The sequence below is a fragment of the Colius striatus genome, chromosome 3, assembly GCF_028858725.1.
Source record: "Colius striatus isolate bColStr4 chromosome 3, bColStr4.1.hap1, whole genome shotgun sequence".
NCBI lineage: Eukaryota > Metazoa > Chordata > Aves > Coliiformes > Coliidae > Colius > Colius striatus.
In genome coordinates this window covers 69,941,873-70,086,051 of record NC_084761.1, presented here as the reverse complement: position 1 = coordinate 70,086,051, position 144,179 = coordinate 69,941,873, and the positions used below count along the sequence as shown (strand labels likewise).

Here is a 144,179-nt window from a genome sequence, read left to right as displayed (position 1 = left end):
TGGTGATTTCTGTCACCTGTTTCTCACCAACTCCTGCGACAACTTTTAAATCCTTGGGGTTTACAATCCAGCTAAGGAAAAATAATCTCAAAATGAGTGTCTATTTTGTGAAAAGATTCTAAGCTGCAATGGTGGAGTAAGGGCAAGACCATTTGTGACAAAATGACTGAACAGATAGGGACCTGGATTGCTAAACCCATTACATCTCACTGGGTATGTATTCTACTCCCGTCTTTCACAACATGGACTTAGTCTGAGACCTTCCAGCCATATGATGGTCATATCCCAATAAATACCTCTAAAGGAAGATGAAGCATCACTGAACACAGAAGTGGTTTTGGAGCTTCACCTTCCAGTTTCTTATATGCTGATGATACCAGGTGATGCTTACCATTTGCTAACAAAAAATACTCAGCAGGCACTGCCAACATGGGCACAGGACCTCTGTGTTCACTCAGAGGTGTCCTGTTGATGTCATGGCTTGGTCCCCCATCTTCCTGGTATGTAATAAGTGCCACTCTACTCCCTGACATGGAAAGAGAACTACACATGAGTATAAAATTATGTCTCTTGGCAGCTGACTAGATTTTTGACCACACAGCTGTAGTAACAGCCAGATCTGCTAGATGATCAGCTTTCAGAATCTTGTGCTTGAATCATTCACCATGACATGCAATGATGTAAATGGAGCAACCTTGGTTTAGGACTTGAGTTTTACTAGCAGGATTCATCTCTAATGGACACAGCAGCTTTCACTTACATTTACCCACAGACAGTGGCAGGTTCAGGCCCTGTTGTGGCTTCATAAGTGGGGTGTGCTGAGACTGCTCTGAGCCTCATTCCCAGCCTCACCCATGCATCCTTGTGGCTTTCTTAGGGTCAGCATTAGTGCCATAGTCCTAAAGGAATCACAGCTCCCTCCCATCCTCAACACAAGTATCCCCAGTCCTGATTTTAGGGCTAACCTGAGCACCACTGATCCAGCTGATGGCTCAGATATGGACTCTAAAAATGAAGCTGAATATTCCACTTTTTTCAGCATGATCCAGGCTGCATCAAAAGGGGTGAGTCGCATCCTACCCTCCCAGGCATTAGCTGTCACTGCTTCTCTTTACAGCCATAACCACATAGTTACAGTGTGTTGGTCCCTTGAGTTCAGCTGGCAGAAAACAAACCCACTTCCAAGAAACAGTTTTCCATCAAATTAGCTGAATGGACCAGTGGCAACCCATAATCATGCAATTGCTACAGGGCAGGGAACACATGATAAAAACTGGGAAGCAGAGATCACTCTCTTGTTGGCAGTGAGTAGTTAGGTCAGATGTGGTAAATTATGGAATTGTAGCTAATGTTGCTGTCTCAACTGAGCCTAGTAGTTTGTGTTCCTTGCAAAGCTTCCTGTTTTCAAAAAAGCCACCTCCAGAGCCTATATAAGCGACAGTATCACTTGCCTCTGCAGACTTAATCACGTTCACAATTCCCTTCCTGTACTCTCCTTTCCCTGTCAGAGCGCACAGTCTAGAGAACCTCTGGGCTAACAGCTTGCACCAACCTCGACTTCATACAAGTTTTGCTTTTCTTTTTCCCTTTTGCAAGCTGTTGATCAAAATAAGTTCATACATCACTAAAAAACAAAGTCCTGATCTGATGCAATCACATTTCAAGAATTTGTCAAATTTGACTTCTTACAAGCACCTCATAACGGTGACCTGGTTCAGAGTGCCACCAGGCTTTGAAACGAAGAGGAAACCTTTTTGGCAAGCTCTCAGCAAGGTGTGCAAGGAAGGCAAAAGCAACCAGGGAAAGAGATAGCTCTGGGGCTCCGGGTCTGTTTAATGGAAATGGAATAACATCAGCAAATTTGTAAGAGCTGACTGAGACCTTTTTCAAAGAAGCACAACAGCTGCAGGGCTGACTTTGAGGCTGTCATCCTGTGCTGTGTGGTGCACTTTGACCACACTCTCACAAACACTGTCTTCCGATTACAGGCAGGCTCAGTCACTTTGCTGAAGAAAATAGTAGGTGAAATGATAACACTGGAACTGCAAAACACACAGGCACTCTGCATATAACCATTAGCAACAAGCAGAGACTCAGTAAGTGTAAAGACAAGGAGGATTTTTGCAACAATTTATAAAAGCAGCAGCATCACATTGAAGGAAGAAGTGGGAGAGGGAGAGGTTCATAAAATTTAATAAGATTCATTGACAAAACCCTTTGTTTTTTCAATAAGCAACTTTCTTCCCTAAGGAGGGGAATGGAGTTTGGACACATCTCTAAGAACAGCTATGCTCCGATCTCACGCAGGTCCAGATACTAATGGCTTGTTTCAGCTCAGTCTTGCAAGGTCCTGCCCTTGCTATTCCTAAAGAGGGTTGAGCATGCATCCACAACTTTAATCATACCTGTATCTCCCGTGGTCCCCATGTACAGGGAGAGCTTTTTGAGGCTGTGTCCTGGTTTGAGCTAGTTGGCACTATGTTGACACGTGTTCTGGGACTGCAGCTGGGATACTCACCTGCAGCACCTCATGAGATTGAGCCTTACATGACAAAAAGCTGGGACTCAACATGTTGTCCTTCTAATATGGTCTCATTGGACTCAGGGAGTTTACATTAGGCTGTGTAGTATTTGGGGCAAAGGTGACTTTTGCACTGAGAGCAGGAATATGTCTTTAGAAGCTATTCATTTTGCTGCGTGATGCAGCTTCCATTACTGCACTTTACTTCAAGAGCTGCTTCTTCCCTCAGGGAATATTTTCCCACTCTCCAGTTGTTTATAATAATGAAAAGGCTGGTCTTGATTTGGAAAGAGCAATGTGTGCAGATAAGATAAAATTGCTGCTGAGAAGCTAAGAGCAATCTTTTCTTTGCATTACCGCTTGCTGAAGGCCTGCACTCTTGTACCCAGCCTCTCTCTATCTCAGGAGCAAGCAGCAAAGCCCAGCACTGCAGATGCTGCTCAGCCAGTTTCCCAGACATTAGGAAATGAACGTTTTGACAATTTAGCCAAAATAAAATAATAGCTAAAGTTAACAGGATAGCAGCTGTGAGAACTTCTCTCTCACATGGGGCTTACCCACAACTGTTGTTGCATGCTGGGACCCCAAGCTCTCCCTTACATGTATGTATTTATTAATAGAAATAACTTTTGTAGAAAAGGATAGGATGACACTCTTGAAGCCTGAAGTCCAAAGCCCTCTGATTGCTAACAGAGAAAAGACAAGGGCAACCTTTCCTTGCAACACCAGCATTTTCAGTCACTACTCAGGTGATCACAGTTGAAAAGGGAAGACTAAGTTCTGCTTCAGTGTTATATCAGTCCGAAGCCCAAAAGTCTTAGCAAGAGGTTTTTTAGACTGGGACATCTCTTTTATGAGGAAAGGCTGTGAGACCTGGGCCTGTTTATCCTGGAGAAGAGAAGACTGAGGGAGGACCTTATCGACACTTATAAATACCCAAAGGTAGTGTGTCAATGAGGATGGGATTAGTTGTTTTTTCTATAGTGCCCAGTGACAAGACAAGGAGTAATGGGCACAAGCTGGAACACAGGAAGTTCCACTGGAACGTGAGGAGAAACCTCTTTCCTGTGAGGGTGAGGGAGCCCTGGGACAGGCGACCCAGGGAGGTTGTGGAGTCTCCTTCTCTGGAGGTTTTCAAAACCTGCCTGGATGAGTTCCTGTGTGACCTGACAGGGATGAACTTGCTTCAGCAGGGGGTTGGACTGGATGATCCCTAGAGGTCTCTTCCAACCGCTGCCATTCTGTGATTCTGTGTAATTATGTGGATTAGTGTTTTTTTTTTAAAGGAGACAAACAGGAAACAGGGATCTGTGCTGCATGAAGCCCGTGTCCCTGCTGTGCTGTTCCACCCCACTGCACTAGATAGGCGCAGGGCAGCCCCTGCTCCCCACTTCCCTGCAGCAGCATGATGAATGATGAGTTCCAGGGTTGTGGTTCAAAAGAGAGAGACCAAGAAAATCATGCATTCCTATGAATCATGAAGACAAGATTGGAATGCAAAGTCTTTTGTTGAAGGACTGCGAAAGTTCCTGTACATCAGGGCCACCATCAGGGCTACCTACACCAACACAGGACATCTGATCTCCCAGGCCTGGACCAAAGGGGCCAATACCAGTCATCGTAGCAGGACTTGTGGCCATCTATCCTGCTGTAATGGGAAGCAGATCTATGAACACATGGCATCACCATGTGTGACTGTTGCTCCCACACGGAATGGCTGGAGGATGCTTCACTGGAGCGATGAGTTTTGCCCAGGAGTAGAAAGTTAGAAAGTTAAGTTGCTGGAAAATTATACAAGTATTTAGCCCACAGTTCTGAAATTAGGAGCAGCAGGTGACAGTTAGGGATGATTCAGAATCTTGGGGCTGTAGGAAGGATGAAATAGGATGAAAAATGCTCCAGACTACCATCCAAAACTGTCTCCAGGTTTGCATGCGCTGCCACAGCTGAAGGCTTCTAGCTGTATTCCAGAGGCATCCTCATTCTCAGATTGGTTACACCTAGCCTGGGTGTTTCTATACTGGGCTTCAGGGCACAGTATGATTCTCTGTATTTTTATAATGTCCATCATCAAATGCCTTCCTGAGGTAATCTTTTAGAAATGGGCAGTTTTCAATTATACTGAAGGTAGAGAAGTGTTGTGGGAGAAAGCTGGAGTTAGTATAAATTGGTGCAATTTCTTCAAAGTCACTGTCTCAATTAATATCAACTGATTTGGTCTTCAAGGGATGAGAAAAGTTTGCCAGTGGGCATCTCAATTAGAAAAGCTGACAAGTGGAAGGCAGAACACTTAATTGTTTATGAGATGGCCTTTCTTTATGAAATTCTCACAACAATTCTCAAACATTAATGAGAAACATCATAAGGTGACAGCATTGACAAGAATTATCCTTGGCCCTAGCTAGGTGAGAAGAGGAGAAACACAGGCTTATGTTTGTGATGCAAAGTAAGCCCCTGGAGACTTCTGCCCAGTCTATACAGGATCCTTTCTGTGAACTTCCTAAAGAAAGAAGCATTTCTGAAAAGTATGGCTTGTTCATTCTAGAGAGTTGCAGAAGCTGTCGTTGAGATTTTGTAAATATTTGACATTTCAAATTGACAACCTTGAGTCTTTGCATATCTTGGACCTTAGGCCAATGTCATTGTCATTAAGACAAACCACAGCCCCCTTCAGAACAGATTGTTGATTTGGTAATTTTTTTCTACCATCTCCCAGAAAATAAAGTCATATTTCATGTTATGAAAAAAATTGCTGCTGTACAGTGTGATCCTGCATCAAGAGAAGAAAAAGCTTTGGGAAAGCTACTACAAATAGAGGGCTTTATCACCACACTGTGCCCTTTAACTTACTACAAAATGAAATTGTAGCTCAAACATCTCAAATTACTCTGCTGTGACACAGCAAGGAGGATGCTTGTCTCACACTGACTAGGACTGAAGGCAGGGCATGGTGTTTTAGGAAGAACAGAGAAAGTGAAGAGGCCTCAGGAAGTACAGTTTTTCCAGGGTTTTTGTTGCTGAGCAGAAAAGTGAGTTGGGCAGTACTGGGACAGGGGGTGGCTGGGCAGGGCTAGAGGTGACATGAGCATGGGGCCAAGTCAGGAACAAAACTAGTGCTGTGGCACCATTTTCAAAACAGAGACACACATTTTTTTCATGATCCTAAATCAACTTTACTGCTTTTTCACTTACACATGCTCAAATTAACTTTAGCTTTACTTCTGAGAAACTAATCTTGTCCTTAAAGTTAAGCACAGGTATTAGCTTTTTTTTTTTGGGAGCAGAGAGTGTTCTAAGCCCCTGGCAGGATCAACCATACATTACAAAGGATCTGCAGAAAATAAATACACTCAAGAATTTCTAGAAGAAACATGATTCTAGGAGTTATATTCATTGAGCCAGGAGAGCAGAAATTTCTCATGCAACCTACAGCAAATAATCTCAAATCTCCAATATTAATTGCAGACTATTTGCAAATGGTCTGCAGTCAAAGTTATCTGCAGAAATCACTCAGCTAAAATTTAATGACAAATAAATTTATTTACTAGTCATTTCTCTAGGAAATAATAGGCAAAGTTCAGCAAGTCTTTCAAATGAATTCACATATCTTTGCTTCTGAACAAAAGCTGCTTGCTGTCATGCTGGGAATGTCAGAGCAGTGCCTGGAGCATATGTGCAGGCAGCACTGGGTATAACCAGAGCATGGTCTGGGCCAGAATCAGGCTCTTAGACTCTAACTTACATTCTACTAAAATCCTTCCCAGCAGTGCATGAGCACAGCTTTGCCCAAATTCATCTCAGGTTTCTTGTGAGAAACACCAGCTGCACCGCTGCCCGAGGGTCCTGCTTTCCTTCTTGTACTAGCTGGATCCCTGCTGAGCAGCTCCTATGGCCTTGAAACTTGCTTTCCTCACAAAAGACAGGATGCTGCTGTCCCCATCCCACAGTAACAGCACATATCTGCTCACACCTGGAGAGTAAGAGGCCTTCAAGACTCAACATGAACCCATTAAGCACTTAGCAAGATGATATTCTCCAGGCATAGTCCTTGTAATCTTGCATTCATTTTACTAAGTGAAAGCAACAGATGCTTCCACACTCACGGTGTGGGTCACCTCTGGTGGGGCAGCCGGCACTGAATCCCTGAAGCCTTGGTTACAGGGACAGCTGACAGGACAATGTGAGGAGGTGAACTGATGGGCTAAGGAAGAATGTGAGTGAACCAGAAAACAGTGTCTGCAGCAGTCAATGAAACTGGTGCAGAAGGCAACAATAATTTGACGATAACTTGAAATGCAGCTCTGTGTGCTTGTATTTTATCACCAAATAACCTTGCTGCACTTTACCAGCCTTTGTAGTCACTTTCTCCTTCTTGGAATATGGTAATAAATGTCAATAAATAAGGTCTGATTCCAGCATCTTACTCAGCAGCCATCCTTAACTGCAGTGCATGCCCATTGGAGGTAGCTTTGCTCACTGTCTGGCTATTGACTGCCTGTTTAGTCATCACTTTACTGATACAGGAAAGAGCTATTGTTCCCAGGTTTCCCCATCAATAGCAGAAGTTCCTGAATTTCTACTAGAATTTCTACTTGTTGTAAATTAAAGAAAACATCTCTGAAGAAAATATTTGGTTCTGATTCTCAACTGTCAGTGTTTTCTGACTGTAATCTGTGCGGATTCGCTTGAGATTTTTAATTTATGGCCTCTGAAACAGCAAAAGAAACTTAACCAAATCTCTTCAGGCAAGATTGTGGTGCACCTTGCAAGAAGAAAAATGCCAAAACAAGAGCAAACAGCAAAAGCATGTGACTTTTTTGAAAGATGCTTAGCCCCGCATAATGGTATTTGGAATAAGACACCAAGAAGCTTCTCAAGGGGTATGTGCAATGTAGCAAACATTTATCAAATCAGTTCACAGGAAAGGATCATAAGCCAAAATGGCATCATATTAATTAATCACGTTGATAAGCACAATAGCTTCCTGGCTCAATGTAATCTGGGATGCAAATCATTCACTCATTTGCCAATACCTTTTTAGTACATTTGTCTGGTTTGTAATGTTAATCTTGCTGTTCAGCTAGGAAGGAAAAGTTAGGAAGAAGAGAAACAAAGCATAGATAGAAAGCTGGGGAGGCATCACTCTAAAACTTAAAAAAAAAAAAAAAGAAAAAATCTCTGTATTAGATGGGAGTCTGAAAAAGCTGGGTAAGAACAAGTAATTTCTAATACATCATAGCATATTTTGGTAAGAACTTTTCTGCAGTCTGTGTCTTAAATATACAGTAGCCTTCTTTATCTGTCTGACATTGGAGACATGGAATTTAACTGGTTAAACATGCTCAGATAACAAAAGTTTTGCATGTAAGTGCTGCTGTCTAATAGACATATCCTTCACTGAGATAATGAGTGATTTGGATAAAAGACGGGCATACTGTATCAGCTTTGATGATATAATCTTCATTAGGAAATGTTGCAAACTGAAACTAAATTACTCTTCTAATAATTGCACATCTCCAGGAACCTTTCAGTAGGTAAGTGCAACAGTAACAGCTGAAAGCTCTTTGGCTGTTAAAAACGTGATCTACAGGACACCTACATAAAATTATAGACTCATGCCAAGCAAAAAGAGGCAATAATGTTGCAAATTATTTTGATGTTGCTTTGGATATTTTTTTACTAAAGCTTAGGAGTTCCCCACAGAAGTGAAGATGTTACTGTTGCCCAGATTCTTTATACTAAGGCTTTTAGAATCCCTGGTTGTCATTCTGACCATAACTGCCTCTCAGACAGAGACACTTGCATCTGTACAGCCCTGTGCACTCACAGACAGTGCAGGCATGGTAAGTCTGACACGCACAGCGCGATTTATCTGTAGGTGTGCAGTAGCTGGCTTTCCTGTCGGCCTCCTGCCCAGACTCTCAAGCATCCGGAAGAGTGACTGGTTACTGCAAAAATACAGGAAAAGACATATCCCACATGCTTGTCATATGGTGCATAGGATGTGACCATGGAGTACAGGAAATCCTATGCAATATAAGCAGCCCAGCAACCCTGGCACTAGCTAACACAGGCTTATGTAGGGAAGAGAACGGCTGAACCTGGGTTATCAACCCATGAACTCATGCTTTTTGCAGTGGCATTGTCCGTGCCTGCCTCAGGGTCCAGCTGTACCAATGCCCCAGCATCCTTCTCCTGGAGCTACCAGCTCACTCTGCTGCTCTCACTGACTTGAAAGAAGCTACTCTTATGCTTAAAATCAGCGCTGGAGCTGGGCCAGACTTCTCAGCACATTATGAGGCAGAGCTGTTGACAGATGATCTTAGCTCTCTCGCTTGTGAGAGGTTTGTACTTATGCTCAGCTGAGCTGCAGGACCAAGGTCTTGGCCTCATGTTCCTGCTGAAGAGCCCGTGGCATGAGAATTAACATGTCAGGCTCATCAGTCAGATCAGATGCTGATGCCAGTAAAATCCTCCCGTCCTCCCCTCCCTGGGTGCCTATAAACAACTGCAGGGAACAGTCTACCTCACCAAACAGTCTGGCATTAATTTACCTTTAATACTGAAGTGGCTACAAGACTGATATTGCTGTCTGCTGTTTGAGTTTGTATGTCCTGCAGTTGTAGGGTAAGGAGATAAGTTGGAGAGTACAGCAGAGACATTTGCAAAAAAAGTGAGGTGCTTATCTGGTGGGCTTTGCCAGTAGTGTGTGCAAGTAGTTGAGCAGAAAAGTTAAGCAGGCATAATGGATGATATTCATATTCACGGAGTCAGTTGGCAGATTTTTCTACTGCTATTAGCTTGGGCAGAATAATCTTTAGAGATGGAGAGGAGAGGTGAGGCCCTTTCTGGACTTTGCAATACAAATACAAGCCTGTTGCCTCCCACAGGGTTACTGCCTGCCACCAGATAGCCCCTGGCTGCAGCGAAAAATAAGGCTGTCTGAATAGCAGTATGGAGCATGTTTCATTTCCTGGGTATTTTCTTATCTGTATCTTACTTGGGTTTTTGATCTATGGGTGAGTGGGTCAGGAAGTGGCCTGAAGACACCCCTTTTGCCTCATGCATGGAAATTTTCTAATTATAGGGCAGCATCAACAGGCTCCTGCTCTTGTCATGACACTTGGTGTTGTTTATGTTGTTTAAATAAGGGAGAGAAAGAACCCACCTCTCAAAAACAGGGAAATAATGAGGAACAAAATGCACTCTTTTATCTTTTTGTCAAGTGAGCAAGTCTATTATCTGCCCCAGCCTGCGGCTGGGATCATCGTCTCCCCCAGAGCAGTGTTTTACAGGCTGATTAGTGTATAGCTTCCTGTAGTAAACTACCGGCAGGAACCAGAACACAGAAGGAGAAACAGAAATTCAGGGACAAGATTTAAGCTCTGGCCTTAGTTTTTATTGCCTGACCTGTATATCAATACATATTTAAGTGATAATCCATGTGTAGTATACATGAACATGAATACGTGCATGCAAATACAAAAGAGTCTACATGAACCCTGGGAGTCACTGCTGACCTTGCACACATAATGGTGCAAAATGAGGAGGGATTGAACCAGCTGGCTTTGAAAAAGGGCACCTCTGGAGCAGGATGGTGGAAATACCAGAGAAGTTTGTAGGACAGTGTCAGAGCTGTGCAGAGCCACGGATTTCAAGTTTGGAAAGAGAGTCAATGAAGCTAGAGCTGTTGTGCCAAAAAGCAATTACCTTTTAATATTTCATGTTCTTGGAAATCAGTTATGCCACCATGATTTTGTAAAGGATTTAATTTCATAATCTTGTTATTATTCAGTTAGAAATACCTGTTAAAATATGTCTGACTGTAAAGATGCAATCAGACAAACATATTTGTGGCAACAGGAAGAACTAGCTGCTCATTTAGTGTCTGATTTGTATGGCAGAACAGTGATATGACAGTACATTTTTTTACATCTCCAAATTGCTAATACTCTATTACATGTGCTAACAGAGAACTGGGAAGGTAACACACTGCTTTAATTCCTTTAAAATGAAAGCATCACCTGTCGTTTTGGATGATAAAATACATGGCTAGCTGCCGAGTAAGATAATACCTCTGCATAAATGACAGGTTGAAGTGGGTGAGGGAATGCTCAGTAAAGACACACATTACCAGAGCTGTAATTTTTAGGGTTTTCTAACCCTGTCACTATAAGCAAATGCATGACTGCATTGTGTAAAGCAGGGCAGAGCTTAAAAGTCATCAGGATCTTTTGGCTTTGACTACAACAAATCTTTAAAAGACTTGAAAATAATATTCAGTGTTAAGAGCACAGAGTCGATAAGCACTGTAGCAGAAGGGCTGCCACAGTTAAAGATGAGCAAGAAAGTGATATTACTACCTAAAAAAAAGCTTTCTGCAAATGTCTCACCAATGGAAAGAAGTGACTTGAAAACTAACTGGGAGCAGCTTGCAGCAAATGTCTCTCTATATGAGCCGATGCAAAGCACACTCAAATCAGCTCAGGTTTTGTGGATGCAGCTCCTGCAAAGGCTTAGCAGGAGGAGCTTTTCTTCACTGAAACCAGACAGATAATCAGCTTTTAGATTCTGTATGTGATTTTGTTAGGTGCATTGATCTTGATTTAGAGATACACTTCAAATGAGCCTTTGTAATAGAAGTTTAAGAGCCCAGAACCCTGCTGCTTTTTATTTATTTATTATTAGCATCATTATATCCTATATTTGCTCAGATGTAAATGTTTATTCCAGGTAAATGGGATAACCTTGGAAAACCATAGTGATGATACTGTATACATTAACTTTGTGTGACTCTGATTTACTGCAGATGTTTCTGTAACACCTTTGCTGAGACTGTAAGAAAAATGAATGTGATTGGTCTCCCAGCTGAAGGTGAGTTAGCATTACTCCCAGCTGAACCCAGTGTGCCACCAGGACTATAGAGGAGATAACTTGGGTGCAGACGTTGGATCAGCTCCCCAGACTTTCAGCTCCCTGTGAGGTGTTGAGAGGTGCAGCCTTGCAAAACAGAGATAAATTAAAAATGAGAAGCAAGATAGTGGGAAAGATAAAACTGCACAAAGCTTATCCCTCACCCTCTGAATGAGCTTTAACATTCACTGAGCTAGAACTAGTTAGACATGCAAACCTTTTGCACATCCAGAAAGGAATTATAGACCATACTATCAGCTGTTCTAAGGAAGAGAAGTTGTCCTTGACAAACTATTTCAGTTGTTTTCACAGGGAAGAGCTGTTGCAGTTAACACAGCTCTGACAGTTAGCTGGTTTGGACATTCTCTTCACACTCATTGTAATTTGGCCCCAATTTTAAATTATCATTGATATTTGTAATAAAGAACAAGTCCAGTATTTTTTTTTAAGCATATCATTTTCACTAGTGGATTTTCCTGATGCAGAAATTTTCTAGACATCCTGACTATTGCCAGCACCATACTGAGGGTTTGCATGTTCTCCCAAGCAAGGTGTGACACCGAGAAAGCAAATTTAACTCTAAAATGCTGCCAAGGTAGGATATTAATCTACTTCATTGCAGGATCGTGCTCTCTCTCTACAACAACTCCAAAACAGAGCAAATTACTCCTGTTTACTGCAGAGGGGTAGCATGATGATTAGCAGCTCCTGCAGAGCAGCTAGTATGCTGCTATCATTGAGATAAACTGTCCTTCATTGGCTCTTACTCGTCCTAAACCAGAGAAAGCAGGTTCAAGGAAAATAGTTTGCCCAGCTTCTTTTTTTTTCATTTCCCCAGGAGAGGGACATGTTAGCTTGGGGCACACCAGGGCACTGAGAGTGGTCAGGGCACGGGATTGGAGTTCAGGAATCTCACTTCCATGAGTACTCAAACATACAACCCACTGCCTCATGCTCTTTTGGCTGCAAAACAGGAGCAGTGTTGCCCACCTAGCTCTGTGAAAAAGGACCTTCAGATCTACACACTTGAATGGCAGCAGCAGAACTGTGAACTATGCAATTATTTTAACGTTTCTTACTTCAATATGAGATTAATTTTTATCAAGAAAATAACTGCTGAGAAAGTTCAGGGGCTGGTGAGGGAAATTACAAGGATCCCTTCGACAAGATCTGAAATGAGAGCTGGATTACACTTGGCAGAGAAAAGGTTGGTGGCAATGCGGAAGCATCTCCAAAGAACACTTAAAAGGTGTCAGCCCAGAAGAAGATAAAAGCCTAATTTAATCAGAAGAGAAAGAGGGATCTGGAGGGAAAGAGATCACATGTGAGGGTCACAAGGTAAAGATGAAGTCCAGCCCAACAAAAGACTCAGCATTACAAAACAGAAGAGCAAAGAGGGAAAAAATAGACACACCTGCTCTAAAACTTAAATTTTTCACTTACAAATTCAATACAACTTGAACTTAACTTAAGCTCATGGTAGGGGCTTTACTCAGGGATTTTTTTTCTTTTTGTGTACCGTCCTCATATTCCCTAACCATTTTCCACAGGGAAAATATTTCCCATCAAACAGGTAATTTATCTTTAAAAATACCTAATGACGTGTCTTGCTCAGGGGAAACATTCATGCACTTGAACTCCAGCCAGCTACACTCTGCAACTCATGAAAGGAAGGCTTTAAGTCATTTTTCTTAGGGGAACAATTTAGTGCCGTGACTAGCTGGTTCAGTATGTGCTGTAGGGCTCAAAAATACCCCATATTTTTTGTTTGGTGGCCACTAGGTGTCAGAGCACATTGATATGGGGGTGCCCTATGAGTACCACGGAGCCCATTGCAGCAGCTGAGGCTGAGCCAAACTCAGCCTCGGCTCATCACATGGACTAGAAACATTGAGCTTTAGATAGTTCTATATGATAAATTAAAAAAAAAATAATAAAAAAAGGAGGAGAGTTGAAAAGTAAGGAGAGGTCAGTGTCCCTTGTATCTGTAACCCATCTTCTTCCTGCTCCACATGCTGGCTGCTACCTCACGAGTCTCCATGAAGAGGGGGTTTGCCTGTCAGCATTTTGCAGCTTGCTGCCTCTGATGGAAAACATACACACCAACGTATAGTTTGACATCAAGTTCACATTCAGAAATGTCTATTTTTTTCTACCCAGGTGCTTACATTGGCAACCATCAAGGTTGTTGTTAAGTGGTGTTGGCTGCTTAACAATAAAGTTTCATCTCTGTGTCATACTCAATTTGAATTAGAAACTGGCAGTGTTTGCTCGAGAAAATGCTCCAGTCTCTGTTGGGATTTCTGCTCTTTTGCATTTTATGTAAACTGAGCTTATACTTGGATCTGATGATGGGAAGTAGACAGGATCCTTCTCTTTTTAAAACAAGATTTATTTAAGTCCAGCAGGAAGAGCTTAACTATGGAAAAGTCTATATTTAGAATATTTTCCTTTTGTGTGCAGCTGAGTGTATTTCCAGATCCCTTGAGTGTCCATAATGCTGTGGACAACTACAAAACATATCCCACCTTGAAAGTCATTCCAAAGGCAGAAGGAAGGCAAGAAAAGAATAATTAGCTCAAATGATCACAAAACTTAGGAAGAAGTCTGTTCCTTCCTGTGAACACAAATATATCTTGTTTGACAGCACAGTTGTTGATCTGCTTTCAATATTTCACCGTTGAGTGTTAAGACTGGTACACAGAAGCACAAAAACATCGCATAATTAAAATTAGAAGAGACCTCTAGAGATCATCTAGTCCTCTGCTCAAAGAAGGGTCAAAGCAGTTAAATCTAACATAAATCGGGTTGCTCAGGGCATTGTCTAGTCTGATCTTTAAGATCTATAAGGACAGAGATTACATACCTTTTCTGGCCAACTTGTTCAAGCGCTGTTTAAACACATAGTGCAGAATTGAAAAATTATTTTAACCTAGTACAGAAGGACTGATTTAAATATGAATAAACCATTTAGTGCTTTATGAAAAATAGGAAGTTTTAACTTCCTCAAGAGTGTATTAATTCCAAAGGCCTCAAATGGAATATTTAGCACTGTAGGCAGCACAGAGCTATCACTTTTATAATTAAAAAAGAAAAAGTTTAATTCAGTATATACTCATGTTTCTGTTGTTCTTGACTGCTCTTACTTTTGATTCTCATACAGAATGAAACTTAATCTCCAGCAGTAATATTTTAAAGGCCAAAAGCACATTAACAAATCTTCCTCTGCACTTTAACATAAAAGAACTTTAGGAGAAGGCTCAGGGGAGACTTTATCACTCCTTAAACTACCTGAAGGGAAGTTGTAGTGAGGTGAGGGTCAGTGTGTTCTCCCTAGTAACAAGCAATAGAACAAGAGGAAATAGCCTCAAGTTGCACCAGGGGAGGTTCAGGCTGGATGTTAGGAGGACCTTCTTTACTGAAAGGGTTGTCAGACATTGGAACAGGTTGTCCAGGGAGGTGATGGAGTCACCATCCCTGGAGGTGTTTGAGAGACAATTGGATGTTGCACTTAGGGAAATGGTCTAGTGGTTGATAGAGCTGGGAAAAATGCTGGACTTGATGATCTTAAAGGTCTCTTCCAGCTGAAACGATTCTATGATTCTATGTCATATTCCAGAAAAACAAAACAGCTCAATTTCTGCTTAACTGAAATTAGTTTGATTTTAACTCCTGATTTTTATTCTAGTCTTTGTGGCTATAGTTTTCCAGATGGATTATTTCTTAGTGCTGTGATGAATAATAGAAACAACACTTGCTTGTCTAACAGTAAGACCCCATGGACTAGGTGTAATCTTTAGACATATTTATTTCAAACTTCCACGAGTCTTTCAAAATCAGTCAAGCATAGAGTAAGATGATCAAACAGCATCAAAGATACACGTGTGTGAAATCTTGAGATGAAAATGTAATCATGTTGATCTGTAGGTGGATCAAAAGTAGTCTTTATTTAGAAACTTGAGCAATATCGTAGTGGAGATGATGTAACAAATTAGGTTACATCCTCTTCAAGGTAGCCTTAGATTAAATGTCACTTTTCACATGATCTTGTAATTTAACCAGTGCTCTATCACTATTTTTGAGCTATTTTTACTTGCATGATCCTAGCACTCTGATCTTCATATACTGTGCCACAAGAGTGACCTTCAAGCTGCTTACAATTTTTGAGATTTATAGAAAAGAATTATCTCTTTGCAAGACATGGAGCATGGCACAGCTGTATGGAATCACCGAATCTTGTCTATGTTGTTAGGGATAAACTGAACTGTCATTAACAGTTGCAAAGAAAAGAAGCTGTACTGTAAGCAGAGCAGATCCCAAGTCTACCAATTCAGAAATATAAAAATAATGCTTCAGGAACAAAAAGTGCCATGAAAAGCAGTGGAAATATCTTATTGTTGAGTAAAGAAAGATCCTTACACAGCAGACATGGGTTGAAGACTGCTGATGGACCAATGGCACCATGCACACAAGGTCCATTTGATTCTACATTCCAAGATTTCAGAAGCGAACACCTTATTGGCACACAGATGTACATGATGTATGGGACACTGGCGAACACACAATCACATGTTGCCTATGGCTCCACGCTTCATGCTCGGCATGGCGTATGTATATGCTGCTAGATGGAGATGTAGTTGATCTTAGCATCACTGCAATTATGATGCCAGAAAGCATGCTAATTAAATACAGACTTAATGTGCGTAGTTAATAAGACATTGATCAATGTCTGACAATTTGCACAGATAACAACAAGTTTAGGCTGAGTAAGCAATTGAACTATTACTTCTAATGTGACAGTGTATAAAGGGTCCAAGTAGAGATTAAATCCTCCTTCCGTTAGGTGCTGTACAAAGAACGGAAAGAGAATCCTTCTTCTGACTTCACTACCTTGAGCAGTACGCTGCTAATAACAGTATCATTTACAGCTGAGTCTTGGTCATGTTTTCTAAGTAATAAGCAAGGAAGCAGTATTTGGTATTAGCTTAATTTATCTAGATGCTAGCATTTAAGAGAAAAGTACTGGCAAGATAAATGTAAAACAGAGTATGAAGAGGTACACAGCATGGCACTTAAGTAATGCAAAAAAGATTGGAGACAGAGGTTTTGTTTCATAAGAAAGACAGTACAACTAGTTTTTTTCTTCTGTTAAATAGATATTGTTGCAGAAAGCTGTGACAAGAGAAGGGAAAATCCAAAAGTCTTTTTCAAGAGACACCTGCCTATGCAGCAGGTGAGAGAGGAAGAAGCCCAAGAGCACCCAGACCTAAGAACATGGTGCAGAGACTTGCTCCTCGCTCACTTCTTGCCTAGCCTTTGCTCATTCTTCAGCCCTCTGACTTCCCAGGCACCGCAGGCCTGCCCTTCCTCCTCAGATTGTATGCCTATGCTGGTGTGTCCTTCTGCCTGAAATGGAGCTGCTTGGGGCACCTCCCAGAGAAAAGTCACTGCCAGTATGACCAGTGTAACTCCACTTGTGTTGAAAATTATGGGATGCCCAGAGTGAAAAGCCCCAGTGCTGGATTAATACTAGAGAACTGAAACTTCACGTGAACGGTAATAAAAATACTCAGTTTTCCCATCAGACCTGATACTTCAGTTCAAGTCTTGTGCTTGATCTACTTTTCTCTTTCTCATTTTAAAGAGGGAATTGGACAGACCCTAAGGCAAATATTGCTAACCCTAAAATTAGCTTTTCCTTTGGATCCATGCAACTTGCATTGCTTGGCTCCCCAGCGCTCTTGCCATGGACTGCTAGGGCTGTCCTAGCCATTGAACACCCAGCTCCATGCTTTATATTCAGTATGTTATTCACTGACAGATAGAGACAAGAATAGTTTGTCTTAGCATTACTGCAATCAAGTTGTAAAACAGATTCCAGTATAGGAGAACTGGTGTACTGGTATTTAAGTTCAATCAGAAGGAGGAGGTGAGGGATCTCTCTCTTAATCCCAGTAAAAAATATACTCAATGCCCTATGAAGTAAAGGCATTTGAGGTGCTTCTTTATCATAAACAGTAGATTTGCTCATTCCTTTACTCCTACATCAAATTCACTGCTCCAGCTGTTGCCGTTCAATATTTTTAGAAAACTCTTTTTGGGATAAAAGCACACGAATACAATCAGACAGAGTGTTATCCTCTAGCACCACAAACTCTGGCAGCAAACGTAAAGCTGCAGAGGTCTGTTGAGCAGAAGATTTGCCTTGTAGCTTAGACATTCAGGCTGTGTCTGGAGGGAGATGACGATGTTACAAAAGCACCATATGAAAAACATAAAGTGTCACAAGTACTCTGGAGAGTGATTTTTACACTTAGCAGTTTAATGACAAGCAAAGGCTATTAGATGCACTCCATAAAATTCCTCCCTGCTATTTGCGGGTCCCCGCAGCGTGCCGTAGACACGCGCCACAGGCACGCGGCGTCGTGAAATCCTGCCCTTCTCAGAATCAAAGGTGGAATCAATTAGCATGTAAGATGTGTGCTTACGGAGCAAAAGCCTTGCTGCAAACAACCGACAAGAGAGATATCAGCTGGGCTGTTTGCTCACATGGAGCCTGTTAGTTACACAAACACAGGGAAAGAAGATAGTATTACAGGTGAAATCCTGGAGTTCTCCTAATGAAAGTGAATTTGTTTCCCTTCCTGTTTTTCCTGCTTACCCCTACTATTTGACTGTTGTTAGACCTTGGCATGTACACTGGTTGAATGCCTGGTTCTCTCCCTTCCATTCAGCATTTTCTGTCTCTCACTCACTGATTTTAACTCAAAGGAGTTGCAAAAGAAATATTTTGACTTTTCTTGGGAGCAACACCCAAGGAAGCTGCCTTTGATGCAGATGAGGGTTGTTTCGAGAAACAGCTGGGGAAAAGAAACCCTTAGAAATCAGATTAAAAATGGCAATTTAGGAAAGAAAAGCATGCTTTTTCAATTTGCATTTTCCAATGATGTTTGACTTTGCCATTTACTTGTATCTACCTTGAGTTTAAGAAGGAAGCAGTGTTACTAGTACTGAAAAAGTAAAGCCCTAAGAATACTAACCTCTGAGGAGGGAAGACTTGCTTACTTACTCAAAAATAGCATACCCTGTACAGTGAAATATTCATCTTAATACAAAGCTGAAGAACAAAATTATCTGCTCTACCAGGGGATCTTGTAATGAACAAGTAATAATTTCCACTGTCTGATTTGGTGACACCCCTAAGCACTACTCAATCCATGCAAGGAGTGAGACACAAAGTCAATCATAAATTCCTTTTCTTATTTGGGAGGCTGGATTCCACAGGCGAGGAGAAATGATCTTGGCTTTAACAGGGAAGAGCAGTTTTCCACTCCTTCAAACTTCTGTCTTGCTCCCTAAAACTCAGGACCTGACACTCAATATACCTGGTGCAATCTCTTCCCTGGCTTCCTGCTGTCAAGTGGCACAGGTGCTGAGTGGAGGTGGTGTATGGTAAGAGCTGGTGCAGAATCAGTTAGGTGAGGAAAGACTCTTGGCAATAAATCCTAGATAAAATTTTCAGACCATGGCTACTTTTCAAAAGGTTTATAATTTTAAGAAGTCATATGTTACATATCTTGAATTTAATTCTTTTAGTTAGGAGCGATAGTTTTCCAAACAAAACCCACAATTTTAAGATTGGAAAGCAAAATATTCTTACTTCTCAGCATTGAAAACAACTAAACTGTTTCTAGACACACCATTTTTTATAAGTACCCTGAAGTGGACAACAGCATGAGCAACATAAATCTGAAAGGCTGACATCTGAAACAAGAAATAGCAAGTAACTTTAGCTAGTAGTACCAAGCAAATAAAACTACATAGCTCTACTTGTAAAAGTCTGGAAACAGGTACGGTGGAGAATCCTGAAATGCTTTTCTCACTGCAGAAATACAAAGACTAGTAGTTTGCTTGCATATTTTTTGTAAAACTATAGAAAGCCTGCCATAATTTGAAAACTCCACAGGATTTTTTTTCTCTGAGTTATCAGCATCAGTGACATTGGACTTAATATCCCTGCAGTTAAGCATCAATCTTTCAGGCAGCAAGGGGGAAGAGCAAAATCTCTTGAACAGAAACTGAGAATGGAAAATTTCAATACAAGAGATAAATATACTGAAGAATATATTAAACAGAATTTGTAACACAAGCTCTTTATATCCCTTCAGCTCTGTAACACACATATGCTGAGACTTGGGTGAAATCAAACTGAAGATGAGGGGCATAAGATCCACTCCCCTTTACCCAAGGTAAATGCACAAAATATTTAGACTCTTGAAGGAATAGGATGGATTAAAAGTAGGAACTGTCTCTTAAAATATGAGTTACCTGCAAAGACTGGGATTGAGCTGGATGGTTACAATGTCTGACTGAAAGATGAAAATGGAGCAGGAAAATGTTGAGATTTCTTTGTTTTTGTTTTGTTTTGTTTGGAGCAGTGGGAATGGGCTGCTTATGTCTAAAAGGGTGTTTAAACAAAGTGATAGAAAGGAGAGGCCAACAAAAACTATCATAACACAGACCAACAGAAGAGATATCACTAATAGCACATACTGTTTTTCCCTGAAATGAGGAAAGCCCTCTGCCAATCTGAAAACTCCTGTTGCTCCAGAGAACAGACTTCAAAGAAAGAATTACCTACAAGCAACCAAGTCTCTGCACTACATAAAATTTTGACTAATTATTCTACTAAAACATATTTGCTTTTACTGATAGGTCACAGCTTTTGAAAAGCTTGGAAGAAAAGCTTCCCCTTCCTCCCAGAGCTTTGAAGCTGTATTGACCAGTAGATGAAAATATGAAAACATGAGCCATGTTCTTCATAGAACAATGCAGGAGGAAAAGAAAGGGAAATGAAAAAATAATATCAACTCAGCACCATCATTTCAGAACATTTTGGCATATTTTATTGTTTCCTCTTAACCACCCCTCCTTCTTATCTCATGTATGGGCCCATCTACAGTAATGTTTTAAATGAAAAGCTTTTTAGTAAGCCAACTGCACCTTTCCCTAGGGAGTTCCCACTGAAATTCCTGATAACACTGAACAATGGAACTTTTTTCAAAGAGTTACAAAACAGAATGAAAATGACATCAATTATCATTTAGAAATTTCATCCTTTTAAATACATTTTTCCTTCACTATTCATGGAATTATTTCTAGAAAAACAAACCATGATAGATCTTTCTGCAGGCTAACTTACTTAAGCCAAAATATTAGCGGTAGACGTGGGCTTCCTCAATTACGACCATTCTGTATTTCTATTTTAAATTGCTTTTTATAAAATAAGCACTTAGAGAGCTGAGTGACTCAGGAGCCAAACATTTCCAAATATTTAGAGCAACCAACTAAGACAGTAGCAGAGAAGACACAGATTAAGTTGGTGCAGGCTTGATTCAGCTGTCCATATATTGCATTTACTACCTCTGGAGATGCCCTGGGGTATCCTACTAGATTCCTCTAGGAAGAGCTAAGTCTTTTGAAGATCATCTGTCTCAGCTGTCTACTATTGACACCTCAGGACATTTCAAATGGCACCTTATACCTAAGCACAAGAAACTCGTTCAAGCCCTTAATCTCCACTTTAAGAGCGTGTATATACTTGGAATTGTGTGTCAATAGCAAGCTGACCTCCAAAATATAAATTCTGAGCCCTATGTATATAGGTAAATCAATGTGTGAGACAAACTCGTGTTAATTTTCTTCAGGTAGATGGATAGGAGATGGAAGGGTACAGTCTCTCTAACCCATTCTTAGACTTCTTCTGAAGCCATGTTGTGTGTCAGGGATGCATCTGGAAGCCCAGGGGATTCCTTTGATTAATCTCAATCAGGCCACACAGGAACATATCCAAGCAGGTTTTGAAAACCTCCAGAGAAAGAGATTCCACACTGTCCTGGAGCTATCTGTTCCAGTTCTCCCTCACCCTGATAGGAAAGAAGTTTTTCCTCATGTTCAGGTGGAACTTGCATGTTCCAGCTTGTGCCAATTACTCCTTGTCTTGTCACTGGACACTACAGAAAAAAAAAAGCACTCCATCCTCTTGCCACCCACCCTTTAGGTATTTATAAGCATTTCTAAGGTTCCCCCCAAATCTTCTTCAGGCTGAACAACCCCAGTTCCAGTAGCCTTTCCTCGTAAGAGAGATGGTCCAGTGCTCCGATCATTTTGGTGGCCCTGTGCTGGACTCTCTCCAGAAGTTCTCTGTCCCTCTTGAGCTGAGGAGCCCAGAACCGGACATAGGACTCCAGATGAGGCCTCACCAGGGCAGAGTAGAGGGGAAATAGAGCCTCCCTCAACCTGTTAGACACACTCTTCTTGATGCATCCCAGGATGCCATTGGCCTTCTTGGCCATGAGGGCACATTGCTGACTCATGTTCAGTTTCTTATCAGTCAGGACTCCCAGGTCTCTCTCTGCAGAGCTGCTGTCCAGAAGGTCAGTCCTCAGCCTGTACTGATGCATGGGGTTGTTCCTTCCCAGACTCAGGACTCTGCACTTGTCCCTGTTGAACCTCATGAGGTTCCTCTCTACCCAACTCTCAAGCTGGTCAAGATCTCACTGAATGGAAGCACAGTCACAGGTATAGGGAGAGCATGCCTGCCCCAAAGCCTGACCAGCTGAGGCCAAGTTTGGTGTCCATTTCCAGGATTCCCCTGCCCGCAGGAAGGCCTTCAATGGCCTTGAAGGGCTGCTGTAGGCTACACTCAGATATTCAGCAGGCAGATGGATGGCTGCACGTCCTGTTTGTATACAGAAAGACATAGACCCCATTTTTGGGGCATTCTCTAGCAGGCTGATTATTGCAGAAAGGTGGATAGGCCTAAAAGTGTGGGTGTGGATTGCTAACACTATGCTTATAATTTCTGGCTTCATTAGAGAAGTCCAAGAAAGCAGGATTAGTGTGCGATTTAAGCAGACCAAATCCTATCCCAGGTTTTATGCTATTTTGATTTCTTTAGTCTCCTGCCAGACCAATACATAGATCTGCAGGAATCTCTCTTCCAGCTTCACACATGCTCACAAATGCCAAAATTAACAAATCAAGATTGCATTTAATTCCAGATAAGCACATCTGAATTGCTCCATCTTATGATAATATTTTGCGTCTTATTCAGAAGAAATGCTTGCATAAGTAAAGAACTAAGCAAACATCTCAAAATCAACTTCTAGCTCACATCTCTATTCCTGAATCCAAGATTATGCACAATGCCTCCCACTCTCTCCCCAGTCAGCGTCATCTGGTCCAAGGAGGAATTAAGGAATTGGGCACCAATGGTGTCAGGCCATGGAAGAAAGTGACTGCAGATCACTCACGGGTGAGACGTGGGCATCATCGTGCTACCAGGACAGGAACATCCACTTTCAGCCATGGGTAGTGGTGGAAGTTCAGTAGTGAATGCTGGGGTGCCTGGGGGAGGCTGAGCACCACGCGCCTGGGTGCTGAGTCCAGAGGCCCCATTAAGTCATAGAGTCCCCCATTATTTACAGACTGAAGTCCCAGGGGCTCAGCCACAGCTGCACAGGAAGACTACAGCACAGAAGGTTATTGCACATATGGAACCTGTGCTTGAAGGATGATTTCCTAACCATTGCACCTTCCTTTATTGTTTTTAGTCCTTCTTCACCATGCTGATCTTCTATTTTTCAAAGGCAAGTGTAGCGTGGTGGGGATCTCCCTAGGGGTAATACAGGATGGCTCTTGCTAAAGCTCAGATCTGACCTACACCAGCTCTAAGTCATTTCAGTAAATCAAGAGATTCAAGTTCCTGGTTGTGGAATCCATTGAGTCTTTAAAACCACCTCTGAAAATTTTGTTTAGATGGCCCCTGCTCACCCCAGCCTTCCTTCTCCAGCTATTGTAAAGGAATAGCCAATCCAAAACTGCAAAGTTCTTTAATAATAGTTCCCTTGTATAAGGGACTATGAGACATACTAGGCAAATCATCAAGCGATGAAGACCTAAATCCCTAAGAGCTTATACATATGCATCAAAAAGAGGGGTTTGAATGTCAAAATAAATAAATATAAAGCTGATTTTACGCTACGGGATTATGCTTAGGAGGGAAGGTTTTCCTCTTGTCTTACACAACCAGACTTCAAAAGAAAACTCCCTGTGAAACTCTACTGGCTTTCTGCAGTCACATGGACAACTCAGTTGGGCAAGACAAAGCTTTTTTCTGTTTGAGGAAAAAGCTCCATTTTTAAAGTTTGGAAGCAATTTCTGCTCTCAGTTTGCAAAGTGCAAATCAGGACAGTTTGTAACAACACAGAGCTATTGAGATGCAGAGAATTATTTACATAAGTAAGGTAAGCAGGATTTGACCCAGCCCCGTGAGCCCTGCAGATAGCATTGTCCTGTCAATTTTCACTCCCTATAGCAATGAAGCCAGATAAATGGCTTCCTGCCATATGGCATCGACTTTTTACCAGAGATCATGTGGACACTGCCACTGGCCTCTAGGTACTTTGGAGGCAAGATGATCACACTGGGTTTCACAACACAAATTCCAAAACGTTTTCCAAATCTGCCATGTACTATGAATTCTTTACTGAAATATATTAAGATGTCCTAGGTAAAGGTATTAGGAATAAGAGGACTCGTGTGAGCTCTGAATGTGATCTCCATGATCGCTCACGGCCATTAACTGGCCTCTTTTCACAGGGCAAGGTCCTGCATATAGTATTTTGAGCCATTTGTGATAACTTCAGTGAGTGCAGACACAAGCCCATGTTTTGAAAAGCATCTTTCATCATAGGGCTTAACTGTCAAATGAGGGCAGTTTAATAGCAGAGTTTAGCTTGTTAATCAGAGATCTTCCTCAGTATTTCCCAGACTCCGCTTTATCCACAGATGATGCTTCTCATCCTGTACTACCCCTCAACTATAGACTAGCTAGCTGTGATGTGTTTCACGATCATATTATACGAAAGAAGGTCAGAGAAAATAAATGGTATTATTCAAACTTGACTCAAGAAAAGAGCAAACCTCTAAGGAAAGCACTCGTCTTTTATTTATGAAATAAAACTCTAGAGTCTCACTCCTCAGGGAGGGATCACTTTATATTCTCACTGTATGTAAAATTTATCCTGCCAAGAAGCAGCTGATAAACTCAAATCTCTCCTCACAGCATGAGCTTCTTAATGCCTCTGCCTCATTTGTTCATCAGCACTTTATGAGAAAATAAACAAAAACACTCTCTGTTTGCCCATTGTCATCAAGGGCATCTGAACATTTCCTGCTGGGAGAGGTGGTTGTACCACCCTTGGAGCAGAGGCGATCACATCTTTCTTTTGCCTCTGCATTTACAATGGCCAATCTACAAAGCTGGAATCCCAGGGAGCTTAATCAAAAGCCAGAAGACACCCCAGGGTACATGTTATTGTCTAATAAGAGTAAGCAGTGCACACTGTTAGCACCAGCATCAGGCTAGCGTCAGCGTTTCTGCATACTTGGGCATCCCTTGGAGGAATCCTGCTGCTCTTACAGGGAAGGGAGTATTACAAATGTAAAAAGCAGTCTATTGCAATCATACAGTGATTTTTAACAAGGTAAAAAATTAAAAAATATCCTCAGTGTTTCCCTCTGCTAACAGTTTTCTCTCTGACATCAGTTTAGAAAGAATATTTGTGCTTCTTTCAGCTCAACCTATCAGCTGCTACAGAGAATTAGTGCAACCAAAATATCCCCGTCCTAGAAGAGGAGGAAGATCACAGTGATGTTTAGGTTAAAACCTACAGGTTTCCTCTCTAGCATGCTAGCCAACATTTTAATGTATTTTAAGGTGCAGTTCTGCAAGAGGCTCAATCCACCTCCTAACACCCATCCCTCAAATTAGGCAGCAGCATATGTGCCATTTCTATGTGATTTCTATTCTCTAAGTGTCTTCTTTTCTTCTTCTGTGATTTCTTTGTGATCTCTGGTAATTTCTTTTCTTCTTTTTTTTCCACCATTCCCCCTCAAATCCGTATTTTATTTCTCTATAGTTGGTCCATTTGAATAGTATTTTTTCCTTGTTTTTAGCATCTTAACTGGATAGATGTGGATTATTTGGCTCCACTTCTGAGCCCATGTGTGCATGTGTGCATGTGTCTGAGAAGGAAGGGGTAGAGGAGATGTGTGGCTGGGAGACACATCATTCATGTGTGCTTTCCCCAGCTATCTTCTCTCTGAAGAGACAGAGAGAACAGGTTTGTATGAAAGATGGCTAACAGCACTCATCTGCCCCCATCTTTCATGTAAGGAGCAGCATGGAAAAGGTGCTAGGGAGCAGGATTCACAGTCCACAGGGGTGCTCCTGTGCTCAGAGACAGAAGCAAAACAAGGACCTGCTTCCACTCCTGCTGACTGTACTCTAAAAGTGAGAGAACGTACACACCTGACTATACATGCTGTAATCATAGGAAACGCTGTTAAGTCCTATTGATACCATTCTTAAGCAAAGGGAGACCTAAAATCTTTGCATCTTCGCTTTGCATCAGTTAACTGCTGCTATTCAGTGAGATCTCGACTGGCTTGAGTGTTGGCCAGAGAGGAACCTCATGAGGTTCAAGGACAAGTGCAGAGTCCTGCACCTGGAGAGGAACAACCCCATGCAGCAGTACAGGCTGGGGATTGACCTGCTGGAGAGTAACTCTGCAGAGAGGGACCTGGGTGTCCTGGCTGATAACAAACTAACCATGAGCCAGCAATTTGTCCTCGTGACCAAGAAGGCCAATGACATCTTGGTGTGGCCAGCAGGTCGAGGGAGGTTCTCCTCCGCCTCTACTCTGCCCTGATGAGGCCTCATCTGGAGTCCTGTGTCCAGTTCTGGGCTCCTCAGCTCAAGAGGGACAGAGAACTTCTGGAGAGAGTCCAGCACAAGGCCACCAAGATGATCAGGGGACTGGAGCATCTCCCTTATGAGGAAAGATTGTGGGATTTGGGACTGTTCAGCCTGGAGGAGGCTGAAGGGGGAATTTCATTAATACTTAAAAATATTTAAAAGGTGTTATGTCAAGAGAATGGGGCAACCCTCTTTTCTGTAGTGTCCAGTGACAAGACAAGGGGTAATGGACAAAAGCTGGAACACGAAAAGTTGCACTTAAGGAAAAACTTCTTTACTGTAAGGGCGAGGGAGCCCAGGCACAGGCTGCCCAGGGAGGCTGTAGAGTCTCTTCCTCTCGAGGTTCTCAAAACCTGCCTGAACACGTTCCTGTGTGACCTGATCTAGGTGGACCTGCTTGAGCAGGGCAGTTGGACTAGGTGATCGTTAGAGGTCCCTTCCAATCCTTATTATTTTGTGATTCTGTGTGTGATTAACTGCTTAACAAGGCGATAGCATGAAGCAGAAGTGTCTTGGCAGACCTGTAGCAATGTTGTTGTTCACAACAGATGACTATCAAGATCCGCATTCAGTAAATGTGTTGTCTCATAACACCAACACTATGATGCTCCTTCTCTTCCATAGCCAGGGTGTGAGAAGTTGTATCTCCAGTCCACACATTGGCCCAGACCATCATACGTATATACTGTATATGCATGCAGCTGGCAGACTAGGGTGCTACAGCCTCTCAGAAATGGTGGGAAATCCGATGAGGAGAGCACTCTTCCTGGCAGAAGTACCTCCTGTAGAGAAGGTCTTTTTATTTGAAGTCAATTCTAAAAAGACTTTTAAAAGATTTTGCAATCTCTTAGAGAGAAGAACTCCTAGGCAGTTGATAGTCTGGTACCAAGTGTTTTTCACATGAGATTTTTTTTGCATTTTAACATTATGAAAAGAACCTTGAACTTTGAAATTCCTCCTTCTTTCACCTACCAGCAGCCAAATTTGTGTAAATATATCCAGAGACATACATACACAGAAAGATATGGGTATTTCAAAAATATATTAAAATACAGCAGTAATAAAACTAACAAAAGGCAGGCACAGCACAGCAATTCTCACTGAAAATTGGTTTCTTGTACTGCCAGAGACCATTTTCAAAGGCAAATTCTCATCAGATATTGGGGAGGGAGGAAAGGGAAGGAAATTCATGACAGATTGTGCTGTGAATTCCTAAGCCTGGAGTTTTGTTTGTGATTTATCATTGCTAAGCCTTATCAACCACTGATTGGGTCTTTCCTCTCTCAGTCCTTGAGGGTGGCAGTCTCTGGTCTCCTGCGGTTCCCTCCCGGACGACCAGCTTCTCTAAATGCTAATCAGATGATACGGACCCTTCTGTGATCTTGTGAAGAGCTCTATCAGCAGTTTGGTAGAAACACCGTCATGTAAAAATGATACTCCCTTGTCATCTCTGAAAGGTGTCTGCCAGGAAGCAGGGTAGAAACACAACATCAAATGGCTTGTATATTGTCAGCTTCTACAGTTCTCTTTGTGACGTGTTGAAGTGTGGACAAATACTTACCTGACACGGCTTGTTAAGGAACCAGGACTTTTGCAAAGAAAAGAGATGTTTTATAACTCATCAATTTTGTTTCTTTGTTTGCTGAGCTGAATTAAATTCAGCCAAAAACCTACGCTATTTCCAGACAGGATAAACTTGGGGCCAAGGTCCTAGGAACTTTAGTTTTCTCAGGGAAGATGTCATAAGCATCTACAGGCAATAGGACCAGCATTTTTCCAATGTATGGGCAAGGCTACCAACACAGATACACAGCCAAACAGTTATTCCTCAGTGCCAACTGCCACTCTAAGGGCAAAGGAGGATTTTGCTTCACCTCTTGAGAGATAAAGCTCCTTGTGATGGGGATCTGGCTGATGCAAGAGATACAAACATGATCTTTCCATCACCAGCTGCTGTCTGAGAACCTCCTTGCAACAGAGGGTGGCCAAAGGCTGCCTCAGGAGCTCTGTGTCTGCCCAGCACCTCCATCATGTCACATCCACCAAGGGCTGCCTCTGTGGCATGTTGTGGATAGACTTGTCTGGCTCTCCCAGGACACCTTGCACAGAGCTTGTGGGACACTTTTCAGCTGCTAGGTTGCAGCTCCCAGTCGCAAGTGCTCTGACCATATCAATTGTAACCCTTTTTTAATCAATATCCAAAATATAACATATAATGTAATATATGCCCATGCCTTTCAGACGTCCTTCTCTACTCCCAGCTTCAGCAGAGGAGCGGGTGGTCTACTACTGTACTACTCTCCAGCCTCAGAGGAGAGTTACTCTGGGAGCAAATGGGTTCCTGGGATAGTCCAGGGAGAGAGGAAGGCATTTATTCAAGGCTGAGTCTCCCTCCAGAAACCTGCAGAGGCACTCGCATTCAATTTACCCAGGTGGCTACAACAGAAATGCCTCTCCAGCTGTGCAGCGCTATTCCACTGTGAAAATACAAAAGTAATGTAAATTTTCATTCATTCATTTTTGCTTTTAGTGTTCAGGTTAAAGCTAACTCAGCTTGTCTCATCGCATGTGTCGAAAAGTTTTAACCTGGTATCATCTGAAAATCATTTATTGACTTACATATGTTCAGTGAGCAAATAAAAACTATCCCACCCTACATTTAAAAGCACCGTGACAGCCTTTGAGGAAAAAGTCAACCACCTGTGTGATAATATGCCAGAAATGCCCACCAACCAAGCCCACTGAATTTAAGCTATTCAAGGACATATTGTCTTCTAAAACGGCTAATAAGATGTTCCAGGAACACAGAGGCAGCCACTCAGCCCAGGCCACAAGGAACCACTTCCCAGGCCAGGTATTGCTCGTGTGACAATTTCAGGAGCAGGTCTACCGCCTGGCTCTCAGCACAAATCATCCACCTACAGACCTTGTGCAGACCTTGTCACAATTCACTTTTCTTTCAGCTGTCTGCCCCTGAAGCATCTCACCAGCAGATTGAGGGTAGCTATAGTCTCCAGGTGAAAGAAAACACTGATGGCTTCAGGAGCAATGCAGTGGCACCAAGCTACTCACGGTGACCGTATGTTGTTGGAGTGGGCTGGTTTTAAACTCCCTGCAGGGCTGCTTCAATTCATTAGCAGAAAAGCAGTTTCAGTTATTAATTACCTCTGGCACTGCAGGGCCAAGTTCAGTTCCCCAAGCTTTATCCAGAAGTGTAGGAGACTATGGAGATACAACCTGATATGTTTATCTTTGCGAAGCACGCTCTCTGCCTCAGTCGTGTGCCAGATGTAGCCACAGCTGCAGGAAGTTGTTTATCTGCCCTCGTGACCTTGCAGAAGTGTCGGGCGATGGTAAAATCATGGTTTTATTGAGCATCTCTTCTCTTCAACTGGAAACATTTTCCCCTCTCATCAGTTAAAATATATTTTAAATTCTGTAAGGCAGCCAAGCACTGATATTGCAGAGCTCTGTAATCCAATTATACCCTTTCTTGTCTGCTCGCTGTAAGAATTTATTTCAGGGAGTTAGCTTGGAAATGTCCACCTCAGAGAAAACAATTAACAGTTTGAACATCTGTAGAAGCCCCTGCTACTGATGCCCTTTCTAAATCTCATAGGTCTGTATATTTATTGCTCTTTACATCTCCACATTTTGTGGAAACTTACTCTATCACATAAGATGTACTGTAACATTATTGTGGAGCATAAGGAAGACCTTAATTAGCCTTTTGCTGGGTTTTTCAGAACTCCTGGTGCACCCAGGCACTTGGTGCGCCTGAGATCTCACAGAGAGGTGAATTCAGCAAATTCTTCTAGGTCCCTCTGAAAATTTTAGTCTTTACTGTTCTCCGAAGGAAAAAAGATACCACTTGTCAGATAATTCTGTCAAAATAAATTTGCAGCTGCAAACGATGAAGCAAGAGCATTTGTCAGTATTGCTAGATACTACTATACATTGATTGATCAACGCTATGGTGTAAGTGATAGTCCTGGGCATGGGAGAAAAAGGATTAAGCAAAATACAAGTGGTATATATCCATCAACCTTATCACTCAGGAGAAAAAATAACAGTGTCATTAGCTAAGTTTCCAAAATAGACCAGTTTCCTGCTTGAAAGTCAATCCTTCAGAAACAAGTTAAGCCTTCATTTTGTTATGACATGCTGGTAAAGTCACAAGGGTGCCTTTGGTCTTTTTCTGTCAACATTAACGTGCTAAGTGAAAATAATTGTTCCAATGGAAAATATTTGCTTGGTTCTTAGTACATTACAAGTATCAATGGGTGTTTTTTTTAGTCAAATAGCAGTTGTACTGCAGAAAGATCTTGTTTACCAAAAAAGTGAGTAAAAGAATTTCTAATGCTTTGGTTTTATTTTTTTCCTTCTACTTGTAATCACTTCATTTGAGCCAAATCAACATACAAATTTCAGTAATTGTTTATTTTTTTGAGTTTTAGAACAAGCAATGCAATTAATAGTAACCTAGTCACTTGAATATTAAACCTTCCACATGACATTAAAATCAATGCACACTTATTCCTCCTGCTGGTGCTGTATTCAATTAGCTGCTTCTGTCTTAGCTGGTAATTTCCAGACATTCACGGTAGCTATGTTTAGACACATTTACTATGTGCCCATGACAAAACCACAGAGCCATACTTGCTTTAAAGCTTGGAGTAGATCCCCATAAAGATGAAGCTGGTCTTCAAGGTTTGCATTGACTGGAAGCTGAATTTGAGAATTATATAATTCTTCACTCCAATCTCATTTGTTAGGTCCCAGAGATAATCTGTTTACATTTGGATACAGACCTGATTTTCTTTTAAGTTAATTTAGTGTTCTTGAAAGAGTTGAGAATAAACATCTTTTTTAGCCACGGTGGAACAACAACTCAAGTAGGAGCAGTGTAAATTCAATTCCAACTTGTTTTCCTGAGAGGCATCCTGATTGATCTGAATGGGTAGGTCTGTCTTTATAGTCATTTTAGCTGTGGAACAGCTACCTAGCCTTTGAGAAAGGTGCCTGCTAAGAACAGCTGTGATGGCAGCACCATGGTGTGGCTGCTCATGATTATAAGACTCAAAAATTCCTTTCACAGAGGCCATCAAGTAACCATTAGAGGTCAATAACTCTCACTTATAAGTGATATGGGGACAAACTAAACCTACAAGTAAGTTCCTTATCCAAGATTTTCGATTTCCCCAGTGGAAAGTAAATACTTACTTACTTCTTTATTCTGAGCAACTAGATGACTGAATTACTTCCTAAATTCCCCCTTTCCAAAGGCAAAAGGGCTCTATTCTTGACAAAGACACCCTCAATAAAATCCTAAAAGTGGATCCACGTCATAATCCAGTTATTTGTGAACACAGTAAAAACCCACCTACTTCACAAAGCTATCCTCATATGTTTTTAGTGACATATGATGTTCACATGCAAAATTTTTGAGGTTTCAATTCAATTATTAGACAACTACATGGATCAAATGAATACACTGTCTTACTAAAAGTAAACTCTATTCAGGTGTTAATGGGGTACTGGTTGATAATAATTTAAACACTAATTTTGGTTGCAATAGGATGGCTTGTGCAAGTCTTAGTCATATAATATAAACTGAATAGGAAGGTTGGATTTCTTCTTTATCTGGCATGGATGAAATTGTGGCCAGAACAGAGGGATTCATTCTGGTGCTTACAATCAAAGAGCAACTCTGCTTGACTGAAAGAGATTCCAAGAACAGACACAAAAGAAGTATGTCTTTCACAGACAGATGCAAGTGGTGGTTCTCATCTAAATTAACAAAAAAGAACAGGGATGATTTGATCATAGGTGTGTGCACTTGTGTTGAGTATATTAACTGGACTTTGAAATCTATACCGAACCAAGGTATAATAAATCCACAGAGAGAGAAGCCACACAAATTCAGATTAGAAGTAAAGTGCAAGCTCTTTGCCTGGGAAGATAACTAATTACTGGACCAATCCACTAAAGTCTGTGAGAATTCTCCATCACTGAAAATTTTTGAGTCAATTTTTTTTTTTCCTAAAGAGTATTCTAAGTAAACTTTCATGGAAGTCTCACTTCTTTGCTGGGGAGGAAGGGGGACTGTATGCTCACTTTGGCTTCAGAGTCTATGGCACTGTCAAAACTGAAGTCACAAAAACTTACTTTGATTAGAATTATTTTAAATGCCTAATAAGGAAGAACATCAAACAGAAAATATCTATTTATTCTTTTCTTAATTAAATATAATGGAAGTGTACACATTTTCACAAAACATTACAACAGAAATGAATCAAAAATAGTGCTTCTGAATTGGGAAATTTTGACCAGCTATATTTGCAAAACATAGCTTGAGCACTCTGTGCTTGCTTGTGCTCCTTTTTCTGTACAAAACTCCACTTGAGAGCAATGCAAATTGATGCTAAGGAAAAACTCAGGACTGGACTCCATAGGCAATTTCAGTTTGGGCATAAAACAATAGAGGTGATAATTTATATGCACCATCTCTAACGTTCCACAGCTCCTTTAAACACGAACATTTAAAAAAACTAGTATTCTGATCCTTTTTGTTGGTTTTTTTTTCATTAAGAATCAGTTTAAAAGTTGAACAAACTCTTTTATGTCTCCTCCTGAGATTTATCTTTTCATGTCTCTGTGGTCTATATTTCTTTTGTTCACACCATAAATCTAGGTTCCCTGCCAGATATTTGTAATAAGTCTATAAAGAAAACAGAAAGAGGTGTGGTAAGTTTATCAGCTTGAACCACACATTTAAGTTTCTGGTGTACATAAAAATTCCAGACTTAAGTCTCTTGACTCTCCCTTCCAAAACATTTCCTGCATGGTTTAAAAAAAAACAAAAAGGGGGGAGAGAGAAAGAGAAAGAAAGAGACAGGGAGATTTTTATACTGGAAAGACACAAAATACAGCTCAATTTTTCTTACCAAAAAAACCCCAAAACTCCAATGGTAGAACTTACTGGATCCTCAGCAGCAGCACGTTCAGATCAGCCTCACCGTCAAGACTTACCAACCACACTTTATTTTCAAAGCAGAAGTAAGGAAGAAGCAGCAATATCTCTTACTGAGACTCATGCCTGTTCTTTATTTCCAGTGAGAAATGAAGAAAGAATACCCTTTTGTTTGTCTGAGAGCATACAGGGGTTTTGGTGCAGATCAGACTGGAGGTCCTCCAAGGAGAGGTGTAAAGAGCCAGCCCCCTCCACACAAGGGGTCTGCGCTGCTGGTGAGCAGCAGTGGGACAGCTCCGTGTCAGTCCCACAAAGTGGATTCCGAACTCTAGGATGGAAAAAATAGTGCTACAAAGAAACTCTTTTTCCCTCCCTCCCTGGCATCTCAAAAATCCTATATCATAACAGTTTAGTAGTAGTCACAGAAAGACTTCAGGAAGTAACAGCAAGCTGCATGGAGTTATTTTTATTTCCTCCTAAGTAGCCACTTCTAATTCATCAGATCACTTTCCAAGTCTCTTTGGATGTAAGTGGAAACAAATGCTGCATGTAGATAAAAGGAAGAAACCAAGCAGAGGGAAACATTTACTGTCATTACACTTCTAGGTGTGACAAACACGGAAGCTGCCTCTCCAGCATAGACATAGCTCCAATATGGGTCCCTGGGAATTAAACTGTGCTTTATGTGAAATCCTCAAACAAGTTGGAAGCTATTAATTCTATTAGGAGGTGAAATAGGCAGGACAATGGGCTAAAACTATCAGAAAGAAAAAAAAACTAGACATGAGATGCATGTTTTCCTAGCCAGGATGGATTTTGCTCATTGAGCAAGTTGGGAGTTGAATTTAACCAAGGGGGGGGGGGGGGGGGGGCGGGCTCGGTAGAAAATGCTGAATCCAAAAGTTTCCACCAGATCCTCTGATCACTTAAAACCAGTAGGTAGAGGAGATACTGTTAAAACTGATTTTTGCAGGGGTGGAAAGGAAGCAAGTGCTGTTGTTCCCCAGACATCAGGTCAGGCAGGGGCTGAGGGCAAGCAGAGGGGTTTGGCATGACTTGCAGCAGATGGTCCCATCAAAATGCAGAAGTGGCAAGCAGCAGGCTGGTCAGTTAGTGGCCTTCACAGTTCTTATATACACTGCTCATCACAGCCAGATCTCTTCTGACTGTGATAACAAATACAAGAAAGGCCCTGAGCTTAGTTCTACCCCTGTTCAGGAAAGCCATTTGAGTTTCATACTTTGATGAACAGGGAGAGGCTCCTGAAATAAGACATAAGTCAATTGAAAGATGACTGAATTTAAAGAATCAGGTAAAGTCACTCTTGCCCCATTAGTGCTGTGACATGACATGGTCTGTCCTCCTGGCCAGTAGCATTCATGCACCTCACCAGGAGAGCCCACCAGGCACAGATCTGTTATGCAGGATGTCCAGAGCTTCCGTCCCTACGTCCTTGTCAATGACAGCAGGAGACAGCGCCACTTACACCTTCCAAAAATGGTATAAATGACTGGCAGTCCAGGAGAGGTCTTTATCACTTACTGCCCTGTGCCATCTCTTCCCAGAGCACTAGCTTGGACAAGCCAGCCTAGAAGGTTTAAGTAATCTGTCTTGGCTGTAATTTTTCTCACAGCCATGGATTTTAAGTTAAAAAGTAAAACCCAAATTACATACTGCCACAAATTGATGCTATTTTCATGTTCTCCTTTTTTCTTCTTTCAACTATTTGAGGACTGAGAGTGAGTTCAGCAGTAACAGTATTCTGTATGTAAAGCACATATCTAGAGGCAGAGCTGTGGGAATAGCAGAGCCAGCACATTGCTCTATGCTCCTGGCACAAAGGGCAGAGGCACATGCAAGCAATAGATCCTTATTGCTCTGACAGTCACCTTAGTGGTCTCATTTCAAGGGTTTTGAAGCCTGCCAGGCTAAGATTTCGTTAAAACAACCCAGAAATGAGTAGTCTGAAGTGGGCAGCCTGCATATCCTCCTAGGTAACAGTGCCAGCCCCGTGTGACCTCAGCTTTGTTTTAAGTCCGGACAATAAGAATATTTATTAACTGCTGTCTCGACTGCTGAATGGCACACAATGAATCTGGCAAGTAAGTCCTGACGTTAGCCAAAGCTGCTTGCAGGGCTGTGATTATTTATCCTCAGAGACCCCACGCGCCTCAGGCATATCTGCCCGCTCATAACCGTTTATTTTTCTAGCCTCTAGCTCAGAAACAAACTGAGCAGCCCACAAAGCACTACAAGTAATTAACTTGTGGATGACCTTTTATTTGCTTTTGCCATTTCCAGACTTCTTTCTTAATTATTGTTTTGGCCAGCCATGCACACAGACACAAATGGAGTCTGTACCAGCATGCTCAAGTAGCTGTATCACAAGAGGTCTTGGTAGCATCTCACGTGTCTATCAAACCAAGAAGACTGTTTCCACTGGGAGAAGGTGCAGTATATTTTTTAGAAGTGTTTTAAAACTGATGTCAGCCTCCAGTTCCCCTGCTTTGACTGCTGTCATTTAAAAATATTTGCCTCTTAATCCTGTGCTCCCAGCTCAGGAGCTAATCCTGCACCATCCTGCATACAACAAAACTAGTAGGTAAGGAAAGCTCAGATCTCCTACCTAAAAATCACCAGATATTTATCACTGCTTACCTGCACCTGAACATGCTTGCAGCACACAGTACTCTTCAGGCACTATTCCTCTCTCAGCTGTAGTCAATACTTATCACAATTCTACTGGGGTTTGTAGTGTTAAGCCTCTAATATATATTTATTGAGAAAATTATTAATATAACACTTTCCTGATAAATATTTATTAGAGATTTTCTGTCAGGAAGCACACTGGAAAAAAAAAAAAAAAGAATCCTTTAAAAACCTGTTACTACAAAAAGCCAATTAAAAAAAGCAAGCCAAGACAAAAATGATGAAACAGCTAGCAAAAAGGAGTATACAAAATTAAGCATATGCCAGCAAGGGAAGCAGTACACAACAAAGTAAGGGTTTGCCAGAATAAAAGATGATGTGTGAGCTGACTCCCTTCCCACTCCTAGTTTCATTCAGAACTAGACTCAAATTTGTTACCAAAAGCTACAGACAAAAAAGGCTACAGACAAAATTAATTTCCTTTGAATAAAATCACATTCTCTTGCATCTTCATTGGAAAATACTGCAAGGCCAGCACTAGTTTGTCTGATTTCCAACATCAGACTGAAAGCTTGAGCTCAGACATATTTAGGATCAAGTTCTGCTAAGATAACTTAGCGGTTTGTTGCACAAACCATATACTAATAGCTTACATGCTATCTGTGTTCCCACCTTTTTTGTCCTTTATAGCAATGTGTGAATACTTGTATAAATAAGAAAACAAAGATGTTAAATTATCCTGTATTGCACTGAGGTAATCAGCAAGAGTTAATTTGCTAGAATGATATTTATACAATAAAGATAAATGGGAAAAAATGAATATTCATAAACAGCTTTCATTTCCCCTGTGAAATGTTTAAGTTTGGCAACACAAATGATTTTCTACAGCTGTTTTTACAGCTGTTAACCATACTTAGTAGTTGAAAACCTGAATTTCTTTCTCATCACAGGTCATGGACAGTAAGGGTTCACTAAGTTTCTGTATCTTTCCCAAGGCAAGATCACAAGGAAGCATGAGTAGATACATGAATTCAGCCTATGTCTTCAACTTATGGCACAACTCAGCAGAACACTGATAATATATGTAAAAAAACCCCACACTCTGCATTCTGGAACAGGGCAATATCCCAGCATTTGCAAATCTAGCTTTCTTGAAGCAGGCAGTATATCTGGAACAGAGGCACTTTCTTTAGTCTCCCATACCAAAGGAGAGGTACCCACTCTGGTTGATGCCTAGTTGAGAAGGTGCTTCTGCTACTTGGTAATAGCATTCTCAAAGACCATGGTAAATGTTCTCCAAACGTCCTGTGTCATGGTTTAGGCTCATCCAGGGACAAAAGACCATGATTAGACTCAAGTATCACAGACTTAAGAATTCCCAAATGGCAGGGAGGGCTTGTCCTAGACAAAACAGACCAGGCTACTGGGCTTGTGAAGAAAACAGAAAATAATTTAATCCACCTCCAACTAAAACATAACCATAAAACACCAAAACAGAACAGAAGACAACACAGAGTGGTACAATGATGAAGAGCACAACCAGCCCTTTAAGACCCCCTTTTACCCACCCCTCCCCTCTTTCTGGGCTTAGAGCCCAGATCCCAATGTCTTTTTCTCCTCCCCCACTGAACGGCTCAGGGGGACAGGGAATGGAGGTTTCTATCAGTCTGCTCTTGATGGTTTCTGTCATTTGTCTCTCCTCAGGGCAGGTAGCTCCGCACCAGTCCTCCCTGCACCTCCATGGGGTACCTCACACACATGGCAGCCCTGCACGGGCTGCTCTGATGTGTGTTCATCCCAAAAGCTGCAGCTCCTCTCTGCCTCTCGTGTGGGGCTGGTCTGTGGCGCGCAGACTCTCCAGCACGGCCTGTGACATGGCCGCCTCCTCATACAGTCTCTCACCCGTCCAGGTGCACTCACACAGAGCTGCTGGTGGCTCTCAGTCCTGCTATTGCCCTCCATGGGTTGCAGGGTTACAGCTGCATTCTCACCACAGCTTGCAGAGGAGTCTCTGGTCTGGTGCTCCTCCTTCCTTCCTCCTTCTCTGACTGTGGGGTCCGCATGGTCGCCTCCATCTTTTACTGCTCTTACATCTCCTCCCAAGCACTTCAAATTCCCATCCTTAAATAGTGATCACAGAGGTATCAGATTGGCCCAGCTGGGCCAGAGGTGGGTCTGAACCCAAGAGCCGGGGAAAGTCCAAGAACTCTTTACCAGGTCTTCACTGCAGCCCCCTCACCCTGTTACCAAGCAAAAAGCAGCTCTTCACAAAACCATGACATCCTGGTATGGAATTTCATGTATAAACTGGGTGTCTAAAAGAAACTCAGTTGAATTAATGATTCTCTATGTTCACAACATTATAGTACAAAATGGGGAGCCTCTTCTTTCCAAATGGGGCCATTTGGATATTTGAAATGTGACCAAATCTATGGATGCGACCAAATATAGGACTGTTTTTTTCCTTTTGTTCCCCTTGGCAGACAAAATCTCAGAGCTAGAACACAAAATAAAGAGCAAATTCACAGCCAAGATTATTCTATAACACATTGTAGGAAAAGAAAAAAAAAAAGAAGATAGTTTTCAGTCCTTGCTGCTGTGAATAACTCCCTCAGTTAATGAGTGGTAGAAGAGGAACTGCTCAAAAACTGTACTCTCCATGACCTCTATGGACCATCTGTAAGCTCCTTGTCAAAGCCACTGTAGAGCTCCTCCAGGTTGTATAAGTCAAATAAGCTGCTGGCCGTGCTCATGCATGTTACAACTTGGCTGAGCTGCAGTTTGACCACACATAGTCCATGCTTTCAGAGTGGCCCACTGAACGAAAAGGAACATCAAAATGGGAAAGAAGTCACAGAGTGGTCCACGAGATGTGGTGTAGACAAACTATTTATCTTCAGAGAGTTTTGAGCAATTTTTATCTTCCTGGAACTTCTACAGCCCCAGAGAACACCAGCTATGTCCCAAACTCCCTTTTGCTTCTTAAGAAACAGGTACCAGCATTAAAACACTTTTTGTGCTGTTGACAGACCCAGAGGGTGTAGGAAAGGGCCATTGATGCCATTCATTTTGACCAAGTGAATAAAGCAGCATACTGGTCTTTGTTTCCTTGAGGGAGTTTTGACCCTTCCCAATTGTGAGCTATAAATGTTTTGATTACCTTTCTCATTGACTGCCAAGTTTACTCTGAGCTTTCCCTCTTCAGCTGATAGCCCTGTTAAAACTAACTGCCCTCCACGGCTTTTATCGGCATTGGCCTTTCTTCTCTGGCAGGCAGTCAGTGCCCGTGAACTCTCAACTGTTGTATCTGAGCCTGGAAGTTTCAACAGGAAGCTCAGGCAGAAACTTTTACTTTTGAATCCATGTCTGAATATATTTTGGATACTCCAGAAAAACCTCCATCATTTTGCAAGAAAATATATTCTGGCTTACTTCTAAAATAGCACAAAACGATATACAGAAGACAGAGACAGATAAGTATGTCCTTTGAGGATTTTGGTACCAAGTCAGACAATTATTTGCTGCTACTAAGAGTCTGAATTCTGCTCCTGCCAAGCCACGGGGTTGTATCATAAGCTGGTGCCTTTCAACAAAGAAAGTATTAATGATTCATCCCTGATAATTTTTAAGTTGTCTTCCCTGCTCTCATTTTAACCATAACTCACCTATAAACTTAAGTAAAGGGATATTTATTTTTCATTAAGCTATTCTGCAAATCAAAACGAGTCAAGTGATAATGATGAGCTTTAGGTAGTTTTCTCCTTTATAAACTTCCTTAGCTCATGATAGTTTTGTAAAAAGCAGACTGCAGGTTAATATAACAAACAACAACTTGCCCAGACATAGCCTTCACAGCATGTGACCGGCCAACGATCAATACTGGATCATATACACTGGAATAAAACTGCTTTTGTTCCCAGAGTGAAACTCCACAAACTGTCTCAGATTCCAAGTTGTCTATGTCGGCAAGATACTTGCTAGCTATGGTCAGTGACTCAGCAAATAACATAGCTGAATAGTGAATAAATCATCCAAGTAGCACGGCTCTAAGAGATGTAGAAGTCCCACCTTCAAGTCTATGGATTCATGTGTACAAATTATGGATTAAAAGCTGTGCAAACATAACAGTACTTATCCCAGGAGCATGGCACCATTCATACACAGGAGCTCTCATCTTATCAGAGAGTGATTCCTGCTTTCCGTCAGCTAGTGGAAGTGCTCACATTTTCTAATTTGAAAGCCAAGGGCACGTTGTTATCCCTGAATTGTGGGAAGTGCATTTCAGCGCAAGTTTCTCACATCTCTAAGCTTTCTGTTCTTTTGTGCTCCATGATTTATGTTTTCTTGGCCCCAGTATCTCAGTATTATCTTCAGTGATTAAAACCAGCAGAGCATAGGCTAGTATTTTAACCTTCAAAATGTAGTCATCTCTTGGCTTTCTTGGTTTGTTTTCCCACAAATCACAGAAGTGTGTGACTTTACCTCATTATGCTAATTAGCTAAATCAAGGACTGATCTAATAGAGTTTCTAGACCTGCTGGCATTGAACAACTAACATAGATCACCATGGTCCATAACAGAGTATCTAGATTTTAGGGTCCTCACCCCTATTGGCTTTAAGTATGTTCATAAAAGTCTGAAGGTTTGTTGCATCTACGTACTTTCAAGGTTGCCCTTGTGCTAAATTCACATTGAATCCTGTCTCACAGAGATCACAGAGAAACCCACTTGTAGCTATTTTACTCACATTATTTTACTTCCTTTTTTGGGCTTCATTAGCAAATTAAAATCTTCATTTGAGAAAAAAAATCTGAACAAGCAACCAGCAAAAAGTATCTGGCTAACTGAATAATTTCCTTTTTCTCCCTTATACATTAAAAAAATTATATATATCAAAATCACTGCATAAAATTGGTGTATAAGTCTATTAAGTCTGGAGTTGCAGTGGAATTTGCTGTGGGCTGGCCAGCAAACACTGATGATATTTGTCCCTCGTGCAGACAAATTCCTTTGAATATTATGATGGACTGAGTTGGAAATTTCTAAAGCAGACTTTTGGTCTCCTACTCCTACTGACACTTCACAGAGCACTAGCAGACATTATGGTTCACAGTGGCCCACATAAGTTCACCTTTCTGATACACGAATTTGAGCTCTTGTCTGCTCTCTCCAACATTTTCTATATGGTTGAACCAAGCCTTTCTTCCGACCTTTAGCACAGCATCTCTTCAGGCTCTCTGTCCATTCTCATTGGTGAACAAGTTTTGCTATACGTGATGTCTAACATCAGCCTATAAACTGTTTGGGCAGGTCTCCCAGGTGGGACTCACAATGCAATTACCTTTACAGATAACTCTGTTGCAAGGCCCAGGCCTTAGCAAAAAAAGAGCTTTTTTAAATTTCAGTGAAAGCCTCTTTGCATAAGGCTCATCAAACCAACTCTTGATCCAGGAACCCAAATATTTATATCCATTATCATTATGGATCCTTTAAAATTGTCTTTCCATCAGAAGGATCTTAACCAGGGACAATTGGTTCCACATGTGAGACATCTGTGTTTAGGAAGGAAAAACCTGGCACTCCAAAGGTGTTTGTCTCCATTATATCAGAAAGCCACCTCACTGGTTAGATACCTAGTTTTCAGATGACTAAAGTACGTCAAACTCCAACCATGAAGATGGAGTAAGTGTCACAGAGTCGAAAACAAGTATGCGCCACAAAAAAAGCTAACATGCAACCAAACACGTTTGCAACTGTCAAATTTCCAAGCCTAAAAATGCTATCGGTATATAAACTCTTACAAAGAGCTAGCGCCAGGAGGGACTGCGAGATGCGAGCCTCGCAGCGCGGCTGACGGGAGGATGGTGGCAGGATAGTGGAAGGAAGCTGGAAGGATGTCCGGGGCTGCCCCGGCAGCGCGACCGAGCCCAGGGCGGGCTCCGGGGAACCGAAGAGTGCTGGTGCCACCTAGAGGGAACCATTCGCCTAAAACTGGGAAAATCCTTACCACACGTAGGAGATAGAATATGCCACAGAGGTACGTGACTGGGGGGAAAAAAATTCCTAGAGATGGGCTTCATCTGCTGTGCAAAAAAAAATATTACACAATTATGAGAAGCAGCAGCATCCAACTTACGTCTTCTCCTCAACACAACTAGAAAATATAGACAGTATATTTAAGATGACCAACTGCTGATTCCTCTGCCCTTCAAACCATTTCCCAGCCTCACAGCTGTATTCCATCCCTTCTTCCTCAAATTATCTGAACTCTGAGGAAATAGCTGACAAACTGGCTGCGCCTGGAGGTCGGAGCCCGCTCCCCTCTGCTGCTGTAGCAGCGGCGTGGCTGGAGCTAGCTGGCAGCAGGGGTGCCTCGGGCATCCACGAAGCATGGAATGCATGGCCAAGAAAGCCTTAGGGATGCATTTCACAGCCCTCTGCAGGTCAACAGTTTTTCCTAATGACCCATCTGAAGTCTAACATCTGCTCGTGTAACTTAAAACTGCTCTGTGCCATAGCATGAAAAGAGCCAGCATCCACAAGCAAAGGAAGGATTGGTGCAAAAAGGTATGTCAGCATCTTTATCTCATCATTACATCTGCCACCTACAACCTATGGTTTGTAGTAATAACTACAGTGGTGACAACAACTTGCAGGGACATTGGAGCCTGTGTGTGTTGCTGATGAGCAGACTGTAGCTCCTTCTTAGTAGGTTGAAGTAATTTTTGAGCAAGTGTTGACCAAAACATTGTGGACCATGGTGCTCTCCTCACCTTTATGCTGCTGTATATTGTCCCTGCCATGGATGGGTCTGCAGGCATAGCATTTGTGCTGTGGCTCATACTTGCCCCATAGGAAACCCCACTTGTCTGGAGCCAACAAGTAAGATATAAAAGGGACCTGTTCTGTCTGTTACAGCTTACCTCTGACACTAATCCCTTGATGGGAACACTCCCTTCCCACCTATATATCCTGGTAGAGTGCAGAGCAAGTCTTGGCTCATGCCCTTTGGCTGGCTTTGTTGTTAATAGCACAACAGTCAATACATGCCAGTGTCATGTAGAACCAGTGCCTGGACCCTACTGTGCACTACAGACCCATACATAGAGGATTCCTGTCTGATATTCCTTAAATAAAGGTTAATTGATGGAAGAGTATTTGATACAAAACATTTGCTGGTTCACTGACCTCCATGAGAGCTGCACCTCCAAGGCTCTGGGTTAGTTAAATTTAGGAGACTGAAGTGCCAAAAAGTTTGGTGCCTGTCACCCTAAACGGTAACACAGTGTGAGGCACTGCGTGTCTCTGGGGTGTGTGACTGTCCTGCTGGAGTCCTGCCATTACTCATCAGCAGCACACCTGTAGGCTCTCCGACCTCCACTGACTCATGGGTACCATAACGAACAAATTCCTCATTCTCCATGTTACAAACACTCCCAAAGTCTCAGCTGCACAGAAAAATATAATTTGGGTGCAGCGGAAGCCAAGGACCTGCTCAGTATGATGCAAGGCTATGCCATACACCTATCCAGGAGACTTCAAACCGTGTTTTCACAGAAATAGCATCTCTGCCAGCCAACAAAACTGCTGAGAAAAGCTATCTTAAGTTTTAAAAGTCTGTTGTTCAAAGGATGGACCCTCTTTACGGGCCAGACTATTGCTGCCCCTTGCCTTCCTGTGTCTTGTGAAACTCATAAAAGGACCAGCCTGCAGAAACAAGGCTGCAATGAGTTTCCTTCATGTTTCAGAGAAGAGCTGAGACTGAAGAGGCATGTCTCCCATGCTTCAGAGACATGCAGCAAGGGTGGACAACCTCCAGCTGTAGGGAATATGCAGCACAAGAGGACATGGCATCTTGAGCCATAAGCACAGAAGCAGAAGCACATCAATGCCATGACTCACAGGCTGTCACAGGGGGCTTCCATGCTGGTACTGCTTGCAAAGCAGACATGGTTGCTCCCTGCTTACACATGGTCTGCTCCACCAAAACCAGTCACCACCACAGCAGCACTTTGGAAATGTGGCCACGTAGGAAGCAGAAACAAGCACCTTCCCATGACAAGAGCAGTCATGGCAGAGCAGCTGCTGCCTGAGCTCCATAGGGCGCGAGGCTGAGGAGCAGTGTTGGCAGCCTCCTTCCCTTCTCCTCAGTGCTCCCCCACCATGCTCTCCTTCCCCCTGCCCTCACAGCTGTGGGACTACCTGCTTGCCACCTGCTCCTCCCTGCCACTCCCCAAAAGCATCCATCCACACATCTGGTATCTTCATATCCTGATATTTATTCCCCAAAAATTGCCATGAAACCACTGATCCAGATTTAGGGTTAAGTTCTACTGAGTTAACAAGAGAATTAGACCGAACTCCAAACCTTAACGTAAATGATTTTGACTTAAAAATATTTATTATAACGCATTATGCAAGTTATATTATGCAAGTATAACTGCAGAGGTACTAACACAGGTTTTGGCCAAAAGATGTGAACTCCAATGATTATATTTTTTTCCCAAAGCAATGCTACTGATGTCATGCGTGCTTCAACTGAGAATGTGCTGCTTTGCAGGATTCACTGGTAGGATGGATTAACGTGGTCATACAAGTCAAAATAATTTAGGGAGGGTTTATATCCCTGTTTAACAAAGTACATTGGTAACATTTAAAAATGTTTCTTTCAATCAAGCCTTATCTATATTGAAAAAAAACCAACAAAGCACCAAACAACAACAAAAACCCTGTATGAGTTGGGTGTAGCTGGTAGGCATGCAGTTTAAGTTCTCATGACAATTCAATCCCATATGGGAAAAAGTCATCAATATCTTTAAAGGTACCTTGGGAGGTACTGCTATGAAGGCAGCCACACTGTCATTGTGGAAGCACACCAGTATCAACAGAAGTTCGTCCTGAAGCCAAAAGTTGGGTGTACTTCAGGCCTGAATCTCAGTGAGCTGCAAGGCAGAGGCCACTGTTCTCTTAATCTATTAATTTCATGATAGTTTGAAATAGAACTAAAGACCAATAAATTAGGTTGTTTTTAAAGACTTTAAAATACAGTCCAACTATTTTTTCCTGACAGTTCTGACTTAAAACCTTGTTTTATTCCAGAGCATTAGTAAGAACTAGCATAATTATGCCCACACTAAACATCATTACTTTTCTAATAAATGTTGTGGGAAATCTGAAAAATCTTTTGGTATCTCCTTGGGGGCAGTGGGTCAGATAATTGACATTTGGCCAAACAAACCAACACCTGGATGCCTGCCAAGTAACACACAGGATTCTCGTACCAGGGGAAGGCTTGACCTGTGTCCCTCTATGAGTGTAAGAGGGATGCAAGCACGACATTCTTCACTGGGTGGTCAGAGGGAACCGTCTGCCTTTGGTGTCAATATGGTTTGGCTTCTTGTTTTCTCAGGGCAAAAGAGACGAAGAATGCCCTTATTTTCTTGTAAAGACAAACCCGGTAGTATTATTGGAATAATATTCTGAATAAGAGACCCCCACATACACGTCTCGTAAAGGAAGGAGACGAGGTGCAACTGAGGTGAGCCCCGAAAGGTGAACTTGGTGGCCAACGGGCAGCTGCAGGGAAGTCGTTCCCGGGTTACCAGAGAAGATCACGGTGGAACTGGCGGGTCTGTGTCTCGGCCGTTTCCCTACCGCCTCCGAACCGAAACGGAAAGAGCTGGTGCAGACAACGCGGACACTGCGAGATGCATAAGGTGACGTTACCAATACCGATTTCCACCACGAGCACCTCCCTGTATTTTGAGAGGCAGCTACGGGGACAGAGCGCAGCCATCAGGACTCCTGCAGCCCCGAATAATTTTGGCGTCCCAGTGCCCTGCTGCCGACCGCCGCGTTCCGCGCACAGCTGGAACCGGAAGAGAACGCGCGGCCCTCACCGCCACGACCCGGCCGCCCTCCGCGGCGGGGGGCGGAGCGGAGCCAAGCGGGGCGGGCCAGGCCTGCGCCGGGGACATGCCGGCGGAGCTGGCCGCCGCCTGGGCCCTGCTGGCCGCTGCCTTCCTGGCGGCGCTGGTGGTGCTGCGGGCGGCCCCGGCTCCGCGGCCCGGGGGAGGCCTCTCCGGAGGCCTCTCCGAGCTCTTCCAGGATCTGATTCGGTACGGGAAGACGAAGCGCGGCTGCGGGCAGGGGCCGGACTGGCTGCGCCGCCTCCAGGTGCCCAAGAGGTGAGGGGGCGGCTCGGAGGGCAGCACGCCTCCCTCCCTGCCAGGTACCTGCCTGCCGGCCTTCTGCCCTTCAGTGCTGCACGCCTTGTGCCCCGGCAGCGCCGGCATAGTTAGATGTGCCTTTCACTTGATTCAGCATAGGAGGTAGAAAATAAACAGCATACGCAAGTACCACTGCCTTGTTACAGAGTGGGGTTCAGTTTGTTTTGCAGAAGTGTTATGCTGTTTTTAGAGATGGCGAACCGAGGAGCACAGAGCCAGTGGTCTTACAGAATCTCTATGTTCCAAATTGGAACAAAAGCCTAATGCCTCGAATCCCAGTCCCACGCAGTATCTGCAAAAATTTTTCTGCAAGACCCCAGTGGGACCTGGGAACGTGGATTCCTGAATTAGCTGTGACTATGGAAATATACTGCAGGTTTACTGTCTTAAACCGACTCTTGATGTTTCTTTTTAAAGTGTGACTTAGAATACGAATTACAGCATGTTAATTATCTGAATCCTGCATGAACAGTCTCTAATAAGGCAAAAAAATGACAGTGTTATCCAAACACGTATCTTAATAAATTTTCAACAGGATGAAAGAGGGAAAAGGGGAGGGGAAAGAACATTTAAAGACTTCTGTACATTATTGGGATTTCATTATTTTTGGTCAGCTTTGATTCATGACTAGAACTAGACTTTGACTTGAACATAGGCCTGACTGGATCTTGCAAGGCCAGCAGAACAGGACTTAACCCAAAGATCCCATCACCCCTCATGTAACGAGTGTTGTGACACAGCATGTTATTCAATGGAAAGGCTGTAATGTACTATTGCGGGTTACCAGGCTTCTGGTTACAAAAAATATTTTAAGCTTTGCAGTACCCTCAGAGAAAATAAGGGCTTGTAGAGGCTTTGTCTTAGTTACAGCATATTGTGAAGTGCTACATTTATAACATAGGTTCTTGTTTGAGTTGACCTTTCTCCAACAAGTTTCCTGCCACCCCATCTTAGGGAAGATAGTGTCTGAAGAGCATGGCTTTTTCAGGGAACTGGTCTCAAGCTTTCAACATCTACAAAGTTATTAGTTATTCTGTTATAGTGAACCCAAAACTCTGATAGCTGAAAGAATAGAGAAGTTCCTGAAGGTAGCCCTTGAGGCATTTTCTGTTTCCATTCATTTGTGCATTGTTTCCAAACGAGCATTGTGTTTTCCGTGGCCTGGGCTTGTTATTAACTTTGCTATTCCATCTTGTCAAATGTTATGATTTGTTTTAGGTCAGCTTGGCAAATAGCGAACATTCCTTTTCTTGAGGGATGACACCATGCTGCAGTGCTGTGTCATTCTGTAGGTCATATACATTCCCATTGCAATTTGGATTGCTGAAAGCTCACAGGGCATGTCTGTCTAAGTGGACGGGGCTTGTTTTGCTGGTAAGCAAAAAGCAACGTGTGAGGAGAAAGTTCTCGGCAAATGATGAGACAAAAATCTGCTGAATAACAGGACAGCAGGGAAAGAGCTTGAACTTGGAGAGAGCGATGACTTTTTATCAATATACAAGTTCTGTTTGCCTTCTAAGCAGAAAATAAAGAAGAGGGTTAAATTTTACTTCTGCCATTGCATCTCTGCTTGGTAGGAGAAGGAACCAAGGAGGAGAAGTGATTATCTGAAGGGGCTACCAACTGTTAATGAGCAGGGCACTCTGGAGTGTGGAGGGGTGCTCCATACCCCTGTGGCTCTGACTTGGCCTCTGTTGAGCAATACCGGAGCTGCTTTGTTGTCACTAAGCAAGGGTGTTGTACCCCTACACTCTCCCAAAAGAAAGTTTGGATGTTCCAGAGAAATATAGTCTTCTCTGACTCTTAAAGTTAAATCCTGGTTTTGTACCAATAGTTACATTGTTCAGACAAGGCCATGGGCGGCTTCCCAAGGTACGTATTTCATCTCTTTGCAGATGTTTCCAGAGGTACTGGCTTTTATTCATAGCCAGAAGGACTTTTAGTTTTAAAAGCAAAAGGAAATACTGGATTACCTAGTTTGAGATGGATATCATAGGCTGTTTAACTCCATCCAGTTACCTGTCTTAACTGTAATGTCTCGCATTCTAGTAATGCATCATATGTTTTTATAAGTGCGTTATGGGGCAAGACATGATGTCTTGCCTTGTAATCACCCAGTGCTATTCGTGGTGTCTCCTTTTTTTTCTATGTGATTGTTGTAGACCTTGAATTTCCAGAGGGACAAGATATTTTGGGGTGCAGCTGAATAATCACCTTTGGGTGCCTTTTGCCAACGGCTTTTGTCATTTATGAACTTCAACATGTCATGCAATGCATCGACTAGAACTGAGGAAAGTAGGAGTGCTGCTAGACACAACAGCCTGGAACTGCCCAGAAAATTAATTTAAGTGTGTTTTCAGTGGTGTAAATGTTAAAGAAAAAGTTGTGTGCATCATGATAAGTTGTAAATATCGAGGAATACCTTTGCAATGTGTGATTTATACTTTCTCCTCTTCAGTGCAGCTATGGTTAGTAAAATAAGCTAAGCTACAGGTTATTCTGGGCAGCATTTTGCTGGGAGAAGGCAGCATTAGGGTTATTCCTGCTTGGTACCACAGTAGTCCTGAATTCTCTACTTAGTGATAGGGGCACCAAAACGGAATGTACTCCCCATCAGGCAAGCATGTCCTGCAGCTACATTTCCAGCTAAGGAATGACAAGACCACTAATGAAGACCCCTTTGTTCCCACAGGTGGTTCACTCACTTTTATGTGGTTTCTGTGCTCTGGAATGGCTTTCTGCTGATCTGGCTTTTCCAAGACAAGTTCCTCAGAAGGCCGCTTCCATCATGGATTCAGCACATGCACCATGCTCTTGGCAGAGGTCTTCAGAGCAAGAACACAGGCAAGTATTCCAGCTATTATGAAGCAGCCATATGAATCCTAGAAAGCTGCACTACCATCCTGTCCTGGATGTGTATTCTTCAACTGCTACTTCAAGAGCTGCTTTTAAACTAGGCTCCAAGTGGCTTTCCTGGAGGACCAAGTCCTTTCAGCATTATTCAAGGTAGAAATCATTCTAATTTCTGGGTGTGATGGCTGTCAGCAGCCCTTGTAGCAGAAAGGGATGTTAGCATCTTCTAGAAATAATCTTGCTGTGCATCAGCAGGGCCTCATGTGCAAATATTTTCCCCGATGCTCAGTTAATTACAATGAAGGTAAAGTTTTGCTGTGGGGAGGGGAAAAGGTAGCCTTCTTGAAGCACTTTTGGTGTTACATTTTTCCTATCTGCCTCAGTTGCCTTTCTTACCTTCAAGCAGATGTCGAGCACTTCTCTGTGCTCCTGGTGCTCGTGCTGCTTTGGCTGCATAGCTGTCGGAGACTTGCAGAATGCCTCTGGACCAGCGTGTTTTCCAGTGGTGTCATTCACATTGTGCAGTATTGCTTTGGACTCGGTTACTACATTGCTGTTGGCTCAACGCTGCTATGCCAAGTGCCGACTAACGTCAGGAACGGTAAGTGCCCACTTAGTTATTGCCAGAAATGCGGTTTTGCTCCCGTTTGTTTCCGTTGTGGCAAATGGTTTCATAGGGGGCTGCTTGTGTGAGGAGCATGATGAGACATAAAAATACTTACTGGCGCAGCTGAAAGAAATGACGTTTCAGGATATCACATAATCAACCAGCATTGTACACAAATACAGACATTGACATGCTTTCCTGTGAACCACCACTGTTATTTCCTGAGAGACACCTCACACAGGTACTTTGAGGATCATTATCAATCAGTTTTGCTTTGAGATACATGTGCTTTACGAAGGACAGTAATAGGTACTGGTTCTCACATGTCACTACACAACTTCAGTTCTCAAACCAGACCAGAGCTTGTTTTTCTGTTGTGAGCTTTCCCTTTAAGGTGAATGTGCAAGGCTGTATTGGCCACCTTTGTTTTCCACTGAGAACTCACCACTGCTGTGCCTTGCATCAGTCACTCACTTCTTTCCCTCAGTATTGCCATGACTCCATTAATACAGCAGAAATTTGAATTGTATGACTCACTTCTGCCAACACATTCCATGTAGTCTCACGGTGGAGCTGCTGTTCCCCTGCACAAGATGAACCATGACCTGCTTGTAGCATTTTTCCCATGACTGATTTTTATAAGGTGGTCATTACTACTATGCAACTTCAGTGAAGTTTTTAACCACTTCCAACCATATAAGGTCTAGTTTATTCCAGTGGTGGTTTTTAAAAGAACTTTCAGATCTCTGACATCTGCCTTTTGCTTTCTAGACAAAGATGTCTTCACATCTTGTAGGTTCTTAGGGATGGGCATGTACATTGAAAATCATCCTTAATACACTTAACATTTCTTTAGTTGACAAGGCCTAAATGGTTCATGCTGTGCAGGTGTAGGCGTACGTATCTATGTATTTCACTATCAACAAGACAAATGTATACTTACATGTTCACCTGAGCTATGACAACATCTTTTATTAGGATTATGAGAATTACAAACACTATCCAATATTGAGGTCTTAGACTATCAATTACATATCAGTTGTACATCATGCTGTACCTCAAGCTATTGGATTAAAGACTAGATGTTTTTGGTATCGAGGGAATTATTAAGGACATATTAAGGGAAATCAACTACCAGCTGAACACTTAAATGGAGCAGGATGTAAAAGCCTCTTTCAAAGGATTAGTACTAGAAATTTTGTAAGACAGTAAGATTTTTTTAAATGTACACAATGTTTGCGGATGATGCTTGGGAAGGTATTTCTTTGCCGTATATTAATGAGACATATTTCTTTGAGGAAAAGAGCTTTCTGTGCAGATCCGCTGGTACCACATTGTAGGAGCTATGATGTACATTTGGGCCTCTCTTCACCAACACAGATGTCTTGTGATTCTAGCTAATCTTAGAAAAAGTAAATCAGGTAAGATGTTTTCATTTCTGCCAACTCTTTACTTAGGGGTTTTTTTCCTGGTTGTTTCAATAGTTTTCTGTAGCTTCAAACTCCTTAAACCACGAGTGTTTTTCAGTTCCTGTAGTGTGGTGCTCTCTAAACTTTCAGTAGATGAAAAGAGGCTGTTTGGAAAAGGATGTCTGTGTCTGTTTTACAGAACTTAAAACTTAGGGTATCCTAAGGACGGATGCATGCTAATGCTTAGGACTTGTGCCATTCCTCGGGGACCTCACTTCTGGCTCTATGGGGGCTAAAAATAGGTTTCCTTACTCTGTATTTCCACAAACAGACAGAGATGGCATCTTATTTCATTAAGTGCAAAGCTGCCAGATCAGATGGAGGTGGATGATGATGATCACTTTAATGAGCACGTTGTGTAATTGTGAGTAGAAGATAAAAGTTTGTTTAATACATGTTGCTCTCAACTACTTTCTTTCTGTTTGCTTGCAGGAAAGGTCATAAGTCTGAGCCACAGTGTGCCTGTCGGAGACTGGTTTGAGAGAGTTTCTTGCCCTCATTATTTTGCAGAGCTCCTCATATATCTATCTATGGCCATCACACTTGGATTTCACAATGTGACATGGTGGTGTGTAGTGATGTATGTTCTTTTTAACCAGGCACTGGCTGCTGTTTTGTGTCACGAGTTCTATCAGAAGAACTTTAGCTCCTACCCAAAGCATCGAAAAGCATTTATACCATTTGTTTTTTAGAATATTTCTTCCTTAGTATGTGTAGTGCAAACTGGGAAATGTTTTCTATGAGGAAACAAAAGATTTGTGATTTATTAAAGTCACACATTTTCTCTTAATTCTAGCTTAAGGGCTCATGATTTCAATAATAATCTTATCAGTGTTACCAATTTATGTGGGGAAATATAAGGTCTCTGCATATCCTACAAGCTAAAGAAAGGTTTACTGAAAACCCTAATTCCAACTGAAGTGATGCTAATTGACTATTTTCTGGTTTATATCTTATGCATGAAACACTTGCTGTTGTGAAGCATGCCCAAATGCATCAACGTGAAAACTGCATGATGAAAAGAGGGTAGTACTACTGATGAACTACTACTTTTCATGCCTTGGCTAATATTTAGGCACACCTAGTCTCTTTTTTTTTTAATCACTTCAGAGGGAAGCAAATGGTGTATTGTCTTTCTGTGCTTCCCTGTTGATAATTAAAACCAGTCACTGCTTTATAACTGCAAGCACAAAAACCGGTGGAGAAAGCTGCAGTGGAGGAATGACTCATGCTCAGCAGTAGAGATAAACAGACCCATTCTCTGTATTTTCTCTTCTGCGCCGAAGTGTTTTCATTCATTGCTGAAAACTCCTTGTTTATCCCTAAACTGGGAAAATCATGGAAGGTTCTCTGTGTGGATAGATGGTAGAACAGAATTTGCAGAAAATCTATGTCCTTCATTATGGGTCTGCCATCCTTCTTGTAATCCCTTGTGTGTTAGAGGGGGCAGTTATTCAGGATGACCGTAACCAAAACTACACTGTTTTTTAAGCAGCCTGTGAGAGTACATGTAGCGAACTGCCAAAGCAGGTAACACACGGAGAGGCAGAGAGCACATGGAAACCAATGTCTGACAAGTGCTGCAAAGAAATTCTTTACTGGGGAGATGATGTCACTCGGCACAGGGATGGTTTTTTCGCACCTAACCATTGAATATTTTGGTCCTTTTATGATACTGGAGTGAATGACTGATTTGCATGATGTAGCATATGGATGCTGGTGCCTCCATGTGTTTTCTACTTAGACGCATACATTATTTTTGTGTACGAGAATAATTTTTATATACTGAGGTACATATTATGAATTAACTAATTAAAAGTTTATTACGCCTTCTATTTCCATTGAGCTCTGTATTTGCAAAACACGGGCAATTAGTTTGCATAAAATGTTGTGCCACTCTTGGCTCTCACAACCCTCTCTCCATCCACACTCCTGTAGCTTCAGTTCATCATGGAACATCAACAAACCCTGTCCTGAGACCACATCTTTCCATATTCTTTTTTGGCGATTCTCAGGAAGCTCCACAAGTACCTTGTTTTACTGTTCTTCGCCCTGGTATACTAGACTGTAGGCAAGCTTTGAGCCAGCAAAGAAAGATTTGCCTTCCTAGTCTAGTTTGGGAGAAAGCTACAGATGTTTCCACGTTGCTAGGTCAGCTTAAGCCTGAAAAAACAGAGGGCTCAGCTGATACAGGTATGGAGCATGTTAGACAGTTATGGAGGCAAGAAAGCTCAGCTCCCCTGAATTCCTGGCCATTTCAGAAGCTCCCCTTGCATGCTTTCCTAGCCTCTGTAGTTTGGGAGAAAGACGTTTGCACTTTGCTGGGTCATATGAGCCTGCAAAATGAAAGAGCTCCGCGCTCCGGGGAGGGCGCAGGGCCCTCCAGGGCCCACGGGTACCCAGAGCGTTGCCGTGCCCACGGGCTGCTAGGAGCCGGGGTGTGCGCAGGCCATTTCTGTGCATCTTTTCCTCGTCTCACGCAGCCGCTTCGCTTTCCGCCCCTCAACGCCCTTTCCCTGCCCGTAAGGCAACTCCGAAAGCAGGAGGGACGCGCTCCGACTCGCCCGTTCGCCCGGGGAAGCTGCACGATAAGAAAGGCGGGGAAGAGGACGAAGCAAGGCCCCGGTTACGCGCCGAGCGAGAGCCGCGGTGGTGCCCCGGCTCGGCACCCGGCAGCCCGGGCGGGGCGGCGGGCGGAGCGTTCTCCGGCGGCGCCCGCAGCCAATCGGCGCGGCGCGGCACCGCCCCTCGGGCCGGGCCGTTGCAGGAAACGGTTGGGAGACGGTTGCGGGGCTGTGATGCGGCGCCTTTAAGAGGGGCCTCGTGCTGTGTCGCCCCCCTCCCCGCCTCCTCGCCGCTCCCCTCCCCTCAGCGCCGCGCTCGGCAGCCATGGGCTCTCCGCCGTCACGGCCGCCGCTCCCGCGGGCCACCGCGCTGTTGTTGGCGGCGGCGCTGCTGCTGCTGCTGGCCCCGGCGGGGCTGCGCGCTGCTCCGGAGGAAGAACCCGCCAGGAAGAAGGAGCCGGCGCCGCCACCGCCGGCGGCGGCAGCGCAGGGAGCCGAGCCGCGGGCTGAGGTGAGGTGAGGCGGGGACGGGCCGCGCCGCGCCGGCTGTCGGCACACACACACCCAACACAGCATCTCCCCGCCTCCCTCAGCGGGGGTGGGAGCGGCCTGGGCACCCCTCTGGCAGCTCTCGGCCTGCGAGACGCATCGCCTTTTGCGGGCCATCGGGCTCCCAAGTTCCCCTCCGGTGGCTCTGCAGCTTTCCCTTTTTCCTGCTAAAAGAGAGTAATTTGAGTCCGACAAGAAAAACGCCGTAATGCTTTTCTCATTAGATAAATATTTCCGTGTCTCACTCGCTCAGTGAGGCGGGGAGTGGGACCGACCTCCCCAGGTCTTCCTTGCAGGAAAGCGCAGGCTTTGCCGACACTCAAAGCTTGCCGGTTTTACCCTCGGTGTTTGCGATTCCTTCCTTTGCGTTAAAAGTGCTTTTGGCTTAGAGGGGTTCTAGCACCGTGTGATCGCACAGAGGGGTGAAGTAATTGCTAGCGTGCAGCTTGGCGTGACGTGGGGAGCACGCCGAGTTTTAGATGGGGAAAGCCAAGAACGTGCAGCGCAGCTGAAGGTGAAGGAGCTCTGGGAAGTGTGTCATCTGGCGTGGAAACTTTTACGTTTCAAAACGAAGGGGTTACAGCACTGCTGAAGGTGCTTGGGAGCTCACCCTTTTAAAACACGTTGCAATGTGTCTCTGCTGGTAGACGTGCTGAAACAAGCTTTCTCAGCTGTCTCTGGTTGAGCACCGACTTCCTTATTTTGGAGATCTTTCCCTTGATTGTAGGTCTTACTCCCTGTAAAAGTAAACCCTTTGAGAGGGAGATCTGGACTGTGCTGGTCTGGTTTGACCACTAGAAAGCCTTAAAAGATAGTTTTCAATGGACATAGAGCATGTCCAAAGAAAGCAAATGGGAAGTCATGCAGATTTTTAGCGTGGCTGAGATGCAAAAATTCTGCAAGGGAAGAAAGCAATTCTGACGGTTTTTGAAAGTACAGCATATTTCTCCCGAGCTATCCTAGCTATCCTAGCCACCTAGTTGTAGTTTGAAGGTCTGAAAATGGCATATTTGGCCCAGGTCATAAAGTAAATAGCCAGGGATTGTAAAGACAGCAATACTAGACCTGAGCTAAAGCAACTTTCTCTGTATTTTGTATCATAGTGGCTCTCATGTTTTGATAATAGTGTGCACGGAGAAGTACTGCTTTTAATAATCAGTGCACCGTCTGATTTTCTTGCTGAGCGCCTAACTAGCAATTTGAGGTAGGTGACAGCCAGTAGTTAGTTAATGCTGCATGAGAGGTGTATAGTTTAAAGTGTCATTTGATACAGGATGGTATGACAGGAGAAACACAAGGCTCAGTACTTCTGCGACCTATTCAGGCTAATTCACTAGTGACTTCTTTGTTGTTTCCCTCCCCACCTCCCTTACAGAAGGGATCCTCGCCAGTTGCTCCTGTTCACACTGTCAATGAGGAGTCAGCTGACAAGACGAATTTGGGCTTCATTCATGCATTTGTGGCTGCTATATCGGTCATCATCGTATCCGAACTGGGGGATAAGACCTTCTTCATTGCAGCCATCATGGCAATGCGGTACAACCGTTTGACTGTGCTGGCTGGTGCTATGCTTGCCTTGGGACTGATGACATGTTTATCAGGTTAGCACTCTTCCATTTCAACTCTTAACGTGTACTGAGTATGTATTTATCAATAGATCGTAATTGAAACCAAGATGAAAGTAGCAGATTTCTGTTTTAAAGAGGAGAGTGTGAAGGTTTTCCTGGGGTCCGTGGCTCAGATTGAATATTGAGGTGTTTGTGCTTCCTAGACTTCAGTATGAGTTTGAGAAAGAGGAATGGGATTGAAAACCTAAGAGCTTCCTGTGTTTTTTAGCCATTGGTTTCCTTTTTATTTTTAGCTCCCATTAAAGCGATGTGCCTACAGGGAACGTGGGAGTGGCTTCTGTTTTTCCTCCTAAGGCGAAAGATTCTTGATAGGATGACAAATTTCCCTTGTCTGACTTGTATCCCTGTACTTGTAGCCATTTGGATTTGTGCTGGGAGCCCTGTAAGTGGAAGATGAGGTTCTGCCATGATACTTTGGGGTGGGTGATACTGCCAGAGCCAAGAGCTGGAAGGAAAGTGTGGTGGCAGGTGGAACTTGAGGAGCCTGTAGCTGTGGGTGCTTACATAGCTGTGATCAAAATATAGAGCAGCCTTCAGGTATATCAGATGCTGCATACTTTTTTTTTTAATATGTATGCTCCTTCCTAGCCATGCCCAAATAACTGCAGAGTGTTTGTTGGTTTATATACAGTGGAGACGGGCAATTAACAGGCTTCAGCCTTCTCTGCAAGTGTTTCTATGAATGGATTTTGGGCATGTAGCTAATGGTGTGTATACATACTGCTGCAATTATTGTTGTAGTCTCAGAGCAGTTTCCATTTGCATTGTATCTAATGACAGCATTGTATGTGTTTCTTCTGTTACTCACTTCATAGTCTTCGACTCCCCTCCCAGTTCTGCGCTGCTTACCTCACGGCATGTTGTGTAGGGCTATAGGTGGTACACTGTTCTGTGAATCTTCCATCTCTCTCCTGCCCATTACAACTCTCCCCTTTTCTATACTGCCTTTTTTCAAGTCATTCTCGACGCTTTTTCATAAAAGCTTTCTTTTCTGCTTTGTCCTCCAGTTTAGAGGTTCCCAACTATTTCTCCATTTTCAGAAAGGAGATGGGTTCCCCCCCACCCCCTTTTTGGTTTGTTTTCCTCCCCCCCTTTCCCCACTGCCCTTGTTTTATACAAGCTGCATCTGTAAATTCTTAGGGGTTTTACCCACCTTGATTTCATGAAATATGCTCATTTAAACTCACCAGCTCCAAGTAATCACTACTTGGGGTGCTTTTCCAAGCTATGCTTCACAAAATAAGCTGTCTTACTGTTCTGATTAGTTCATTATGCCTATGCTTGTATATGCAAGTAATGCTAAAAAAACCTCCAACTTTTTACATAGTTTCCTGCAATTGCTTTGCTTCAGTATTTTCAGTCTTTAAAAAGAAGTTCAGTTTAGCTCCTTCTGGCTCATTTAGCTGTGCCACTAATACTGTTATTCATATGTGTTTGTGTCATGTCTACTAATAGTACAGCCTGATTCATTTTGGTTTCATAGTCTTACTTTTGATAGTGAAGATTAATTTCCAGATTTTGTAGTAGCTTCTTTCTAAGAACATTGTTAGAGTAAGAAAGTATATGCAAGAAAACACATGAAGTCATATGTTTCCTTTTAGCTAATTGTGTGTGGAGTAAAACAACATAGGCAGTTGTGAGTGCACAGTCTAAGCAGCCTTGAATGTTAGGTGTGGAGTTTTAATTTACTCTTGTTCATACAGACCTGGTTTGGGGTTTTTTTTGTGCAAAAAACCTAACTGGGCTTACTTTGTGAAGAATTCAAGTACTTTGTCCTGGATACCTATTTCTTCTTATTTGAGGACTACTTTTGGCTTAGTCTGATCACCTTCAGTGCCTGTAAAAACGTAGATGCACCATGGAGGCAAGTTTTTTGATCTTAGAGTGGGATCAGTGCTTTTAAATTAAAGGAAGATCAAAGTTGTCCACGTGTGTTTGTGGGAAGTGTGGGAGAGAAGGGAATGGTAACATGCAGGTATGTGCATTTGGCAAAAAGTCAACAGACAGATTCATGCAGCTGGATGATCTGTAGGTATGTGTAGTAGATTTAACTTGGAGAAAATCTTATTCTAAGTTTATCTCATAGATGAAATGATTGGAAAGAGATGTTATCCAGCAAGTAGTCCTAAATAAGAATGGAGTTAACTGGTATGCATTGTGACTACTATAACATGATGACAGATGAAGGTTTCATGGCATGCTTGGAGAAAAGGCAGGACTTGCATAGTCTTTGATGGGAAAGATAATGCTGCTCTTGGAAATAGCAGCACATCAGTTTTGCCTGGTGAGCCTTGTCTGCCAGTTTCTTGTATGACCAGTAATGGTTGGAGTTTCTGGAATGTCATTATCTTGCAAACCGCCCCCAGAAAATTACATAAAACTAACGAAAGACGCACTGTTTATTTATCAGTGGCTATTTGGATTGCAGGCTTTGCTAGCAAGCATTTCTTAGATGTGGGAAAAACCGTTAGAGTCCTCGTGCTTATTTTTGTAACTGATGCGTTTGTTTTCTTTTCAGTTTTGTTTGGCTATGCCACCACAGTTATTCCTCGTGTGTACACATACTATGTATCAACAGCACTGTTTGCAATTTTTGGCATCCGAATGCTTCGTGAAGGCTTGAAAATGAGTCCAGATGAGGGTCAAGAAGAGTTGGAAGAAGTTCAAGCAGAAATTAAAAAAAAAGATGAGGAAGTAAGTCATAAGCTTTCTGTCAGTTGTGGCTGGTGAAATAGTTACAACCGTGAAGCTGCAGAATGACACTGTTGTGTATGAGGTCTTTATCTGTCTCTGTCCACACAGAAAAAGTGTGGTAAATGGGACATAAGTGGATCCTGGAGGTTATTTCAACAGGTGATCCCAGTTTTGTGGCAAGGGACTTCTCCATAGAGTATGACTTGGGGGCAGTTGGGTTTGGTTTGCTTGGTAGGGTTTTTTGTTTGGTTTGGGGTTTTTTTAATGAATTGCTAGCAAAAAGGACATCAGCAGTTTATTCTTACCTCTGCTTTTATTTGTTTTTATGGTCAGGCAGATTAATGCTGAGGTTTGTGGTATTGCAGCAAAGGCCTCTGTTATAGTATAGTTTTTTTCAGTAATTTTATCAAATCCTAGTTTGAGAGCCACCACTTGTGAAAAGAGGGATCGCTGCTTTGAAAGTAGGAGGAAATCTGTGGTTAAAAACCATTCCTACTGAAACTGCTGTGTAAGTGCAAGCAGTGCAAGACGCAGCTGGAGGTTAGAGTTGGTTACAAGCATATATGTGTGTGTATGTGTACACAGACAGATGTGTGTGCATATATAGAGCTATTCTTTTAAAATGGTGTCTAGTGTAAACGATACGTTGGTAATGCAGCAGTCAGTGGCTAATAACATTGCAGGTACTAGGTGACTGGCTTTAGTGTGTAAGTATTTCATTGGGGTTGTTTAGAGGACATTTCTAATCTTACAGTTGTTTGTGGTTATGTTTTTTTTCCCCTTGTTCTCCACAGCTTCAGAGAACTAAACTGTTAAATGGGCCAGGAGATGTGGAAACAGGGCCAGGCACCACTATACCTCAGAAGAAGTGGCTGCACTTTATTTCTCCAATCTTTGTTCAAGCTTTTACTTTAACATTTTTAGCAGAATGGGGCGATCGTTCCCAGTTAACAACCATAGTCTTGGCCGCCAGAGAGGTGAGTACTGCAGAATATCTGCCCTGCTTTTGCCCTTTCTGGGTTGCCTGCAGGGAAGCAGGAGAGACAAACACTCTTGCAGGAGGTATTGGATTCATACCTGCTGCCTTGCTGTGCCTTACTTAGAGTTACAGCTCTGCTGAGACCTGAAAATAAATACACTGAAGCTCTGGGTAGTACTAAAATTACTGTTAGATGATTGGGACTGCACAGCCATTTCTGGAAATCATCATTTTATGTCATGCAGCTGAAAACAATTGGATTTTGTTGCAGTGTTCAGAGATATTAGAGAACAGATGTTTCTTTGATCCGTGTGATCCTACAGTTTAAATGTGGTGGCTTTTTTAAAGAGAGACCTTCTTAAAGCAAACTTATAGCTATTAAAATATACCTCTTTTTTAAATCTAAGCAAATATAGTACAGTGGTATAACTTAAAACTACTGTGCAGTAAGTAATACTGTAAATGAAGTGATATTCAGTGTGATGATTGGAATCTATATAACTGTATTATATTTAAGGCAAAATTAAGGCTTAGAGTCAACCTTTTAATAAACATAAGTGGCTTACCTGTGCTCTTTCATGCATTGGGATAATTTATATTTTTCCTTGGGGCTCATGCTTCTTTAGTGCACTTTCAGACCTTCCCTAGGGGCAAATCGGGGCTGTGTAATGAAGGAGGCTATAATCTGTGGGAACCTCTTGTCTCTATTACAGTGTAGGGAAGGTGCTTAGAGCTAACAAGGCAGGAAACAGCAAGAGGAGAGGATGATCCCATTGTTCAGGTAGTTGTAGTCCTGCATATTGAGGAACCATTACTGCCTCTGCCCAAGGTTTTATAAGGTGCTAGGCAAGCTGCTTAAGCCCATCTTTTCATAGGTAGTTGTTAACTTGTAGTTTTCTTTTCCAAGTGTTATATTAGAAAGTGTTCATCAGGCTCTGTGGTCTGCTTTATGAAGTGCTGAGCATCACAACTGAAACTGGGGCATGTTGTGCCTTCAGCATATGAAGCATTTGTGTAAGTGCTAGAAAAACAAATACTACACAAAATGAAGATACCTTCATCTTGGCTTTCAATCTTAATGATTTTTTTATCTGTGGGATTGTTTTATACCCTGTTGTTTCATAATATGCTCAGATAAATCCTTGCCTGTGAAATACTAGGATACATACAGGAGCATTACAGAAATGAGTATGAGGAAGGAAATGGTCTTTATATGGAGGTTTGAGCAGTGTGGTAACTCAGCTGAGACCATACATTCTTTAGTGGAAAGGAACCAAACAGTACATGACTTTATTAAGTGAGTAGCATCCATCCTGTCAGCACAAACAAACAGGGCTCCTTTAGATGTAAAAAAGTGTGGACATTTGGATGTCTCAGTGCATACAGCAGGAGGATGAGTTAGATGTGGCTTCATGAATCTAGTCCTGACAGCAGCCCTCAAGAACTTGGTGTTACACCTTAATAGTAACACTGGATATAAGAATTGTTCACCTGTTTAAGAAAAGGAAACTCTGTAGTGTCCTATTAGAGTGGCTTTGCCTGGTAATTTGACAAGTCTAGGGAATGGAGTGGGGAGTGAAATTCAGCCTGCTGTCAGTGGGGGCTCTACAGGTGACAGCTGACCACGAGGAAACTGAGATTTCCAGGAGCTGTGGGGCCTCTCTGTTCTGCTGGCACAGCCTTGCTTCTGACCTACGTTTCTTGGTGGTTTCCTGCCTGTCCTCTGCTTGGTGCTGACCACCTTTTCTCACTGGCTTGTGGCTTTGGTTCTTCTGGCCAGCCACTGTTTTGTCATTGTATCATGACTTTTCTTAGACAACTTAGCTGTTTGCCTGTTAGATATTTCATGCATTCTTCATGTGATGGCAGCATATTTTTTATTCAACTGTGTTAGCTAAAAAGCTCACTTAGAGATGTGCAGGGGAGGGGGCTCAAGTACAGCAGAAAGTCATGCTGTTACCTGCCCTTGTTATTGGACACGAAAAGTTTGGTTTCTGTTTCTAATGCTGAAGTTTTCTGCTATATGAGGTGTTCCACGTGTATGCTGCCTTTAACTGTGTTATTTGTAAGTAGATCCGAGAAATCTCTTTGCATACTGAAGTTGTTCATGTATCAAATAGCTGCTTGTTATGCAGTGATGTGAAAGCTGTCGCTGGCAGACTTGGAAAACTATTATCCTCTGAACTTAAAGTCTGTCATACTTCTGTCTTTGGATGTTTGCAGGGTGGGGAGGCAGCTTGTAGAGCACAAGCTTGTGAAGCTGGACAAAGGAGTTGGAATGTTTGAGCTGCTGAAGGCTTTCACTTGCAGTTCACGGATTTATGGCTGGTGTTCTTCCAGCTGATGTGTATTGTTTTTCTTAACGGCTGCCACCTTCCCTCTAGAGGTTTAAGTACAGCAGAGCGATTTCTAGATCTGTATCTAAAGACTTTAAGATGCTTCTTGGTTGAAACATGCATCTATAGTCAGGTTAAGTCTGTCTCCGTAGCTGATGTACACTTGTACTACTCTTTAGGCATCCTCCATGCCTGATGTGGGACTCGTGCGTTTTCAGCCGTGCTGATGATTCCCTTCTGTGTTTTTCTCTCAGGACCCCTACGGTGTGGCAGTAGGTGGGACAGTGGGCCATTGCCTCTGCACTGGTTTAGCAGTTATTGGAGGGAGAATGATAGCACAGAAGATTTCTGTTAGGACTGGTAAGTGAAAACTCACTCCAACCAAAGAAAAAAAGCACTAATGCTCCTCACGTCTGTGGTGTAAATTGACTACGTGCTTGGGAACAGTGTTTCTCAAAACCTCTGGAAAATCTCCAGACTTTTTGATTTGGAGTTTGTATCCTTCAGTCCAGCTCCCCTCCTGCCCCACAGTCATCTCCTGGCAGGGCTGGCCCTGTGCTGACCACGCTGCCAGGCAGAGCCCAAGCGCCAGGTGCCGAAGGCTCCGGCCTTGACTGTGCTTCATGGGTTACTGACTCTGACTGAAGGAATCTGAACAAGTGTCGTGGCTCCAAGTTTAAAGATGGATGTGGGAGGTGTGTTTTGATTCACCGTGGGAGGAAAGGAATACAATATTTTGGACAGTAAGTAGGCATTGTTCAACGTGAGTAAGGGAGAGTCTGTGTAATTCTGCGTGCAGACCTTTAGGTGCGCAAGAGAACTGTGTATTTACAAGTTATGCCAGCCATACAAAAGCTTTAAAAGCTATTCTGTGTGTGGCATATCTGTAACAGGAAGGACCAGTAAGGTTAGATTGGGTTGTTTGTTTTTCCTTTGGTTAGGCTGCAGCTTGTTTCAACTGCCAGTCCTGTGATGGAGTGAGATTTCTTGCTCCCAAGAGGGATTCTGTGAAGCTGCTTCCTCAAAATGTTCATTCAGAATGTGTTCTGTAGTTGTGGAGGTTGTAGAAAACCAAATTTGCTGCAAAAAGTGAAACATCCATTCTGTCGTGCTTGTTTGACAAGGAAATTGGTGACAAAAAGCTAATCTAAACATGATTTAATAAGTGCATCTTTGGCTTCAGGAATAGCCTTATTAGCTTAGACCAAAGATCCATCTAGCTAGTTAGTTTGGTTAGTAGGAGAACATAGGCAGTGGTGCTTTACTGGGATGCAGTTCCAGCCTCTGTGAGACTGTGGCTGTTGCAGGCAGGTGATGGTTTTGATAGTGTCTCTTTCAATGCAGTTACCTAAACTGTGCAAAACCTGCTAATTAGTATGTCGCTCTGATGGCTTGCTGCAGGGGCAGAGTGGTGTATCTTTTCTTTCCCCAAATGATGAACAGCAGGTATCTATTGCAGCGTTACAGTAGCTGAAGTAACAAGAGTAAAGCAAAGCTTGCTTCTGAGGACCAGAATATGTTGCTGTGGATGCAGTCAGACAGGAGAGTGGCATTAGGGGCCTACTCACTGAGCTACAAACAGCATCCACTATCTGCAGCATTAATGTTAAAGTAACATGATTTGAGAATGGGGCATGGAAAAGAACAATCTGTAACGTGTCATAGGAGATCTTGAAATTGCAGTATCTAATGTCTTTTTTGTTTGTCTTCTCTCCCCAGTGACAATCATAGGAGGCATTGTCTTCTTAGCCTTTGCATTTTCTGCACTATTTATAAGTCCAGACTCTGGGTTTTAAAATTTTCGCCCTGCAAAGGAGCAAGGATTGGAAGCATCAAGCAGCCGTCCTTGTGCTGCCCTTTTTTGTATATAGTGTACAGAATTGTAGTGAAACAAGCACTGGAGGGGAGCCACGGAACTTCCTGCAGTGAGCGGTGGCTGTGCCTGAGCCGTGGGCGGGCTCTGCTCGGCCAGCGCTGCCGTTCCCTCGTGTTCCGCCTCTGCCGAGTCCTGCTGGTCTGCTCTCCCAGGAGCTGAGGCTACTTCTTCTCTTCCTCTGTTACACATGGCCACCTTTCCTGTTTCTTCACGAGCTGGTTCTTGAGGCTCCTCAGAGCAGACTCTGTCTTGTTCCATGTTGTTCAACAGAAGGTGTTAAGAAGAACACTGCTGGCTCCCACTCCTAAGGACCTCAGTCCCAGGGTGCACACGAGGCTGAATAATCTAAGCAAGAAGAAACCCGGGAGCAGCTCCTGTACCACTGAGTGGCTTAGCCACCAACAGAGAGTTCAATAAACTTCATTTAGAGGGAAAACTTCTTAATCAGGGATTTTTATCAGGAAATTGCCGTGTGGTGATTAACAACCTTCCGTGTTCCATATGCAATCTGTGCACAGCTATTATTATTTTACTTTGGTTTATTGTTTTTTTAAAATGTTGAAATATTAAAGTATATGGAAAGTAATAAAATGGTCCAACTTGAGGATTTTCCATTCCCAGGATTGAACAGTAATGAAATTCTTAGATTTAGATGTGTTCCTGGGGTTTGTTGGGTTTTCTTTTTTTAGGAATAGAAATGTAATCTGGAAGAGTTATTAATAAAACATAGTGTCTCAATTTGAATGATTTTCAGTATGTTTTTGATGGTTCCTGCACTCCCTGCTGCTGCAAAGGTTTGCCTGGCCTTTTTGAACTTAGGGTGGGGAAGTTTGCTTAAATTTATTTTGGATACTGATAAATACTTTGAAAATGTTGTCCACTGGAGATACACGGGTTGGAGAAATACAGGCCCTTCTCTGCTCTTCAGTGGTGATTGGGATTCCCAGCTACTGGCTTCCATGCCCTGCTACGCTCTGCTCAGCAGCGGTCTTGCAGAACAGGTGTGTCTTCTCATGGTATCCCTCTGCCCTGTATGGAGGATCAAGTAAGAGGGAGTGTCACAAATCATACCATCCCGTTTGTGGTCCCTAATCCTGCTCTGAGGTGTCTCTGCCCAGGAAGCCCCTTAATGCCACGTTGCTCACACTCCTGTAACTGCAGTGCTGGCCACACACAGGGCTGTGACAGCAGGCAGCTGTTTCAGGGGCCACGTCTGGATGTTGGGATCTTGGCCTGAAGGAAGGGAGCTGTGGCAGCACTGTTGCATGTAGGTAAGTGAAGCATGTGGCTGGTTTGCTGGTGGGGTGTTTGCTGTTGGTTGTGTATTTTTTCTGTTGAGTCAAACACAGTAGCCAAAACCTGCAGCTGCTTCTTTCCCACAGCCTGGAGCTGCACACACTGTGTTTCTGGTGTGCTTCAGCTCCTGTGCAGAGGGGATTTGTAGCAGACTGACACATCAAAACAGGGAAGAGCCTGAACTTTCAACTGTTTGCTGCATGACTGTGTTAATCAAAAGTGGTGTAGCTGAACTACAGCACACTTGTACAGGTGTGTCCTGGGGAAAGGAATTGTGGTGCCATGGTCTGTCCTGATGCAAAGTCTCACTGAAAATCCAGAAAGCCAAACCCCTTGGCCAGATATTCCAGTGCAGGAGCCTTTTAAACTTTACATGCACTGCTTAAAACTGTTGTGATAGGAAAACAGTTACGATCCATAGAAAAAATAAGCTATGGAAGGTGTTGTTTGTAGAGGTAAATGTGAAGTTGCAGGACACATCTCTGCAACTTCACATCTGTATTTTACTATTGCAGACTTGGGCAGGAGGGTAAGTACTGCTTGTGACTAGTTATGGCAACTCTGCTCTGTTTGGCTGCTCTAGTGCTGCCAGGCAGGTGGGAGTTCAATCCTTAAAAGCACAGACATTGACGTATCCTTGAAGATCTATTACAAAATTAGGTAGCTTATGACATTTCTGTAGTAGTTGTTAGTACTGGTATTTTTCCCAGTGTAAGGAATAGAGTCGGGCTGTAATAGAATAGGTGTTGAGGGGGGGATGGAGCACCTGGGGATGTGTATTGGGCTGCACTGTCTGGAGCAGCTTCTCACCTGCTGCCTGTACCACGGGCTGGGGCTTTGGCAGCTTTCCCTTTACTTCTGTTCCCAGCACATGGCCATGGGAGGGGTGTGGGGCACTCTTCTGTCACAAAAATACCTGGATGCTTGAGGTACAGGTAGTAAGCAGTGTGTGCATGCATACATACATATATTAAAGATATATGAATAAAATATTGATGTTACATAGTTATAATATATAATTTATATATATTAGTACATATTTTATATGTATATTTTTATACTTAAAAATGTCTTACCCTTTGGGCTGAGTTTGCTCCAGAAACTTGTAGATGTTGTTAAAGGGTTTCTTTTGCCCTTGCTTTCCTTGAAGTAGTGGGTCTCATTGAGAAGAAGGCAGGTCTGTTGTTGGGAAGGCGCAGCAAGTCTCCATGCCAGAGCTGACACCTCTTGGGGGAATATGTGAGCTGTGTCCCTGGCCCCTGGACTACAACATCCTGCGAGGGAGATGTTGAAGGCAGAACAAGGAAAGATTGGGACTGATACTGTGGCAGGTGCGCTCTGAATTCAGAGGAGGGGGAGCTGGATGCTGAGATGCTGATGCATGTAAGCAATACTTCATTCCCTGCCCCTCCTTTCCACCTTGTCCCATGCCTGATGTGTAAGTTACTGATATCTTAGTAAAAGGAAACTCTGTTTCTGCTTTTTATACCAAGAGATAAAATGGGAACCTTGGAGCACGTCTTTCTGATAGAATGAGCTGTGCAGTTCAGTCTGCTCAAGTCTGGCAGCTTCGTTTTAAATTCTTCCTTCAAGATCCTCAGTGAGCTGAAATGTGCCTCCAGTGGAGCTGGACACATGGGAACAGATTACGTTGTATTTTTAGCAGCTAGCAGTAGCACTGAGGTCCTCCCTTCTGAGATGCTGGTGAAGGGACAAGGGGTGGTGCCTTTGGATTGAAAGAGGGTAGATTTAGATGTACAGAAGCGTCCCTGTGAGGGTGGTAAGGCACTGGAACAGGTTGCCCAGAGAGGCTGTGAACACCCCATGCCTGGAAGTGTTCAAGGTCAGGCTTGATGGGGCTTTGAGCAACCTGGTCTGGTGGAAGGTGTCCGCCTATAGCGGGTGGGGGTAGGGGGGTGGAACAAGATGATCTTTAAAATCCCTTCCAACCCAAACCATCCTAGTATTCTATACTGTCCTGACAAGTTATGTACCAGCTTGCAGGAGCATGAAGTGTTTGTGGAAGCGCTGAGCGGAGTCTGTGTGATCATCAGCTTGAGGGCAGGGCAGATGCGATGCTGATAGAGATGGTCAACCTTTGAAATGGCAGCCAAGCTCTTGGCGAGTGCCGTCTAGTGCTTCTGGCTGCATCAGCTTGCTCATATGGAAGAAATACAGCTGCACCTGTAGTTCAGTCCAGCTGTGGACATGTCTGAGCTGCTCTCGATAGGGTTGGAGGAGCTATTTGCAGGGCTGGTTATTGAAAGGCCTCAAGGTTCAAGAGGGCAGAGCAGGCTTGATGCGGTACTGGTGGGGTTTGATAAATACCTCTGTCCTGAAGCATTATGCACAGGCTGGATGGTGGTACTTCTGGGAAGGAGCTGGTGGGGACAGTGGCCAGGCAAGGCTTGGCTTTTCAGAAAGAAAATACAGAAAAAGTTTAAATAATAGTGCTCTTTCCCTTTCAAACAGAGGGATGTTTGACTTGCCCTGCATTTTAGAATATGAAAAACACTTGTGGTGACTAGCTGAAGTTTTAATTGCCACAGACCTATGCAATTTCTTGTTCTGTTGTAGCTGGAGAATGAAATACTGTGAGCAGTTGAAGTGCAACATGAGAAATGGGCAACTGTACACTGCAAGTTTGCCATCCATCCTGCAGCTCTCCCTGCTGGGAGCTGGTGTAGCCAGTGCCATTCGCTGCCAAAGGAACCTCCAAAGCAGTGTCTGGGAAGGAATTTGCATCTCTGACTCTGTGTGCATGCAGCAGCGGTCCGAAAGTGCAGACTGCCTGAAACTACTCATTTCCAGGCAACAGAAACAAAATGGAGATGGTGGTCAGTTCTACCCGTGTGAAAAATATCTCACCTCACCTGCAACGTTTCAAGTGGGAAACGCTTGTGCCGGCGGCTTCCGAAAAGTGCCGCTTCCCCATCCTTTGGTACCGCCCACCTCGGGAAACTGAAGGTGGCAAAGGGCAACATGGGAAGAATTAAGGTCAACTTTTAATCTTCCGTCTGCCAGGACAAAGTTTTTCCCAGGAAACCTCTAGCAGCCCAGGCGAGGCCGGTCAGAGCCGGCGCTTGCCCGCGGCGGTGCAGGCGGTCGCAGCGGTGCGGGGCCGCTGCCTCCGCTCGCGGAGCTCAGCCCAGCCCCGCTCTGCTGTGCGGGGCTCTGCCTGGGAGCCAGGAGACGGGCGGGGGCTGCCGCAGCGACTGCACCCGCAGCTCCGGGCCTGAGCGCTCGGGCAGCGCCCGAGCCCACCAGCGGCACCGGCACACACCCGCGGGGGCTTTCTTTTTCCTCTTTTAAAAACATAAATAAAACCAAATAAACTCCGTGCTCTCGCATTAAGCGGCTCCGGCAGCTTCAGCCGGATCTAACCCCAGTTAGCCTTAATTTCCAGAGATGTGGAAAGAATGATGTCATGGCACGTGCTGTACTGACATAGCATATTTTCATCGGCGACCTCGGACAGCCTCTGAAGTCAGCCACAGGCTCCTGCTCATAGTGATAGGGGCTGAACTTGCATTTAACCCCTAACATTTTCCATCTGCGTGTGTGTGACAAATACCATAGACGTGTTTCTTCTGAATTGTTTAAATTTACTTCCCACATGAAAACAGAGTTGCCAGAGTCTGACAGTGAGAGAGACTGTATGCTACAAAGAATGCTGGTGACTGTGGAAAATTCTATTCTTATGTTACCCTCAAACAGCTGAAATCTGGAATTTCTCTCACAACTAACCTTTGCACTGCTAATCTTTACAAGTACTCAACAGCTGCATTCTCATATAAGCATGTTTTTTGTTTTCAAACTTTGCACGACAGCAAAATGACTTCAGGTGTGGCAGCACTTACAGCTCTTCTTCTTGATAAGTTTGTGGAAAAATGTATTGATACTTCCAAAGTTCAGTTTTAAGAAAACTGATAGTCCTGCTTGCTCAGTGCCATCGCTCTTATCGCTGGGGGCTGTTGACAGCTCTTAACTGGAACTACAGCACTGCTAGAGCGAATTTTGTTTTGCTACCCAGGGCACGGGGGGCATACTGTGCCTGGAAGTAACATACAGCTCACTCAACTATCATTTAATTGCCCAAGGGAAATGATCAGTATCCTCATGTGAGCATCTAGCGTGAGATTACAGAAAGAAAAGAGCTGCAGGCTCTAAAAATAGTTAAGCATATCTAACATTTTCTCCAGGCATTCAGCTCCATTTACAGGATTTCCTTCCCTCCCACCTTTCCTTGCCCATCTAATTAATGTGAAATTATTAATGTCTGCACAGCAGTGCAAAAGGGTCACAGAGTAAATGTGACACTACCTTGCCAAGTTACATGTTATCACACAACTCCTCAGAGCAAGAGCTGTTTGCTCTGAAGAGTTGTGCTCTCAGCTAAATAAATGCAAGTGGCAGCCTCTATTTTCAGTGGCATAGCTGACATCAGATCATCTCTGCTCCTTTAAAGATACTATTCTTTGACAATTCACCAGCACAAGAAATACTCAGGGAGGGGCTTTGAAAGAATTTAAAGAGTGTTTTGCCCATGCCAGAAAGTGAGGGATGGGCTCTGCTTGAAAAAGCCTCCCCTGCACACACAGAGACCATGCAGCGCGGTGCCACTGGTGGGAGAGGACAGCGACTGACCGTACACGGCAAGACACAGAAGTTTGTGCACAACCTAAAACAAGTGCTGCGTGAGTGACTTCCAAGGCAGTAATGTACATACACAAATCAAAGGTCTCTAGCCTTTACAGTGGGGCATCAATTTATAAAGTTACAGAGAGAAGACAAGAAAAAAAAATACAGTATGCATTTTTACTGAAATCTCACAAGTCATTCGTCTGGGGAGGGGAGGGAAGGAAAAAACCCGACACCAAGCAACTTCTCACAAGTGGGTTCTGTGGGTGGGGGAGAGAGAGTGCCTTTGTTACAGTCGTGAGAAGGCTAAGAGAGTGCTTCGCTGTGAAACTTGGATAAAACAGACATCAAACCCAAACAACCTTCTAGAACCTCAGAAGCTACAGAAAGCAAAATTTCAAATGAGTTACATTTATTCAGTTAAAAAATTGACAGTTAGTAATGGTCACATGAACACCAGGGAAGTGTATCTACATTTCCTGACGTCAATATGAACGGCACTAGGGTTTTTCTGTTTGTTTTCTCTCACGTATACAAATCTAATGCCAGTTAAAAAAATACAAAACAAATCTGGAACCCAAGACACTGTGAAATCAACACTGCTTAAAAACTCAAAACTCAATTTGATATATTTGAAAATAAATAATTTTCACCTTTCTTGTTAAAAAAAAAGACAACTCACCGACTGCTTTCAAAGCAGTCACAGCTTTAAGACACCATTCCCAAAAGTGTTTCATAAATAATTACCCACTGATTGTCCATTAATGCAGCATCTCTCAGTCTCAGCTGGGGTCTCTAGATTAGGCCATACAGTATTTTGTTCAGACACAGTGTTTTTTTTCGTGGTTTTCTCCCCCTCCCCCGTGCCCCCCCTTTTTATTTAGGTACAATTTCTTTGAATAGAGCATACCATGCTGGGAAAATTCATGCAGATGACACAGCATGAAGCATAGCAGAGCTTAAAATCACCTGTTTATAAAGAAAAGGAAAAGAATGAAAGAGACAAGGAATGTAGTGTTAAAAATCATGATCATGAGAAAGCGACTATCCAGTCTCACGGACAACCAAGACAATTTCAAATGTTCTCTCGCCGTTGTCTCATCTACTGTGATTCGTTTAAATGTCTCTTTTTTTAACATCCCAATCCACTTAATTCTCTTCAACTTTTTCCACCAGGGATACGTAAAAAAATAAAAGGTTAATTATTAAAACTAGCCTCTTTTCCCTTTTAATCAAAATAACCATCTTCCAGCCCTCTGACTGTACATCTAATTAATTTTAATAGTGATTTCAAATAGAGAAACTTACGAATCTGACACATTCGGCATCTCCCGATGCCACGACACTGAAAACACTCCTAACAATACCTGGGTTAAAATCTCTGAAAATATAAACGCTTCTTGAATCCACTTCAACATTTGAAAAAGGCCACATCTTTACACCTTCAGAACATTTTCACACAAATTATAATCCTAAGGGACACTTAGAATTATTGAGCAGGCAAATCAGCCTCCAGATGATTCTCTCTCATAGGCAACTGTGCAACTTAAAAAAGCCTCCTTCCAAGGAAGCTGTCTTGCTTAATCCCTTCCCCTGGCCATATACAACACAAAGCCAACCGGTTTCAGAAGCCTTTTTAATCTTGCACTTTGAGCCTCTAAAGGATCACCATATTAAAGAAACATTTTCCAGAAATGTCTCTCTTGACAGTTTTATGCATGTTATTCCTCGATGCCCCCCCCACCCCCCCCCTTAACAGTTTCACTGACTAAAGAAATAAACTGGTTTTCAAATAGTCTTTTCAGTAAAGTGCTTGTTATTACTCAAAAAAAAAAAAAAGAGAAAGTGCTATTTGAGTCTTAAGAGAATTTCTTTTTTTTCTGTGAAAAACTGCCTGATATAGATTTATTTTATTCATTTTTACATAAAGCTGAAATGAAACCTATCTCTTGTAAGGATACTGGGTTACTAATTTTGGTGTTTGGCAGCAGGCGAGACGCCTACACGAGGTGGTGACACATTGGAACCGTAGCGCAGAAGGTAGACCTTCTAGATGAAATGGAAGGCATATGGAGAGCTCCTACTAGAATCCTTTCATATATATATACAAATATAATATATATTAAATATAATATAAAAATAGCTATATTCTTTTTCTCTGACGTTATCTTAGAAGCTTTTCTTCAAATCCTCATCCATCGCAGGCAAACAGTGTCTGCCTCCTGAACTCCACGCAACTACGCCGTCTTTTTCCCTCCGTTCTGTATCACCAGCCCCTTTCCTCCTGAAAGCAATCCTGCCCTGAACAGATCCCTGCCCTCCTGTCAGAGGCGTTCTGTGGCGGTTACACTCGGGAACCCGCAGCACCGTCACCTCTGTTACCGTGCTGTTGAGCAGGGTGCTACAAGTGAGTCTATGACCGTAGTAAATGAATCGGCCAGAAGCAAATGGATGAATAAGAAAGAGGCAACAGCCCAGGTCCTTTTCCCACTAACAATCAAGGAGAGTCCAGCAGCTGATTCAGCAATGCAGGGAGCTGGGGAGCCTTTAAGCACACGTGTTTTAGTCACTAGCTGTGAAAGCAAGCGCCCGCACCCTTGCACAGAATCCGGGCCCAGCTCTACACACTTGCTCCTGTCCAGTGGCTGCATGATCCGGGGCAGCAATTTGTCAAATGCATGCTATGGTTTTCCAGTTTCTTTGAGTTGCCCCAGCTTCTACGCTGCCTCAGCTAGCTGGCGGTTCTGTAGTCGCATGACCTCTGTTCTCTGAGGTTACAAAAAGCTTCTTGCTCCAAGCGTACATTTCTCTAGTTCTCTTTCAGCAGCCACGCTCTTGTCGTCATCAAATTTCCCCCTCACCTAGTTTAGCCTCTTTACCAACAGACCCATAGCAGCACATCAGAGTATTTGGGGAGGGGGAAATGGAAGAGAAGTTTGAATGAAGCTTTGCATAAAAAAGCTGCATCATTAACTGTCTGGCTGGTATCTCTACTTTCTGTAATTCTCAGTACAATAGCTTAATAAACCTTTTACCACTACTCAATAGTTCTCACAGCACTATTAAAGCTCTCCTCCCAGTTTTCTGGTTTTAGTGCTATATTGTTATTGTAATTGGTTAAAAAAATAAAAAAGAAGGTATCTAAGCTATCTTCCATTATGCAAAAGTACTGACAGCACAGACCTCTAGTCAGCGCAGCTGAATTTAGGAATGGGTACAATGGTGTGGTAGGGACAGTAGAGCAAGGCAGGATTTCTTTACACAGAACTTTACAGAAACAGGCTTCTGACAATGTTTCCAGGGCAGAGAATGCCAGAAATCCCTTTGAAGAAGGGGAAGTGCTCCTTGCCACATTTGGTACTGGCATCTGTTCCTTGCTCCAGGTTGCAAGAGGCTTCTTGGAGCAGAAAGCAATCTGATCCTCTTTGGTACGGTGTTTCTCATGCTCTCCTTCCTTGTTCGCTACCGTGCTTTTTGGTGCCAAACTCTTGCTTTGCAACTGGGGAATAACAAAGACCTAACGGTGGGAGAGGTGCAGAGGCGAAGGCCTCAAACCGTAACCAAGCGCACCGAACGCTTGGCCACACTGGTGCTTCCTTCCTGCGGGTTTGGTTCATCCAGCAATACAATCAAACTCTTCAGAGTATAAAACAGTCCATCGCCATTTGGTTACATTCATTCAACTCCTCCTCAGTATTCAAGATTAATCCAGCTTTCTCTCCCTAGTACATATTTTAACTGCTTTTACTGGTTTTGTTTTTAACTGTCAGACCTGTCGGCATCTATTCGATTTGCCTCTGAAGTTCTGCTTTCCACAAACTAGTACCACAAAATCCTACCAAACGTTTCCTTAAAATAGCACATCGCATCTGTTGGAACTTTTTATCTTCTTTATAAAGTGAACTTGCCTTCTGAAGTCTTAGTTCAGTGATGTCTCTTAAATCAATAGCCTGGTAGTGTTAAATGCAATCATGATCTCCTCCAAAATACACTGTAAATGCTAGGAAAATTACTAAAGAAAATAAAAGATAATAAAGTCAGCTTACTATTCCTCTTCCTGCAAAAAAAAAGAGTTCTATGCTTTTAGATTTTTTTTTTTTGATCTTTTAAGAGTATTACCTTCAAGGTCTGAGATTTCAGAGACTCCTCAGTTTCTGGCTAGTGTTTGAGGGGGAGTACCACTCAAAAACGCTCACGGCCTCAACTCAGACCATTATTAAAATCAACACGATACAGAAATACCTATGAAGCAGATACACAAGTTTGGTTGACAATGTACTAAGACTTCAAAATTGAAAATGGTTACAGATTCAAGACATTGTAATTCAAGATGTTCAACATTATCACCTGAATTAAAATCAAGGCACTATGGGTTTCGTCGTCGTTGTTAAAATGACCCTGAATTAGTTCCGACTAATTTTTTGAAGGAGAATAAAAAGATTCCAACATATTTTAACAAGTTACAATTCCCACCACAGAGAAAGTGGTTAAAAAGTGCCCAAAAGGTTATTAAATGTAAATATATTTTTGTGCAAATTACTTCTATAACTGAAACATTCTTGAAAATTACTGTCATATTTTTTTTTAAACCTTTTACATAAATATTTCCAACTATGAACTATATCAAAAGATAGCTTTGGGGAATAAAATTCCAAACCATCCGCAAGAAAGCAGTGCAAATTCCTATTTTTCAAATAAAACCATGAATTAATTATGAAATGATGGATGATATTCATGAATCTGAATGTCCTGAACCCTGATGCATGATCACCAGTTCAAACAACTTCATCAATAATTTAAACCTCGAGAAGTCAACTAACCGACGCACTATACCTCACCGGACAAACCCTGACATCACAGACAAAGCACAAACAAGAGACTTGTGCCCACGTTAAGGGTGAAAATAATGATGCATCATGTTGTAAACAAAAGGCTAGAACAGAGGAAAAAACATTAGTCTGAGTATGGTGTGAGAATTTAGGGAAACGGATTCAAACCTACAAATAACAGATTACATTTTCATGCATCATATAAAATATTTTGCTCTTTCTCCTTTTATGCAGACATATACACAATATTTTACAGCATCTGTACAACAGAGAACTGGATTTCACACAACATTTTTAAAATATTTACCGGCCCATAATCACCTGAAAAAAAATTAGATGGTTTTTGGACTATAATTCCTGGCATTTTTGTTTTCTGCTAATTCAAACAATTGCCCCATGTCCATTTTAATACTTTAAAAATGTACAGGATTGATAAAAATACCAATATTTTCAGCATTCCTCTCATTTCAGTCACATTTTGAGATTTCACCTGGACAAATTAATACATGGCAGCAAATCCTTTAGAGCACAGAAACTGGGGCAACTATCAAAGTTGGCCATGTCCCCCTTATCATCTCGTGGCTTTGCTTAACAGATTCCAGAAGTCAGAAGTAGATCTCGACACTGCGGTGTTAGAAAGCCTTCGTACTGCTACTTCTGTAGCTTCAGTGCAACTGTTTGTGGAGCACCTCCCTCGTGGCAGTTTGCTTCAAAAAGTGGCAGAGCCCCACACTATTGTGGCTGAACTTTGGAAGGATCAGTCATCTTGTCAGTTCTGTGCCGCGAAAGTTGCTGCTGCTGCGACTGATGCTGCTGGTGGTGGGACTGAGTAAAAGTGCTTTGTTGTAGTGGGAAAGCAGCAGAGAGGATAAGCTGAGCTGACTGATTTCCATGAAGTAACCTGGATGTCTAAAACATGGAAATGGAAAAAGATTATTTTGCCTGCTGCACTGGGAAGCACAGGCCCAGCTGCTTTCTAACTTTCCAATCAAAATAAACTCCTTATTTGGTTGTCCAAGCTGAGCAATCGATGCAAAAATTAGTTCATACTAATAAAGTTAGAGCATCTGCCCAATTAATAAAGCAGCTTTAACTGGTCTTCGTAATTTCCCGAGACAATGGGTAGGAACACATGGCAATTTGTCTCTGTTTCAAGCCACAAGAGCATAACAAGGCTTAGAGAAGCTCTTTGAACAAGAGCAGGTGGCTGTCATCACAGGCAAATGAAAAAACAGTGCATGACTTGGCACAGATCACGTTTATCACCCACAGATAAAACCAACAGTCAAAGAAACCGATGCATTTGCAGACCACAATGTCCCCTTTGAAGAAGATTTATTACTAATGAAACTAGTACTTAGTTTTAATACTAATCACCATATTAATCATGGTTACTGAAGAAAAGTTACAAAGGATAGGTACAAATGCACTTGGGACACCTCAGTCCTGAAACATATTCTGCAGACAAAAGGAAACTATGGACTGCTGCACCCACAGAATCAGACTGTAGGAAGCCCCAGTGAGCAGCATCAGGAAATAGCACCTTTCTCCCTTTTAAATGAGCATTTGCTTCCCTTCCAAGTTCTAGCACTTCAATAGTTTGTGTCAAAAATACTAAGCTTCTACCTAGAAATAAATTCTAGGATAGAAACAGACCTTTGAAGATCTTCATCCTTCACAAATCTTTTGTTTCACCAGAATTAAGTGAAAACTGTAGAAACTTTTAAATTTAGAAACAGAAGTGCAGACACTACCAACGTGCCAAACTGCACTGTTTTACAATATTATCGGACTTGTCACAGACCACGTTCAAATGTGTGCCCTGGTTTGACTCAGTTCAAGAGTCTCCTACTACATAAATGAGGGCTGAAATTCAAATCACAACGTGAGAGATACAAGACTATTTACTGTCAACAACCCAGAGAAAGAAAATTTTACTTGGCTCTGAGCAGATCTGTGACCATTCCTTGTGCATATAAATGTAGGTTAACCCCCCAACTACTTACTGCACTGGTATATATTCTACCTATGCACAGGATCCCAAATTTAGTGCAAATGGGAGACAACACATAGTAAGAAATACCTGCAAAATAGGCATTTTTAATTATGTATAGTCTTTAAAAAGAGTAACAGAATCACAGAATCATAGAATGGCAGGGGTTGGAAGGGACCTTTAGAGATCATCTAGTTCAACCCCCCTGCAGAAGCAGGGTCACTTAGATCGGGTTGCATAGGAACATGTCCAGAAAAAAGAGAAAAGGACATTCCCAGAGTAGCTAAAGTACGTTCAGAATGTGCCCAAACTACATCACAGTACTTACATGGACTTTTATCCTTCTTTGGAGAAGGCAACATCAGTGGCCAAATTAAGGTTTATTTTCAACCCACACCTTCCTGGGAGTACTTGCTCTTTAGTGTTCTAACTACCACTACATTTCCTCCACCAACATCCCCTGCTGGATGAGCTATGTGCCACTAACTAACTGAAGTCAACAAATGCCAACAGGTTTCCCCATCAATTCTTTCTACCTTGTGGTGCTTCTCTTCTCTTTTTGAGATTTCCTCCCTCTACACAACTTGGGGTTTGCCTTCATTCTCTTTTGATCCAATCTTTCTTCTTTCTTCACTAAAACAAGGTTCTTCTCTACTCCCTGCTCAGAAGGTTACTTGCAGCTGAGCCTCCCCTGTAGCCTAGGCAGATGTGCATGCCTCATGTCTTGCTTTGGGCTGCACACTGCTTTCCAGGCCAAACAATTCCTCGAGATTCTCTCAGCTTCTTGCAGTAATATGTGAATGCAAAGAAAACACACGCTGTTTTAAAGGGAAACATCTGTTTCTTCATCCCATGTTCAATCAAGAGCAACACTTCAAAGGGACTAAGAAATAAAATCGGACAAAGCATAGAGTGAAACTGGAGGAAAGTCCACCTCGCCTTTAAATGGCAGGACTTTAGAGAGTGGCTAAACTTACCTCATGCAGCAGGCTTGTTCATAGGTTACTATTTTAAGCACTATGTTTTCACATAAAGCACCCCAAGGATAAGTTAGCAATGCTGAATGTGTCAGGACTTCAAAAACTGTGTAGAGAATGCTGCAATTACCTGTAGGAACTGTTGGGGGTGCTGGGTCAGCTGTGACTGAGCTGGTTGCTGAACTGTGGTGAGCTGCTGCTGATGGTCTTGCTGACTTTGCTGCTGCTGCTGCTGTGTTACTGACAAAGTCTGTGGCTGCTGCTGTTGGGCAGCAAAAGTTGGATAAGCTGTCACCACCTGTCCCATGAACATAGTACTTGGTACCATTACTGCTCCACATGCTACTGGGGCTGTGACAAGCTTTGTTACAAGCTGCTGACCTTGAGAAAATCTGTTAATAGAAAAAGAAAACTGGAGTCCCTTTAAGGAAAAAGAAAAAAAAATCAAGCATCATGTGCACTGAAGAAATGCAGATTTGTCAGGTTCATAACTTTACTGCACAACATGTGTTTTGACAAGCCTGCAAACATGCTATTTTGGGCAAAGTTTAGTTTAACAGTTGTATCTATACATACTTAAAATAATAAATTGCGTGATTTTTTTAATGCTACTTTAGTTGCTTTTGTGTATGATGTCACTATGTAAGCGTATTATTATAGCATAGCATCAGGATATTGGTCTTGAAGATTTACCTGATTTGTCTGTCCTGTGTAAAAGTGGTAACTGCAGCTGCACTCTGGTTATTGTTCTGTGGTAAACTAGAAGGAACCTGGACCACGTTTCCTGTTGTTGGCTGAGAAATCACCATAGTGTTATACAAAGGTGCTGAGACTGTGTTCTGTGACTGGCTGGCAAGAGAAGACTGTTGATTGTGTCCACTAAGTACATTTTGTTGATTATGCTGAAAAGCAAAAATATTTTATGAGATGGTAATTTGAACATAGCCAGGTACTACAACTGTCCTCCTCATTGTCATCGCCCATACTTCACAACTGCCAACGTTTTACTATTACAAATGAATTTTTAATATGAAGTACACAACTGAATTGTTCAAAGTATCAACTGAATATCTGGAGGTTGGACTGGCCCTTGGACATTTGAAAAACTTAGGTTAACCTCTTCTCCTGTTCAGGTTATTTTTTTTCCTCAGTTTTTCAGCTACTTGCCTACTGCTTCTTCAGGATGTCTTCCTCCACTCCTTTAGCATCTCTGTGCCAGACTTAGTCTAAGATGTGCACATTACTTCAGTCATTTTCTTACTTGAAAGTTTGGAACTAGCTTACTACTGAGATGGTGACACTGTCCACTACTAGCCTGCCTCTTCACAGATCTCAAAAAAAGAAAAAGAGTATGGAATTTAGATAAAGGTACAGAGGAGGGTGACCACTGAGACTGGAAGGAGCCTCCATACACAAAATGGTCAAACTCACTAGAAGCGTTTGATTTGAAGAACACGTTTCTGTGGAGGTGCATGTGACAGGGGACTTTGAAATTGTGTATGACTGAGGCAACAAAAAGTGAAGAGCTGCTCAACGTGTTCCCTGGTCTACGAGCTGAGTGGCAATTTGAAAACACAAACATAATCACATTTCACACACATAAAGCTGTAGAACTCCCTACAAGATGCTGTGGATTTTAAAAGTTTACATGGAATTGAAAGAAACTGAACAAACTTCACAGCAGGAGAGGGCTACTACATTATGGCATCTAACTGAAACTGATGAAGAGTAGAAAAGTCAACTCAATATACACTTGTCTTGGTCCTATGCTGTTCTAGTTATTTACTGTCTAGACATGGGTTTGAAGCTCATCCAGTACAAAACTCATGTTATGTATTCTCTCAACAGAGAACTCATAGACACTCAAGAAAAGGCAAGCTATAGTTTTCCTGGTACTGGTCTTTGAAAAAAGCTACTTGTTATTAATCATTTACATGCCTAATTCTTTAAAAAAAAAAAAAGATCTGAAATTGCATTATTAAGAATACAAATGCATTTCAGTTGTGAAACTTCATATGAAGAAGTTCGTACAACTCAAAGGACATTGTTCAAAAAAAAATCTGGGAGGGAGATACCAGGGAAGCTATTGCTGTGTTTAAGCTCTAGTTTTGAGCTTATATTTTATACAGAAAAATCAATGAGACTTTTACCTGTGTTGCAGTACTCTGCAAAGGCTGTTGCTGAATCATGTGTGGAGTACTTATATGGCCTGTGTTCATCCCACTTTGAGTCTGATTAGTCTGAACAATTTGACCTTGCATGTTTATTGGTGTAAGCTGCTGCACATTTGAAGAACTTCCCGAAGCAAGCTGCACGGAACCAAAGTTGAGTCCAGATGCTGACTGCTGCAAGAACATCTTTAAAATAATACAAAAATCCACAAGTTAGCTTTTAAGAAAAATCTGTTAAATGGTCAAGATGTTTCAGAGAAATTAAACGTAATTATTTTAAATCAATGTAAGATGAAGCTTCATCTTGGTATCAGAAGTGTTGAAACAGCATTGCCAACACCAGGAGCAAAGGGCCCAACTCCCATACAGGATCAGTATTCAGAGACTCTACTGTAATTGATAAGATAGAACCAGAATTTTGATTTCTACAGCCCTAAGCAACGAGGTTTAATAGTACTACTTTACAAACAGAAGAGATTAACTTGTAATGTAGTCTACAACTGTCTAAAGACAAAAAGTACTTGAGATCACATTTCTATTTGTAGATCTCCAGCAGGAAAACTAATTCAAATGAAGAATATCTCAGAATCAATAGACTCAGACATAGCATCAAGAAAAGAATCCTCCTTGGCAATCAAGAAGTCATGATGATACTGAGCTTTCCTACATTCTTGTAATAAACTGAATTCAGTCTTTACAAAAAGCCCCAAGACTACAATATAGGGTAATAAGGTAGAACACGCAGCGCTTTTCCCTAGTTTCCACAATCCTGAATAAAGACCCTCCACGGTGGATGGAAAAAGAACTGTCAATCTCTCATTTTGAGGCACCTTTACGACAGCCTACTGCTGGCAGGCTTATGGCAAACATGATAAAACAGTGAAAATGGTACATGCCAGAAACTCCTACTCTTCAACAGAATTTAAGCAACATACTCTGTTGCTTAAGGAAGCTGGGGTTTTTTTTCTACTCTTTATTCACAATCCACACTGAAAATATTTAGAGTATTTCCCTGAAGTCTCTTTAGTTTTTTTGGTTTGAGGTTGGGCTTTTTTGTAACTAGAGGAAAAAAAAGGGTCATTCTTTTCCTCCAAAGACAGCTGCTGAAAAGAGAATGACAAAATTAGAAATAAACCACACTAGTTAAAATACAGGAGTCAGGTAGTGAGCTGCTAGACTGAGTAATGCATTCATCCTCACCTTTCTGTCTCAGTAGCTATCAGTGTATAATGCAATTAGAACCACTTCACCAGAAAAGTGTGTAGCAGGACCACAGCCTGATAGTTAGGACAGTTTAAGAAACAAAAGGTATGAATTTGACACTCTCAAGCTCAAAGAGGAAATAAATGCTTATCTTGCACAGTTTGGATCATTATTCTAATGGCTGCAAAACTTTGCAAGAACTAACAACTGCTGCATCTTTTTACATTTATGGTTAGGCATAAACTAGACTTGAGCTGCTCATCACAGGAAAGATGGGCACTTCCAGTTACATTCAGAAGGAAAATGGCAGGTACCTCAGAAAAAAGTAGCTTCAAACACTATGGATTTTAGGCACATTAGGTCCAGATGGCAGCTGACGGGTTAGGGAGGATCGTCTTGTGGAATGAAGTGCTCAAGTCTCATTTTAGATGCCTAATTGAACCAAACCTGTAAGAGTTCCCTCCGCTCACCTGGAGTCCTTGACCGTGGACAATTTGAAGCTGCTCTTGAATCTTGCGCAACTCTTCCTGCTGCCGGTGGATATTGGCCTCTATCATGCGTGTTCTTTGCTCGAGCTGGTCCTTCAGATGCTGCATGGCTCCTAACTGAGCTGAAAACTGAAACACAGGCTGTAGTGCCATGAATAAATTAAAAGCTGAGTAAAAAGAATGTAATTTTACTTATAAGCAGTAAGCACTCTCCTTCACAGTTACAGAGGAATCAAGCACTGCTTTTTCAACTGCTAATAATCCCAATCTGAGGACAAATTTGTAAGTACGCAGAAGTCACAGAACTCACACTTAACTGATGTCACATTTAATCAATGAATCAGAATTGATGAACTAAAAAACCCACAAATTCAGAGCAAAAGAAATGGACTAGTGTCCAAATCACCAAGACTATAAAAAAAAAATCCCAGTAATTCATATGGTACCGTGGAAGTTAAAGATCTCTCAGGGTAAAAATTTGAATTGTGTCAGTTTACAGAAAAAAAAATCAACTCAGACCTAAAACAAACACAAATAACTTGGGAATACCTTCACGTCACAAACTGGTGACAGCTGAGCCCATGAAGAAACTATGTTTGCCACTTCTGTTCTTCCCTACACATTTGCCATGGGCCACAAGTCCATATAACCTTCTGATACTTACATGTCTATAGGACACATATCTTCACTTGGGCCTGATACCACTGTTCTTATTTCACAGAAGTGTTTCACAGATCGTTGCCTTGTGTTACAAGCAGATGTGTAGAAAGTTACCAGCTCAGACAATGGACTTTTAAATTCATGTCCTACAATATTTTATGTCAAGTTGTGTTTATACCCACGTTTCTAATGGCCAGGGCAGAAAACTATATCCACACAAATAATAGGAAGAAAAAACTGTCAAATTGGGGAATTTGCTTATTTCAAGAGAAAAATGTTAAAGGTGGCCTCGACACCAAAGAATTCATTTTCTGAAAGAGAAATTAACCTTATATTCAGAGCAAGACTGTTTAAAAAAATAAACAATAAACCGACTGAATCCATACCTGGGACATGCCAGATTGGAGCTGCAGAGTTGCAGGCTGAGACATGGCTGGCTGTGCTACTGGCTGTCCAAGAGACTGGGAGCTTAAAGACTAGGATTTAAAAAAAATTATTCCGTAACTGGTAGAGAATGAACTTCACACTTGACATGAAATATTTCTTTACGTTAAGTGTCAATTCCAAAATGGCATAATATGAACATACGATTGTAAATGCTTCCTGAAATATCTAACCTTAAATAACAGAGAATTAAGAACACAAGAGCAAATGATTATATACATATGTATCATTTTTTCACTGCTAGATATATATAAAAGTAGCAGGTATAAAACAGAAAAAATAGAAATTACAATTACCTTAAAAGTCTTATTTGCAGTAGGGGAAAATATTTTTCATTAAATTTTGTTGTTGACACATTTGAATGTTCTTTAATAATTTTTAAAACTACATATTTTAATAAGTATTCTACTTCTGAAGCAAATGTATTGCTTTCACTGGAACATGAGCACCACCACCTACATGAAGCACAACATTTTCACAAGGTACCATTGTCACAAGACTGCAGAAACTGTATGAAACTATTCACTAGTATGCTTAGAGTCAGAAATTTATATAAATTCTCTGTGAGGCCAAAAATCCCATTAATTTGGCAATTTTAGACATACGTATATAATTGCACTGGAACTGGCTGCCCAGATGGGTTGTGGAGTCTCCTTCTCTGGAGGCATTCAAAACCCACCTGGATGAGTATATATATATATATATATATATATATATATATAAATTCTAGAATCACAGAAAGAAGTTACATGTGAATGAAAGCAAAGATTCACACATAATCTCACAAGCTCTAATGCCAAAAAATACTTATATGCTTAATTATTTTATTTCCTTTAAATTGTAGTATACAGAAATTGCATATTGGTGATACAATTCTGATAGTCACATCTTGCAAGTGAAACTTACAGCTCAAAATTAAGTGTTTTCAGAAGAAATAAAATAAAGGTTATATGGATTCAATCATGCCTTTTAAGGGTGTTCTCTGAAGAGTTACCTGACTACTCAGAGATGATCTTCTTTGTGCAGTCTTTTCATGACCAGATAAGCTTTGCCTTGGAGGAGTGCTAGTGTCCACTGTCATTTTAGTTGGTGTTGCTGACAATGTTGAGAGTCACAACAGAAAGAGACGTGTTAATAAATAATCTAAATTCTGCATGCAATATAATCAAATCACAGGAAGCTTTTAATGAATTTTAAAAAGAAGCTTAAGGCTTGGACTCTTTTTTTTTACCCTGACTACCCAACAATAATGCCTGTTATTGTAGTTTTAGAAGTCATCATCACTGTACAACCTCTGAAAATCTGAGCGGTCAGCAGATCTATGAACCATCAAAAAGGACATTTTCATTTGCACACTTTTCATAAAATTATGATTAACCACTACTTATTCATTTAATTAAAGTAAGTAGAGCAGATCTTCACAAAAAAGGCAATTTTCTTTTCAACAGTTGGTGCTTACATGAATGATCTGATACTGCAGTATGTGAAGATTTTCTTGAACTCCTGGAGGAAGCAGAAGGGGTTGGGCTGGTATCAAACCTTTCCAGTGCTTCTTTGAGACTCACTGTGTTTATGTGATTGTCAGATCCAGAGTCCTGACTCTGAAGACACATGCATAAACAACAATTATTTGATCTGATTCAGCACACAAGGGATATTTCTGTTAGCAAATACCTAAGACCATGTTGTGTGTCTGATCAACCTTTTTACGCGGGTGATCAGGCAGAAGTAGTGGCCTGCTTGATATCTGTGACCTCAGTTTAAATTTGCAGCTTGGAAAAGAAAAAACAAACCAAACCTAGAAACCTAAATACATACAGACATAGGCCACAAACTGACTCTGCTGAGCTGACCTCCTTGTCTAGCAACTCAGTTCACTCTGAAAACCAGTGTAATGAGTGAACTGCTTATTCTTTTGAGAACGGATGAGTCAGTTCCACTAGAAGGAGCAAAGTCAGATGAAACTGGTTGAACTGCCACGGGAAAACATTACTGAACTGCTGGGGGAAAGCAGGACAGAACATCTGCACAAGCTGGCTTATCTAAGGCTCACTGAGCTTCCAAGGACACCAAAATTTTGCATACTTCTTAGAAGTGGGACAGTGACACACAATGGAACAGTTTCTGCTTTCCTCTTGTGAATTTCTTTAAACCATCTTTGTGTGTTGACTTTGGACCACGGGTTCTTCCAGTAAGGAAGAACATTTATTTATGAATCAAACTCTGCAGGTATTACAGGGACTTACGGATGTTGACATAAATACATGCATGTGAACTCCTGAAAAGAGGAGGGCTGGTGTTCGGGGCAGAATACAGTTAAACAAACACCCTTCCTAGACTTCTTAGATCACTTTACATTGTTAGTATTATTTGGAGATCAAGAGAATTACTTTATCTGTAAAAGGACAAAATATTTCTTGCTTCTCTGTATTTGCTTAAATATTGTTTTTCATATGATGTAAGACACTCACTTTATCTGCTGTTATCTCTGGAAGAGACTCCTCAATACCGAGTTCTCGTCGTCTTTCTGCTCTGACTTCTGCATAACTAGAACAAAACAAATATGACTACTATATTCTTCGGTGATTTAAAAAAAAAACCCCATACCTCAATATAAACTCCTTAGAGCTACCTCACTTACAAAATATCTCAGGAATTTTTCTGATGATGTTTTAAACTGCTATGATTTCCCTACCTCTGACAAGACCAGCAACACAGCTCCCATGCCATTAGAATCTTTCTAGTAGACATTTTAAAAAATTAACTTACCTTACAACAGTGTGTGTACAGACAATAAACTCTGGTCTGGAATTCCACTGGTGATACGTGATATAATAATGTGTTTGCAGCCAAATCCATTGCTGTCCCTTTGTAAGGAATCTGTAGTAACATGACTTCCCTTTCCCATATTGCATTACTATAACAGTGAAGAAGAAAGTGCACTGTCTTTCCAGTCTGTAAATACTGCAACTACATAATAAACACTATTTTCCAGCTTCATATTCCCCAAACTATATCTAAATCCACTGTTACAACAATGACTAAGAACAGGTTTAAAACTGCAGCTTTCTATCCCAAAAAATGTATACTGCAGTTTTCAGAAAACTGCAAAATTTTAACTTTTATTTTTGTGGGTTTTTTATAGACTATGAAAAACTTACATATTAGAAAATTCAATACAGTTCGATTAAAAAAATTGCAGAGCAGGAATCTTATTCTATTACATGTAAAAATCATTTAATCATTTATTAAACATCACAGAGTCTTTTAAATCAACACTCTAAATTAAGAAAAAGTTAAATCTGCTTTGTAGTTCTGTATCAAAAGAAAAAAGATGATCAGGAGTGCAATAACGTCAAATGAATGGGAGTAAAGGCACTCCACTAAAACACATCACAAAATTTCACTACAGCAGTTGTACGATTTAACCAACTTTAAACCAAACTTCTACAAAGCAAGCTTGCTGGTTTTAGCCACTTAGTTGTACTCACAATGCTCGTGACATTTTGCCAGATTATCTAGATCATCCACGTGATAGTAATCATAGCCTGACGTTCCCAGAACTTCAAAGGGAAGATAACCTATTATCGGAGGTGCCCTAATTAATACAAAATTCATGTCATTTTATTTTCACACCAAAAAGCCAAACAAAATTATTTCATTACATAATATTCTTGTTTACAGTACGCACTCTGAAAAACCTTAAAAATTAAACCCAACACAACCTACGAGCAGTTAATGCTGATTAGTGAGGTCTAAATATTATAGCCACCACTGCGATCCAGCTACTATTGCTGCTATACAGAGAAGGAATTGCACCTGTGATCCAAGAATAGGAACTTCCATTCTAAGCTATGTCTAGATGTGAACTCTTCATTGGGTTCTTCAACAGTGCACATTTCCTAAAAAGTAAAAAAATAAAAATCTCTCTCAAAACTGCTCTATTCTAATTCAGACACTGTTTCGAAATTCAGGCTTACCTAAAGTTAGTAGATAACGCCATAATAGTTATAATGTTATTTTTAGACCGCTTCAGTGTTTTTGATTGTTTAGATGTATAACACTGAGGTAGAATCCAATCTCAGCTGTGCCAGGCTGACACTCGGCTGATATAAATGGAATAACCCCAGTGTGAGATTAAACTCAAGTTCAGTATCTTACAAATACAGTAGTACAAGCAGAAACCAATAGTTCTCCAGTTACGCTTTTAACTTGGAACAAGCAAAAGAAGAGATGAAACCCTCCCACCAGACACAGCATATGCTTATAATAGGTAAAAACCAACATTAGCAAGACGGTCACATTATGAGTTTGAGAATGAGTCGTCTTTTTAGTGAATACAGAGTACTCTAAATGACTTTGGCTTGAAGGCGCAGACATGTACTAGAAATAGCACACTATTCCTATGTTTAGAACTTCTGAAAAGTAAGAGAATTCTTGTATTTCCACTAATGCAACAAATCCTGAAGGTATTCTGCACATCATTGTAAATGTATTCTACTCAGAGATATGTGCCTCAGCACACATCAGCCAATTTCTGTTGTCCCCTTTCAGAGAGGTAAAGATGTGCCACTAAGTCCTGTGCCTCACGCTGAGACAGTAAAGGAGTTAAGTACCCAAGTCTGCTTTTGCAAATTTCTCTAGTACTGCCTTTGAGGAAGAAAGATGGATGATGGAATACATGCACGCATACACACTCCTCCAAGAATTACAATAAAATCAGAGGTGAGTAAATCTCTTTTTTTTTGGACACTTGCACACATTTGTCACACTTGTAGGAGCTTGCAACAGTATTCCCACTGGCAGGAACAAAGTAGAATCTATTGATGGTCGGACAACACAACAGCTTCCTAAAGACTACAGCACGGGAGATCTAGCTGCACTGACATAATATTTATAACAGGTGAATATGTGGCCAGGTCAGCACACTGCTGCTCCATAACCATCTATGAATTTTATCTACAGCTAAAACAGTCCTACAGAAAAATACAGTACAAGACTGTTGCTCCTACAAATAGACCACCTTCATTTTCGCTCCTTCAGGACATGATACAAAAGTGTTCAAGTATGTATTTTGCAGGATTTCAAATAGAGACTTCTGAGTTTTCTTTCTATGAAAGAAAAAAGGAAACATTTCTAGGCAATGTTTTTTTCCTCATCTTCACTGGTGTAAAACCTCAAGACAATGACTAGGAAACGAGTAATATGATGGAGGTAATGAACAAAATCACTCTAAGCACCAAGTGATGACCCTTGGTGTGACTTCTAGTTAGCAAGAGTTAAGCTTGAGACCTGAAACTATCCCCTAAAACACAAACCTCATTTGCTTTCCTAAGATTACAGCATTTAATAAAGCACTGTTCATAGAAAAGTAAAAGAAATGACAGAGCAAGAAATGATAGAGAGAGACTTCTGATTCATTGTTTCTTTTAATCCAATTCTTTTGGCACAAGTCAAAAAAAAAAGTAAAAATAAGTGCAGCCAGTAAAATTACGGTGAAAACATTATTGTTAGAGAGCAGCTAGCAACAGGTTAGTATCTAATAACTCGGTGCATTTATATTAACGATATGCAGATATTCCACTGTAAAATACTCCTGGGCAGAAGCAACAAGGCATCTTGTTGAAGGTGTCAACAAGGCATCTAGAAAAGAAAGGACTTGCATTTGTAACAAAAAAATATTTTGGTAGAATCCCTTTGGCTACAATAATTCTGCCTTCTAGATAGGATTCAATCATTTAACAGACAAATGCAGGAACATTTTTTAAAGAACACTTAGAGCCAAATCCCTTCACTGGAAAGCAAAATTTAGAGCACTTTTTGTTACAAAAGTGGTGAGATAACAGGCGTTAAAAAAACATGAACTTTCAGAGATTATTCTCATGAATACTGTATATTCTTGAAAAATTACATCCAAGGTTCAAAAAAAAAAAATCCAGAATACTGTATTTTCTGAAATAAAGAGAAAACATGGCAGGTGAGCTAGTAGGTTCTACCTTAAATAAGGCGTTTCAGTACTAAAATACACATCTCATTACTGGCTCTGTCACATATCTGTTAGTAAAGACGTTATTGGAATGGCAAAGTTCCTGACATAACACTTACTTCACAGAATCACAGAATGGTGGGGGGGGTTGGAAGAGACCTCTAAAGATCATCTAGTCCAACCCCCTTCTCAAGCAGATCTGCCTAGATCAGGTCACTCAGGAATGCATCCAGGCAGATTTTGAAAACCTCCAGAGAAGGAGACTCCACACCCTCCCTGGGCAGCCTGTGCCAGGGCTCTCTCACCCTTAGAGTAAAGAAGTTTTTGCCCATTACCCCTCGTCCTATCACTGGACACTACAGAAAAAAAAGAATGCCCTATCCTCTTGACATACACCTTTTAAATACTTGTAAATATTACTGAGGTCACCTCTCAAATCTCCTCTAGGCTTAACAGTCCCAGTTCCTGCAGCCTTTCCTCATAAGGAAGATGCTCCAGTCCCCTGATCATCTTGGTGGCCCTGTGCTGGACTCTCTCCAGAAGCTCCCTGTCCCTCTTAAGCTGAAGAGCCCAGAACTGGACACAAGGCTCCTGATGAGGCCTCACCAGGACAGAGGAGAGGGGGAGCAGAACCTACCTCGACCTGGTGGCCATACTCTTCTCGATGCATCCCAGGATGCCATTGGCCTTCTTGGCTATGAGGGCACATTGCTGGCTCATATCTATCTTATTGGCAACCAGGACTCCCAGGTCCCTGTCTGCAGAGCTGCTCTCCAGCAGGTCAATCCCCAGCCTGTACTGTTTCATGGGGTTGTTCCTGCCCAGATGCAGGACTCTGCACTTGTCCTTGTTGAACCTCATGAGGTTTCTCTCTGCCCAACTCTCAAGTCAGTCGAGATCCCGCTGAATGGCAGCACAGCCTTCTGGGGAATCAGCCAGTCCTCCCAGTTTGGTGTCATCAGGGAACTTGCTGAGGGTACACTCTGTCCCCTTATCCAGGTCATTGATGAAGATCTTGAACAAGACTGGTCCCAGAACCAATCCCTGTGGAACTCCACTGGCCACAGGCCTCCAACTTGACTTGGCTCCATTGATAACCACCCTCTGGTCTCTGTCATTCAGCCAGCTTTCAATCCACTTCACCACCCACTCATCCAAGCCACACTGCCTGAGCTTTTTTTAATTTGCTAGAGGCGCACTGATGCCAGCCTCAATGATAACAGAAGGTTTCAAAAGAGTAGAAGCAATAATGGTCAGATTAAAAGTCTTCACTCTAACATTAGTCTTCACAGTAAGATTTCCCAGATGAACAGCACTAGTCAAACCCCTTGAAAGGATCTTACAATCTCTGTAACATGAAAGCTTCCTAGGCACTAAGGGCTACAAAGTTCAGATAGAGGAATGAATCTTTGGCCTGAGTAAAATCTGCAAGGCTTTCACCCTCAGGAGACTGAGACACCTGAAAGATGATTTGCTCCTCAACTTCCAAATGTCCTGTTCCAGAAGTATGAAACACAAACATTTTACTATAGTACATTCCAAACTGTCAGACTTGAAAAGACAAAAACGTTTTCAACTACTGCTGGGTTGGTCTTTTTTCGTCAAGTACTTCACAGGCAAAAATCACACATTTAACATCTCTACCAGCCATGGGCAGGAAGAACATTACTTAGACCCGTACGGGAAGAAAAGCGTCAGATGAAAGATTTCTGTGGCTTCAGGAAAAATAAACGACAAGCTCTCTCTGGCATGCAGTCTGCAGAGAATCAATTCCTATTCAGGCTGACAGAACTGAAGAAGTTTGTATGATTTCTGCACGGGCTCCCTGTCAAGCTTTCACAGTACAAAGTATATAGACCGTGTCTTCAGGGGCAACCACCAACATGCTTAAGTCAACACTGCAGTCAACTTATAGGCAGAATATTTAAATGTTCAGAGAGTTCTGCATGACAGACTCATAACCATGTACCATACACATGGCATTTCTTTACAATGGAATTGCAAGAAGAAATGTTAGACAGTAGACTATCCTGTACCTTAATACATTTGTATATAATTTATAATCTGAGTAACAATTACAGACTACCCTGTACTGTACCCTGAGTATTTATTTTGACTAGTTAAGTGAAGAATGGGATTATACCTAGTAAACTACAAATGTCATATACATCCAATTCTAAACTTGGAAAGATATCTTTACATAACATTAGCAGTTAAGAAAGCATTCTCTTTAAACAATCAAGTTACTGAATAATAGTCCTGAAACAAAAGAGTTCTATTACCTCAAACTCAACTCTCAGCTACTGACAAGTAACGTAATCTTTCATTAGCCCTACCTGGCTACCTGGTGCCAAACTACAGCAAGACCATCAGCAACATAAAATTCACATCCAAGTTTCCACTAAAACTACTAATTTCTCCAGTGAAAGTGGAATCTTTGAAGTTAAATTTGCTAAATTATATTCCTATGGACTTCTTCTAAATTTGTTTCTTGCATATGATTATTTTATGAGTATTTACAAATGGCATTCACCATAACTTCACTTGATGCTCTGGAAAAACACTTGTGAGTGAAGCAAGAAACACAAACACTTTCGGTTTCATCCAGTAAAATTCCTTATGGTTTTCATTTATAGTTTTTTAAATGCTCTGTGCATTCTCTCAGAAGTGTTCCTGTTCAGAGTACACTCCAAAACTACACAAAATTGATTTCACTTGTACATACCTTGATAAACTGAGGTGTAGCTAATCTAACTGTGGCTACAAAGCAAACTTTGTCTTCATATGAAGGCCGGTGAGATCGCTGAATAGTTCCTTCAAAACCATTGTGTGCTGAGTTGGGAACTGAGGGAACACAGAGAAGTGGTCAACATTGAATGCAATACAAGCATGGCAAAAAATGGCAGTAGTATCACAAGACAAATGACCCAATATTTATCTAAGGTGGTTTGCTTATAACTTAACATGCACCAAAGGAAAACATCACATAATATATACACATATATGTAGAGGAACAGTAGTTGTAGTTATGGGAAAACAACCATCAAGCAACTTTCTCAAAGAACTAAAATTACAGTTAATATGGTATTATCTGACAAACCACTTTTAGGGAACTAATCACTCCAATCCTTCTTGATAACAATTAAAAATTACTAAAATACACTTTCTTCAAAAATATCTTGACAATTTCACTTTTCCCAACATTTTCTTTTGAACTCTGAGGTAAGTATTTCTTTCCTAGGCTTCCATCACATTCAATGACACAAGCTGAAGACATCCTGAGTAACAGAATAATCAAAGGCACAACAATTATGCATGTGAAAGCACCAGGACACTGAGCTGAGAGCAAATGAAATCTGCTTACTGAATCAAGATGGATGGAATCATAAGGGGGCAAAGCATGGACTAGACATCAAAACAGATTAACCTTATCTGTCATTTCCAACAGATACCAATTTAGTTTCATCTTTAATAAGCTCTAATGATGGTGACTCCAAAACAGTGTCAGGCTTTTCCAAGCCTAACTGGTTTTAGTTCAACTCTAGATTAGAACTTCTACTGAAGTTTCTTCATGTAATTTAAGCTTTCAGCTCCTTGCTCTTTCAGTCAGAAAGAAAATAGGCAATTTTCTTCCTCTGTATCTTATCCATTCTCCTTTGTTATTCAGAGTTTAACATTAACATGTGCTTCCTTTACATGTTTGTGAGAACAGATTATGGTAACTACCAAAAGCCCAAGTCCTTCATTTGTTTGTGCTTTGTCCTCTTATCCACCCAGTGTAATAAAAGAAACAGAATTGATTTGATGCTCTTTCTGCTTGAAAAATCCACAACGGTTGCTATTTAATTCCTTGCGAGCTTCCTGAAGCTCACATACAGTGTAATTATTTGTTCTGGAACATTTCCCAATATTGAATTGCAATCAGTAAGTCTGCAGTTTCCCAACTCCTTCTCTTTCCAAGACTAGCACCATTATTTGGCCTTTTGAGGCCTGTTTCTCAAATATTACATACCAGCATTTGGCACTCAGATTCAGTCTGTCCCAGTTTTGTGAGAAAAAATACTGGCGTCACATAAAAACCCCATGGATTTATCTACAAGATGCTGGCTTTGGTATTTTTTATCTTTATGAAGATATATCGCTGACCACATGACACAACCTGTCTGGCTGACCAAATAAACATGCACTCAGGTAAATAATCAGCACAGGCTGGCCAAACACATTAGAGGCGTAGCACAGGGGAATAATATTAGTACATAGCTAATAAAAATAACTTTAATGCAAGGGAAAAGGAACTCAGTGAGGAAAACTGTACTGGCTCATCCACTCATCTGACCGGTAATTCCTGTCAGTGAAAGCTGAGAACTGAAATGCAGGAAAAACCTACATTTTACTTCCCAGCTCACTGTATAATGAGAATTCCAGGTACTCAGTACCACTGACAGACCTTCAAGCTACTTAGTCACCTGCTTAAGTATGGATTATGGATTAACTAAACTCAGGCCCCTTATTTTACAGTGTTTCTTTAAGTTTCCTTTACATTCCCTTAACAAATGTTTTATAAGATAATAATTTTCTATAATTTAAAGCATTTAGCATAGTTACTACATTTTCCATTCAAATACACAGACCTGTAACATCTGATAGCCAGTGTCTCTTCTTTTTCATTAAAACGATACAGAGGTGATATAACTCTGCTTCAAAGCTCTTCTTTCAAAAGACTGATTTCAGTTCATCATTAAGTTTTGCACAATGGTCCCAAGCCTGTTTAGCTGTGAAGCTACCTCAGTATTCCACTCTTATCATCATAGAAATTACTTACCATTATTCAAACACTTGAAATTTCCTATAAATTTTACATACTCGTATGTAGGTTGCTCTTTTGGATCTATTGTTCCTCGCAGCATATGGCAACAGAATTCTAGTTGATTTTTTGCTGAGAAAAGAATTAAAAAGTTAACGCTTGATGAAGTCCACAACCAGAATTAAGTGGAAAGTAGGAATAATTAAGCTGCATGCTTATTGAGATGCTTTAACTGTTGTGATTACAAATGGCTACAAACTCTTGCTTTTAACCAGCGTGACATTAACTACAGAAAACTCCTTTAGAATTTCTGCATGACGGGCCTGAATGCTAATGACAGAGAAACCCTGAAAATTACAGTTGTTTTAAAGATGCAGCTTCCCTAAACTTGCTTACTAAAACTTGCACTTCCAAAACCCATTAGGCTGCTACATTTTTATTCCTGTCAAATGCTACAACTCTCTAAATAGAAGCAATATAATCAAGGCCAACATTTCTAACACATGGGAAAGTCACAGAGCAAAATGCAATGCATTTACTCTTTGGGGCTGGGGGAAACCACAGAAAAGTGCTTCTGTTCTTCAGGGCTCAACCTTAAACAACCTGGAATAAAAGAACTGATCACATATGACACAAAGCAGGTGATTTCAAACACAACTACTCTACTGGTTTTATCTAGGATAGAGTTCATTTTCTTCATAGCAGCTGATACGGTGATGTGTTTTGGATTTGTGACTAAAATAGTATTGATAACACAGGGATGGTTTTGTTATTGTTGGCAGTGCTTGCATGGTGCAAAGGCCCGTTATGCTTCCCACCCTGCCATGCCAGTGAGTGGGCCAAGGGTGCACAAGAAGCTGGGAGAAGATGCAGCTGGGACAGATGACATTAGGAATATCCCGTATCATTTAACACTGTGCTCAGCAATAAAAGTTTACAGCATGTGCCTTTCCAAGTAACTGTTACACACGATGTGGCCATATGATCCTGGAAATGCCTGAACACCTGTCTGCTGATACGAAGTAGCAGATAAATTTATTGTCTTGCTTTGCTTTTGTATGTGGTGCTTGCTTTACCTATTAAACTGTCTTTATCTCAACCCACAAGTTTTCCTCACTTTTACCCTTCTGATTCTTTCATCCATCCCACTTTCTGCCATCCCACTGCAGGGAGTAAGTGGCTATGAGGGGCTGAGCTGCTACCAGGGTTAATGCACAACAACAACTTACATTTTAAGTACTCTGGTGTCAATGAATCACTTTCCAGCAGATGAGAAGATAATATTTTATACATTTCTGAATGTTCCCCCTCTGGGATAAAATTAAATACACTCTGATCCACAAGATCAGACTGAAAGAAAAAAGATTTAATAAGCATTAGTTTGATGCAGGATGCACAACCTTGCAAAGACTACTATTTCAATGCAAAACAATCCTACAGTTCAGAAGAACATTATTGACTCAACAAAGCCACCTGCTGGAAAACATGTGAATGTTGCACAAGAAAGAAATCTCACTTTGATCTGCCTTAATTTTGACACTGCAAATCTTTTAATGAAAAACACCACGAACACAGCAGATCATACATCCGTGGTAAAGCACAAGGGACGTGGTATTAACCTCCTCGGGATGCAACAGCTCCACAAAAAGGAGCATTTTAACTAGAAATTATATGGTGTTGTTCTAGGGCACTATAACTTGTCAGTGGCATTCAATACATTGAAATGATACCCTGGAACAAAAGACAGCCACTCCCTACATCATATATGTTATTATGTTACCAATAATTATATACAGTAACAAGTGATTTTATGAATACATTTTATAACTAGTTCTGCAACTACATACACAAAACTGGGAACAACAGAGATGAAGACAATAAAACTGAACAATTGATTATAAATGCATTTGATTAAGTGTTCAGAAAAGAAGGATCACAGAATGTATGTTTAGAATATATAAATCACACCTAAACCTCTGAGAACTTGGTAAATTCTACTTTAAAAAACGAAACAAAAAAAAAAATCACAATTAATTGTACTTTTTTCAAAATTCTCAGGCTGATATCATGCATACCTTAAGGGAATTTGTGTTTTAAATATGCACTTCAACTTTTACAAAATACTCCGATCACAGTAAACCAACTATCCTTTAACAATAACTTCTAGAAAAAACTATTTCCCTGTGAGAGTGAGGGAGTCCTGGCACAGGGAGGGTGTGGAGTCTCCTTCCTTGGAGGTCTTCAAGACACACCCGGGCACATTCCTGTGCGACTTGATCTAGGTGGACCTGCTTTAGTAGGGGGTGGTTGGACTAGATGATCTCTAAAGGTCCCTTCCAACCCCTACCATTCTATGATTCTATGAAAAGAACTCAATGTTTCACTCCTCAATTACTATGCAAAAATGCAAACAATTTGCCTTGCTCCAGAAAAATATGATTCAAAGGTAACTTTAAAAACGAGAATGTTAAATTTACCACTGAGCAATGCCACCAAAATTAAAGATGAGTGAGTATTACAAAACATGTTCTGAAAAGCACTATCAGCAGCAAGGTATTTCATGTAAGACTTCTTTGGCAAGCAAGGGGTAAAAATATAGTTTAAAAAAATTCCAAGGATATAGCTCTTCAACAATACTCTTCTGACTCATGTAGAGGCTGTGACAGGTGTGAACTCTAAAGAATCTCCTGCAGTCAAGCATGTTACTTCTGTTATGCTGATGAGAAAGTGATGCTACTCTAGCACTTCATAATCCTGCCTAAGAGTACCGACTGCACTCTGTATTTCCAAAGGAAATGTTTAATATACAAGACAGAGAGTTCATAGGAAGGAGTTGTGCTGAAGAAAAAGCAGAAGCATGTGAACAAAGCATACATCTGTTCTATACTGCCAAAAAGCCTAACAATTAATCAGTACTCAAAGCAGAATACCATCCATAGACAAGCTAATATGTTACTGAAAACAATTTGTACTTACTGGCAAATGTTCAAGTAAGGGAGTTATACTTTCAGACACATATATTATATTTCCATCTGTCATAATTGCTAAAAAAAACCCATCAAGAGCCTGAAATTAAACATAATGGGCAGTTAAATAAACAGAAACAGAGAACGTTAAAAATGTTAAGCTATATACAACACAGAAAATAATTTAGACTAGCTTTACTTTATTATAAAAATGAGAATGCTTTTCACTACTAAAACTTCCTAGTCTTGCTTTTACACTGTGAGCAATGTGACTCCTATACTCATCTGTTCTTAAAAAAAATCTGTGGTTTCAAAAGCAAGTCTATATACAGCTACCCACTGTTCCCCTCATCTCCCACTCTGTCTGCTACTTTTAATCCCATCATAATTTTAAAGTTCAGGAAAAAAAGAAGAAACATGAGTCAGAGATAAAAGAAAAGGTGTTAAAAGTAAGAGAAGAATGAGTAAAAGAAGTGGAGAAATAAATGAATTTTGGTATTTAAAATCTCAATATTCCCAATTTCAATAAAGGAAACTTGTAGAAAGATCTTACTGAGACTTGAAAACTGTGAAATATAGTTTTGATTGCTCTATCTTCTGCTTAATTATTTCCAGTGAACGTAACACAATTATCTTTTAGTTGAGTGGCATCAAACATAGAAACATGACAGAAATGTATTTCTAAAGAGGAAACTCGAAAGCTCATGTCTTTGAAAAAATTTCTTCTAGCTTTACAGTCGCTACTTTCAGACATGTCTTTTTTAAGAGGACTTGAGAAACGCCAACAAGAGCTACCAAAAAACCTTTAAAACCAGAAGCAACTACTTTGCTAACTTGTTGGAAAAAATATTCAAATTCACCACAGAGGATATTTTGAAAAAATTTTAAGTACAGAAAACTGGAACTTTTTACTTTTAAAATCTATTCCTCAAAGAAAAGACTTAACTATGGAATGAAATAAAAAATGTTTGTTCAACTGTTTAATGTTTTTTATTTAATTGGCATTATAATTGTTTCACTAACAAGATAGAGATGATTCATCCTCATTGCAAGGAAATTATAGCTTATATTGAAAGTTTATTTCTAGTAGTAATCCAACTGTTCAAGTAATCTTCTTTAGCAAAGTAGTACTCACATACCATTTTTGGAAAGCTTAACAAGCAAAGAAATTAAATACTATGTTGCTCACAAGCTACATGGATGTGTTGAACCTTTTTTTTATAATTCAGATTTTAATTTATGCATAACAATTCTTTATTTAACTAGTATCTTATGTCGACAATTTAAAATATCCACTTTGACAGTAAATATGTTCATTTGTGTACATGCTCTGCAATGTTTGAAGCAATTGAAAGTGCAAAGGAAAAAGTAGCTTGCATTACACTGCATACACAGGAATTTTGTATGCTTACCTCCACGAAAGTATACAGATAAAATTAAAAATTAAAATAAAAAGTTAAATGTCATAATTGAATGACTACCTGCAAGGAAATATTTTGCTCTCAGAAAAAACGAAATAACAAACCTCTAACATTAACTGTGTGAACTCTTCATTACTAAGGAATGTCGGTTTCCAGTCTTGTCGAATCTCACTGGCATCTGATTGTGCGGTAATTTCTACAATCAAACATATATAAAACATAAGCATTCACACTTCCAAAAGCCATTATTTTCCCACTAAGTTACATAAATAGAGTAGAAAATAGCAGGAGATTCCTCAGTCTCCTCTGTTGTTCATTCATTACATATAGATATTTTACGAGGAAAGGCTGTGGGAACTGGGGCTGTTTGGAGAAGAGGAGATTGAGGGGAGATCTTATTAACATTTATAAATATCTAAAGGATGGGTGTCAGGAGGTTGGGGCATCCCTTTCTTCTATAGTAGCTAGCAACAGGACAAGGGGTAATGGGATGAAACTGGAACACAAAAAGTTCCACTTTAAACATAAGAAAAACCTATTTCACTGTGAGGGTGAGGGAGCCCTGGCACAGGCTGCCCAGAGGGGTTGTGGAGTCTCCTTCCTTGGAGGTCTTCAAGACCCACCTGGACGTGTTCCTATGTGACCTGATCTAGGTGACTCTGCTTCTGCAGGGAGGTTGGACTAGATTATCTCTAAAGGTCCCTTCCAACCCCTACCATTCTATGATTCTATGATATTGTTATTTGAAAAGAAAATAAGTATCTTCTCCTCTCTGTCATAATTACATTTCTCTTCTCTTTTCTTCTACCAGTTTATGCCAGACTTTAAAGTAATGCTGAAGCTACTGATGGTAACAGATTTTGACAATGGAAAAATACTCCTTCCTCTGTGACTATAATAAAATGTTTTATTGAGTGTTGTTTCCAAATATTTAGAAAGCCAAAATTCCTGATCAGTTTAGGTCATTAAAAAGCTTAAACCTCAAGTATAAACTTTGGACAGAGATTCATGTTGAACTTAAGAGAAATATATAAATTTCTCATGCATAGGGGAGAGAAAGGTTCTAAAATCTTGAACAAGTAATTGTGAATGACATATTTAGATGAACTGAAAGAATCAAACCACACCTTCAAGACTTTTGCTTTCTAAAGGGCAAGCCCGTACAAAGGCCATCAGCTAGTTTGTTAGCTCAGATGGCTGAATGAGCACAGAAGTCTTGGAATTGAGGTAAATATGCAAAGAGCTGGAATAGTTCAGAATTTTCACTCCCAGACTAAGGAGGGAAAACTTGAGGAGAGAGCTTTAGAATAGTAAACAACAGCAATATCGTTCAAGAAACTGGCAAGAAGTGGAGAGTTGCAGGAAGAGAGGGGAAAAAAACCCCAACCCAACATATACAAAAGACTAGAATTTCCCATGATTAGAACTAACAATCAATAAATTGATCAGGCTTTTTCTCTCTCTTTTCAAAATGGTATCACAAAGCAGTAAGTGGGCTGGAGAATAAGGATAATCTAAGCATAACCCCAAATCTAAGTTTTTCAGTCAGAACAAATTGACATCTGCTTCTGCCACTGAAGTAGAGGCAAAATTCAAGAAACTTAATGCATTCAGTCCACAGGACACAGATAATTTCCACTTTAAAACTGTAAAGTTCTAATTCAGTTGGACTAGATGATCTGTAAAGGTCCCTTCCAACCCCTATCATTCTATGATTCTGGTCCACATAACCATTCTACTTCAGAATATTTTTTTTTTAAATAAAGGAGTCAGTCTGGCTTCTGCAGTAGAAAGGATCTACAATAAGTGAAAGCTGAAAGTCATGCCTTAAACGAACCACTCTTGAATTGTCTTACCACTAGTACAGATAAATAAGAACAACTGTGATATTGGAAAACAGAGCCAAAGTAACTTGTTTCACTTGGTAACTTCAGAGAAATGCCTAAAATTCTGGCAGAAGGTTGCATTCAAAGATCAGTGGCACTGAGGTCATATTCGTGAGCTAGATATCAGACAGAGGAGCATAACTGAACTTCTACACTGAACTCCAGTCTTCAAATCCTGGATCTGAAGCAACACCACATCAGCACTGAGAATCCTCGAAAGAAACTGCCAGCTGGTGTCAGCTGGGCCAAGATCTGTAGTAGTTATCTGTGGGTTGTATGACTATCACTGTGGGTTGTAATTATAAGCAGTGAGATTTTTCAGTATTTCATAATTTTAAAAAATTATTGTTTAGAAATTCAAAGGACAACGACAGGCAGTATTAGTCAAGCAGAAGCTCTCAGTAATATAATTTCAGTGTGTGTAGCCTGCTGTTTTTTCCCAATGAGAAACAGAATCCACACTGGCCAACAACCAGCTCAGTTCATCTAGAGCTGCTGCCAGAGTACCAAGCCTGGCCAATGTGGAAATCATCCAGAAAGAACCAGAAGCAATGCAGTTAATCAAAACCTGGTGGCTGAACACAGTAGGATTTTCAACAATAAAAGCAGCTAATCAGTGCTGAACAATTCATTTATTGCTTGGGTCACTCTGATTTGTTGTAACAGATCCAAGCACCTCAGCAGGCAAAATATGCTTCTCACCTCTGCCAACATTTTGTCCAAAGCATTTTAACACAAACCAATGCAGAGTCATGCTAGTAAGCACTGAAAGCCAGAGCTTGAGAGACCGTAGTATGATACGTGCAATCACACAAAGCTGCACTCTGTCCCACCAGCTAAAGGTTAAAAGCACCATGGCCTAAAAGGTATCCATCTCCAGAATTTTTAATTAAAAATAATTTAATAATCTCAGAAAGCAATTTGAAGAAAAGAGTATGATCAGAACTGCTGGCTGGCTGATGTCTTCTTTCTATACTCTGTATTTTATGGGAGGAATCATAAATGCAAGATAAAGTGATGTTGAAACAGACCCAATTTTCACAGAGGCCTTAGAACATACAGAACTGACTTTTACAGAAAAGGAGCGTTCATGTTGCTTTTTGTTATGAAACAAACGTGACTCAGAAAATTAAAACAGTATAATCAGTATCTAATTAGCAAGACATATCCAAACCTGTGAATTCTTACAGAAATTAATCCTCTTCTCCTTTTCTATTTTAATGGGTTTAGTCTTTCAGTGGCACTGTTCAGTACATAGCTGTTGTAACTTGAACCGTAATTCTAATGGAACAAACATGCTAAGGAAAAATATTTATCGCGTCTTAACATACCCCAAATTGGCACACATATTATTGATAAATACATGTTTATTCATTCACTTAAGAGCTTTTCTTATTTTATTTTATAACCTTATAGCTCCTATTTTTGTCCCTACCACCTTCTAGTTAGCATGCATGCTCAGAAATTACACAGGGAAATGGGTGAACTAGCGAGAGAATTCATTTTCTTGAATTTTTAATCTTGTTTTTGGCAGTGTGAACCACAAGGTGCCATATTAAGAACAAGTGTAGGAGCAGGAACAGGGATATTTTTTTTATATACGCAATTTCAAACAGCCATAAATAAGTGCAAGCTTAGTGGAAGGATTTTTTCATGACAGAAATAACAATCTGTAATGAACTTCGGTACATGATATCTGGGTATATCCCACCATCAGCTGATCCACACAATCAGAGAAACAAAACATAGAAAAGACACTCAAAGACTTTCATCATTTTGACATTCCACAGGATGGCTTACAAAACAAAAATCACACAATCATTGGCTTATACATTCAGTGACTATATCATGAAAATTAGGGTTATAGGTTTTCTGGTTGGGTTTTTTTTCCAGCTAAAAGATAAAAAGAGAATGCTGTGCTCCTGGTCTGTATGTCCACTGCATACCACCTTCTCTCATCAATCAACCTACCCAACATTTGCTGGAGATCACAATGCCCTATTGCCTTACCATCTTTGTTAAAGCAGTCATTCACGTAGGTACCTGACATGAAGAAAGTGAGCATTAAGGTCTCTCGGACTAGCTCTTTTAGTGATTTATCTTGCTTTAGGCGGAACTTCGATAGACAAAACAACTCTTCACATCATCCTTAACTAAATATCAAAATAAATACTTCTAGTTGTGCTTTCACTGAAATGGATCAGCAGTCTTCCTGTGAAGCAGGACTTTGAATATTTGTACCTTATGAAGCAACTATATTTTATAGGTCTCCATCTGCTCAGAACAAAAAACTTCAGGGTTATTTAAAAAATAAATGCTTCTCTTTATGAAACAGATTTCTTTGACAAACACAGGACAAAAACAAAATTTGTAGTGGATGTTGCAAAATATTAGCAAAAACACAGTTACATGTCTGCTACCTAAACTGTAATCTTAAGAATATATTTCTTCAGGAGCTACTTATATTTTTTTTGCTACTCACAATTTCCTTAAAGGAGCTGTGAAAGTGTTAGTGTTTTTTGTGTTAAGTGAAAGGAATAATTTTATTTAAAAGTAATTAACGTTTTTTAATTGTTACAAATAATTACCTTTGTGCTTCCGTAAGAAGTCAATGCTCTTCTGCAGCACAGTGGATTTGTCCATCTTCCGAGCATTACCTGGAAGCATGGAGCCCAGCTCTTTGATAAGTACATTAAATTGATCACGACGTTTCTTTTCAGACTTGTTTCTAGACACTCTGAAAAACAAAACACAATGTGTTTTTAACAGCTATGAAACTTTCTTAGAAGAACCTGCATACTACTGCTAGGTTCCTGATAGAAACCATCTCCTGAGAATTTCTGCAGTGAGAATTGTCAGAAAGACACCTACTCCATAGTTCAGAGACCAAATTATCAAGCGTGCCTTCCTCTGTCTCACAGTTAAGCCTTTCGAATAAAGCAACCTTTTACAAAAATGCAAATCACTGAACCACAGTTATAAATATGCAACATGTCTGAAGAATAGCAGTGAAAGAAATGCTGTTAAGTTATACAGTTATTAATAAAAGAATCATATTTTCTTTAGAAATCATCCTAAGTTCAAGCTTACAAGTATAGGACATTTCTTAGCTTTAAGTAACATTAAAACTTACCTCTTTGCTTTATCTTTGTCATCTTCTTCCACCAGCCCATCAAAAATGCTTCCATCATTTCTGAAAGACACAAAAAGAAATAAACATAGAAGTGTAAAATTTCTCTCTTGTAGAGTCCAACCTCAATGAAGGGGTAGGGGGTGAAAATCTCATTATTCTTCATCATCATTACATCAAGAACTGTGCTTGTTTCACGAGGACCACCACCTGAAGCCAAGTCTGCTAAAAGTTCTCCTTCTAGGATGTAAGAGAACGCAACACTCCTTTACATTTCTGACAACTCGAGGGATTTTCAGACTATTTCCAATGAGAACCTACAACTCTATGCCAACACTTACTTGAACACTACATAGTTTTATTTTGTCATCTTCTTGATTATTTGTATTACTTTACCCTTTTGAAAACATGTATAATTTATTTTTACTTATTAGCAACTTCTATTCCAATTATTGGAAATATTTATAGTAAGAAAGTATTTTTTCTTACATACTGAAGTATTATTAATGGAATAGGGCTGAGGAATATGATACACTTCATCCACATATGTAACTTTATAAACACACAATTAATATCCACATTAAACAGTAATTATTCATTATATTCACTTCCTGACCAAGTATCACTTTTCCTCAGCTTGGCCACTTTCCACCTATTGCTAAAGAGACATTAAAATACCAAAATGAGAGTATGTTTTCCTTTGAAGCTGCCTCAGTATACTTCACAAAACACCTTTGTTTCATTTCCTTGTTTTAAAAGTCAGGTTAACATCGTTCTGATTTAAAAAAACTCGTGTATAGAGGGCTTTCACATTCTATCTGTCTGGTTTCAGTCTATTTATTGCTGTTCACACTGATGTCTGTGTTCCTAATTTTTTTATCCTAACGTTTCCTTTCCTTAAGGCAAGCAATCATCTTTCTAAAAACCTTATCTCATCTGATTTGTAATGATAAATCATCAAGCAATTGTACATTACGATAAGCAGTGGTGTTAGGAAGTAATTATTTTGTATGCTACTACACAAACATAAAGCTTTTAAAAGGAATTTGTAAAATTTTTCAGTGACATGCCACAAAACTTCACTAAAAGAATTGACAAGTCAGACAAGTACTTAAGTTTTACCCTTTCATTTTATTGTTATTTATTTTAAATTGGGTTTAGCTGTCTGTAGATTTGATGCAAGTTTCATTTCTTCAAGTCTCAAAAATGGCAATACACAGAATATTAAAGACAAATGTTCAACCTAAGCTGCTAAGAAAGTCCTGTTCAAGGAATCAAGTAGAAAACATGTCCTAGCTATTACTTTTCCCTTGAAATAGGTTAGCAGGTCACTTAACCATTGTCTGCAGCATCACTAATCATTTAAATGTATCTGTTTTCCTTAATCAAATACTGAAGTACTGAAAAATCAAATTCAAGTAAATGTTAAAAATCAGCTCAGTTTGCACAGATACTGGTCCACGGATGAACACAAGTAATATATTTTAAGATTAATCTCCAACAATCAAACTCACTATTTCCAATGACTACAAAATACAAACTACTACAAAAATACAACTACTACAAAATAACTACCAAAATAACTTGTCAAAAATAGCCAAAACCACGATCCTCTTACTTTTTGCATAAATTAATATTCTCCATGTATAAGAAAAAGATAATTAAAGAAAGCATTGAACAGTAATTCCCACCAAACTCACATACCTGTCTGCAATGGAGCTCATTTTATGGGTGCTTATGGTAAAAAACATAACATATCACACTTTAGTCTTGTGGTAGACATTTGTACGTTTGCCTATAATAGAAGAAAAAAAAAATCAAAAGGTGAGTTTGGAGGAATAAACCTGTTCTTCACCAGAGCATAATGAAGTTTTTATTTGCTCTATAAGCTGCTCTTAATCTTTCTCTTCCAATCTTCTGCTCCATCCCTCTACTTTCTCTAACTGCAGTCTTCATTATCATCACAATCTGGACCTTTAACATCTCATTTTACATGACAGAATGTTCAAGAGAACAATGTTTTATTAAATGCTGCAATAAGTCAGTCTGCATTAAACTAATGCAAACCTTTTTCTAACTCTGAATTCAGATACAGTTTTCCATTTTAACTAAAAGACTCTCAGAATTTTGAGAGCTGATTAGATGTAAAACACACTCCTTGATCATAACACATTTTATTTAGAAAATGTGCAAACAGAAAACATTTGGGATATAGGTTTTTTCAGTTGTAACTGATTTATTTCTATATTTTTTCCTGAGTAAATTATTCTAAGAGACATGTGAAGCAATAAGATATCTACTATTAGAATGTCATCTCCATGCTGTGAGAAAGTTAACATGGCCATTTCTTAAAGTGGTCACTTATTCATTACAAAGTTCTGGCAGGAAATTCTTGGTTTACCAGCTGCACATAAGATTTTGAATAAAGAACAGCACTGAAATACTGTGAGATAAGGAGTATAGAATTAAATATGTATTTATTTCCACAGGTACCTATTTTTAGGTACCCCAAAATTAAAAAGTTACGTGAGTTATAGGTTGAAAGTCAAACATAAACCAATACACTGAAACCTCTCTACTCTATAGAAAAGTCAGGTTTCAGAAGCTACTCAAATAGAGCAGAAATTGTTACATTAAAAGAGGTAAAAGAACAACTGCCCTCAGGAGTAAGTTTTACATGAACTGAACTTGGAGATCTTTGGGAATTTTTACCATGTTACAAACTTAATAGTAAAAAGGCATTGCACATATTTCAAAGGAGCTGGTTTTAGTCACTTTGGTGACTCAGAGTTTCTGAGAAAGAAGGATTTGGTTTTTTCCTGACAGTGCCAAATCCAGTGGAAATTGCAGTGTTAATACTGTAAGAACTATGGCAGCAACTCCATGAACCAGACAGTCTGCAAATGTTCCAGGAAAATATTATCCCAGTTTTTTAAATATATGGGGAAACTGAGGAAGAAAGATTATGTTTCAACCAAACCATCTACAACAGCCACATACTATGCAGGTTTGCTTCACAAGACTAGTATTTTTTTCCCACAAAGTTTCGTAACTTGAGTGCAGCAGGAAAATAAATGGGAGAGCTATGCTGTAGGACAACCTCTTTTGAAATTCCTCACAAAGTGATGACGTTTTGCCCAAATGGCTATGAGCTCTCTTACTCATTTCTTCAACTAATACAGTCCAACTTCACCTTGCATAAAAAATCTAGTGCTCTGAAGACAGGCGGGGAATAAACCATTCCTTCACACCAGTTCTTCAAAATAACAATTGCACAGGCCATAATGACAATTCAATTCGCCCAACTACTTGAATACATTTTAGAAAGTAATGGAGCTGCACTATGTGAAAATCAGACAAAAATAGCATGAGGAAAGCAAATTCTGAAGAAATGTTTCCTTGAATTTTTGTCAAGTACTCAACAACAGAGAGGCTGCTTAGCAATAAAAGCAAACTACCACCACTAGCATGGAATTAAGCTCAAAACCATGGCACCAATTACAAACTTGTTTTCATTTTGCTTACATAGTATGCACTAATATGAGTGTGTGCTAATTACACTTTTAGCCTTGTGTTAACAATTTTTTTTAAACAAATTTGGTACCTAATACTTATAGAGACCAAGAATAATATTAAATTCTGTAGGACAAATTATATACTCTCCCTTAATCTGCAAAAGAAAAATACATGTGCAGGTAAATACAGAAAACTTTTACCTGTGATATAATTGACACCTTCATTATGTAGAATCACAATTTAAAAGTCAGTAATTTCATTTTAACAAAATATAAAATTATTCACTTTTTTTAGACTATACAGATACTATATCAGAATTGGCAACTTTGATTTGGCATCTAAAACAAACAGTTAAAAAAACCTTAAAGACTACAGGAAATGCACCTATAGCACATTTGTTTCTCACTTTTGAAGGTCTGATCCTTCTGTCTTTGAATCCAAATCTACAAAACAACAAATATTCCCATCGCTTATTCATGCCAATGGATAAGACTGCAGAGATAATTCCAATCAAAACAGTCAAGTTTAAAATGAACACTGGAGAAATCTAAGACTATGTCTAAGATGGAACTCAGTCATTTCCTGGAGAATAAAAGACATTACTTAACACTGCTACTCAGCCCTTCAGTGTTGATAATTGAAAGACATAAGAATCTTATTAATTATAAGAATACAATTTTACCTTTTATACTCTGTGACTTGTTGAAGTGTGATGTTTAGATATAAAACCTGGTTCCTTTGAAAAACAACGTGGATTTAGGTGTATCCTCTTCTGCAGAAAAGCATTAAATTCTGAATTGTAAAAAAAAAAAAAAGAGCTTTAAAATGATAATTTATTATTTTTTTGTAAGAGAAGTAATGATTCAAACGAGTAATTTATAAATGCAATATTATGCTTATTAAAAACATCCCAAGTATTTCACTATCCAAATGCTCTGAAGCACTTCTTGATAAGTAGGATATTCTGACACAATCTCATCTCTTCTTTAAGGTATCACTTTATGCCTATCTTTAATGTTGGTATCACTTTTTTGAATTTGGTACTATGCACACCATTTCCATCTTCAATTCCACTTGCTGCCTTCAGCATAAAACTTGAGAGATTTTTACACTGTTATTTAAACACTTTCTCCACTGAAACTCTTACTTGAGCCTCACCTGGCTCACATATCTTCTATACATGTCTCCAAAATTGACACTCTTCGGACTCTAGAATGCGTAGCTTGATGCTGCTTGGAAGTAGAAAAGTTACCCAGCTGTATTATTGCTACTCCCTCAGACAGAGTCATTAACTCTTTATTTTGAAATCCACTTCAAAAACATTTTCAAGAATTTATTCCAAAACTTACCTCACAAATGCTCTTCTTCCATAAACTCCCTCAGCACCAGCATAAGTGACCACCAACTTCCAATCCCCTCATACCACTACATTTCATTTAAACAGTTTCTTCCCTTGAACCACGCACTACTTTCCACATCCTTAAGATACAGGAAATCAGGTTTTTTTCTCTCTCATCTTTCAATCTGCCTTGCTTACTGTTCTTACAACAAAATGTACTCATGATATTTCCTACTTCTACCATTTAAAAAAATTGTATTTTGAAGCCTATTAAATTCTAAAAAGGAAGGTGGCATCTAAAAACTAAGCTTATGCTACTCTTAAATTCATTAATGGATTTTATGGAAAACACCAGAATTATCTCTTTTTTGATGAGAAAAGTTAAGTTTCCCCTTCCCCTGCACCTAACAGTCTCTCTTAAGCAGTATAAAATACAGATGCAAATATTAACATAGGAAGTTAAAGCACAGCAGAACAATCTGCCAATAGGAGAAAAACAATTACAGCATGATTCAATGAAGCCACTCAATTCTTTTCTGGCCAAATAACCTGCTGGCCCATTGACCTACTTTTTAGGTGCTTACAGCCTGCTCTCCTATACTGTTTTGTTCCGTTTGACAAGTGCAAACATTAATAGTGGCAGAGTCCCATGGAAGTCTAGGTTACAGAGACTGCAACATGAAACCTGTGTTTTTAAACTGCTTGGAGGTGAACAACTCTGCCAACTCTCACCCAGCTTGTAATAGAGTTTTAATGAGGATCATTTCAGACCTCATCTCTGCAGTATGTAGAGGTGTATTTAAAAAAAGAATAGTAAAAAAAAAAAAAATCACAATTAACCACTTGAAACAAACACCACAGGACTTAAGCACAGAACCATATCTGATTATGTCTAAAACGGAATTAAAAAAGGAAGTTTTCAAGGATATTTCAAAATGGGATTTTAAGATGAGGAGGAAAAAATACATTTATATCATAAATGACCATAAGGAAGCTTAAACCAGACGAAAAGGAAAGCTAATCACAGTGGAAAAGCTTTTGTAACCAAAACCGCATAGATGTCTAACTCAGTAGAAATGGCATGTGTGTGAAAGCCAGTAGATTCTGTGAAAGGTTAAGACGCCTACACGCCAGCACTGGCAGCCGCAAGTGTTCAGAGGTCATGGGTCTGTCTCCACAATTCATGAGGCTTTTTTAAATACAATAAATCATGTGTATTTGTCTCTAGAAACTGTGTCTTCTGTACACATTCAATGCATGTTTTCAAACTTCTTTGCAGCCAGAAGGGCTAGAAACTTACTGTATTCAATAGAACTGAGGCTCTCAATCAAAAAGCCTCAGCTGCTGCCATGTCTATACAAACTACTAATACACAGCATTGCTCAATCTGTAGCAAAATCACAAAAAATAGCAAGTCTGCAACTTCTGCACCATGCTGACTTACCATTCACGGAAAGGCAGGTCACTGGGTGCCAGGTTCTGAATAAGTCATAGGGTAAAAAGTCACAATCCAACCTAAGGTAATAATGAGAAGTTCACATCATCTGATAAAACATTCCATGCTTTAGACTGAAAGAATTTCAGTAACCTCAGTCTAGTTTTATCATCAATACCAATATGCATGTTGGTCATAAAAAATCTCAAGAGACAAATTCAAGGATGGAGCAATCTGTGAAATTACACTAGTCTCGCTCATGACAGATGTGCTGTCAGAATTAGACTGAAAAATAGATAAGACAATAGTCAATGCATTGCCTTTACTTAATATTGTATATAGTGAGCACTGAAACTCGTATGTCTCCACAATTCACGTTAATGGCAACATCGCTACAAACTTCTGAGAAAGACTCAGGATTACTCTTATATTGTAAAAACCATTTCTATAGAAATGTCTTGATTTTATAAGCAATATTTTCATGACTTTACAGATTACAGCTCTGAGACAGAATTAACGTGACATGCATTATTAAAACAATTTCACCGAGGAAAGAGCACAGGAAATACAGAAAACAATACAGTTTTCCAACACTACAGCTTCTTCCAACAGAGGCAGATTAACTTGTTTAATACAACCTGATCTCTGTGCCATAATCCTATTTTGCCAGGGGAACAAACTAGTTATTATAATCACTGCAGATTAGCTTTAGAGAAGATCTTGTTTAAAGAATCAAAACCAGAGCCCTGTGCTCCCAGAGCGCCTGATGCCCAGCAGAACTCTAATGCCAGTTCCGTACCTGGGTGAGCCAAGGAGCAGAAACGCTGCACTGTGAGCAAACAGCTGAGCCAGAACCGACTTCTAACCTAAGCACAAGATGAAAAGCCCTATTCATTACACAGATTCTGAATATAATTACAAACTTTCTTGATCTTCCTTTCCAAGAGCAAAGAAATATTTGCTTCTGGCAGCTTGGATTATGACGTTTTGGGGTTTTATTTTACTAGGATATTACACCATAATGGGCAAGTGGAGATCCATCCATTATTTCATACCCAGAATAGCACATCACTACTACTCACATCTTCCATTTTGCTCCTTGCTTCATAGCTGTATCTCCAGCCCAACCAGCTTTCTCTTTTTCTTTTTTACAGGTGAGGTAGAAAAGAGAGGGAAGAATTTGCTTTGATTTAGCTCCTCTCTAGTAACCACAGACTTTTGTAGAGAGCAAGAAATCTTTATAGACACGTAAACCATAACCTGCTCTCTAATCAGATAGAGCCTGGCCTAACAGAACAGGTTTTAAGATAATTGCTCTTTTGCTTGCAATGGTACACACACCAACAGAAAGTAAATTAGGGTAAGGACTGATTGATCCCTTCTCACTAACCAATGTCTATCTGTTAAAATACTATGGTTATAAAACTGACTTATGTCCCTCATTTTCTACCTCAAAATATATTAAAAAAAAAGGCAAAACAAACAAAAATATCAGAAGACGGGGCAGAATGGAATTTCAAGAAACACTGTCGAAATTTGCAGCTTAAGAGGTTATTCTAGCAGCTGAGAAGGCATGTGTTGCAACCTTTTCTCAATCATAATCTTGGTCCATACTTGTGCAGAAACATCATTTTCTGTAGATAAACATGCTAAACCAGCAGGTGTACATCTTCACCCGCTTCACAGCAAAACAGAGTAGCAGCAGGAAGAAAGGGAAGAAGGACAGATCATTGGTGGTGTCAGTTGCCATTATGAGAATAACTCAGTCTCAAATCTGTTCTTGAGGGACTTTTGGGAAAGAGGGTAAGTCTGAGTAGCCCATAGGAGAGATGAACTGCCTTGGTAGGACGCCTGCTGTTGTAGTGGTCAGAGATATCCCAGATTTGGTCGAGGTGTAATGCCACTTGAAAGAGTACATACAACTTGCTCACAGACCTATTTATAAATTGCCCAAAGCAATAGCAGCACTTGCAAGAGCCTATAGATCACCATGAGTAGGAAACAACATAGCAACCACAGATGTAAAAAGAGGTTAAGTTCTTAGAAATGGTTTGCCCACCAACATGTGTCCTTGTCTATTCCCTGCAAAGGTAATGGACCTAAGTAAGTTGCTTTGACAAGTCTGGCTAAAAGCCACTGCAAATAATATCCCCACAGAAACATGGATTACAAGGATTAGAGGAAAAGGCAATTCTCTCCTGCATTCTTTTCTCTGCAACTTGGGACTGAATACAGTTTGCAGTTTCTGTCTCTCTAGCTCATGGTTAAAGAAAACGTGCCTTTCCACCATTCCTCTGTTCCAGATATTCTGGCTGATTTCTGCTTAACCAGTTATTCTGCTCTTCTCTGGAGTCCACATCTTTCTCCCTTTCCTTGCCACAGAGATGGGCACACAGTTCCTTCCCAAGTACAGTGCAGTTCTCTAATCTTGGTTCAGACTGTGGTGAAGATGTGCAATAAAGATGTGAGAAGCCTCAGACTCTTTGTCTAGGCTACACCAGAGCCTGGCCCATGTCTGGCCATGTACCTCATTCATATGACTTGCTGACTGGACTCCTCAACTTGTCCTCAAGACCTGCCTGTGCACCAGGAATTTGCTGTCAATCTGGACTCTTGCCTGAGCCTGACTTCCTTTCCTGCCCTTGCCCCTCCAAGCTTCCTGGAAGTGACCAGAAAAGTGCTCAGAAGGTGGCCAGGTGTCTAACAACTGATCCTTGGCAGTGGGATGCTGAAGCACTTACCAGGCTTTTTCGTCTCCATCCCCTTCCAGACTGCCTTTATTATCTTTGCCTTCTAGGATCCAAACTAACTATGTTTGGAGATACTTGTGCCATATTAACAAAAATATTAAAAGAAAGTGATTATAATACTGATTTTTCAGAGTTTGTCATTGAGCATGCTCAGAAAATAAAAAAAAAAAGTAGAAATCTAACTAAGTTTATAAGACAAAATCAAAAGGCTAACAGCCTGACTATCAGAAACAATTGCTGTTCTTCTGTGCTCTTTTTATAAATATTTTGTCAGTCCTTTGTATTCACAGTTCCTTACTGGAGATCCTCTTCCTTCCATAACAAAACCATAAGCCTAGCTTGTAATAACGCTTGTCAATCCTGGGCAACAAGTCTGTACAAGAGAAAGACTGTGGCTACGTGTTACAATTCCACTTGAAACCATTTTTATAAGGCTCCATCTGCTTCTTGTCACCCTTCCTTGGCTCTCACTGGAAGTATGCATCCCTTCACCTCTGGCAACACAGTGAAGCAGGTCTGTGGAATGATGTATCTAAAAGAACCCTTATATCACACAGTTTTAAATACAATCCTTATAATCTCATTCTTGTTATAAAGTGTGGCTTCATGTACATTTGAAAACTGGCATAGGTGAGGAATAGTATACCCCTCCAAAGACAAGCATGAATCTCCACTACAGTTGTTGGATCTATAAGACACAATCATGGGTTAAGACTTGAGAGTCCATTTGCACATCTAAAATACAATTTAGCTCATGCTGAAGCCTGGCTGAAAAATACACCTACTGCCTCTTTAAATGGTGCTTAAGAAAAAACAGTTCTTGACAATGTGAGTTTTAATGGCTACAAGCTAACCTGTTGGTGTTAGAATTTAAAACTGAGTAAATCTCCATTTCCATTAATGAGATTCTGGGCAGAAAGAACCTCTGCAGTCAGTCACCTCAAGAACAGATCCTAAACTAACACTCACCATGTTGTGGAAAAAGTATTGGTGTAAAATCTGGAGAGTCTGCTAGCTCCTCTCCCAGGAGGCATCCAAACTTGGTATATTTTACAATGAACAAATAAAAGCCCAACTACCTTCTGTCAGCCTCTTAAAACAGAGGTAGGCAACTGATAGGAATTTTTCAGAAGTTCAAAAGGGGGAAAAATACCATATACACATGCTCAAATGTTTAAATTCCCACTGAATATTACTAATGTGAAACAACGATTTTCTACAGAATAAAGTTACCAGACAAAAACCAAAACTAAACATAAAATCCAAAATCAAATTGAAAATGTTCTTTCTTTTATGATATCTCAGTATTAACAGAAATTTAAGGAAAAAAACCCATAAAATAGGGTACCAAGATTTTTATCTTGGAGTTAACACTACTTTGGAATGATTCATCCAATAAAAGAAGTACATATGAAAGAGCATAACCAATTTAAAATGTCTTGTATTAGATACCTATGTTACACAACAATATCTAAAATTATTTTTACATTTTCCTTAGAGCATAAACAATATCAAGAATACTAATAAATCCAACCAAAGAGGAAAATTTTCTTCTACACTTTATTCCTACTTTATCCCAATAAAAGAGAAGAATGTCTAGATGTAGAAAGTAAAGTAATTTTTGTAAGTTGTCCTAGAGAAAACTCATTATCAAATTCAACAGACATCATTACTACACATTAAAAGGAAGATAATGCCAAGTAAATTCTTCTTCTGTTCCATACATAATTTCTGCTCAGTGTTGATATAAATCCATGTTTAGGTTTAGAAAAATGAGACCTTACTATTATAATTATTGCAAAAACTCTCAGCTACCCGGTACAATTGATCTTGCAGAAAAATATGAACCTACATGTTAGGTGAGCACCTTAAATGCCAGATTTTTAGCATACGTATGTGCGTTGCTAGGTGGGAAAGGGAACTGGAAAGCACCTTTTGAAATTCAGACAAATGCACCTTTCCAGAATTTTATTCTAGACCAAAAAAATCTTCCCGGTGAAGATATATTAAATTTTATATTTATTAATTTTGATATTAATAATTACAGTTTTCACACAAAGTGTACCAACTAATCTGGAATAACTTTCATTCAAGATTTCTTGTTCTGTTCTACATATTGCATTCTAAAATCTTCAGAAATTCAAGTGGTCAACAGATGGCCAAGAAGGTCTGTACAAAGTTAATTTCTAAATTTATTTCTGCACTAAATGCCTTTACAATCTATTTAGCAGAAATTTTAAGGAATATTGCTACGTGTCTTAAACGTTTAAGTTTTGCTTGATTTATAATTCACCTTGTCTTTTAAGGGTCAAGCAACTATTTCATATCAACAACCTATTCTTTTAAGATCTGGCACATCCAGAAACATCTTGTTGCTTTTCCGTTATGCATGTGTTAAAATGGGGTGAAGAGAGCGGAGGGAAAGTGGCACATCATGCCAGACAGCTTAATGAAATGAACTCAAGTGGGGGGGGGAGTGGTGTTTGGTTTTGTTTTTTTAACCAGGAGACAAAGACTTATTCCTAACTTATGGATGGGGTACTCCTATAGCATATGGCAGAAACGGACACTGAGTAGCTCCTCTGCGACCTGATCTAGGTGTACCTGCTTCTGCAGGGCGGTTGGACTAGATGATCTCTAAAGGTCCATTCAAACCCTACCATTCTATGATTCTATGAATCAGTCTGAAGGTGAAGAATTAACACATGTAAGACAGCAAGACCAATATATACACAGACAATGCAGGTAACTACATGGCTGCAGACACTAGGCACTTCATGCATAACAGTTATCTGTATTGGTAAGCCCTTTTACCAAACTCCATGGTCAAATCAAAAGTTTTCATAATGTTAGGCTCTGATCATTACTTTACTCACTCATTTCCACACCCGTATTTAATTCCCTGTTATCTGCTAGCAGTATCTGTGATCGTGTAGTCAACATACACAGTCTAAAACTGGCCCAGCCTAAAACTAACCCAAATATTGTTTGATTCAGTTGAATCAGCTACATTTGTTTCACCATATGGCTGCTCAAAAGCTGTGTTGGCACAGGGGAAGGGGAAACACTGAATCACCAGGTTAAGACATCTTTTGGCAACAATGCCATTTCATGCTGACCTACACCATGTGTTAAATTACAACCAGAGAACAAAATTAGGAAAAATGAGATTCAGACTTGTGCTCAAAGAAACAAGTGTGGAAGCTGTTACTTGAGAAGTCTGCTTCATGTTTAAATGAAACATCTGTACTCTCCCCTTGTATTGCTATATCTCGTGGAAATTTGTGACAAATTAAATTTCTGGACAGAATGAGATTTAAACAAATCATACACATTGATCCAGAGTCGTGGATCAGCTTGTGGATATGAAACCAAATCCAGAATTTGGCCTTAGGGGTAAGGGAAAACTCACGCAAAATGTAAAGCAAAGGAGTATGTATATCTGTTGTGTTGCTAAGCAGTTATCAACGTGTCTATCAAATAACCTCTTAATTAGCATGATCTGTGACTGCTTTAAGATGATCTTCAGTACATATCCTTATATAAAGGTATTCATCTTAATGACTAATATGAAGCTAAGAAAATTTAATGAAAGACTGACTTATATCAACAACAGTTATTTGTAACTCTTAAGACTTGTACAAGTGTACCAAAGAGACATAAACAAAAAAAAAAAAGAGTAGGACAGTTGCTAACAGCAATACTCAAGAACAAGTGACAGGTGTTTCAGAAAGCTAATATTTAATCTGAAAGTTAATTATCCATCTCACATAGAAATGCAAACACATAAATAAAACACTTTAAAAATATTGTGCGATAGGCTTTTTTTTTTTTCCAAGTGGATTGCACAATCCTGGATTTGTGCAGCTGTGGAAGTGCTTCTGATGCTTGGATTTCCCAGCGTGCGTGACTCATCCACAGCTAAATTATTCTGTAAAGCTTTTGTGAAGAGTGGACTGTTTGACTGCCTGAAGAATGGAGTAGGTAGTGCAACTCCCTGGAAACAGTCCTCAAAAAGAAAGAACTAAAATCACACATTCATGTTTCCATAAAATGACAGAGTAGGAACATCTTATGCTCCAACACTGAACCACAGTTCAAGTCAGAAATTACCAAACAGCTCCTCTCTGCCCCTCCTCATCCCTTTCCCTTAGGAGTCCTGAGCATCATCCCAATGTCAAGAGGAAAGAATGAAGTTGTAGAAAACCAGAACAAAACAAAATAAAGAAACTCCAGGGGATGCTAACTTCAGTGTATTCAAAATACATGTGGCAAAATAAGCTTCTGTATTAGCATGCTTACTGTTAAGTTCATAAGATTAACAGAGTTTTTAAAAAGTAAAAACTTATTTTTCTAAAATTCTGGTGTCTGACAGCAGATACTTCAGTTTTTCCCCCAACACAACTACCTACTATTGAAAGAGCAACTTTCTACATAAAATAAAAATTCAATGCTACAGTACAGAATTCTGAACTCCGGCACTGCACTACTGCTTAATTTAATTATACAAAACACTATAGTTACTTTCTTGTCAAAACATTCAATATAACAATCCAAGCTCAAGCAGAATTCGAGTGACTGCAAAACCCGATATACAGGACAATCCTTCATATTACATAGGCAAGAAATGTCTTAACAGGGAAAGGAGAAAACAACATTTCAAGAAATTTTGCAATTGGTACAGAGAAGAAATGTCTTAACTGTTATCTTAGCTAAAGAACGGACAAAACCAAGGCAGAAAAACTACTCTTCTTGTCCCTGGGAACTCTTTGCAAAACAGTTTGTAACCACTTAGTGGACGGGTGTTAGGTATCCCTTTGCCACTCTGCTGTAAGCAAGAATCAAAAGGAAATGGGATGTCAAGTAACGTTCAGTCAACAACTGGACTTGCTCAGGCAGTAAAGATGGTGCATTATTTTAACAAAGGGAACAGTACTGTACGAACCAAGCAGAAACAGCAATGTAGCAACAGAAAAGCATAAAGTCATCTCTAAGTTTATTGTAATTTTACTGTAATCATTCTGTGTATATACTTATATATGGAAAAAAAAAGGAAGAACATCTTAAGTGGTATTGAAATTTTAAGAGCACTGAACACAACTGAACTTCTGAATATTCAGTAAACACTGTTGAAGAATCACAGTAACATTTAACCAACTCTTCATTAGCATTCTGTGTTTCTGAAACATTAGCAATTTATGTAGGTATAAAATATGCTCAAATTCTGTCTTCATTCTCCTGAGCAGCAGCAGCATGCACTCCTCTCTGGTTTGCTACTGACAAGAACAGAAACTTTCAGAGCTTGCACTGACTAAGTAAGACCAGAAAACCTACCGAATTCACCCTCTGAGGATCACCAGAAAAGCAGGAAAAGACCACCAAAAACCAACTTTGGAATGTTAGGCTTAGTCAATTTACTTGTAAAATGATTAATTATTCTAACAACATTACTGTTCAAGCATTGGGAATTTTTAAAAAGAAGTCCTTCAGGACCTTACGGACTAATTCAACACTCATAGCAAAAATTCTGTCAATTATTTCTCATTTTGCTAGTTCTTTCAAAAATGTTTTAAGATCACAATATTGACTGAAAGATATAAAACATAATATAACTGAGGAATTTGTAAGCCAAGTTATTGTAAACTTTGCTGCTATCTCATTTGAGATGAGAATTTTCAAGTTTAGGTTAGGAGCAAAAAATAAACCAAAAAAGGCCACAAATTCAGCTCCCTTTTCTATATATTGGAAATTCAGATGCTGCCTGATACTTCCATATAAACTTTAAGAAGTTTCAAATGCATCCTTGGAGTTATTTATGTGAGAACTGTTAGTCCTTTTTACCATCTATAATGCTAAAAACCAAATAATATTAACTACTTGGGACCATACTCACTGCATTTGCAGAACTTAAATCTTCCTCAGCTGTTTTTGTCTTACACCACTTCTGAAGCTTTTCTTTCACAGAACAATTAGATCCATCTACCAAAACATATGTCTCAGGATCCTCCTTGCCCCTCAAAGCCTTCTCTGAACTCTCAAGTTCTCAACACCTCCCAAATTAGTATCAACATATTTTATTTGCAAACATTTAGAACCTTCCCTTCCAGGTCACTAGTAAAGATGCTAAAATTAGCACTGCTTAAAAGACTGCCATCTCAACTAGCAAGTGGGACCTAGCTAAGAATAAGTTACACTAGATGTATTTTACAACTAATATTTTAAATGTAAGCAATTGTGGTAATCCACCCCTTAGAGGCCCTTTTCCCACTTTATTAACAGAATTTGACTTAGATAATCGGGCATTTAGGTCTTGAAAAGTAACATTAAGAAAGTATTTATAAAGGTATTATAGGTATTCAATTAATTAATTTTTAATTACTACATCAGTTATAAAAATAACCCATAATACGAGGTTGTATTTTCAATGGTAATTCTCTTTTGCTCAAAAGACTGTGACATGGTTTCAATCTTACTAGTGGTTTATTTCACACTGGTATCAAGAAATGAGATTCCAAAAACTATCAATATTCACAGGAAATCTTGAAATTAATATAAATTATACGTTGAGGCCACACACTAACAGGGTTATAAAAACAGCTGTAATAAAACATACTTTAGGGTTTAAAACAGTTTACTTACGTCTAACATGTATAACAAATATACAAATACAGTGAGAATGAAAGATACACATTCAACATAATCGTGCAATACTCGTAAGACAAGATTACATACAATACTGAGGACTCTTCATAATCTGCAGGCTTACAATTCTCACATTTTGACTGTCAGCATTTTTCTTCATTTTAAATTAAGGCATGTACCTGCCTCAATAAGGCTGTTTAGGTTGGAGAAGACCTCTAAAATCAAGTCCAACCATTTGCCCAGTGCTGTGGCATCCACCACTAAACCACGTTCCTAAGCAACACATCCTCGGTCTTTTAAATACCTCCAGGGACAGTGACTCAAGCACTTCCCAGGGTTAAAGTGCTACAGAGACACGTGGCAGCAATAATTGCTCTTTGAGAAAGGATTACACAAATTGAATGGAGAGATGCTTAAGCCTAGAAGAATCAAAAGTACTATTATAGCACATTTATGCTAATTACAACATGAGGGAAGAGACCAAACAACAATTTCAATAACACTGTAAATAACTTGGTTTGAAAAAAATAGGTTGCTTTAGTAAAAGATTATAAAGTTTTCCAAAATGCTGCTGATACTTTTGCTGTTACACGTTTAGATTTTTTTTTAATGATTACATTAAAAGTCTGTTGTTTTAAATGTCCCTATCAACACAAATGTTACTTGAAATTTTGGAAATCTTCTAGAATAAAGTGCTGAGAGCTGAGGCCTAGATTTGGCAAAGATCTAATAAGAAAAAAAGAACCAAGTTTAGTCCAAACCATTGGCTTGGACATGCAGGATACGACACTAGCAGTAAGTGTGCAAAATTATAGGGAATCTCTGAAATTAAAATTACATGGGGGAAAACTGAGAGAACTCTTACAACTCTTACTTAAAATGATTTTACATTAGCAGGTAAATATTACATGAATTTTCAAAACCTTAATAACTGCTGTCAACAACCTCAAATTGAGGAATTATGTCAGGGGGGCAGAGACAGAATTTTAGAATTCTATTTAAAATTATTAAATGAAGGAAATCAGAAGACTCCCATTTTTAGCAATTTATCAATATCAGCAGGGAAGAAAAACAGACCAAATGATCAAAATATCAAAAGGGAGTTAGAATTTAGTCATTTGATTCACTGTCATTTGTAGTATTTTTTTGTTTCCTTGATAGTTTTTATTAAAAAAACTTACAAAGAACACTTGGTTTGTGGCACTTGGAAATTGTAAATATTAGCACCAAAACTTATAACTGCATCTGTAGAATAAATACATATCATAGATGTTCATTGCCCTCATTTCCTGATCTATATCCAAAGTGAATAATTTTGGCTACGTCTCCATTAGCAAGTAATCTGAAAAAGAAGAAATGGATCAGTAGATCAAAGGAGCAGGTGCTGACACTCCTATGCTAGCTCTTCAAGAGAGTTTATTTTGGATTAGATTTCATCTGGTCTTCAGAAGCAACCATCACTCAGGCCATTCAAAGTTTTCCAGGGATTTAATAACTGATCAGATCTGTATGTCACCAGTAGAGACAGAAAAACACTTTGCACCTGCAGCAGAACTTAAACTAGTTTTCTGGGAAAGGAATGCATTTTGAACACCCTGAGTAACCATGCTGTGGTAAGAGAAGATAATTTGTGAGATTTTCTCCAGAAGAGTATGAATGATCAAATCAAAATGGTAATGCCTACACCAGATTTATATCCTACTTTTACAAACAAAACTAATCAAAGCAGGTGTCATCTCAGAAAACAGAATCCTCAAGGGCGCTGAATGACTCTAGGAAAGTTCTGTAAGCTTTTCTTTGGAACTCCTCACCACAACTCAAAAAATGAAATAAAATCTTGGTACGTGGCAATTAGCTATTTATTTCCCCTGTTCCACAACTCCATAGAAAACAAATCCAGACATCCCTATCACTTTGACTTTGTCTTTCTTTTGTTTCTTCACTCCATCTTTTATCTTTTGTTTTTTCCCTTTAAATCTGTTACTTCTTTTTTTGCTTTCAGCTTTTTCTTTCATTTCTTTATTTCTCCTATAATCTGTGCTGTTAAACACAGCAAGAGAAAACTAAAGAATGTGGCATCTCTCAACTTTCAGAGTTGTCAGTCTTGTATTTTATTTAGAAATTGAGATGGTGTAGACTGAGACAAGTATGTAAATGTGATTTAACTACTACTGTGATTTAACTTGCCCCACTCCAAAATTTAAGGCGGCTAAAGACACATGTGTTTGCTTCAATCACTCAAATTTATCTTTACATCTGGTGCTAAGCAACTATGTGAACTGAGTGAAATCAGATTAATGACACAGGAATATGAAGTCTACTTGAAGACTGAAATTAGCCTGGTTCTAAACACCATCTCAAAGAATAGCCATGGGGATACAGAACAGAGAAACACTAAGGGAAACTACTCAAAAGAACTTAATTACAGAAACACTACTTAAAAATATATTTGGCATATACATTGCTTTCACCTTAGGAGCTAAAACAGGAATAAATTGCTTAGCTTTGCTGCCCTCCTCCGCACCTGTCTTTTTTTTTTTTCTTTTGCTTCTTTCTGAGCTATGTCATTTGTTTAGATAATAATTTCATCTTCTACATTTTAGGTTAAATGTCAGAGTTTCCCTTGGCATTGAAAGCTATAAACAGGATTTTGTCACACATGATTAACTCATTAGTTGCTTAGAATAATCCAAACATTCAGAGACTCACCTAGTTTCACTGACATTTAATACATAACATCCAAGTAATTTTCAGAAGACTTTTGCAGACAAAACAATGGGCTTCACTCTGCATTTGCTAAAATTCAGATGAAAAGAAAATCAGATCTCTCTAAAGCAATTCCTAATGAAAAATTGTCTTTAAAGAAAAACCAAAACCAAATAGCAAAAGAACATCACTCAAGCTTTCACATGCACCTAAAATAAAAATTTGAAGTATAATTACAACTCTTCTCATTTCAGAAGCTTCCTTCTGACCTAGGCTTCAGAGCAAAACTCCAAGTAACTCTGGTTTTAAAAGTAAAAAAATCAGTTTGCAGCAATTTTCACCAACAGTAAATGTAATTTATTCCACTGATTCTTTATAAACCCTATTAGGCAATGTCAGACTTTTAATGTGAATTCAACACTACATTTTTAATGCATAAAAATCTATGAAGTAATAAGTTATTCTATTTACTCCTACAGGTAATACAGATTCCATATTCTTGGAACTCAGGAATGCCAGACGCTCACAAAAACACAAAATATTTGAAAAGGACTTCAGTGCAGTCCAATGATGAGCAAAAGGGAGAAGTGGAAGCATTATCGTTCATCCTCAATAAATTCTAGTTTCAGCAAAGAAAGTAGAACTAGAAATGTCCAGACTGTCTTGTCAGTCTGTCTTAATTTGTTTTATACTTTGAATCTTTAGACAAAAAGGGAGATGATTTCTCCCCCACAGCATCCCTCCTTCCTCTCTTGCCTGGCCCAGGGCATACTTTTGCTTTGGTCAGCAACTCCACCACTTTACTTCACTAATTTAAATCAACTCTGATCCAAATGTAAAACCTAGGATAATCTCTTACCTTGCTCAGAAACAATCTCCTTTTTCCTTTAAATCTCAATTAGGAACCATGAGATCATTTTCAAATCATTAGCTCTCTGTATCCTATTAAATAAATTTTGATTTAATGAGTTGCAATTTTTCTTTACTGTGACAGGAAAAGCATCTCCAATAATTATGGCCAAGAAAACTAACCACCCTATGAATGCTACATTTTCCATTCTTTGTGGACGGACTCTGTGCTGCCGCTGCTCTTTATTCATTGCTCTTCTACAGCAGGTGTACAAGAACAAATCAGAATAAGACAGTGGTTTGACTTCATTGTTCTCCCGAGTAAATGTGATTTTACACAAGCAGTGACATGGATGTGTTTCCAGAGAAGTATGGAGGCACCAGTGCAAACACTCACGACAGTGAGAACGAGTATGACAACTTTCAAAAGTCTGTTCTATAAATCAGTGTCAAAAGTATTTCCTCTTTTTAGTTATTTTTATTTCTTTAGTTGTTTGCTTTTCACACTTCTAGGAAAAACATTATAAAAAAAAGATGCAAATACAAAAGTTCTATAACTTAAGAACCTTTTTAACCTGAGGATTTTCAGCACAAGTTAAAAAAAAAAAAAGCCCTGAGGAAGAAACACAAGTAAAAGGGACCGATGAAAACGTAACTGTGAAGGAAAACTGCCCACAGAGAGACAAGCAGTAAATAAAGCTGAAGTACATCCTGGAAAACACAAATTCTTAATAAAGCAAAGCAGGTCCTCACAGTCTAAAGGTTACTTGAAAAGTAACACCAAAGATTCAGAGCATCCCTAAGGTTTCAGGATGCTCAAAAAGAAGTCTTTTGTAACTTTTAACCATATACAGCATGCACTGTTTCAAATTATCTATTTTATTATGATCTGTTCTGAACACAAGAGCAGCAATGAAGAAGAAAAGTCAAATAATATAGAAGAGTCGAATTTAAAATGCATAACAGTTATGGAAATATACTACTGAGACAGCATTTGAAGGACAGCAATGACAGCAGATGGGAGGTGGGGTTAAGGAGAAGTGCAGAAGAAAGTCTCGTTACCAGGTGTTTGTACCTGATATTACAATGGAGTGGAGGAATCAGACCTGTTTACCTCTCACAGTCCAGCTAGAACATGCTCTATAGCTCTGTCTGGTTATGACTATAAGGATTTGGAATATATCTATTTAATCTGATTTGGGCAGATGAAATGGATTTAGGCAAATCATTTAACTTTCAGAAATCCATCATGCTGCCTAATTTAAGTGTTTGGGATGATACAAAATAAAAATTAGCCTGATACCACAGCACAACGGTTTAAGTTTTCCGCTAAAACTTCAAGTGCTTGCTGTAACATATGCAGGTGCTTCTATCTTTCCAATAGTAAGTATTTCATCGCATTTCAAATCTAGAAGACAGTACATTCTTCCCCTTAATTTCATTCTCAGACACAGACTGATTTTTTGTAAAGTTCTAGCTGAAGAAGGTATACACACAAAGAATTACTGCTCAGCGATTTAAGTTTTTCAAAATTATAAGCGGCTAAAATCAGGGTCTTAGAACAGAAATTGTCAAGCATCATTAACTACAAGCACTGCTACCTGTAACTCATGGCTAAACTTCATGCATGACCAAACATCTCCAATACGTGATAAGCCATTAGGAATACAGGAAGGCTTTCTGCCAGCAAGACAAAATAATCCAGTTTCACCAAGACTGACACAACACCTGATCTACCTAAACAGATCATTTTCTTGAGGCTTTTTAACCCAGTCAAAAATCCCAACAGAACATCTGAACAAGTTTAACAATAATATCTACTAGAAAGAACAAGTCTATCGAAACATACATGAAGGCTACAGATTCTCATGGCCATGATTCTGATGATACATCAAAATCAAAACCCCTTTGTCCCTCACATGACAAACCTTAATCAAACCACCCTGTGAGTTCTCCTCTTCTCTTTGTGTGACCATGGATGTACAAAACAATTACTAAACTAACTGCAAGATAACATACACACAAACCTTGCAAAGATGAAAACCTGCACTTCACCTCCCATCTTTAGCTGGATAATACATAGTGTCCAGTCAAGGAAATGGGGAGATACAACCCTTTCACAAATAAGATGACATGTGAACATAGATATTGCTACTTATTCAAATGTCACAGAATCTTAAGATGTATTCTTTTGCTTTCTACGTTTTTCTTACATTAGTAAGGTATTAAGCCCATTTCCACTTCAACAAGAGCATCTGTAAAAAAACAACAAAAAACCCAAAACATCCAAAAAAAACCCCAGCCTAAAAACCTGTGAGCACAGCAATACATACACTGATTACCTGCAACACATCCCTGGAGGAGACACCCACTCAGCCACCAGAAACTACAGAGCCACATTAGCACACTCCATTGCTAGGGACAATGCCATCATGAAGTGGTTTTTTTTTCCTTTTAGTTGCCAAGGTATCTCAGGTATAGTTAGTTCAATCATTTCATTCCATGCTCCAGTATATAGGATGAAACCTTATGAAAACCTTGTATGAAGTTTATTCTTGCCCCCACACAACACTAATTTTAATCTCAAATTGAAGTGGAATGTCTACCTTGCCTGAGGTTAAAAAAAAGATGCTTCTCTTTAAAGGTTTACTGTTTTAGTAGCAGTAAAATCTACATACTTACTTAAATTATTTAGAAATGCACAGTGCCTTGTAGAGTGGGTGGATAGCATTAGTAGTCCAAATATGATGTCATCTGAGGAAAAATCTTCTTTGGCACAGACTTCTGAAAAACAACAACAAAAAAACCCCACAGTTCTATAAAGACGAATCCATTCAAAATAGCTTTTAGAGGTGAGCCCTTGATTACTGCTGTTTTCTCTCCTGCCACTTCAGTCACTTTACTTCCATCCCTAAACCATCCACAGTTTCACCGTCCAGTTCCTCTATTCAGCATAATTAAATAAATACACATTAAGGACAACTTCAAAATTGCATACCATCTTTTATGTAGCTCTGACATTGCCTGAAATCCAAATATGTGAGATTAATGCAACAGTCTAACGCTAACATCAAAGTTACAGTTCTAACACTGTCTATAAAATGTTAATATTGAAATTATTACATTACAATTGCATTATGACCTTGCAGAACATTAATTATACACCAGACAAATTTCTGGAAAGAAAATACATCAATACAATCTTAACTCTCACTGTGTGCATTATGGTTCAAAAGAGACACGAGATCTACCTCAGTAAACAGTTTAAAACTCTCAGACAACATTGCACACAACTGGATAAGAAAGACTTCAACATCTTCCCCTCACGAACGAAAAACTAATTTCGGTAAGCTCTACTGAGCTGCAGTTAACTACACAATTGAGAGTTCTATAAACAAATACTCTACTTATTCCACAAAGAAATAACTCTCCATCTACTACAGACCCCAAATTCCGTATTCCTACACCTAGTGCTGTGTTTTAAACACACGTGCACAAATTTGGTAATATAATCTCACTGCTGACAGCCCTGCTGGGAAAACTACTGCTATTCAGCACTCCTATCTGGCAAAGTATATCCTTTAAGATACACACAAATCTACTTCCATCACGTGCAACGATAGTCAAGATTTCCTTTCACATAAAATAACAAGAAAAAGGAACTTCAAAACCCCTGCTCTTTACCACCTTGTCCTCTAGCAGATACAACGTGGAAAGAAGCAGCTGTCAAGCTGTAGAAGAAGAATGTCCATGTTTGAAGAAGGCCTACTGGACTCAATGAGATAAGTAAGACAGACCACTATGATCCACTTACCTACTTTTCTATATAGCAAAATGATACATTATCATATAGGAATCAAATACTGGTATAAAGATAAGAAATGGCAAACTATATGGGTCAGAAAAAGTGCCTAGATGTCTTTTTAAAAAATCAATCTCTACAAGTTTCTGAGAGAATTTTCATTTTTTATGGTAGCAATACAAAGATTATCTCAATATAAATCAATCACGAGTATTTAACCAACTGTCCATATAAAGGTAATATCAGTTTAACTACAATAATTTTGAAAAGTAATTTCTGTTATTTGAGTTTTAAAAGTTTTTGGCTTGGATAAAATGGTAGTGCCTTAATTACCTCTGACGTTAGAGGCTTCTATAGCCCCACACAGTTGTGCTGAAACTTGCAAAGGTTTTGCAGTTTATACAAAAAAAACGGATGTAATAGGAGGTAGTGACAGAGCAACATGAATTCCCAAGATGGAATTTACAGGCACAGTTGTCTGTTTTTGCCACTCACTGTAATAGCAAGTTAACTTGACCAGTAAATTTCCTCAGAGGTTAAAAAAAAAACTATTAGTACTAGAATATGTCCTGTCTTTCCTGTCGAAGTCATCAAAGTTTCTTTCTGTATATCTTATTCCTGCCCCATTCCCTTCTAGTTACTCGTTGTCTTGATTCAGACTGCTCTTCTGACTTGAGATCCTACAAAAGAACACCTATTCCCTCTTTTCCTTTAAATTCCATTTGGGCTTGCTTTATGCTGTCTTTTGTGTCTATATTCTCATCATCCTCCTTGCTGATCCACCTTGTTCTGATCTTAGAAACAACAATTTGTCCAATTCACTCACTATGACGCACTTACTCATTTGAATCCTTGTCCCCCTTACTGAGGTCATTCCCCTCATTTTCTATGTTAGTGAAAGTCAGATCACAAGCTCTTCAAGGCCGGAACTGTATCTTATTATCTCTGAAACATCATGTAAAGCTTTAGTGCAGCACAAAATGTTTAACTAATCCTTCTGAGATTAAAATAGAAAGGAAAACACCTGAAACACAATATTTTAACAACAAAAACACTTTCAGAAAACACATTTTAGGCAAAATTGATGAGAAGTTAAAAGAGCTGGAACTACCATACTAGCTTCAAACTACTCCTCAACCACACAACTTCCAGTAGTAGTTTGATTACATATAATGAATGTTGCTGCTGTGGATGGCAAGAAAAACTTTATTAAATCATATTACTACATTAGAATTGCGAGTAAGGAAAGTGTGTGCGAGAGGGAGATCTGCATTCCTATTCTGACAGTTCTTGGAAGCCGTGATTCATGCTGTGACTTGCTTTTCTATTCACAGCCAGAGGAAAATCCAGTTTCCTTTAGAATATTTGTTGTTACTATGAAAACTACTTTAAAATAAGCAAAAGTCAAAGCCACCTCTTTCTTTTGTAGTCCATTATGGTATTTTAATACTTGAAATTAACAAAACTCACTAATACTATAAAATTTGAGTACATTATTTTGGTTACTGAAGGCTTGTAAAATTTTTCTGACATTGAGAAGGCAATTCCCTAGAAACTAAAGTGGCAAGCTAATAAATTTTTCTTCACTTTCACCATTACCAACTCTAGGATAAGTTTCTCTAAACTTACATCAGTGACAATACAACTCTCCACTGAGACCTGATAAAATTGAACAGGATGAATTCCCTTTGAATATAATGAAGTAAATTTCACTCTGCTGTTTACCATGTTTAAGAGGCAATGCAAATATAGGCAAGCCAGAAAATAAGTAGAGAAATTTCATTCAAGACAAAAGTCCAACTCCTTCTGCTTTTCAATAACTGCTTTTTCAAATACCCTTGGAGCACTAAGGACTGGGAAAGTTACTCCATGTAAGTTTTTCCTCTAATAAATTTTGAAGCTTTTGGATGACTGATAAAAGTCCAAATCTTTGGCATTTTTTAACAAGACTCGTGAAAAGTCACAAACCTTCTACCTTACCACACCAGCAGCTCTTTACCCTCTCTGAATTCACAACCACTTTCTCACTAGCAGCCAACAAACTGATAGAATATTATCCTGTCAGGGTGCAAGTCCATAGTAGCCACAACTCAAAAGGCAAAAGTCAATCTCTGACATTCCATTAAACAGGCAACGAAACAGCCACCAAACATACCAAATGCTCTTAAATGTCAGAAACTATTATGTCATTAAAACTTCAATCCAATGTAAAAATGTTAACTTATGTTTTACTAGCAACAGCAGTGGCATTCTCATAACTGGAAATATGAAATTAGTTATATTAATATGATTAATTCTGAAGCATCTTGTTTTAGCAGGCAACTTAGTATTTCATATTCTCATTCTCTAAAATCATAATTTAATATATAAAAAGATATATTTCCTCAAGATTTCTAATGTATATGTTAGGAAAGTCACACATTAACTTTCCTCCCTCCTAGAGAAGGAGGGAGGTTATTACTTATTACAGGTTGGTCAGCCTGTTTGTCTCCTTTTATGTTCACAAATACTTGTCCTGATGGTATTTAAAAGAAAGCACTGTAACTTTCTGGATATCTATCAGTTCAGCAGATAAGAGATGATTATGGGATCTTGGATCATCATTGTGCAAGCAACTGAGATATACTCACAAACTAGTGCAGCTGCAAGCTAAAAACTCTTTTAGACTATGCTGTTAGCAATACGATACCCTACTATAAAGCACTTCAAACTCAGACATCATGCTGGATGATCAGTCCATTTCCAGGCACTCCTTCTAGGTGTCCCACAGCAACACCACTACCACATGACGAGCTAGTAATTAAGTTCTACTACCTGCTCTAACTGCTATAGGCAATACTACCCTAAAATAAAGCCTTCACTAAAAGAGATTATCAGCAGTACACAAAAAGGAGTTTTCATACAACAGGATCCACAATTCTAAAGTACCTAAGCCAGAAGAGGTGCATTGCTCAGCAAGCCTCTTGAAAAAGTTAATAGAGATGCAAACAATAAATAAAGGTAATCAGTGAACACAATACTTCACCAGTTTCTGAAGGTCTAGGACACAGGTAAGGTTAGTACTCACAAGCCTCATCCCCATCCTCAACGTATACAGCTAAGCTTCTCCCACCAAACATGCCAATAGGAAGAAGAAATGCTTGTTTTTTGTCCAGTAGCACAGGGTTACAGAACAGTAACCTGGAACAGAGAAATCCGAAAGCCAATCTCTACTCTGCCAAAAGGGTTCAAACCATAATCTCTCAGCAGGCTTCAGGTTGCACTGGGAAGATGAATCGACTCGTAACTTCTCACTCCAATGGCAATCTTCAAAACACAAAAGAAGGAGTAAAAAGTAAAGCTTTGCTGGACAGAGCAGTGTATGTGCCCCTAAGCAAAAGGGCACCCAAAAAAGAGACAAGTCCTGGTTTCCAGTTCCTAACGGCATTTAAAACTTTAAATGGGAGAAAAAATAAAATTTGTTTTGGAACATAGGCCAGAAGACAAGTACTCTACAAGAAAATAAATGGCCTGGTATCTCTCTTAGGCCTAATGAGACATTAATCATCTTCTACAAAAGAAAAAGCAGAGTTTTAGGGTTTGGGGTTTTGTTGGCTTGTTGTTTGGTTCTTCTAAAATGAGACATCAACAAAATCTCTTCCTCCTCACTCCTTTGTGTTTCTGAACAAAAGGGAGAGTCACCACAGCATTTTGGTCAGAGTCCAATTCCATAGGTGTGCCTGAGGTGTGGTTTGAACATGCCTTTGGACAAGTGAATGCCTAATTCACAGATTGCCTAATTTATGAATAGTAAACAGATTTAGATGCCAAGATGCTCACTTGGGACAAGATTATGGCAGACCTCAGTGAAATCAAAACTTTGAAGTGTTTGGAAAACTTTACTAGTTAAAATACAGAGATCTGTACAATTTAGGCAACAAATAGCTACAATTCTATTTGGGGCTAGATCCTCAAAATCCATCTAAATCACGCTTTTGACCTCTCTATATTATTTTACAGATCTGGCTACATATCAAAACAACATACATCAAAAACCTTCCCAAAGACACCTGTAAATATCGTTTTTAATGGAACTCTAAAAGGATCTCTAGAGAAGAACAAGGCCACATACATTTATTTTTAAAATCCACTTTAAATCGATGTATTACTCCAAGAACTGTTTTCTTGTTTTAACATAAGCATAATATGCCATTTATCTTACAATACCAGGCTGTCATCATAGGTAAAAAAATATTTGCTTTAAAACCAAAGCTTTCTCATGTACTCTAAGATTAATCACACAGTTCTAAGAACTAAGCATTTAAGTAGCCACATTTTATGCCTAATTTACCTATGTTTTTATCAGGAAGATGAGGAATGCTCATAGTATCTACTAGGCTTCATAAGCTTCACTCTCTAAATAGAAGGCTTTATCAGTCTTGAATCTTACAGGCATTTCTAAATTTTAAGGATTTATATTTGATAAAATATTAATACTACTAATGATGATTTTAGAATATTCTCAGCAATGCTTCCCAGAACATCAATGTAGAATAAGAAAACTAATTCAATCACTTAACGACAAACTGTAACAGCTGGACAGGGTCCAAAGCATGCAATACTAAAATTGCTGAAAGAATCTGAGAAGCCTTGTTGCTTCCACATAATACTAAATACATGACAACCACAGAGCACCGAAACTTTTTACATGTATAATTATATAACCTTAAAGCGGCTATAATTAAGAATTTACATTATACACAAAAAGTATGGTAAGAGAATACTACGGCTATAAAATTAAACACTCAGGCATGAGGTATGCCAAAATTAAAGTGGCTTTTGCATTACAAAGGGATTTTGTGGTAGCAGTAAGGGTTGAGAATTCAATCCTTCAGGGCAGCATACAGTTGCAGTAACTATGAGTTTCCTTCCTCTTCCCTGACTTTGCGTTTCACGTCTTTAACTCCTGCAACAAATGAACAGGGGAACATCTGACACTTTCAAATTACTACAGACTCTTATTAACTGAGTTAACAAAATAACCTGCTGCAATACTAAATTATTTTCCCCAGGTTGGCCACCCAGAGGAACGAATGAGATACCTTTCCAACAGATATAGCAGAATTTGCTTATGCCAGAGTTACACCAAGACATAGGAATCTTTCATTTCAGACTGTGTTATGTAGTTCAAGGCGAGGTTACACCCCTTTTATTCTGAAAGAACACTAAATTTAAAATAATAATACCAATAAATAGTAATTCAGTATTAGTAGAAGATGGGTGAGACAACTGAATGGTTTGGCCACTGTCTGTAGGCTCACAGGTGTATTTTTTTTCCCCTTCCAGAGGATTAAAAGGTTAAAAACACTTTGCATAATAAATAAAGAGAAGGTGTGAGGGGCAGAAACAACTACTACTCTCTTTGCTATGCAGCTGTCTACTAATACCATCCATCCACAGAAACATTACTAGATATGCTTTATAATCTGGCCTTTACAATTTCTAGTGTTGATATGGAAACTAGTACTTCAAAAAGGCTGAAAACACTAAAACACACTCTTCTTCAAACATCTACCACAGTCTTTTCCTCAAGAAAAACTAATTCATTAAAATGTGCTGAAAAGGAAAAAGGCACCTTAGCTATAACCTCACTTCTTCCTAAGTACATTGTGTGTTTTATATTAAAATCTGTATTAAGGTACTATTTTTTTCTGTTCTAGGGAGAAGAATTATCCATATTCTTCAACATACAAAATTAATCTGAAGCTATGAAGTTTTAGACAACAAATTACACCTATCTCCTTAAGGGTTACATAGCTAAAGGAGCTGTTTTCAAACAATGAAATAACGTACAGAAGAAAACTGCATTCTTGAGTCACAACTATTTTCAATACAAGTCTATTATTTGTAGAAAGGAAAAAAAAAAATCACACCTTTCAAAGCTGATAAAAACATTTCAATATAAAAAACGTCTGAGGTCCATATCTTTACTACTAATTTAAATTCTTAACTTTTTTGCACAAACTTAGAATAGGAAGAAAAAAAACAGCAACAGTTCAAAGTTCTTGAAAACAGCAATTCCTTGGCAAAGCAATCCATTCAAGAAGATTCATGACTTCAACACAAACAGACAATTAACCAACACCACAAATTAAATTGAAAGTAATTATCACACATTTGTCAAATTGCTGAGTACAAAAAGAGTAAAATTAGCTACAAAAAAGTTTATGGGGTCCTTAGTGCATTCACAAAGAAAAGACTCTCTGCGTTCCTCACATCCTTCTATTATACCTCTGCGTGTTAAACATTTCTATGTAACATCATGAAGCGGAAGAAATAAAAAACAAGACATGGCTGAATAACATCTTAAACTATTAAATATCAACCCAGGAGGTTTTTTTTTTTCTGTTCGAATTGTTTCTTAAGAAGAAGGAAATCTTGCCTTACTGGCAAAATTCTCAGACCTTTTAAAAACACTAGCGTCTACATTGAACCAAAAGGCCCTAACCCAAACATGTAATGTTTGGTAACCTGAAAGCAGTATCTGTAACACTTTTGAGAAAGTATCTTAAATGGATATATATGAAAATCAATAGCTTATTTTTTAAAAAAAGCGAAGTTTCTTGTTCTGTCCAGTAGAATTCCTCTATTAAAACAAGTAATTAGTGTGGAATTTCAAATGACAGGCCCCAAATTCACAGATATTCACAGACAAAATTAATTTTATTCCTGTAAGATTGGTGAGTGTGAAACAACTGCAACTGCTCACAGCGAACTCTGCCAGGACTACTTCAGTTGAAGTGTTATTTCTCAAGCACTTCTTTCACTAGAGTATCTGCTTGAACAATTCTCTTGCCTTCTGGCACACCTGCCACCCAGGGAAATGATCTAGGTTAAATATAACCACATTAAAAAAAAAAGGTGGTTAATTTTAACCTGGATCATTTCCCCATCAAAGTTACCGGACAGGGTTCCACGAACCGCTGTTCTGGCACAGCTGAGGGGGGCAGCAAAGAGGTGAGCGCTGGGAGGAAGGAACAGACAGGCCTCTTTAAGTCAACATTGCCACCAAAAGCACTGCTTATCAAAATATGTCATCAAAACCCCCCCTTACTTCAAGGATTTAGAGGATCAAGATGTATGATCAGCCATTCCGCTTCTACATGCCACTTTGTATCCCAGCTAGAACTATATCAGACTTTCGTTGTGCCTCAACAAGTCAACTTTTAGCACCTACATGAAAACGATAGCCTTAAAACCACTTCACTACCAGTTTACAGGCACTACTCCTCACGCCGGTCACTCCTCACACGCGCACACATGGAGTATTTGACATGCTAACTTCAAGGATGGACAAAAGTCAGGAGAGGACCTGGGGCAACCGAGAAGCCCTCGTGTCAAGAAGACGTTGTAGGTACCACGATAAAGTTAGCAGAAGAACAACAAAAATAACGTCACGAAGTGGGTACTCAACCCCGCACCTCGCAGTTCCGGTCCACCTGCCGCAGGGAGGCTTCACACCACATGAGCTCCCGATACCCCGCCAGGCTGTCCCGCCGCAGGAAGCGCCCGGGGGCCCGCCACGGCCCAGCCGCCCCCGCACGCACGGCCCAGCCTCCTGGCGGGCACCGTACCGCCGCGGTCCCCGCGCAGCCGCCTGCCCACCGCGTAAACACGCACACACACACACACATCCCCCTCACCGCGCTGCACGGCGCTGCCGCGGGAAAGCTCCCACATGCGCGGGGCGGCGGGGGCGAGTGAGCCCCTCCGGCACCCGCGAGACGAGTCGCCCCACGCAGGGCAGCGGCGGCGGACGCGCCCCCGGGGAGGCACCGCCCGCGGCTCTCCCTGCCCGACCGCCGAGGGGCCGGCGGCGGCTCGCCGCAAGTCGGGCACGGCCCGGCGCGGCAGCGGGGGATGCCGGGGAGTCCCGCGCCCGCCCTGCCTGTGCGCAGCCCGGGCGGCGGGGGCGGGAGCCGCCCGGGCGGGCGCCGGGCCAGGCGGGCAGGGCTCCAAACGTGCCCGGGAGTTGTGACAGGAGCAAAGTGGGTCACCAGGCCTAGCGGGTGCCCCGCGAGCGCCCCCCGCCCCCGGCGGCGGCTGCCCCTGCCCGCGCCCTGCCCAAGGGCAGCCACTGCCCTCCCCGCGCGCCGCCGCTGCCCGGGCGGCGGGACACCCGCCGGCGCTGTCAAACTTTAACGGCTCCCTCCGCGGCGTCCCTCGCCTTTCCCCCCCCGCCCTTCCCCACACTGCAGCCGGGCCCGCGGAGCCGCCCGCTCCGCCCCGCAGCGCTCTCCTTACCGGCCCCGCGCCGCAACTGCCCGCTCGACCTCTCCCGGCGAAAGCAGCTTCCTGTGCGCAGCCCCGAGCCCGCCGCCGGCACAGAGCCTCCTCCAGCGGCCGCTCCAGCAGCCGGGCCCGGGAGCGCACCGCGCCTGCGCCGCCGAGCCCACCGCCGGCAGCCGCGGCACCTCGCGCCACCGCGCGTGCGCCTAGGCGCACTGCAAGCCGCAGCACCCCGGCCCCTGCGCGCGGGGCCGCTGGCGCGCATGCGCGGCGCGACGGCGGCGGCCGGGGAGGTGATCCCCCGCGCTTCAGGCGCCGCTTTGCGCCTGCGCTCTGCGCCGGCGGGGTAGCGAGGGGCTGGGCGCGGGTAGGGGGGGCGGCGCGCAGGCGCAGCGGACGCCGTGTTTGCCTGACCTCGGCTTACCTCGCTTCACCTCACCGTGCTCCACGCCGCTCCGATGCGCCCCGCTCGAGGAGGAAATGGCGGCGGCCGCGCTACCGAGCTGTCGGCCGCGCAGGGCGGCGCTTCGGGACCGGCGAAACCTGGCGGGGCGAGACCCAGCAGCGCCACGTCTCCGGCTCGCGGCGTCAGGGCTGGTCCGGTTGCTGGGCCGACGGTAGCCGGATTGCGAGCCGGGGAGCGGGGTCGGTGTTCGGCCGCGCTCCGCCTCCGGGCAGCGGCGCCGCGGGAAGCTGCGAGCGGTGCCGCCCTGCGGCCAGAGCGGCCGGGTGGCCCTGCGGCCAGAGCGGCTGCCGCCGCCGCCAGGCCTGAGGCTCGGGAGCTGGTTTTGCAGGCGGGCGCGGAGCCCACAGGCGAGCCGTGGGAAAGGTTCCGCTGATTGGAGGCGCGTCCCTGCTGAAACCACAAACCCCGTACAAACCACGGTTCTGAGCAGTGCCTGAACGTATGACACGGTGCCCACTCATACGCTCGTTACCAAAGAGTAGTAAGTGGCGTCTAGGATGCTCTCTGGGAAGAGACGTGTCACCACAGGTTATTTTGGGACCTGGCGGTGCTCGGAGGTGGTTTTTTTATCGGTGGGTTTAAGTCCGTAAAACTTAACGGAATGTTAGAGAACTGTTGACCGTCTCTGTCGTTTATCTGTGTACAATGCTTTTAATACCAGTTTTATCAAATATTCTTACAGTTAACAACGAGAAATGAGATCGAGTTTAAAGCCTCAACACCTAATAAAACCCTATAACTCTGAAAGTACGGTACTGGTATTGCATGCTTTGTACAATTTATACATAGAGCACTGTTATTGGCTGTTGAGGTCTGACAGATTTCTGAACCACCAAACTGATGGAGGACTCGCAACAAGTGTCCTGATTGAAAAGCAGCAATTTCAGTTCATTCTTCGTATTTGCTAATCTTTATAGTTGGGGAATTTTTTTTTTCAGATGACTGCAAGGTAAAGGAGTAATTGTGAACTTGATAAATTGAAGTGACCAGTATGGGGCTGAAGTATCTCTGCTGAGGAGACTACACAGTGGCGAGGTGTAGATTTGTATAGGAAGATATATAATTTCAGCATGGGAAGACCCAGCTGTAGTAAGATTTTGCAGGACTAACTGATAATAAAAGTTAGTATTCTTTTATTCATGTGTTGGTAAAGCTTATAAAAACTCTGAGATTTGCCTGTATTACTGACTGTGTAGAGAAAGCTGTGAAACAGCCCAGTGAATAAATGCAAACAGCATCAAGTATTGGACTTAATCTGAGAGATAACTGACTGATACTGCACAGCCTTTATGTACAACTCTAAGAGATTCCAGCCATAGCACCTGCAAAGGATTGGAATATGCTTAAAAGTGCAGTGATTTGATTGCCATAAACCTGTTTTGCATGCAGTGGAACGGAACGTAGCAGCAAATTGATTTCTGTAAAATAAAACATTTCTCAGTGATAATGCTATGTAAATATTCCCAGTTTTCTCTCTCAATTACAGCATGATTATTTATCTAAAAGCATAATTAAATGCACATCTATAGAAGCTTAATTAGCGTTTGTGTCTGGAATGAAGTAAGGAACTTGAGTTCATTGCGAAATCTCTTGTTTTTTTCTTTCTGGATTACATTACAGTTTCCCCACTTGATTCAGCTTGTGATCAAAGATTGCAGAAGTGTGTCGATTGTGCATGAGTATGTGCAAGCTGCCTACCAAAGCCGTTCTATCACTCATGTCCTCAGCTGCACAGCGGAGAGAAAATACAATGAAAGGGTTTTGAGTTGAGATAAGGACAGGGAGATCATTCAGCAATTACTGTAACTGCCAAAACAGACTCAACTTGAGGAGGATTAGTTTGATTTATTAACAACTAGAACTGAATAGAGAAATGAGAAATAAAACCTGAATTTAAAACACCTCCCCTCATTCCTCCTTTCCCGTGTTTCTACTTCCTTCCCCCTCCCCAGCAGTGCAGGGGGATGAGAATGGGCATTGCAGTCAGTTTATCACAGATGATCCCTACCATTGTCTCTTCCCAGGGAAGGACTTCTCACACTTCCCCTGCTACTGTGTGGAGTTTCTGACACAGGAGACAGTCTTCTGTCACGCAGGAGACAGAACTTCTCCAAAGTCTGTCATTCTTGTGGGCTACGGTTCTTCACAAACTACCCCAGTGTGGGTCTCGTCCAAGGGGAAAACAGTCCTTCAGGAATTAATTACCCCAGCATAGGTCTCATTCACGGGGTCACAAATCCACACAACAAACCTGCTCCAGTGTGGGCTCCTTTATGTCCACAGATTTCTAGGTCCTGCCAGGAACTTGCTCCAGTGTGGGCTTCCCATGGGGTCACAGGCTCCTTAAGGCATCCACCTGACTGCAGCATGGGGTCTTTCCCGGGTTGCGAGTGGATCTCTGCTCCTCCATGGGCTGCCAGGGCACAGATGCCTCACTATGGTCTTGACCACAGGTCATGGGAATCTTCCGGTGTCTGGATGCCTCCTCTGCCTCCTGCCCCTCCGTCTCCCCTGACCTTGGTGTCTGTAGAGATTAGTTAGTTCTCACATTCTCACTCTGTTCTGCTGCAGTTTAGCAACTGGCAGCAACTTCTGCCATTTCTCAAATATGTTAATCACAGAGGTGTTACCTCTGTTGCTTATTGGCTTTGGTCAGCTCTGAGTCCATATTAGAGCCGGCTGGCATTGGCCCTATCAGCTACAGGGGAAGCCGCTAGCAGGTTTTTAAAGAAGCCAGCCTGTATCCTCCTCATATCAAAACATGTCTACACAAACTCACTGCAAAAGGTATTGTAGGGACAGAAACCTCTTTAGCTGTAACACGTCTAAAGAACTAACCATGAGCTTTGTGTTTCCACTGGAAGAATTTGAAAAAGCGTCAGTAAACCCACTAATTTTTGTTACTCCCTGATTCTTAATGCTCTATTTCTAGCTTTCAGTTGAGGAAAATGTGATGTAAACAAAGCTAATCATTTCATTAGTCATTCAAAGAATAATGCTGCTGTGATTAAATGTAGTAAGGGTACAGCAGGAATGGAAAGTCCAAGAGAAAATGCAGGAATATTTTCAAGATAGATGCATAATTACCAGAACTGGAATATGGCCAAGAAACCAGGTGCCTCAAAATAGCATCAAGCTGTATGTATCAGATTTGCCACAAGATCTCCGATAATAATTCTTAAGAAAAACAGGGTTACTGTGCTGTCCTTCTTCACACCTTGCACGTATGGGAGCGTAACACCTACCTACACCAAATTACTTCTTGTGGCTTACAAATCTTACATTTTGGGATTTGACCAAATGGCAACAGGCAGCGCAGCTGTGAGATGACACACGCACATTTTCTGCTGTAATTGTGGCCAAATTGTGTTCCTTCTTTTAATGCAACTTCTCTTTTGAAAGTATTTTAAAGGCTCCTGAAGGAACGGGACAGAAGCTTGGAAATGGTTTAGTGGGTTTATGAAACCACTCTCCACCTAGAAATACTATTTTTCTGGCTCTTACCATCCAAGTGTGTAATGACAGGTTTGTTTCACTCACAAAGGTTACATGAGAACCAACATAATTTTCAAACATTGCCAAATTATGAAAAAAATCCACAAAATCTTTTGTGAATTATTTAATGATGGGACCAGATTAGGCCCAATAGTTTGGGCCAGAAATACAGAAATTTCCAGTGCACTTCCACGTAGTCAGGTTTCCTACAGAACTGTCATCACCATATTGTGCATGATACACTTCACAGCCATAGAACAACTGTTGGCTCACAGTGATCCTTGTTGATCCTCACTGGTGTGTTCAAAACAGGATCCATTAGAGGAAGCTGATTTTGAAACTAAATTTCACATCAGTCCACCTAAAATTGGTGGATTCAACAAAGATACTGACCAGGCAGGCTGTCACTGGCTATGTAGTCCTCTATAACGCAAGGGTGACTAACATTCATTCCTAGACCCTTTTCCTACAAATAGTGTCCACTGCCCAAGAACCAGAAATATCTGCATATTCCCTTAGATTTTGCTGCTGCTTTGTCACATCTGGTGTCTGTAATCACGAACACATGGCCACTTCACTTGGACAAAGGGTTGGATTGTCACTTTCCTGACATATCTAGTAACATGCTTCTGTTACTTCCAATGTGACAGCGGGAGCACTTGTACAGTTGTGTATTGTGCTTGTGTACCTCAGGGCAGCCACAGCAGCAGCAGGGAGTTTCACTGTGGTGAGGAAGCGGGTGGCAGCCCTTCTTTTATAGCAGCCAACACTGATATTCACCTGATGTGGCTGTGGCATCATATCTAAAGTCACTGATGACCTATTTACATTTAAAACTACCAGTTAGCGTTCTAGTTTGAAGTGACAGATAATAGCAGACAAGCTATTATCTATGAAATGCATCTACTAGTTATCTCTGAATCTGCAAAAGAAAAGTTTCTAGAAGTGGTATCTGCCAGTAGGTATCTACTAATAGCACAACTGCATCCTGCTGGGTGAAAAGAAAAAATGCTAACGGCAATTTTCATGTTCTTCTTAAGTGAATGTTACTGAGAATTAAAAGTAAACTTAAGCAAAGTTTGTAAGACTTGGAGAACTCAGACTCCTGGTGTCACTGACAGCCATCTGTATGTATCTAAAGGTACAAATAGCTTTCGCTTACTACATCAATTTTCTTGTACAAAGCAAAACAAAAAACTATGCAAGTGAGACAGAAGCTCTTTTTTTTTTATTATTATCATTTCAGCTTTACCAAAGAAGTGAAGAACTGTATTTAAACTAATTTATGTCAGAAGAGATGGTCTTCATTCAAGTAGTGTGATTTCATCATAGCACTGCCTTTATATTGATGTCTTCATGAGACGAAATATTTGACACTGACAGTGTCATATTCATAATGTCTTTTTTGAGGTTTTCTTCTGAATTGGTTTCTGTGGCTTCAGCTTCTGCTAGTTTCCATTCAAGCTCTGTAAAAACAAATTACAGTTTGTTCTGGTAACTGCAATAATTCTCACTGAAGAGGAAAAGGACATTTATTAGAGACCAAGCTCCATCTTAACCACAACGAGAAATAGAGCCATCCTTGTGACAACCCAACTTGCACACTTACTCAGTGTTCTTGCCACAGAATTATATAAATTAATTCTTTGCTTTTTGTAGACTTTGTTTCTACAAAAATAATTAAAAAACCTTTTTCCACCTTTAAGCAATGATCTTTAGATATAACGATGACAAGCCACATAAAATTTTCTATCGTGTAAATTCTTTTAAAATGTTTCTCATACCTTCCACTTTAAGATACATTCCCCTCCATTCAGCTACTCCAATAAACCTGTCTTTTATTTCACTAGTTTTATATACAAGTATTGTGGGTAAACATCTGTCATGGTAATTCTGAATGCAGCTGTTTACAATGACTTTGAGAAACTTGACTTCGGGAAATTTTCTGGCAGCAGGTTGAGGTGTTTGTTAACCAGTAAATATATTGGGATGCTAGAAAAGAATAAGAAAGTATGATGACACTTCTGGTGTAAAATCTTTGTAAAATAACTGAAGTTATTAAAAATTAACACCCTTTGAAGAATAAATACCTTTTACTACAGTTAATTTGTTACAATAATCCCATCACAAATTTTATTTAGCTTCATCTATGACTTAAAGAGCTATAAAAATACATAATGGACACAGCCTATAAAATATGTCAGTACATCCACCAGACGCTTCAAGCATCAATTTTGCCTCAATTTTGTTCCCTGCTAAGATTTTAAAGCTCATTTTGTCCATTTACTGTTGAGTTTAAATGAGTTTGGTTTTTTTTAAGATGTTTACTTTATTTGAACTGATGTTCAATTTGACAGTTACTTCTTTTAGTAAAATGGGAAACCTTTGCATAGTCCTATTACCACCATCAACCTGCTACTTTCTTGGCTACCATTTGCGTTGCAGTCATAGAATCATAGAATCATAGAACGGTAGGGGTTGAAGGGACCTTTAGAGATCATGTAGTCCAACCCCTCTGCAGAAGCAGGGTCACCTAGATCAGGTCGCATAGGAACATGTCCAGGCAGGTCTTGAAGACCTCCAAGGAAGGAGACTCCACAACCCCTCTGGGCAGCCTGTGCCAGGGCTCCCTCACCCTCACAGGGAAATAGCTTTTTCTTATGTTTAAGTGGAACTTTTTGTGTTTCAGCTTCATCCCATTACCCCTTGTCCTGTTGCTAGCTACAGTAGAAAAAAGGGATGCCCCAACCTCCTGACACCCACCCTTTAGATATTTGTAAATGTTAATAAGATCCTCCCTCACCTTAGTAAAGAGAAACCACACCAAAACCAATAGGGTTTTTTGGTCTCACTCCAGCCAGTTAACCTTAGGATCTTTGTTGTAACTGACTGAAGTTAAAGAATGTAGCCTAGAGACCCTCGATGAATTGCAGCAGCAGCCTCTCGTGGCCAAAGGCGGATAAGGCAGTTTTGTTACTAGCCATAAAAGTCATCAGAGATTTTGGATTAATTCGTAAGGAATTACGATTTTCGTTGCAGACTCGTATTTATGCAATGGTATAGCATTGCTTCTCCAGTAAGCAAAAACAAAGAAAAGCTTTATGCAATAGCATTGTTTCTCGTAGTAAACAAAACCAGTGAAAAGCTGCTGTGTTCTTCATATCTGTAAATTATTGCAATGTAACTTTTTAATTTGATTGACCTATTTCTGTTGCTCCTGTAAATAGAATTAAATTCCTGACCATTGAGAAGAATAAAAAAAGCCTCCTTCCAACAGGCTTCAAAAGAAGGAAAACAAAAAGCTAGTCTGAATCTAAAAAATGCATTAAGCATTTCATAACTAACTCTCAGTGCTTTTGAAGACCATCACATAGAGTTGCTAACACATGCTGAACTAATCCTGGGAGTCCTTCAACATTTCTTCTGGGTCTTGTCACAATTTCTGCTACCTTTAGAGAATTTATTGGGGAACTGATAAAGTGACAAATTCTCTAGCTTTCCTCAATTTCCATAACTGAGACTTTTTCTGTTGGGCTTATTATTTGTTCAAGTCAAAGGGGAAATAAAGGTAGAATCATCCTGTTAGAACCCTCCTGCTGAGACTCTGCAAATGTGGAAACCACTTTCTCAGTGAAATTCAGACATCTCCATGAGATTAAGTACATGGTGATAAGCATACACAGTAAAATAAAACTTTCATATAATTGAACAAAAGGGAAGCAATTAACTCTCACAATGTCAATTAACAAATCAAGACAGTTCTCTGCTCTGTGCTTCCATTGCCTCCAAACAATTGCTATTTCATTAGTCTTATATTTGATATATTTGATTTTTTTATTGCTTTTTAAATTATCAGTTTAATTATCTGTATTGAACTATTCAACATCTTAAACAAGAATGTAATTACCTTGACTGATAAAGATGAATTATAACTCAAACATCCTCTGGAGAATTTATGACTTCACGTACTGATCTCCACAATTTTCTCTTAGTTCCCCATATTTTTGCCTCCTCTGAAGACATTTCCATTCTTGCAAGTATTGTTGCCTAACTAAAAAAGAGTAATCATCTTTGGAACATTTAAAATGCATCTAGTGCATTTGTCTCAATTACTTTAAAAAATGCTTTGAGTAACCCTTTAGCTCAAGGTCTTCTAACATAATTTGAGAACTAGAAAGGCTTCCATGCTACCCTTTATGCAATAAGACTACAATAACCAACATTTTCTTACTTCAGCAGGATCAGATTTAGGAAACTTGAAGAACAAACATGTTGCTCAAGGTTTTTTCATTTGAGAGGAAGGAAGAAAAAAATCAAGTAGGTACTTATTTTATTATTATTTTTTAAATTTCTGACAATTAGACTAGTTTGAGGAAGAACTACCACTATTTATACAAGACAATTGCAAGACAATTTTAAAATAATTCCCCCAAAACCAAATTTAAAAACGGTAGATGGCAGTCTTCATCTATAAAAATACTTGCAAGGTAGAAGGGAAAATGTCTTATTGAGATTTGTTGAACTAAAAGCAGCTATTAGTTTTACTAATCAAAAGCTGCTATAGAACTGGCTTTTCAAAAAAAAATTAAATATGTGTAATGTTGTTATACTCTAGCAGCAATGCACAATAATTTAGGTTCACAACTTCCACATAGTGATGTGAGTTACTGTCTTCCTATGAGAATACAGCTCAATGTACAGTGTTAGCACTAAGATTATTGTAGTATTGTAGGGGTTGAAAGGGACGTCTAGAGATCATCTAGTCTGTGTAAACTGCATGTCTCATTTTTCTTAGTTACAGTACAAAGTTCTACAGAGTACTTTGTAAAATGCCTACAAATATATACATGCAAATGTCCAATGTAACTAAAATTACTAAGTCTCCATACAAGGTACCAAAGTTTGCTGAACCTGAATTCATAAAAGATATTGACTCTGTATCGTATTATAAATAAAATGATTGGCATGCTCCTATTAAATAGTTGAATAAGGTTGAGACACAGTTATGTTTAAGAACAATATATGGTATTATCACAGAATTATCCAGTCATGGCATAGGTGAGATTGGAAGGGACCTCTGGAGGTCATCTGATTTAACACCCCTTCTCAAGTAGGGTCAACCTTGAACAGGCTGTCCAGGAATGTGTCCTGAAGGCTTCTGAACTTTTCCAAGAATGGAAACTCCACAACCCCTCTGGGTGCCTTGATGGTCAGAAGAAACCTGTGTTTAAGTTCATGCCCTTTTTTTTTGGTCCTGTTACTGGGCACCACTGGGAACACCCTGACTCTGGCTATCTTATACCCTCCATTCAGATGTTTATGGATATTGATTGTAATAAAATAAACTAAACATAATAGCTGTGTGTTAGGGGACCACAGATGACTTGATAAACATTTTTCAAAAACATACAAGTTTTTCAACTACTACCATTCCAGCACATTCCACACTGGTTCTGATGGCTGCAGGCCCTGGCCATTTGCCCTCTCAGTCACCAGTTACTGCTGACAAAATGGATCCATTTAAAAATGTTTCAAAAGGGAAAAAAACAAAACAGAAAAGGAACCAAACCCAATGAAATCCAAACAAACTGCTAAACACAGAGCATTTTCAGTCTGGGCCAGTTTAGGCAAAGGTTTGTGTGACTGAAGGAAGCAGCCCTGCTGCCTACCTTGCCCTTCAGCCATGGCCTGCTTGTCCCACTGCCTGCTGGAGTGGAAACTGGTAGTCATAGGATAACCTGGAGGTTATTTGGAGGCCTGTGGCCAGTGGAGTTCCACAGGGATCAGTTCTGGGGCCAGTCCTGTTCAGCATCTTCATCAATGACCTGAATGAGGGGACTGAGGGTACCCTCAGCAAGTTGGCTGATGACACCAAACTGGGAGCACTGGCTGATTCCCCAGAAGGCTGTGCTGCCATTCAGCGGGATCTCGACCGGCTTGAGAGTTGGACAGAGAGGAACCTCATGAGGTTCAACAAGGACAAGTGCAGAGTCCTGCATCTGGGAAGGGACAACCCCATGCACCAGTACAGGCTGGGGATCGAACTGCTGAAGAGCAGCTCTGCAGAGAGAGACCTTTGAGTCCTAGTTGATAATAAACTAACCATGAGCCAGCAATGTGCCCTCGTGGCCAAGAAGGCCAATGGCATCCTGGGATGCATCAAGAAGAGTGTGGCCAGCAGGTTGAGGGAGATTCTCCTCTGCCTCTACTCTGCCCTGGTGAGGCCTCATCTGGAGTCCTGTGTCCAGTTCTGGGCTCCTCAGCTCAAGATGGACAGAGAACTTCTGCAGAGAGTCTAGCACAGGGCCACCAAGATGATCAGGGGACTGGAACATCTTTCTTATGAGGAAAG

General features: G+C 40.5%; 5 protein-coding genes across 21 annotated transcripts; 3 read left to right on the top strand and 2 right to left on the bottom strand.

Moving 5' to 3' along the window:
* The first annotated feature begins 45,853 nt into the window (after positions 1-45,853).
* SRD5A3 (steroid 5 alpha-reductase 3) lies at positions 45,854-52,826 on the top strand. Of its 3 annotated transcripts, none has more exons than XM_061992822.1 (5): positions 45,854-45,998; positions 48,802-48,953; positions 49,369-49,563; positions 50,868-50,990; positions 51,471-52,826. In XM_061992822.1, exons 1-5 carry the CDS (start codon positions 45,856-45,858, stop codon positions 51,728-51,730), a joined length of 873 nt encoding a protein of 290 aa, XP_061848806.1. In that variant the 5' UTR covers positions 45,854-45,855; the 3' UTR covers positions 51,731-52,826. The 3 variants fall into 3 exon arrangements, with proteins under 3 accessions (XP_061848806.1, XP_061848805.1, XP_061848804.1); XM_061992821.1 differs by having other exon boundaries at positions 45,854-46,067; positions 50,874-50,990; XM_061992820.1 differs by having other exon boundaries at positions 45,854-46,067.
* A 973-nt stretch (positions 52,827-53,799) lies between these two features.
* Positions 53,800-64,408, top strand: TMEM165 (transmembrane protein 165). The gene is made up of 6 exons (XM_061993960.1): positions 53,800-54,113; positions 55,527-55,752; positions 58,298-58,473; positions 59,268-59,450; positions 62,043-62,148; positions 63,508-64,408. Exons 1-6 carry the CDS (start codon positions 53,928-53,930, stop codon positions 63,582-63,584), a joined length of 954 nt encoding a protein of 317 aa, XP_061849944.1. The 5' UTR covers positions 53,800-53,927; the 3' UTR covers positions 63,585-64,408.
* Positions 64,409-69,996: 5,588 nt separating this feature from the next.
* CLOCK (clock circadian regulator) lies at positions 69,997-134,585 on the bottom strand. Of its 15 annotated transcripts, none has more exons than XM_061991782.1 (25): positions 133,882-134,016; positions 128,832-128,904; positions 124,479-124,580; positions 108,859-108,929; positions 106,758-106,867; positions 104,264-104,354; positions 102,563-102,622; positions 102,018-102,166; positions 97,648-97,739; positions 96,133-96,222; positions 94,386-94,506; positions 93,175-93,288; positions 91,078-91,196; positions 86,186-86,268; positions 85,858-85,964; positions 85,136-85,283; positions 84,838-84,913; positions 83,826-83,967; positions 83,361-83,461; positions 82,309-82,398; positions 81,245-81,403; positions 79,551-79,757; positions 78,094-78,302; positions 77,531-77,792; positions 69,997-75,339 (listed from the first exon to the last, which is right to left on the bottom strand). In XM_061991782.1, exons 6-25 carry the CDS (start codon positions 104,308-104,310, stop codon positions 75,163-75,165), a joined length of 2,553 nt encoding a protein of 850 aa, XP_061847766.1. In that variant the 5' UTR covers positions 104,311-104,354; positions 106,758-106,867; positions 108,859-108,929; positions 124,479-124,580; positions 128,832-128,904; positions 133,882-134,016; the 3' UTR covers positions 69,997-75,162. The 15 variants fall into 15 exon arrangements, with proteins under 15 accessions (XP_061847766.1, XP_061847764.1, XP_061847767.1 ...); XM_061991780.1 differs by lacking the exon at positions 128,832-128,904 and adding an exon at positions 120,951-121,037; XM_061991783.1 differs by lacking the exons at positions 128,832-128,904; positions 133,882-134,016 and adding an exon at positions 134,291-134,585.
* LOC133625076 (spidroin-2-like) lies at positions 134,258-135,726 on the top strand. The gene is made up of 2 exons (XM_061991795.1): positions 134,258-134,904; positions 135,271-135,726. Exon 1 carries the CDS (start codon positions 134,325-134,327, stop codon positions 134,703-134,705), a length of 381 nt encoding a protein of 126 aa, XP_061847779.1. The 5' UTR covers positions 134,258-134,324; the 3' UTR covers positions 134,706-134,904; positions 135,271-135,726.
* A 3,427-nt stretch (positions 135,727-139,153) lies between these two features.
* Positions 139,154-143,512, bottom strand: PDCL2 (phosducin like 2). The gene is given in 6 exon segments (XM_010201651.2): positions 139,154-139,293; positions 139,612-139,779; positions 139,782-139,819; positions 141,735-141,783; positions 141,786-141,878; positions 143,497-143,512. Coding segments are annotated over 6 exon segments (504 nt in total).
* Positions 143,513-144,179: the final 667 nt, after the last annotated feature.

Excerpts from the sequence above, each read along its gene's own strand:
- SRD5A3 (XM_061992820.1), top strand. The coding sequence starts at position 45,856 with ATGCCGGCGGAGCTGGCCGCCGCCTGGGCCCTGCTGGCCGCTGCCTTC. Across the intron at positions 46,068-48,801 it reads CGCCTCCAGGTGCCCAAGAG|GTGGTTCACTCACTTTTATG; the intron begins GTGAGGGGGCGG and ends TTGTTCCCACAG. Across the intron at positions 48,954-49,368 it reads TCTTCAGAGCAAGAACACAG|ATGTCGAGCACTTCTCTGTG; the intron begins GCAAGTATTCCA and ends ACCTTCAAGCAG.
- TMEM165 (XM_061993960.1), top strand. The coding sequence starts at position 53,928 with ATGGGCTCTCCGCCGTCACGGCCGCCGCTCCCGCGGGCCACCGCGCTG. Across the intron at positions 55,753-58,297 it reads ACTGATGACATGTTTATCAG|TTTTGTTTGGCTATGCCACC; the intron begins GTTAGCACTCTT and ends TTTTCTTTTCAG. Across the intron at positions 62,149-63,507 it reads GAAGATTTCTGTTAGGACTG|TGACAATCATAGGAGGCATT; the intron begins GTAAGTGAAAAC and ends TTCTCTCCCCAG.
- CLOCK (XM_061991783.1), bottom strand. The coding sequence starts at position 104,310 with ATGTTTTTTACCATAAGCACCCATAAAATGAGCTCCATTGCAGACAG. Across the intron at positions 85,965-86,185 it reads TTCCTATTCTTGGATCACAG|GGCACCTCCGATAATAGGTT; the intron begins GTGCAATTCCTT and ends TGTATTAATTAG. Across the intron at positions 79,758-81,244 it reads TCCACGGTCAAGGACTCCAG|ATGTTCTTGCAGCAGTCAGC; the intron begins GTGAGCGGAGGG and ends ATTATTTTAAAG.
- LOC133625076 (XM_061991795.1), top strand. The coding sequence starts at position 134,325 with ATGCGCCCCGCTCGAGGAGGAAATGGCGGCGGCCGCGCTACCGAGCTG.